Genomic DNA, 141,111 nt, shown 5'->3' with positions numbered 1-141,111 from the left:
CGGACGGACCGCTTGCAGCCTTCAGTTGTCTCAATTCCTCATCCACCATCACCAGGCGGTTGGAGACAGCTATCTCCTCCAACCATCTTTGACGAAAAAGAAAGAAAATAGAAGTTGTTAGTGGCCGATCGGAAGGAAGGCATACAAAACGTGGAAGAAAACGAACTTACTCCCGTGACCTCTTGCATATGGCTGTTAGCCAAATTACGGAGGGGGATCATAGCGACGCGCGCCCGAGCGTCGGTCCACATCTCGGCTAGGGGCCCCTTCAGGGTGATTGTGTGCTCGGCCGCGGTTGGCCGATCGACCTCGGGTAGCAATTCTTCAGTCGGAAGGTGAAGTGTAACCCGGACAGTGCGGCCATGACCGGGGGTCGTCCGAGCGGATGATGGGAGAGGATCGGAAGCTGGCGCCGAAAACTGGGATAAAATGGTCGAACGTCGGACTTGACGAGGAGTAGGCGGAAGGACGCTGACTGGAATGACCTCGAGAGGGTCTGCCGGCGCGTCCAACTGAGAAGGGGTCCGATCGGAGGAAATAGCCTCAACCTCTGGAGCCTTGCCGCGAGCGGTTGCAGTAACCCGCTCGGATGGTTGGACCGCGGACGCGGGCGATCGGAGTGGAGTCTCCACTCGGCGCCTCTTTTGGCCAGGTTGTTCCTCTTCCCGAGCAGAACCTTCCTCTTGGACAGTTGGTCCTCCACTGGGGGTGGCTCCGCTTGCCACGTTCTGCTGAGAGGCCTGAGCGGCCGACTCTTCATGAGTCCTGCTCTCCCCTTCATGCGAGCCGACCGGTTGGATGCCGAGCGTCTCTATTTCTTTGGCTACCGTGGCTTCGAGCGCCGCCGCCTTTCTCTTCAGAATACCAGCCATGACCGACTCCATGACAATATTCGCTGCAAAAGGAAAAGAAGAAAATCAGTTAGCAATCAAGGCAAATGTTCCAAATAAAATTCTTACCGAAGCCGCTCGGGAGGGGGGTTCTGGTCGGACTCAGGCTGAATATGTACATAACCCCTTCCGGAAGGAACTTGTTGATGTCAAACCGCAGGCCGACGAGCATGTTGGCGGCGTGGAGATAATCCGGCCGGGTCTTGAATCTTTTGAGCTCTGGGGAGGTTGGTGGTCCGATCCGCCACTTCGTCAAGAAGGGGGCCCGCTCGGGCATGCGGAGGTAGAAATAAAATTCTTTCCAATGCTTATTGGAAAAAGGAAGTTTATTGAAGAAAACTAGGCCGGGCCGAGCCTTGAACATATATGTGCCCAACTCGGACTGTTTAGGGTAATAAAAATAATAGAAAACCTCCGGTTGGAGGGGGACATTGTGGATTTTGAACAGGACAACGACGCCGCATAAAAGGCGGAAGGTATTGGGGACTAGGCTTTCGAGCGGAATGTCAAAAAAGTTGCAGACGTCAACGATGAAAGGATGAATGAGAAATCGCAGACCGGCTGTGAACTGGTCGTGGAAAACACAAAAGGCTCCGCGCGGCGGTTTATGAGGCCGAGCGGAGGGACCGGGTAAAATGACTTCGAAATCAGAAGGGATGTCAAAGTTTTCTATCAAAAGATCGACGTCGCGCCGATCGAAGCGCGACTCCATGGTAGTGTAACATGGGCCGAGGGTTTGGTCTTCGGGTTGAGAAGATTGGGACATTATCCGAGCGGACGAAACCAAAAAAGATGAAGGCAGAAGATAAAAGCAAGATGGCAACGGAACAGTATCCCGAAGATGGAAACTTGGGAAAGAAATGCAAAGAAAACGCCGGAAACAAAGAGGGAAAGAGAGAGAACCTTGCAACGAAGAGGAGGATCGAAGAAAGAGCACCGGAGATCGCGGAAACCAGAGGAATGAGATCGCCAGAAAGCTGGAACGCGAGAAGTTGGGAGACACGCAAGAGCAAGAGTGCGGCGAAGGGAGAAAATAGAGCTTTTTTAGGGTGGAGCCCGAGCGGCCTCCACCGTTGGATCCAGGTCGCGAGAATCGGAGCACTCATCGCGTCGTTCATTTCGAACCGCCTCGATCCCATCAGAACACCACGCCGCCGCCGTACGATGACGGCAGCATCGCCACGTGGCATTCAACCACTGGAACGCATTTAATGAGCGCGTGCTAGACCTTAATGATGGAGATTGGCGGAAAATTCGAAGAGATGCTGAGTAACGGTGGCGTTGACTGGTGTTTTGGCTGCCCCTGGTTTCCGGTAGGATGGTAGTTGCAGCACGCCGCTCGGCCCAACTGATGGTCCAGTCAGTCGGACTAATCGCCTCCTTCGACTAGACTTGAAGGGGAGGCAAGTGATCTGGCGGTAAGAACAGGGACCCCCCCCTCTGCGGGAAGTCAACGCCACGTGGAAGTCAAAGGGCCGAACGGCCGACCGGAGAAGGGGAGACCGGTCGGCCGAACGGGGTCCCATCGGAGTAAAAGGCACCCGGCGAGGAGTCAGGGTTCCGACGCTCGGTGAACAGGATTGTACGGCTGAGCGGGTGGCCCACTCGGTCGAAGGCATAAGATAGCAACACTGCGAACAGTCTCCACAGAGCACACTACCGGGAATATCCTAAGTGGACCAGCACGTGTGACCGGCCGGACGCAAGGGGACTGCCGACTGACCGGACACTCGGCATGGAGTAAGAAGAGAACAGGACCAGGAAACATCCTCTGACAGTGGATATGGCCAACGGGCAAACCATACACAGGATCTTATGACAGGGTTCCGCTGTCCCATCAAAGACGTGCTCGGACTGTAGCAGTAAGGGATCAGGTAAGCTTTTCTGACAAGCCCATATTGAGGTATGGGCTGAGGACACGTATTCACCTCGATATGTGTGCGTGAGCCCCTTTCCAGCTCTATATAAGAGGACTCACACATCACCGGAGGTACGCATTACGCATTCTACGATTTTTGGAGCCACTTCTTTGTTGTCCACTTGTCTAACTTGAGCGTCGGAGGGTCGTCGCCGGGAACCCCTTCCCGGCCCGACTTCCCTGCAGGTTCGCCGGAGGACCATACGATTGATCGGGGATCTACGTCAGCGACGCGGAGAGCGCCACGTGCCCAGCGTCCGTTGATTTAGCGATTCGGACAGGATCATTTACTAATTATGATTGAATGCTTGTATTGAACTTAATTTTCCATGTTTAAATTGCACGTACTATGCTTAATTAGTTTCATGCACACAACGTGTTCGATGAATTGTTTCAACCATTAGTTAAGCTTAATTTGATGCATTTTAGTTTGTTTAATTCTTGCTTTGTATTGTTCTTCTAATTTCTTTAAGTTCTAGTTTTGATTGAATGTCATTAGGATAGATTAGCTTAGGTTTCGTTACATGCTTAGTTTCGTTAATACTTTACTTCATGTTAGAATTAGCTTTCATTACATGTATAGTCTTTCATTTACTAGAGTAGGTTTCATTTAATACTTTACTATTTCATTCCTTAGTTTAACTATGTTGATGGTGAAACTCGTAGCGTAGAGTGACAATGAGTTGTGGATTAATTGTTGGCATTTAGTTAGATTTCATTCCAGCATTAGATTAGATTCATACTTGCTTTGCTTTTAATTTGTTAATTTAGAATCAAAATTCAAAACCCCCATTTTCATATTATAAATCCCAAAAATATGAATAACATACAATCCTAGATTATCATCCTATCGTTGCATTCATTGGGAGATGACTTGAGTCATTTCTATACTGTATTAGTGTAGTTAGAGGGGCTCAGTACTTAAATTCTTTTGATATCGTTTCACAATAAAAATGAACTTTATCAAAGTTTGGTGCCATTGTCGAGGATAATGTAGCGGTGTTTAGTGATCTTAGGATTATTTTTTATTTTCTCTCTTATTTCTGTTTCCTTAGTTGTTGTAAAAAAAATTCAAAAAAAATGTTATGACTTCATTATTCATCGTTTATATGCATGCTTGCTATTTTGTATATTTTTCTGTATCTTTTGATGGTACTTGCATGAGTGTTTCAGGTAAGACCAGGAAATTTCTTGTTTATCATTAGTAGTTTCAAAGTTTTAATGTGATCAGGACCTTAGATTTCTTAAGCAAAATGGGAAACGGCATTGAAAAGGCTCTCAAAGAGCTTTGGGCACCAGATTTGTTAGTTGATTCATTCTACATTCAATATTTTAATTTAGAGGCAGACTTTGAGTTATGAACTATTGTACATCTATTAACGAAGTTTCATAGACTTTCTAGTGAGGATCCCAATAAACATCTACAATAATTAGATATAGTATGTTTTTCATGGAACCCATATGGTATATCAAAAGAAGACATCAGACTTAGAACATTTCCATTTTCATTGGCAGATTCAGCAAAAGATTGGTTGTACTGCCTCCCACCTAACTCTATCACCAACTGATTCGAGATAAAGAAATTATTTATGGCGAGGTTCTTTCTTGCTTCTAGGATTGCAGCTATTCGGAGAAGTATTTGCGGAGCCCAACAATTCACAGGAGAACCATTTCAAGAATATTGGGAGAGATTTAAAGGACTTGTTGTTAGTTACCCTCAACATCAGATTAGCGATCAACTATTGATTATATACTTCTAAAAGGGATTGCTTCCCATGGACAGAAGTATGGTTGATGTAGCTAGTGGAGGAGATCTAGTTAATAAGACATCTACTCATGCTAGAGAACTTATCGAAATCATGATTGTAAATTATTAGGAATATGGGACTAGACCGATGATTGCTAAAGATGTCCATTTCTTTTCCAGTGTAGTCCCAACCAGGTGTTAGGATCCTTCGTATGGAGGCTAGAGAGGGGGGTGTGAATAGCCGACCCCAAATCGTCGCGTTTCTACACACTAGGGTTAGCGCAGCGGAAAATAACACGTAGAAACGAAGGAAAAGAAGACAAACCTCAAACAAACCGATGTAACGAGGTTCGGAGATGAACTCCTACTCCTCGGCGTGTCCGTAAGGTGGACGAAGCCTACCAATCCGTCAGTGGATGAGTCCCCGGAGAACCGGCTAATACAATATACTCCTTCTGGGTGGAGAAACCTCGCCACAATGTTTCTTGCACAAGCAAGATAGGAGTACAACAGATACAAGAAAGCAAAAAACAATATGAAACACTTGCTTGCCTTTCTTGTTGACTGGAGTGATGAAGCAGCAGCTGACGAAAATCCAGTCGAGAAGCTCACGCGAAGCTTCAGCTGCGAGGAGCTCAGCAAAGCTCTGATGGCAAGTAAGAGCAGAAGCTCTAGAGCAAAAGAACAGAAGTTCTAACCAGGAAGCAGTACCAGCAACGAAGCCCTGTAGCTTCTTTTATACCTGCGAAGAAAAACACGAAGGAATATAGCCGTTGCGTCGCAACGGCTAGTGTCCTGATCGGTCCACAGATCGATCAACGCTTTCTCCCGGAACTGATCGTGCTATGATCCGTCGTGGGGACCGATCAGGGTATGGCCTGATCGGTCTGCTGACCGATCAGGGCTTATTGAGTGCGGTTCCTCGCACTCTTCAAGATCGTCACCTGATCGGTCGGCAGACCGATCAGGATATCGCCTGATCGGTCCATCGATCAGCTCCATGCCGATCGGTCCCGGACCGATCGGAAGCTCATAGAATTGATGCACGCCTGTTTGTCATCCGATCGGTCGCCAGACCGATCTAACAGCGTATCAGGATCGCAGATCGATCCAGAGCTTGGTTTTGCCCAAACCAAGTCCCAAACCTTCCAAACCAATATCCGATCAACCTTGACCTATTGGTACATCATGCTTAGCATCCGGCCACCCTTGACTGCTAAGACTCCCCACCAAGTGTCCGGTCAATCCTTTGACCCACTTGGACTTTCCTCTTCGTGCAAGTATCCGATCACTCCTTGATCTACTTGGACTTCCCAACACCAGATGTTCGATCACCCTTGATCCATCTGGATTTTCCTGCCCCGCTTCACTCACCAAGACTTTCACCGGCTTCACTCACCAGGATTTCCACACCGCCTAACATCCCAGTTTTCCCACCGCCTGCTTCACTCACGGACTTTCCACACCGCCTAACATCCCAGTTAGGACTTCCACCGCTCGGCTTCACTCACCAGGACTTTCCACCTGCCTAACATCCCAGTTAGGACTTTCCCTCGTGCCAAGCTCCCTGCTTGGACTTCTCCGTGCCAAGTCTCCATACTTGGACTTTTCCCGTGCCAAGTCTCCACACTTGGACTTTTCGCGTGCCAAGCTCCCTGCTTGGACTTTTCCCGAATCAGGTCAACCAGGTCAACCTTGACCTAAGGTTGCACCTACAATCTCCCAAACACCTATTCTTGTCAAACATCAAGAATACAACTCTCTTCTCGTCAAACATCATCAAACATCAAAACATAACTCGAGTCAGGTCAACTCGAGTCAGGTCAACCAGGTCAACCTTGACCTAAGGTTGCACCAACAATCTCCCCCTTTTTGATGTTTGACAAAATCCAAAATCAAGTTAGGTTAACCCGATAACCTAACTTAGGTTTTCCAATGTTCTTCCTTGAACATTCTTCCAAAACCTACACTCTCCCCCTTGGGACATCTCTCCCCCTTTTTGACACACATCAAAAAGAGGGAATCAAGGTCAAAAGTTTCTTCCTAATGAAAGTCCCATACCTTTCATTGAAACCCTTAATTTCCCCCTTGATACTTGTTGGTTGCTACTCGGAAAACCTATAGGTTCCACTGTACAAAAATTTTGTACAAAGGTCTGAACCTTTTCCTAGCTACCATGTGTTCTTTTAAATTAAATTTTGGATCGCCTGCGGAACTTAACACGTTTGATCCAAAACTTAATCTATTTGTTCTTTTAGGTTTTGACTTGGATCTCCTACGGAACTTAACACGTTCGACCCAAGTCTCCTTAAGTTATTAATTCCATTAAATATTAATTTCCATAATTGGTTCTCAGTACTGACGTGGCGAGGCACATGGCCTTCTTGGATATGGGAGCAACCACCACCGACTAGACAAAACCTTTTATAGAAAGCTAATATTTAATTTCCTAAAATAACTTTAGGTTAACTAAAGAGAACAATCAAATCACAAGGAAAAGAAAAAACAAAAGAACACAACATCGAAAAACATATTCGAAATTCTAGAACGTATGCCTCTTGTATTTGGTATTATTTCCATAAATAACTAGCATGATGCGGAAATAAAAATTACTAGTTATACCTTGTAGAAAAACCCCTTGATCTTCTACCGTATTCCTCTTCTAACCTCGAACGTTGTGTGGGCAACGATCTTCCGAGATGAGAAACCACCAACCACCTTCTTCTCCTCCAAGCAAGGTTCGGCCACAAAGGAAAAACTTCACCAAGGAGGAAAACCAAAATACTAACCAAGCTCCAAGAGATGCTAGCTTTCTCTCCTTCTTCTTCTTCTTCTCCGAGTAGTATCCGGCCACCACAAGAGCTCCAATGGAAGAGAAGGGTTCGGCCACCACAAGAGGAAGAGAGGGAGAGGATGGCCGGCCACACCAAGGAACAAAAGAGGGAGAGAAAATAATAGAGGTTGTGTCTCATGAAGGCACCCTCACCCCTTCTTTTATATTCCTTGGCCTAGGCAAATTAGGAAATTTAATTACAATAAAATTTTCTTAATTTCCTTGACATGATTTAATTGAGAAAAATAAAATAAAATTTCCCAAATCAAACTCTAATGGCCGGCCACATCAATGAAGGAAAAAATTAGACAAGTTTTAATCAACAATTAAAACTTCCTAATTTGTTTCCGGAAATTTTAAAAATAAAATTTCTCTTTAAAAATCTCTTCATGGTTGATAAAAGGAAATTTCTATAATTTTAATTTTATCAACATGTGGATAATTTTAAAGAAAAAATAAAATATCTCACCAATCTACAAATAAGGAAAGAGATATAATCTCTTTCTTTAATCTTTTATAGATCTTTTACAAGAGAGATATTTTAATTTTAATTCTCTTTAATAAATTATTTCTTCCACATAATAAAAATTAAAATTAAAATCCCTTTTTAAATTTAATTTGGTCGGCCCCCACTAGCTTGGGTTCAAGCTAGGGCCAGCCACCCAATTTTATACCTAGGCCGGCCCTAGCTTGGTTCCCAAGCTAGCTTGGCCGGCCCCTATTGGTGGGTATAGAAGGTGGGTATAGAACTCTATAAATAAGAGGCTATGATAGGGACCGAGAGAAGGAATTGGTTTTGGTCTCCCGATAAAATTAAGCATCCCGTGTTCGCCCCGAACACACAACTTAATTTTATCAATAATAATTCATTCCACTAGAGAACTATTATTGAACTACCGCACCAATCCCAAATTACATTTTTTTGGGCTCCTTCTTATTATGAGTGTGTTAGTCTCCCCGTGTTTAAGATATCGAATGTCCACTAATTAAGTGAGTTACTGACAACTCATTTAATTAATATCTTAGTCCAAGAGTAGTACCACTCAACCTTATCATCATGTCGGACTAAGTCCACCTGCAGGGTTTAACATGACAATCCTTATGAGCTCCTCTTGAGGACATTATCAACCTAGTATCTCTAGGACACAGTTTCCTTCTATAATCAACAACACACACTATAAATGATACAATTTCCCAACTTATCGGGTTTATTGATTCAACGAACTAAATCTCACCCATTGATAAATTAAAGAAATAAATATCAAATATATGTGCTTGTTATTATATTAGGATTAAGAGCACACACTTCCATAATAACTGAGGTCTTTGTTCCTTTATAAAGTCAGTATAAAAGAAACGACCTCAAATGGTCCTACTCAATACACTCTGAGTGTACTAGTGTAATTATATAGTCAAGATAAACTAATATCTAATTACACTACGACCTTCTAATGGTTTGTTCCTTTCCATTTTAGTCGTGAGCTTCTGTTTATAATTTATAAGGTACTGATAACATTATCTTCTGCATGTGACACCACATACTATGTTATCTACAATATAAATTAATTGAACAACTACAACTAAATGTAGACAATTTAACCAAATGTGATTCTTTATTCATAATGAATGTTTACAAAGCTTAGGCTTTCAGTATACACTCCAACAATACTAAACTCAACACTCAACTTAGTGACATTCCCATATCACTAATCCTCAAAAGTCTTAAGGAGTAAAAACTCCCCCTAAAAGTCAACTCCCCTTTGATAATTAGTTAAGACTCCCCCTAGAGGTCAACTCCCCCTTGACTATTGCACCAACAATGTCTTGGAGAGTTTCAAACCTTTAGAAACCTGAAACTCAACTCCACAGCTGAAATTTCAGACCACAGTCGAAATTCAGCAAATTCAGCACGCCTGATCGGTCACCGGACCGATCAGAACCCCTCTGGATCGGTCCCCAGACCGATCCAGCCTTCCCTGGATCGGTCCAGTGACCGATCCAGCCTTGGACAGACTCGAGTTCTGATTTCCTTCTCCCGAAATTCAGAAACTCAAAACAAATTCCAGAAAATTCCAAAAATTATGAAATTTTGAGGATACATTCCTCATAACATATACTATCAAGGAAAAATAGTTTTCTATGAAAATAACTTCCATTTTTCAAACTTGATACAAAGTTCAAAAACTTTGAAATAGTTCAAGTTTAACTCAACTTTGTATCACAATGTTCAATGATGAATGCAATCACTAAGATGGCTTCATCAGGGTTTTCCAAATCAATTTCAAAATGATTTTAAACCTTTTTAATTTAGGACCATAATCTTAGGGCTAAATGTACATGACTTGTACACAAGCTTTCCCTATGATCCTCCATTTCTTGAATTAGGCTCATCTAGGTACAAGAACTATGCACCTTGATCCTAATTCATGATCCTAATATCTCACACACATCTAAAGTGTATCAAACACATCCATGGCAATTTTAATGTGAGATATGGGTTTAGGTATCTTAGACTAAGGTCTCATGCATTTTCTAAACACAAATTTGATCTCAATATCAAAATGTGTTTTTCATCCTTAAATCAATTCAATTGATTATTAATGCAAGGGATGATGACATGACATAAAATGGTATCATAAATGAAAACATGTGCCAATGTCATGACGTCATGGCATAAAGTTTGAAACTTAAATAAACATGACATAAAAACTAGCCTAAGCATTATCATGACATTTCAAATGATAATAAAACTAAACATGCTGTCATGACATGTGAGGGCAAACAATCATGGCAAGATTTAGCATAACTAAATATACCTAGATTACCTATCTAAGTATCCTTAACCAATTGGCTAACTTCAAATTTAATCCTAAATTGCCCCAAAATGCCAAAATCCTAATTTTGACACTTCTTGAACTCTAGATTAATTCATGCCACTTAAAGATCAAATTTATCCTCAAAACTTGGCATGTTTCATTTTTTTTTCTCGAGAGTTCTCTAGATTTTCTCAAATTGTGCCAATTGAGATTAAAAATGAAATTTTCAATCTTTAGGCACATTTAACTCTTCAAAGGAGTAAATGATAATTCTATTTCATTTTCAAAAGTTCTCAAAACCTTGAAAATGCTCCTTGAGTGTCAATTTCCTCAAAGTTGGGTTAACTACCCTTCTAATCGGAGTTGACACTCTCTAACCCATCTATGGGGTAGAGAAGATGCTCCTAGGAACCCAATACCTATTAGAGCTCATTGGGTTCACTAAATATTCACTAGGGATAACTTCCCTAGCAACCCTCCTAATGACCCTTTTAGGCTTTAAAGCCTTGGTCATTTGGGTTTCATCAAGGTCAACTATAGGGGTGACTCCCCTTGTGACCTTGGTAATGGTCTTCCTAGCCCTAGGTTTTGTTCCATAGTCGAATGAAACATTATGATAAGTGGGCTTGACCAATTGGGACTTAGGTTTGTGACCCAAACCTTTCTTGTCCTTGGACTTGGATTGTTGACCCCTAGACCCTAGAGTCAAATCCTTAAGAGCCTTTTCTAGAGAGTCAAGTCTTGACCTCAAGACTTGATTTTCTTTCTCTAATACCTCAAGTTTTGATTTATCATTTTTCTTTGAGGTATTCCTAGGCATGTGTCTAGATGATTTGGGATTTCTATCTAGATTTTCCTTAGCCTTAGATGAGTTAATTCTAGGGTTAGCATTTCTAGAATTGTTCTTATCTAGGCTAACATGCTTGGCTCCTAAGCACATGTATCGATTTCTAGTGTTAACATGCTTATCATTATTGACAATGGCAATAAGACTACTAGCATGCATCCTACTAGAATTGCAAGAATGGGCTTTAAATGTTACCTTAGGGTTTGCCTTAGATCCCCCTTTACACGTGTTTGGCCTCTTGTCCTTGTGAGGTTGCCTCCCCCTTGGACATTGACTCCTATAGTGTCCCCGTTGCTTGCATTGGAAGCACACCACGTGCTTCTTGCTCTTGCATGTCGGGACTCCGGCTTCCTTGATCTTTGGCGCCGGTGAAGTCTTCTTAGTCTTCTTTGGACATTTACTCTTGTAATGTCCAAATTTCCTACACTCAAAACACATTATATGCAATTTACTTGAACTTAAAGTGTTTGAGTTACCTAGGGTTGAGGATGGATGGATGCTCTCTTCTTCATCCCTCCCGGAGGTAGAAGCTTCTTCTTCGTGCTCCGATCTTGAAGAAGACCTCACCTCCTCTTCTTCTTTAGATGTTGAGTAGCCCTCAACTTCTAATTCCTCACCTCCACGATGTGAGCTACTTGGCTCACTAGGCTCCTCTTCATGGCTTGAAGTGGGGCTCTCCTCATGGAGTTTGGCCAAGTTGTTCCACAACTCCTTGGCATTATTGTATCCTCCTATCTTACACAAAATATCATTAGGTAAAAAAAATTCAATGATTTTCGTTACCTCGTCATTGATTTCGGATTGTCGGATTTGCTCTTTCGCCCACTCCTTCTTCTTGATAGGTTTTCCTTCCTCATCCATCGGAGGGGAAAACCCTTCTTGTACACAAAACCAATTTAACATATTAGTCCTAAGAAAATACATCATCCTTACCTTCCAATATGTGAAGTTGTCGTGAGACTCGTAGAAGGGTTGAATCGTGATATCTTCTCCATAGAGATCCATCTCTAGCCCGTGCTCCCCCGGGTGTTGATCCGTCGAAGAGCGGCCTTGCTCTGATACCACTTGTTAGAATCCTTCGTACGGAGGCTAGAGAGGGGGGTGTGAATAGCCGACCCCAAATCGTCGCGTTTCTACACACTAGGGTTAGCGCAGCGGAAAATAACACGTAGAAACGAAGGAAAAGAAGACAAACCTCAAACAAACCGATGTAACGAGGTTCGGAGATGAACTCCTACTCCTCGGCGTGTCCGTAAGGTGAACGAAGCCTACCAATCCGTCGATGGATGAGTCCCCGGAGAACCGGCTAATATAATATACTCCTTCTGGGTGGAGAAACCTCGCCACAATGTTTCTTGCACAAGCAAGATAGGAATACAACAGATACAAGAAAGCAAAAAACAATATGAAACACTTGCTTGCCTTTCTTGTTGACTGGAGTGATGAAGCAGCAGCTGACGAAAATCCAGTCGAGAAGCTCACGCGAAGCTTCAGCTGCGAGGAGCTCAGCAAAGCTCTGATGGCAGGTAAGAGCAGAAGCTCTAGAGCACAAGAACAGAAGTTCTAACCAGGAAGCAGTACCAGCAACGAAGCCCTGTAGCTTCTTTTATACCTGCGAAGAAAAACACGAAGGAATATAGCCGTTGCGTCGTAACGGCTAGTGTCCTGATCGGTCCACAGATCGATCAGCGCTTTCTCCCGGAACTGATCGTGCTCTGATCGGTCGTGGGGACCGATCAGGGTATGGCATGATCGGTCTGCTGACCGATCAGGGCTTATTGAGTGCGGTTCCTCGCACTCTTCAAGATCGTCACCTGATCGGTCGGCAGACCGATCAGGATATCGCCTGATCGGTCTGCAGACCGATCAGGCTCCATGCTGATCGGTCCCCAGACCGATCAGCAAGCTCATAGAATCGATGCCTGCCTTCTGTTTGTCATCTGATCGGTCAGCAGACCGATCTAATACACAAGCGTATCACTGGATCGGTCTGTAGACCGATCCAGAGCTTGGTTTTTGCTCAAACCAAGTCCCAAACCTTCCAAACCAATATCCGATCAACCTTGACCTATTGGTACATCATGCTTAGCATCCGGTCACTCCCTTGACCTGCTAAGACTCCCCACCAAGTGTCCGGTCAATCCCTTTGACCCACTTGGACTTTCCTCTTCGTGCCAAGTATCCAATCACTCCCTTGATCTACTTGGACTTCCCAACACCAGATGTTCGATCACCCTTGATCCATCTGGATTTTCCCTTGCCCGGCTTCACTCACCTGGACTTTCACCTGGCTTCACTCACCAGGATTTCCACACTGCCTAACATCCCAGTTAGGACTTTCCCATTGCCTGGCTTCACTCACCAGGACTTTCCACACTGCCTAACATCCCAGTTAGGACTTCCCACTGCCTGGCTTCACTCACCAGGACTTTCCACCTGCCTAACATCCCAGTTAGGACTTTCCCTCGTGCCAAGCTCCCTGCTTGGACTTCTCCGTGCCAAGTCTCCATACTTGGACTTTTCCCGTGCCAAGTCTCCACACTTGGACTTTTCGCGTGCCAAGCTCCCTGCTTGGACTTTTCCCGAATCAGGTCAACCAGGTCAACCTTGACCTAAGGTTGCACCTACAATCTCCCAAACACCTATTCTTGTCAAATATCAAGAATACAACTCTCTTCTCGTCAAACATCGTCAAACATCAAAACACAACTCGAGTCAGGTCAACTCGAGTCAGGTCAACCAGGTCAACCTTGACCTAAGGTTGCACCAACACCTGGATCCAGTATCCCTGCTTCTCTTTGTGTTTTTGCTAGGGCATGAAACAACACCCTCCTGCACCTTCTTCCTTTCTACTTCCTAACCACCGGCCGGTGGCTCTTTCCTTATCTTCACTGTTGGCGGCCAGCCAACCATAGTTTATTTCCTCTGCTTCTTGATTCTAGTGGCGACAATAGCAAGCATATCTAGGCGGCGGCTGCATGCGACAACAACGATTCCCTCGATCAAGCTCAACTCACCGGTTGGGTTCTCTGGTGTTCCTTCTTCCCTCGAACCCTAGAGGCTGGCCGTAGTGGGTTGTAAAAACTAGGTCGTGGCAGCGAGCTCCGACCAATTTCACCTAGTCGGAGGGGGTTCTTCGGTGTGATTCCACCATCCGGCTTCCTTCTAGCAGCTCCATCGCTTGGGGTTCAGGCGACAGAGCAAGGAGGCAGCGACGACGGTTCATCCCATTTCATAGTGCAGTCTCACAGCCGACTAACTTCATTTGGAGAGGGTTTCTTCAAGTGAAGAGTCATCCCATCTTCGTTGTTGAAGCGTGCAACGATTTAGAATTAAAACTCAAACCCCTATTTCCATATTAAAAATCCCAAAAATAGGAATAACATATAATCTTAGATTACCATTATATCGTTGCATTCGTTGGGAGATAACCTAAGTCATTTCTATACTGCATAAGGATAGTTAGAGGGGTTCAGAACTTAAATTATTTTGATATCGTTTCATGACAAAAAATGAACTTTATCAAAAATTAGTGTCGTTGCCAGGGATTTGAACAGGAGAAGGTGGAAAGGGTTGGCCGGGCAGCGACAGTGAAGGTAAGGGAAGAAGTCGCAGGGCAGTGATGAAGAGAAAGAACAAGGAGAAGGACAAGAAGTTGACCCAGACAAAGCACAAAAACCTAAAGGCGACGTGGGACGAAACGTCATCTGAGTTGAAGATCGAAGCCAACGCCGGACTTGCGTTGATTGCAAGTCACCAAGAAGATGACGAAGCAAGTTCATCGAAGATGAACATTGATGAAGGAGGAGCAACGTCAGAAGAAAGTAGCTCTACACGAAGAGCATTAGATAATGAGATCGACAAGATAAGTCAGGTACGATCTTTACCCCCTGATAAGTTATTTAAATTTATAAAAATATTGTCAAAAAATTCTTATAAATTAGAAATTGAAAATGAAAAATTCAAAAAGGAAAAATGAGGAATTAAAAACAATCTTAGCAATATCTTGTCAATTAGAAGATTTTAACAAGATAAAAATTGAAAATAAAAAATTGAAACTAGAAATAGAAAATTTGAAGAATTATGCATGCTCATATATTTAATAAATTAGAAATTATTCAGGACTTAATTGCATTTTAGATATCACAAGCGTCAAATTAGAAAATTATCATCAAAATATATCCCGATAAAGTTTTTGATTAATTTGGTTGGAAGGAACTTATATTGAGTTTCAAAATCGTGCTTAAATTAAATTTGTATACATGTCATACTTTTAAATTAATTTAATTTTTGTTGTTTGCTTAAAATTATCCAAATAAATTTTTTCGTATAATTTCTAATCGAAATTAATTAGATATTAATTTTTTTTTCAAAAAAGAGGATTTCATTTCTTAACTATAGAAAAAATCTCAACATTTTTTTGACCATTGTATTAATTCTCATGATTTTTTAACAAAAATCATATTCTTTAATTTAAAAATATTTTACAGTGATATTTTTTGCAAAATTTATTTGTTATCAAAATTTATCATATTCTCTATCTAAGGAAATATTTTCAAATTTTTTTTAACCGTTAAATTTTCTATGAATTATTTATTAAAATGATAATTTTTAATATTAAAAATTTGGAAAAAAAAAATTTGTATAAAAATACTTGCTCTATTATATTCTCAAAAAAAATTTCATGATTTTTTAGTTTAGAAACTACTTTTAAGTATTTTTTTTTAGAAAATACAACTTTCTATAGAAAATATTTTATTTCTATTTAAATAAATTTCATAATTTCATGAAAATTTTATCACAACTTTGATTATGTCTGTTTAACAGTTATAATTTTTTTAAAAATGTTTGCACAATTAGAAATAACTTTAAAATTATTTTTCTTATAATTCATAAAATTCCATATTTTAAATGTTAGTAAATTTTCTCCTTAGATGTTAATTCAGATTTATTTCCCAATTATTTTTCTGTTATTTTTTCTATTTTTAATGTGATCAAAGTAAGAGAATTAGAAGTTAAATCTAGGGGACGATACATTTTTTTTTGCATTAAATGTTATGCTATTTTTACTGTTATTTATTTTAGTTTCCCCTAACTTAATTTGGTTTGCTCACATCAAAAAAGGAAAAGATTGTAAGTACCCCGTGGTAGTTTTGATATGATCAATCAAGTCAAGTTAGGTCTTGTTATGCTTTGATCCTTGTGTCTAAGTATGAAGGAACTTGGGAGCACAAAAAGTCAAACGAAACACGCAGCTAGCGAGAAAGATATCATGAGAGAGAGTCAACGAGCTCAGTGCGTTCGAGGGTGAGGTGTTGCGGAAGAGTACACTGGCAGTCGAGAAGGAAGCGCATGACGTTTCTGAGGAACGAGAAGTCGGAGCGGAAGGTTACTCGAGAAGGTCAAAAAATAGGTTCGGAGATGGTTGGAGTGTCGCTCGGAGTATCCAGTCTGCCGGGTCCTTCGTCACATTCGAAGACTGTGTTCGTTTTCTATTGTATATTCTTTTCTTATTCGTGGCATTGTATTTGTGTTTAGCCATGTGGCTATCTTATTCTTTTGGTGTTGTATTTAAGTCGTGCCGGCATGCATTGTATCTATTTGTCTTGTGTGGGCTTTCCGTTTTCGTTTTTTCGCTGTGTTGGTTTTTGGTACAGCCGTGTGGGTTGTTTTATATATAACTGCGTGGTTGTGATTGTTTCATTCCAGCCGAGTGGGCTGTTATTATAACTGCGTGGTTGTGTATATAAATATTCCAGCCGCATGTGGCTGATGTATTGTGCTTGTAGTGATGCTTCATATTGTCACTGGTACAGGGGAGATTCTGCCGGATTTTTGTCTGGCAGGGACTCCTTTGGGGCGTGACAATTTAGTGGTATCAGAGCGGGTACGATACCTGTTTTGTTTTGTGTTCTATTTTCGAGATTTATCTGATACCAATTTCTGGTATCAAAGCAGGTACGATGCCTGTTATTCGTGTTTTGGATTTCGTGATTCAATTTTCTTGATGAGACTTTTCGGGTTTTGGGACCAGGCAGCAGCAGGACATCTCCCGGGCTATAGGAGGTATGTTTGCCTATTGTTAGCATACATTTCTGTTGCTATATGTATTGTTGTCCATGATAGTTTGTTATGACATGTGTTAGTACTCTCTTGTTAGTACCTACCTATTGGTTTGTAGCTTGCATTGCATGTGTTGGGTCAATCACTGATCACGGTTGACCTAATGGAGATCAAGGATGTACAGTCTCAAGGGATTCTTCATATCATACTACCAGTTGTGTTAGTTGTTGATACTATTAGTTGGTTGAGATTTAGAGTCACAAATCAGTGTCTATTATTATTAGCTGGGTAGTGGATGATATCTGTATACATATGTTGACTCAGTTTGTATTACTCTGGTTGGTTAGATCGATTTAGGATTGATTTACCTGATCGACTTGTGCTGTGGTGGTTTGACTTACCTTATTGGTTTTGTACGCCTGTTAGTTCGATCATTAGGGTATACTCTATTTTTAGAGATTCTGATCTTTGGGGTTACTCGTGTTGGGTTAGATAATTGGAAGACTCAATTGAGTACGTGACTTGTATCGTCATGGGGAGGACTGAGTTAGCCGTATACCATTGTCGGCTTGGTCAGCCTGTAGAGGGTTGTCGTACCCTATTCCATGGGGACTTTGACCATGGACTGTATGTACCTGGTAGGATGACTTAGAAGGTACATTCGGATAGGATACTCCACTGATGTGGAAAAGTGTAAGGCTACATGCTTAACACTTATGAGATACAACCGTTACTAGGGTATATGAGTTGGAGAGTACATTTGGATATACTATTTGTACTGATGTAAGAGAGTTGAAGTTAGCTGCTTAACCTTTACGTGACCCGGTACCACGTAAAGGAAGAAGCAGAGAATGTTTTTGGAGATCAGGTCATCACTTAGTGATTTCCTTGAGGTGTTTGGATAGAGAGTAGTTCTCTACTTCTTCGTTAGCATGATGGATTATAAGGCGATGATCAGTCGACTCGCCTAACGTTGTTCCATGGGAGATCCTGACTCATGGAACTATTGGATATGATTAGATATCCATGATGTAATTAGTGATATATACCCCGCAATAGTGCGGAGGAAGTGGTGTTAGTTGAGTAATACCTAAGAGGTTAGATCGTAACTAGGTATGATTTCAGATGATGATCTCGATGGATAGAGCGTCGATTGATGGATATTTTGATCAGCTATTTGGTTATAGCATTTCTTTATCTTTGTGTTCATTGCTTGATACTAGAGGTTACTGAACCTCAGGGTGGAGCAATCACAGTATGATGGGGTACAAGACAATGGTTAGACGACTCAGCTAACATTGTCTCTATCAGATGGCTCAAGACCTTGACCACGTGATCATTTTACCAGATCTTGTAGTTTATATCTCATATTAGAGGGTTTGACCTTTTATCAGTATTTGTCGAGGGACACTTATAGATGAGAGTTGCGGAGATACTTGCTTGATGGGTAGATTCTTAGTCAGGAGATTGTGTGACCCTTTGACTTTGGATTGATATTCTTTTACTGTAGATATTTGATTATTAGAAAAGATGAGATGATGAGATTTGACAGACTTTTTGGATACATTTAGTTTGTTGGCAGTAGGTGTTGAGGGTTGGATGCTTTCGTTTTTTCTTTATCATTGTTTAGGAGACTATGTAGTATGATTGATGGATGTTGAGGATGCTTTTGATTTGGTAGATATTGGGAGATCAGGTGTGGTGATATGTTGTCTTTTGATGATCTATTGATGGATATTTGACTTGATCTATTATTGGTGTTTGATGTTGATAGTGACATGGAGTGTTGTGTGCCTGTGATGTGTATGGTTTTGTTGATTTGTAGTGCGTGATCAGATCACAGATTTGTCGGGGATCTTACGGTTGGATCTGCTTGTTGTACGTATATTATGGGTCATTGGTGTTACCATTTTAGGTATACCGTGCCTTAGACGTTTTATGGACTCGATGTACTTGGTACTCCTAGGGTGTGTAGATCAGTTTTCATTGTCTCTATTGACGATGTTGTGATCTATTTTCGATCCGAGGTGGATCATGTACACTAGCTTCGCATAGTTCTAGACATGTTTCGACGGGTACATCTATATGTGAAGTTAGTAGTACGTATTGTGATTGTTTTTTTTCAAGTTTTTTTGGGACACATTGTCTCTGGTAGAGGGATATCGGTAGATCCACAGGAGATAGTGGTGGTTATCAGTTGGGAGTAGGCGTAGTCTACACTGGAGATTCGCTGTTCCTTTCTTGATCTAGCTAGATGTTATCGGAGATTGATTGAGAGTTTCTCCAGTATTGTTATGCCGTTGACTGGACTATTCAGGATGAGTATTGAATTTTCCTGGATAGATGCTTACGAGATCAGTTTCAGGAGTTGAAACGAGAAGTTGTTAACTGCACTGTCTTAGTTGTACTTTCTAGTGTAGATGGATTTGTACTCTACACAGATGTATCGTATCTGGGAGTTGGTGCAGTTCCGATATAGCATGAGCAGAGTAGTCTCGTGCTAGTAGTGAGAATTCTCGTATAATGAGAATGAGATTCTTTATTTTCATGGGAGATTATGTGTGTTTCCGAGTCACTTCTTATCCGAGAGGAGTTACTGTAGGAAACACCCTGATCTGGATTTATGGTACATCCAGGTGACACCCGATGTATAGAGATTTGAAGCATTCTTATTGGTGGAACGATATAAAGGAAGACATTGCGGATTTTGTAGCTTGATGTCTAGTGTGTCAGCACGTGGAGGCTGAGTATCAGAGACTAGCAGGATTGTCTCCGTTGATTTGGATACTAGAGTGGAGTTGGGAGCATGTTACGACGGATTTTGTTGTGGGATTTTCCAGGACTTGGAGAGGATATTTTGGTTTGGGTAATCATTATTGGATGACCACTTAGCTCCCTAACTGTCGATTAGTAAGGCGGATTCTTTTGGATTAAGTAGCAGGATTATACTCTAGAGAGATTTTCGGTCCTTATGGTATATCTCTGAGGGTTATATTAGATGGAGATCTGCGATGTTTCATCTTGGTTTTAACCGAGATTACAGCAGACTTTGGGTTCGGTGCATCACTTTAGTATAGATTTTTACCCTCAGACTGATGGATAGTTTGACCGCCCTATACAGATGTTGGAGGATCTGAGGATAGTGGATTTTAGATTTCAGAGATAGTTGAGTTATTCATAGTTGTTTAGGTGGCAGAGTGAGTAGCGAAAGCAGGGTGAGCTCATAACCCATAGAGTCATCTTGGAGATATGTTCATGATACTAGGATGGAGTGGTGTATCAGTATGTTGTTATCATGGATGATGATCCCCGAGTTGACTAGTAAATTTGGGGACCAAATTTTTATTAGTGGGGGAGAATGTAAGATATCGCAAAATTAAAATAATAAATGTTATTGGACGAAAAATCTTATTGGATTTTTCGGAGATTTTTAGAAATTTTTTGGGATTTAAACGGAGTCCGTATGACCCGTTTTGAGGGGATGGATTCGGGGTACAGTGGGGGCCTATTTAGGTTACCCATTTAAATGGGAGTTGATTGAGAATTTAACTTAGAGTTTAATTAAATTTAACCTATGGTATAAAAATCAAATCCCTAATTTCCCTTTTATTTCCTCCGATCCTTAATCCCTCTTCTTCCTTATCTCCTTCCCCGATCCCGACTTTTCTTTCTCTTCCCCTTTCTCTCTCGCGAGCAGGCGACCTAACGACGATGGAGAGACTTCTTCCATCGTCGGCTGAGCCTTCCCCCTTCCTCTCCCTATCGTGGTGTGGAGCCTCTCACCCTTCTTGCGATCAAGCTACGGCCTGCCATCGAACCCGAGCCTTTTTGCCTTTTCTTGCGATTTCCCCATCCTCCCGATCCATCGTCGGCAGTCGATTCTCTTTCTCCTCCGATCATGCGAGCGCAAGGGATGCAGATCCATCGTCGGAAACCTGATTATCTTTCTCCTCCGGCCACGCGAGTGTAAGGGATGTTGATTCATCACCACCGAAGCAATTCGATCACGGCGTTGTTTCTTCTTCCACTCCTCCTGATCCCATCGCCTTGTCGATCACCGACATCTGTAGGCTGCTGATACCGTGGGAGGCCGATGCTGAGCCACAGCACCGTCGGCTTCGAGCAACCCATCGCCGGTCAAAAGGAAGAGGATCTTAACCCTAGATTCGATCCCTCATTGCCTCACCTGGGTGCTGTGGTTTCGAGCAATGGAGCTTCTATTCCAGCTGAGATTTTGTTGCCATCTACACTATCATCAGCCACTTGTTACAAGAAATGTTACTAGGCCGGTGAACCATTGGAGAAGGGGTTATTGACATGGAATTAAGGTATGATTTGTTCAGTACCTAGTTAATAGGGGATTGTTCTGTTGCTGTATTGGATTGATTCTTGAAGGAATTGATTCTTTGCTAGGGTTGAAATCAACAGAGCAAAGTTTGGCTAAGGGATAGACTTCTGATCGCTGTTTGCACATCAGGGTAAGTGTGCTTATGATCTATTATTGATCTGTTTTGTTAGGGTTGCTAATGGTTATAGATTTTGTCTAGTTTTGATTACATATAAACATGTGGACAGATTTATGAAAAGGGGACGAGTTTGGAATTGGAGTTTAACCAATGGTGTCTTGTATGTTGATTTTGGGTATCTATTTGTGTTGGACCAGTTGTAAATGGGTGGAGAAGCTCCATTTTTCTCCACAGCAAACCTTGGATTTCTTCCTCACAGGGTGTGGATTTTGTTTTGGATCAAGGTGAGCTAACTATGGAGTTTTGGTTGCATTTAGGTGATATATTGGTTAAGTTGTATTGGGATTGGATGGATATCATGGTTTCATGTTTGTCATTATGAGCATTAGATTGATTATTAGATGTGAGGTGTTTAGTTTATGATTAGAAGGATTTATGATGAGTTTTGGATTGATTAATAGATTGTGGATTTTGTTTGGATCTAGAAGGAATTGGATTAAGGATTATTTGGAGGATTAAATAGTGATCAGGTTTAAGTGGAGTTATCCGAATTGGGTAGAGATTTTATTTAGCTATTTTAATTCTTGTAAATTTAGCTAAATAAAAATATATATATATATTGATTGATGCAGGACTTGGATTCGGGACGAGCGTCTCGACGCGGGAATACTTGGCACGATCTATATTTAAGGCGGGTATTTCTTCCTTGACCTCTATGTAGATTTTCTTGTACTTAGTGCATGGTTATTATTGGATGAATTAGGCTGCTTTATCTTATATCATGATCGGTTGTTATTTTCCTGCTTGATACTTATGCTTGACCCTTGTGATGATCTATTTAATTCATATACAGTCTCCACTCTTGATATCTACTCTGTTGTGATTTCACGTGTAGAGTATGTCTTGTAGGGATTGTTGGGTTGTTAGTATTACCATGCTGATTGGGTATATGATGTGGATTGTACATAGGTGGGTATGTATTATAGGAGTTATCTTGTTGACCGTGCATTTACATGTGATGTGTACATACATATTTGTCACGTACTTTTGGAGGAGTTGTGTTGATGGTATGTTCGGAGTATATACACATGTCCGTTGTGTTTTTATTGGAGGATACATGTCGATTGTACTTATATTTTGTGTACATGTGTTTGGTGGGATTATTGGAGTTTTCGTTGATTATACATGTGTAGTGTGTACATATGTTTGGTGGGATACGTGGAGGTATCATGACGATTATACTCTTGTTGGAGGTATTTATGAGGTTTGGGGTTGTTGCATGGATGATAATTATATATATATATATCATGTTCATCATTCATTGCATCTGATGACCATTGTCTCCCTTGTGGTGAGAGAGTCATCAGTTGGTTTGGTTTTGTAACAACCACCCTTCTTACTACTACTCTCTAAGGGCGACCGTTACCCAACTCCTACTCTACTTACTAGTGTCACTTATGCTATTATTAGCGACACTTAGATTTATCACGGTTCAGAGAAATTCCTACCGAAAAATTCGGCAGAGTCTCCCCTGTACCGGTGACCAAATCCACAATACATAAAAGATATACACAGCCACATGCGGCTGGTTCACAATATTCTTCACAACCACGCATTAATAAATCATATTCTAATCAAAAACTAAACTAGCAATAAGAATTAAACTCAAAACTCTCAGAACAAAGCATAACAAGCTACAATGCACTTCGAACTCAAGCATAAACTCATGATTTCATAATGGAAATAAGGAAAATGAACTAGACATAAACTCTAAATGAATAAGTCTTGCTAGTCCCCTCTGGATCCCTCCATAGTTCAGCCACCACACACATCCATCATCACCACCACCCTATCGCCTCCCTTCATATCTTAGCTTTTCCTTTATCTGCAGTAGGAGGAAAGAAAACAAAATCTATAAGCGAAAATGCTTAGTAAGTACTAATCTATCTCACAAAACTCGAAATGTATAAATGAAATGCATAAGTACTGAAACTGAAATACTAAAACTATCTGCATATGCTCATGGTATACAGAAAATGAACTAGATACAAATCATACTCAGCATCAAACAGGATAACAAGAAACTAACAATGTAAACTTAGAATCAAAGAAACTAACCATTCTTATTTATTCTAAGCTTGGAACTTATTTCATTTCTTGTATCCTTGTGTTAGAAATTAATCTTTTAATTTCTATCTTTTACTTTCTTCTTCTTTCTTTCTTCCTTCTTACTTAACTTTTCTTTTCTTTTCTTGGGTTTTCTTTTCTTGGGTTATCTTTTCTTGGGTTTCCTTTTCTTGGGCCCAGGCCTAGTACCAACTCATGCGCGTTCCCTAATAGGTTGGGGTTGCGAGCCACCAATCCTAAAAGAGCAGACCTTGGTCTACCAGGGCCAAGACCTCGGAAATGGTCACCTGGATTTGTTTAACGACAAGCTCTTGGATGTCGGGTACTAGCCTCTTGCTTGACTTACTTGTTATCTTTCTTACTCTTTTATCTTCCTTATTATCTTTTATTAAGGATTGTGGGAGTCCTTTAAATATACTTAACAAGTATGGGTGTATAATCAACTAACCATGCTATATAACAGAATAAAACAAGTAAATAGCTTACTGATCATGCTAAAAGCTAAACTAAAGAAAGCAATTTAAAGCCTTTGAATCATACGGTGAAAACATGGCAAAGGATGCTATTTTAGTGCTTCTAAACATGCTGTAAAAATAGGCAAAGAATGCTACTTTAATACTTCTAAACGTGCTGTAAAAATAGGGCATAGAATGCTACTTCAGTGCTTCTAAACATGCTGTAAAACTAGGCAAAGAATGCTACTTTAATACTTCTAAACATGCTGTAAAAATAGGCAAAGAATGCTACTTTAATACTTCTAAACGTGCTGTAAAAAATAGGCAAAGAATGCTACTTTAATACTTCTAAACGTGCTGTAAAAATAGGGCATAGAATGCTACTTCAGTGCTTCTAAACATGCTGTAAAACTAGGCAAAGAATGCTACTTTAATACTTCTAAACATGCTGTAAAAATAGGCAAAGAATGCTACTTTAATACTTCTAAACGTGCTGTAAAAATAGGCAAAGAATGCTACTTTAATACTTCTAAACGTGCTGTAAAAACAGGGCATAGAATGCTACTTTGAGCTTTCTAAACATGTTGTTCATGTCCGGTTATTTGCACTAAAATCTGCAAAGTTAACATAAGATGGAATACTTAAACACATGCTAAAACCCTTAAAGTTCCTTCTCCTCTTCTATATCAAACTCACGGCAGAAAAAGGGAATTAACCAAGCTAAGGCAGCAAAAAGGGAGATTTCGCCAGGATTATCTAAACTTGGAATGCTACAAGATCAAGGGTTGTTTATGCCCATCCGATTGGCCCAAAAGGAAGCAACCTTGCTGGAATTTATGGGCAGTAGGTAAATGCACAAGGATACAACACTGAAAGCTAAAGGCATGCTTAAAACATAACTACGTGTTAGAGTTAGGGGCTGTTCGGTAAGTAACATCCTGCACTAATGACTTTACTGCACATATTTTAGCATACAATTTAAACAATTCCAGAAATCACTAGAGGAAGCCAAATTCTGCTGAGGGTATTCCCAGCAAAACAAAAGCAATACCAGCAGTGCTATAAACAAAATCTCTATGTTCCATTAACACTTTAAATAAGAAACCTAACTAAATTCTTAACAAGATTTCATGCCCATAGGTAGGGTTATTCGGCTTAAAAACAGAGCAAGGAAAGAACCCATAACCAATTAAATCCTTAGCAATATAATCCCTGTTCAACAGGTTCTGTAAGCAAGGAAAGAAAAAAAAAAACGAATACTCAAGGACAACCGAAACTTCCTGCATAAATACAAGTTGTCTCTGCCACTTGGGAAATTAGCTACAAAGTCCAACCGAAAACTTAGAATACATGGCAAAATATCTAAGCAGCATCTAGAGAAAAGAATGAACAGCAAACCCTAGCATCCTCTATTCGGCACTGCCAATTCTGTGAGCAAGGAAACGAAAACCAAAAACTCGGAGCTACTCCTACCACAGGTGAGTAGTACTTACTCCTTGTTCTTGCACTTACAACCGAGAAGGAGGTTCTAGGGTTCGGATAGCTTGGATTTCGGCTCTTCCTCGTGCCCACAATCTCTCCTCGACAAGAGGATTACCACAGCGTGAAGAATCCCTCGGAGAACACCCTCACCGGCCACCGGAGATGATGCCCTACCCTCGTCTCTATTTTCCGCCCGAGCTGTGAAATCGCCGCCGCTGTTCGCGAGAGAGGAGGAGAGGGATCGAGAGGTTAGGGTTCGGGAGAAGGAAATAACTCATCTTATAATACTTAGGGCACTTCTGTTATTAACTACAACTTATATACATCTCGCTTCGTACTTGGTTAACAAAACGAGCGCAGCTCAGTTGGTTGGTCGCGTCTAGTTAGGTCGGGTTCGGCCGGAGGTCACGGGTTCGAGCCTTACCTTCAACGATTTTTGTCAAAATTTCTTTCCTTTTGTAAACATACTAAACGACCTCCAAAAATTATGTAAAAATACTCTAAAAATTCCTAAAAATCTCTAGAATATTTTAAAAGTATTTCCAAATATTTTTATGGCCCTTTAGAACTTGAAATGGGAAAAATTGGGTCGTTACAATCCCCCATACCTTATAAGAAGTTCGTCCTCGAACTTAGAATAGCTCTGGATACTTCTGTCTCATACTGTCCTCCCACTCCCAAGTGATTTCCTCGTGCTTCTGGTTCTGCCAGACGACCTTCACTAGTGGTACTTCTTTATTTCTCAATCTCTTGACTGCTCTGTCCACTATCTGTGTAGGTCTGCTCTCATAACTAAGATCCTCTTGGATCTGCACTGACTGAGGCTGAATCACTTGGCTCGGGTCATGGAGACACTTCTTTAGCATAGAGACATGAAACACATTGTGTATTGCTGACATGTCTTGTGGTAAGTCCAGCCTGTAAGCTACTTTCCCAATCCTCTCTATGATCAGGTAAGGTCCTACATAGCGAGGACTTAATTTGCCCTTCTTGCCAAATCTCATCACTCCCTTCATAGGAGCGACCTTGAGGAAAACTGAATCTCCTACTTGGAATTCCAATGGCCTACGGCGTGTGTCAGCATAACTCTTCTGTCTGCTCTGGGCAGTCTCAATTCTCTGTCTGATTTTCTGGATTGCTTGAGTAGTCTCATCTATCACCTCTGTCTGAATGCCCAACTCTGCTTCTATCTCTTTTCTCTCTCCTGCTTCTTGCCAGCATATGGGTGATCTGCATTTCCTGCCATATAGTGCTTCATAAGGTGCCATCCTAATGGTAGCCTGATAGCTATTGTTGTAAGCGAATTCAGCTAAGCACAAATACTTGCACCAACTTCCTTTGAAATCTAGCGCACAAGCTCTGAGCATGTCTTCTAAAATCTGATTCACTCGCTCTGTCTGTCCATCAGTCTGCGGATGGAAAGCTGTGCTGAACTTGAGTTTGGTGTCTAGTGCATTCTGAACGCACTCCCAAAAGTGTGAAGTGAAGCGCCCATCTCTATCAGAAACGATAGATTTAGGAACTCCATGAAGTCTGACTACCTCTTTAACATATAGCTGGGCCAACTGCTCTATAGAGTGGGACACCTTGATGGCTAGGAAGTGAGCAGACTTGGTCAATCGGTCTACTATTACCCATATCGCATCATATCCACTGGTGGTTCTTGGAAGACCTGTTATGAAGTCCATGGAAATGTCTTCCCATTTCCATTCTGGTATTGGAAGAGGCTGGAGAACTCCTCCTGGTCTCTGGTGTTCTGCTTTGACTCTCTGGCATGTCAAGCAGGTACTGACATACTTAGCTACATCTCTTTTGAGTCCTGACCACCAAAACCTCTGTTTCACATCTTGGTACATCTTGGAAGAACCAGGATGCATGGAATATGGTGTACTGTGAGCTTCCTCTAAGATCTTCTTTCTCAGTTCCTCATCATTGGGCACGCAAATGTGACTCCCCTGATAAAGAATTCCGCTATCTGTCACTCTAAACTCTGAGTTGTCTTCTTCCTGTATCCCTTGCTTGATCTTCTGGATGTCCGGATCTTCACTTTGCTTTCTCTGTATCTCCACAAGCAGTGTAGACTCTAAGGTCAATGTAGAGAGCTGTCCTTCGATAATTTCAAGCCCAAAATCTGACAACTCCTTCTGCAGTGGCAGGGCTAGTGATGACAAGGACATCAGGGATGCACTAGATTTTCTGCTGTGTGCATCTGCCACTTTGTTAGCTTTGCCTGGGTGGTAGAGAATTTCACAGTCGTAATCTTTGACCAACTCCAGCCACCTACGCTGTCTCATGTTTAAGTCCTTCCGAGTGAAGAAGTACTTAAGACTCTGATGATCTGTGAAGATTCTACACTGAACTCCATACAAATAATGTGGCCAGAGTTTAAGTGCAAAACTACAATTGCCAGCTCGAGATCATGAGTAGGGTAGTTCTTCTCATAGTCTTTGAGTTGTCTGGAAGCATAAGCTATGACCTTTCCTTCTTACATGAGTACAGCTCCTAAACCCATCTTGGAAGCATCGCTGTAGATGTCGAAACTCTTGTCGCTCTGTGGAACAGTCAGAATGGGAGCACTGATCAGTCTCTTCTTTATCTCTTGGAAGCTCTGCTCACATTTATCTGACCATTCGAATCTCTTGTTCTTTCTGGTGAGGGCTGTTAGCGGAGAAGCTATCCTGGAAAAATCCTCCACGAACTTCCTGTAGTACCCAGCTAGACCAAGGAAGCTTCTGATCTCTCCGACGTTCTTGGGTCTACTCCAGTTGTTGACCGCTTCCACTTTGGCTGGATCCACTTGAATACCTTCTTTGGAAATAATGTGACCTAAAAACGCCACCTGATTTAACCAGAACTTGCATAAAGCTGCTTCTGCTGAAGAGTCTGCAGTACTATCCTCAAGTGCGTGTCATGCTCCTCTGGGGTCCTTGAATAGACCACAATGTCATCGATGAATACAATGACAAATTTGTCAAGATATTCTCTGAACACTCTGTTCATTAAGTCCATGAAGACCGCAGGTGCATTGGTCACTCCAAAATGCATAACTACAAACTCGTAATGTCCATATCTGGTTCTGAATGTCGTTCTGGGTATATCTCTTTCTTTCACCTTCAGCTGATGGTACCCAGAGCGCAAGTCTATCTTTGAGAATACTGTTGCCCCTCTTTACTGATCAAATAAGTCATTGATCCTGGGAATGAGATACTTGTCCTTAACTGCTACATTGCTCAGCGTTCTGGAATCTATGCACATTAGCACGGATCCATCTTTCTTCTTAACGAACAACTCTAGAGCTCCCCGGGGTGAATGACTAGGGCGAATGAAGCCTTTGCCAAGTAACTCCTGTAGTTGTTCTTGTGACTCCTTCAGCTCTGCTGGAGACATGTGATACGGAGCTTTTGAAATTGGACTGGTTCTAGGAACCAATTCAATCTCAAATCCATTCATTTATTGGGAGGTAGTCCAGATAGATCTACTGGGAATACCTCGGGATATTCACAGACCACCCGAACCCCCTCTTTCTTACCTTCTTTCTGTTCTTCTGCACTTACTTGACTGGGGCTCCAAGCTCCCTACTGTCTTGTCTTCTACCTTGGCTGGCTTGAACTCTATAAACTCCTCATAGTGCTTGTTGGTGATAGAACTCTTCATAGAACTCTAACTGAAAATCTGCTCAGCTCATCTGATCGGCTGCTCTCTTGGTCTTTATCCTCTCCCACTACATACGAGCATCTCCAGACAGGCAGAGAGAGGCGCACTTGACCTTCTCGACTTCTGGCCAGTCAAGAAGCTCCATAGTGCTCTCCAGTGTTTTAAACCAAGCCTGGGCATCCCAGGGCTTAGTCGTGCCTGAGAAGCTTTCTAGTTTCAGCTTCAGCCACTGGATGAGGTATGCTTCTTGTCTTCTAGGTGTTGTGGCGACTTCCAGGGCAACTGATAGGACTTCAGTCACTACTGGGGTCTCCACATTAATGGTTGGGGGAGTGGGAGGAGCTGGTTTCTGATTGGCCATTAGATTGGCAATCACTTGCTGCAGTGCTCGCTACTTGTCTCCGAAGTTGAGTAACAATTTCATAGAGAATAGGCCCAGGGGTTCTGGGCTCTTCGTTCTCCTGATCTTGGTTCTCAGTACGAACGGTACGAGGACATCCTTTTTCTTAACATCCAATTATGCAAGGTAAAGGCTTGATATCTTACTTTAACCCTTCTAATCATACATAAATACGAATAGAGACAAGGGAAACTAAATCTTCTATCTTACTTTAGTACTCAAAAAAATTAAGTACTCTATACTGCAGTTAATAATAAGAAAAGCAGAATAAAGAAATGATTTAAATACTTTCTTACTTGGAGACGGCGGGGATGATGCTGATGTGTGTGTGATGCTGGAGAATGGAGTTGTGATACCAACTGTAACAACCACCCTTCTTACTACTACTCTCTAAGGGCGACCGTTACCCAACTCCTACTCTACTTACTAGTGTCACTTATGCTATTATTAGCGACACTTAGATTTATAACGGTTCGGAGAAATTCCTACCGAAAAATTCGGCAGAGTCTCCCCTGTACCGGTGACCAAATCCACAATACATAAAAGATATACACAGCCACATGCGGCTGGTTCACAATATTCTTCACAACCACGCATTAATAAATCATATTCTAATCAAAAACTAAACTAGCAATAAGAATTAAACTCAAAACTCTCAGAACAAAGCATAACAAGCTACAATGCACTTCGAACTCAAGCATAAACTCATGATTTCATAATGGAAATAAGGAAAATGAACTAGACATAAACTCTAAATGAATAAGTCTTGCTAGTCCCCTCTGGATCCCTCCATAGTTCAGCCACCACACACATCCATCATCACCACCACCCTATCGCCTCCCTTCATATCTTAGCTTTTCCTTTATCTGCAGTAGGAGGAAAGAAAACAAAATCTATAAGCGAAAACGCTTAGTAAGTACTAATCTATCTCACAAAACTCGAAATGTATAAATGAAATGCATAAGTACTGAAACTGAAATACTAAAACTATCTGCATATGCTCATGGTATACAGAAAATGAACTAGATACAAATCATACTCAGCATCAAGCAGGATAACAAGAAACAAACAATGTAAACTTAGAATCAAAGAAACTAACCATTCTTATTTATTCTAAGCTTGGAACTTATTTCATTTCTTGTATCCTTGTGTTAGAAATTAATCTTTTAATTTCTATCTTTTACTTTCTTCTTCTTTCTTTCTTCCTTCTTACTTAACTTTTCTTTTCTTTTCTTGGGTTTTCTTTTCTTGGGTTTTCTTTTCTTGGGTTTCCTTTTCTTGGGCCCAGGCCTAGTACCAACTCATGCGCGTTCCCTAATAGGTTGGGGTTGCGAGCCACCAATCCTAAAAGAGCAGACCTCGGTCTACCAGGGCCAAGACCTCGGAAATGGTCACCTGGATTTGTTTAACGACAAGCTCTTGGATGTCGGGTACTAGCCTCTTGCTTGACTTACTTGTTATCTTTCTTACTCTTTTATCTTCCTTATTATCTTTTATTAAGGATTGTGGGAGTCCTTTAAATATACTTAACAAGTATGGGTGTATAATCAACTAACCATGCTATATAACAGAATAAAACAAGTAACTTAAAGCTTACTGATCATGCTAAAAGCTAAACTAAAGAAAGCAATTTAAAGCCTTTGAATCATACGGTGAAAACATGGCAAAGGATGCTATTTTAGTGCTTCTAAACATGCTGTAAAAATAGGCAAAGAATGCTACTTTAATACTTCTAAACGTGCTGTAAAAACAGGGCATAGAATGCTACTTCAGTGCTTCTAAACATGCTGTAAAACTAGGCAAAGAATGCTACTTTAATACTTCTAAACATGCTGTAAAAATAGGCAAAGAATGCTACTTTAATACTTCTAAACGTGCTGTAAAAAATAGGCAAAGAATGCTACTTTAATACTTCTAAACGTGCTGTAAAAACAGGGCATAGAATGCTACTTCAGTGCTTCTAAACATGCTGTAAAACTAGGCAAAGAATGCTACTTTAATACTTCTAAACATGCTGTAAAAATAGGCAAAGAATGCTACTTTAATACTTCTAAACGTGCTGTAAAAATAGGCAAAGAATGCTACTTTAATACTTCTAAACGTGCTGTAAAAACAGGGCATAGAATGCTACTTTGAGCTTTCTAAACATGTTGTTCATGTCCGGTTATTTGCACTAAAATCTGCAAAGTTAACATAAGATGGAATACTTAAACACATGCTAAAACCCTTAAAGTTCCTTCTCCTCTTCTATATCAAACTCACGGCAGAAAAAGGGAATTAACCAAGCTAAGGCAGCAAAAAGGGAGATTTCGCCAGGATTATCTAAACTTGGAATGCTATAAGATCAAGGGTTGTTTATGCCCATCCGATTGGCCCAAAAGGAAGCAACCTTGCTGGAATTTATGGGCAGTAGGTAAATGCACAAGGATACAACACTGAAAGCTAAAGGCATGCTTAAAACATAACTACGTGTTAGAGTTAGGGGCTGTTCGGTAAGTAACATCCTGCACTAATGACTTTACTGCACATATTTTAGCATGCAATTTAAACAATTCCAGAAATCACTAGAGGAAGCCAAATTCTGCTGAGGGTATTCCCAGCAAAACAAAAGCAATACCAGCAGTGCTATAAACAAAATCTCTATGTTCCATTAACACTTTAAATAAGAAACCTAACTAAATTCTTAACAAGATTTCATGCCCATAGGTAGGGTTATTCGGCTTAAAAACAGAGCAAGGAAAGAACCCATAACCAATTAAATCCTTAGCAATATAATCCCTGTTCAACAGGTTCTGTAAGCAAGGAAAGAAAAAAAAAACGAATACTCAAGGACAACCGAAACTTCCTGCATAAATACAAGTTGTCTCTGCCACTTGGGAAATTAGCTACAAAGTCCAACCGAAAACTTAGAATACATGGCAAAATATCTAAGCAGCATCTAGAGAAAAGAATGAACAGCAAACCCTAGCATCCTCTATTCGGCACTGCCAATTCTGTGAGCAAGGAAACGAAAACCAAAAACTCGGAGCTACTCCTACCACAGGTGAGTAGTACTTACTCCTTGTTCTTGCACTTACAACCGAGAAGGAGGTTCTAGGGTTCGGATAGCTTGGATTTCGGCTCTTCCTCGTGCCCACAATCTCTCCTCGACAAGAGGATTACCACAGCGTGAAGAATCCCTCGGAGAACACCCTCACCGGCCACCGGAGATGATGCCCTACCCTCGTCTCTATTTTCCGCCCGAGCTGTGAAATCGCCGCTGCATTCGCGAGAGAGGAGGAGAGGGATCGAGAGGTTAGGGTTCGGGAGAAGGAAATAACTCATCTTATAATACTTAGGGCACTTCTGTTATTAACTACAACTTATATACATCTCGCTTCGTACTTGGTTAACAAAACGAGCGCAGCTCAGTTGGTTGGTCGCGTCTAGTTAGGTCGGGTTCGGCCGGAGGTCACGGGTTCGAGCCTTACCTTCAACGATTTTTGTCAAAATTTCTTTCCTTTTGTAAACATACTAAACGACCTCCAAAAATTATGTAAAAATACTCTAAAAATTCTTAAAAATCTCTAGAATATTTTAAAAGTATTTCCAAATATTTTTATGGCCCTTTAGAACTTGAAATGGGAAAAATTGGGTCGTTACAGGTTTAGCGCCGCACACTCGGCCACTCATGGGTAGTGGTAGCTAGAGTAGTTGCCGCTCGTCCTGTCGTGCCACCCGGTCACGAGGTTTAGTGAGATCCGGCGTTGTGAGCAGTCAGGGACCCTGATGCTATTTAGCTATATAGCTATTAGCGGACTGTCCGCCTCGACCACTATATAGTGGGCTGGAGGGTAGTACAGTCGTCACAGACCCAAGCCTCTCGGCCATACAGGGGTCGTGGTGTTCGGAGAGGTGGCGGGGGTGACCATGGAGCATGCATGCACTTTTGCATATGATGCACGGTGCATCTGGGGGTTATATTTGCATACATGCCTAGTAGATACTAGTTGCATGTGATTGTCGTTGTTGCACTTGATTGAGATATGATTGTTGCATTTGGTTGCCATGCTGCATACATGTCATTTATTTTACATGTATATGCAGTCGTACTTATATTGCGCAGGTGTCACGGGTATATCTGTTGCAGACCCGATGAGTTTACTGATCATTGTACCATGTGTCGATTCCAGATTGGGTATGTATCTGTCATTATGCTAGTGGTAGTTTGTACAGTTTATGTCAGGTATGTTTAGCTGCATTGATTATGATAGTATGATCATGTTCTTATTCCCTACTGAGACTGTATACTTGTGATCTCCATGTTTATGTATAGTCCATGCACTATCCTTTCTATTACCCGCTGAGTTACCTATACTCACCACCGCATGTATATCTTTATGTTTTCAGGTAGATGGTTGGAGTGTCGCTCGGAGTATCCTGTCTGCCGGGTCCTACGTCACATCCGAAGACTGTGTTCGTTTTCTGTTGTATATTCTTTTCTTATTCGTGGCATTGTATTTGTGTTTAGCCATGTGGCTATCTTATTCTTTTGGTGTTGTATTTAAGTCGTGCCGGCATGCATTGTATCTATTTGTCTTGTGTGGGCTTTCCGTTTTCGTTTTTCCGCTGTGTTAGTTTTTGGTACAGCCGTGTGGGTTGTTTTATATATAACTGCGTGGTTGTGATTGTTTCATTCCAGCCGAGTGGGCTGTTATTATAACTGCGTGGTTGTGTATATAAATATTCCAGCCGCATGTGGCTGATGTATTGTGCTTGTAGTGATGCTTCATATTGTCACTGGTACAGGGGAGATTCTGCCGGATTTTTGTCTGGCAGGGACTCCTTTGGGGCGTGACAGGCTACCTTGACAAAATTCTCTATATACTCTTGTAATGTATGGTTGGTACAAATAGATCTTATTGTAATCACAAGAAATCTTGCAGTAACATGTTTGATAACGAAACATTAACAAAAAAAAATTACCATAATAGTTTTTTCCTCTTTACCAAAAATTTACCTTGACAAAATCACATGTTGGGAGATAGTTTGGTGTCAATTATCATTATGTTTTCCTCTTTACCAAAAACTACAGATCTCTTGTGCCCTAAGTTCTTTCTTCAACAAGGCTTGTGTTATTTATATATATACACCTTTTATGCCACTGATGTAGCATAGGCTTTTGAAGAGATTGCATTGCATCTAAATCTGATAACTTAACGATTAAACCAATCCCCACATTGTTAAGTCATGCCCAAGATAATATAGATATGATTTAACCAAAACAAGGAGCATGCTCTTTGTATATATAGGTCAACTCATGTTGTAGATTTTTTTAACGTTTGCTGTTGATTTTCTAATGATTGTCACTGGTTTTATGAAATGCAGTTTTTATTCTATGTATTACTTAGATTCATAAGTATAATTTATATGTTATGAATGCTTGATTTAATCATTTAGTGATAGTGAAAATTATGTTGATATCACTTTCAGTGGACTAAATGCATAAAAATGTATGATTGTTGCTACTTTCAGTGAAATTTATCAAATTTTTCATAAAAATGTGTGATTTTTATTACTTATCTAAATTGTTATTATTTAGTTTAATTTTATCGAATCTAACTTTTTTGAGTATTAGGTTGTTATTGAATGACATTATCAAGTAACAGCAGCATCAACCATACCAAATTTGAAAATGTATGATGTAGGGACTGTGGACTAAATGCATTGGTGATAGTATCTAGATTAATCAAGAACCCAGGAAGATTATATTATGGATGTAAGCAATATGGATGATTAAAGTGGGTGAGATCTGATGTTGGACTAAATGAAGACACCAGTGATATACATTTTTGGATGTTGTCAAGAGTGGAGTCAAGAATAGGAAGGGAACACATTACTTATCTTGGACATAATATAGGAAATTGGAATGTACTGCATATGGTCTGGATATTAATAATAGTAAACTTAATTCTTTTGGTTGCATACTTGTTTTGTTTGTTAGTTGGTCTGGTTAAGTAGTGCTAGTGATGTAATGTATAATTATGAATGATGTTGACATTTTGATTTTTTTTGTTTATGAATGGATATTAATTATGTATCATTACTTCAGTTAGTTTTGTATATCAGCAAATGATGTCAACATTTGTAAGTGATGAGATTTGTTCCGTATATGCATTTGTAACAATCTTGAGATTTGTTTCTTTAATATTCAAGAATGAACTGAAAATATTATTGTATTTTTTGCCCATCTTCTTTTCTGCGTTGTTACAATTAAATCTCTCATCTATGCTGAGATGATGTAAGTGCCAATTTTTATATGCAACAATTGTGTGTTGTTACAAATTTCTTCTCATTTTATTTCTACCTAAATTTCTTCATGTCCTTATTTACTTAAACTACTTGCCATGGAGATTGTACTCATGATAGGAAAACAACTTGCAACTCTGTAGTCCTTCCATTTGATGCTCTATTTTGTGCAATTTTCAGTTTGTCTACTTTTTGTTTGCTCGCTTCCCTTTTTGGAAGTTCTATTTATCTCTTCAACTTTAAACCATGAATTTTCAGGTTTAAAATTTATGTCTTCATATGAGTGAACTGGAGTAAAGGTGATACTTTGGCTTGATTATCATATTGAAATCAACCTCACTGATGGCTTATACACACAGATTATGCGTAGGTGATACTTTGGCTTTTATGGCTTATACACAAAAGCTATTTGTTCACAATTTGAATGCCATTACATGATCAGAAATATGAGCACAGAATCTATTTGTTCACTATCTGAATATCATTACATGATCAAAAACATGAGCACATAAGCTATTTGTTCACAATCCAATTGATTACCAATACATGATCAGAAATACATGACAACGCAGAAGCTTTTTGTTTACAATCCAATTGATTACCATTACATGATCAGAATACAACATAGAAGTTATTTGTTCACAATCAAACTTGTACAAGTTTCATAGAACACTCACTAAATAAATGTTGAAACTAGAATGTTCACATAAAAATAATTAGACAAAACAAATCTGCATAAAAAATATGCAGCACAAAATATGGTAACCACAAAAGTTCCACAAAATATGCATCACATAAGTTCTTGGCTTAGCCGTAAATGAAGTATGCGTATTTGAGTTTTGAGGAGCTTGCTTCATTACATATTTGTTTGCATTCCATTGTAACTTGATGCCGACGATGCCTATATTGACATCAATCACTCTTTGTGGTGTTTTTTAGTTGATGTGCATTTCATTGTAGCAACATCCACACCATTGAAGCACCTGGAGAGAAAAAAAAAACAAGGAAAGCCATGTAAGTCTACTAAAAATGACAGATGCTACTAAAAATCTTATCAAATATCATATATATAACAAGAAAAGATACTATAACTAGTGAAGTTTGATAAGCAGCGCATATTATACTATCACAATATTAGTGATGGCATATTATTATCATTATCGAGTTATATAACTACTAAAAATCATATATGTTACTGTAGAAATCATATATGCTACGGTGGAGTTTTACAAGACTTATTTGGGACCTAAATCATATCTAAATAAGGAGGCACTCAATCCAGCTAGTGGTAATTTACAGATAGTAGCAAGGTTACAGATAGAAATTTAACTCACCCTCTCATGTACATGTTTACAAGAAATAAAGTTACGATAGGCAAATTGCTATCAATTTGGCAGATTTCAAACTGTGCTAACAAGGTGTTAACAATAAATGTTTCTTCATTGATCGCCAAAAAATAAAATTGTGCTAACAAGGTGTTAACAAGCATACTGATACAACAAATTTAATCTTATGACAAATGGTTAAAAAAACAACAAAGGTATAAACATGGTTAATTTCTTACCATCCTTCCCGATTATTTGTCTGAAAATAATCATTATCAGAGCGAACCTGAGACAGTTGTGTTGACAAAAGTGATGAAAATTGAGTTTCGGCCATACTCAAACCTTCAACACAGCTATAATTTGTAGGCTAAAACAATAAAATATAGTTTTAGATAGTGATAACATAATTATTTTAGTTAACATACTAAAGTAATCCTTAACTTGATTGATCATCCGTTGGCATTCTATACTTGGCATGCTTGATATACTTTCATAATGCTTTTCTACATCCTGTTATAAAAAAAAAATAGAATGATTTAATTCTATATACTTTCTCAAATGTAACGACAAAAAATAAACAATACTTTAGTAAGAATGGGATGAAACCTTAACAATTGTTGAAGTTTGGTTGGTTCTTCTTGCTGCTTTCCTTTTCTTTGAAATCTTATCTAAGCCACCTTTCAACCTCTTACCTGAAACTGTTTTCTTCTTTGTTTTAATTCCTTTGACTCCAAGAGAATTTCCTTCACCAATTTCGAATTCTCTTTCACTTGAGTGTTGGGCAGTTGGTTCATTAACTTGTAACATCTCATCCACCATCTTAAACATACTTAACAAACCATCTTTAACAACCTTGTAAGTGTCTTCTGTAAGACCGTTAGATTCGATAGAGGGGGGGGGTGAATATCGATTCAAAAATCTCGAGTTAAGACGCAGCGGAAAAGTAAAGAAGTAAAGAGATGAACACTGTTGATTTTTACTTCGTTCGGAGCCTGTGACGACTCCTACTCGAAGGCCCGTACTCCTTGAGTACTTTCGTTGGGTAATTCACTAGCAATTCGGATAATTACAATTTACGTGCAAATATTGCTAATGAAAAGAAAGAAAACAAAGCTAACCGACAAACAATGAATTAAAAAGAGAGCCGGAGTGAGTCGTCGGAGCTTTGTGAACGTTGTTGGGCCTTGAGCGGCAGAGTGGTGGACTCGAGTTCTCGAAGACCGATATCTTGAAGCTCCTGCACAGGGCTTCTTTTATATCTTGCTCGGCGCTGGATCCTTCCGGCGCACGAGTGTGACGTAACACTCCCAACCGGCATGCTCCAGTGTCAAGCGTCGTCACAGGGATAAAATTTGCCTCAGGCGCCTAGATCCTTCAGCGCCGGACTTCGGCGCCGGAGCCATTCGGCGCCGGACCTCCCTACGCAAAGCGGTGTTGGTCCGAGGCAAATAAACCCTGCAGCACAGTTTGTTAGCACATTTTTACAGATACGCTAAGTAATAAAATTAGCATCAAGAGTATGTCTTTCCGAGACCGGAATCTAGTCACGATCTCGACTTAGATATCCGAAATGGATCTAAGCCGGATCGACGCCTAATGTCCCCTTCCCGGGAACGCGTCCTCACAGTCACTCCCCTCTAGTGACTTACCTCACTTACCTGCCAGACGTCCGGTCAGCCCGTCGACCCGTCTGGACTTCTCGCCAAGCGTCCGGTCAGCCCGTCGACCCGCTTGGACTTCTCGCCAGCTATCCGGTCAGCCCGTCAACCTAGCTGGACTTCTCGCCAAGCGTCCGGTCAGCCCGTCGACCCGCTTGGACTTCTCGCCAGCTATCCGGTCAGCCCGTCGACCTAGCTGGACTTTTCCTGCACACTTGATCAAAGTGTCAGACAACAACACAACTAACTTAACCTATTTGTCATTCATCAAAACCTGGGTTAGACCGTTAGTGCTACCCGCACCAACATCTTCCCTCTCCGCTGCCTTGGTAACCAATTAAACATACAACCCACTTAATTCTTTATATCGTAAATTGGTGCAAGCTTTTGGATCCAAACTACCTTTGTTCGCAATTAAATCAATAACTCTAATGTATCCATCTTTTGCTTTTCGTGTCCACCTTTTCAATATATACTCGCTTGGGATCTTCATGATATTTTTCATTATAAATATTTTCAAAATATGAGAACAAAAAATCTCAACAAAATCATATTTTCTACAGCTACACTCAAATTTTTGACCCGGTGAATCAAGTGTAACTATATGATGGTAACTCTTTTTGTAAGAAGTAACTTTATATTTTGTATGTGATCCAACATCTTTACAAATTTCTACACTAGAATCATGAGATTTGTACCACTCTTGTTCAAACAACTTGTATACCTCAGGAGTATAAATACAACTTGCATGCTTTAAAATTTGAATTGGATACAATAAACATGGAACACTTGTATTTGATTTAAAATCAACTTTTAACTCCTCATATCGACGATCATCAAGTAGTCTTTGGAAGTGATTGAAAAAGTCTAAAAACTTGTGTTGATAAGTGACGTATCTTTTCATAATACTATTCATGCTCTCACTTCTTTGGGTTGTAGTTATATCCACACAAAACATTTGTCGCCCATAAACTAAAGCCCATTTTTCCTTTATGCGAAATAGACGTCTCAACCAATCATTGTCTTCAAGTGCATACTTGGTCAACATTATGTTCCAAGCTGAAATAAAATCTTCCTCTTCATCAAAATCATATATACATGCGGCAAAATCTTTAGTAAACTCTTTGAACTGAAAAAAAACTCTACTCAAATGTATTGCACATTTTGATAAATGTGCTAAATACACAAACGATGATGTGTTTTAGGTCATCTAGAAGCTAAAGCCTTTGCATTGCTGCATCTTGATCTGTAAGAATAGTTATTGATTTTTTCTCACACATAGCCTTAGTAAATGTATCAAACAACCATTTAAACATCAAAGATATTTCATCATATAATAAAGTTGCACCAAAAATTATGGATTGCTTATGATGATTAACACCTACAAACAACGCAATTGGGCGACCTTCATTATTCTTCCTATAGGTTGTGTCAAAGCAAACAACATTTCCAAAATTTCCATAATCAACTCTCATCTTAGCATCACACCAAAAAATATTAGTTATCAAATCATATTCATCAACTTGAATAGCATAAAAAAAATTGGGATCATCGAACTGCATTTTCTATAAAAACTCCAATACACCTCCTGTATCACCAACTCTCGTATTTCTTGTTCTTTTGGATCGCAAGTAGTTTTTGTAATCTTCAGGAATAAAACCTAAATTCTCTCTCCCACTTACTTGTCTCACCATAAGATCATGAGATGCTTTTGGGGGAATTCTCACATCACTTGCCATCTCAATATGTATCGCCACAGAAGAAGATATATTCTTATGATATCTGTAGAGGTGAGTTTTGTTTGGACTTGAAAGATAATGATTATGCTCTTTAACAAATTGTTCCACAATCAAGTTGTCATTTATTTCGACAACTAATCTTCATTTTAGCCTCACAACCAAATCTTATTTCAGGACGACTTGATTTTACATAAACATTTCGTTTGTCTTTTCCCCTTTTTCCTTGTGCACTATAACAAAAAATTCTGTCAACTAATTTATCCGATTTATCATTGTGGCTTTTGCTCCTTCTTACGCTAAATCCAACTTGTTTAGCATATTTAAAATAAAATTCATAGGCTTCCTCTTCTGTCTTAAATTCCATACCCATTTTTGGTATCAATTCTTCTGTGATAGATTGGTCAGAACTCATCAATGACATGGTAGAGTCCATATCCTCATTAATAACATCAAACTGATCATCCTGACAGTCTTTGTTTACATCAAAACTCAACCTACGACAACTTGTAGATTCAACCAACGACAACTCCATGATAATTACAATTAGGCCTGAAAAAAAACCAAGAAATGTATATTCATAATATTAGGTGCAAAAAGAACTTATGTAGTACCAAGAAAATGAATTGGAGCAACGCAACAGTAGGTTATTAGGTGCTGTGTTTGGCTGAAATTATCTAATTTCAGTCCATTAAATCATGTTTAATCAATTTAATGATCCCTAAACCTCTAAAGCGCTTGGGTAGCATTTAAGGATAAAGGAATACAGTAGCAACACAATAGAAACATATTAAAATTTCCCACAACAAACTATCTAAACAGAAGTATGATAAACCATATCACAAATATATAGATCAAAATTTGAGGACTGCAGGTTCCAATTTCTTATGTTTGATTTTCACCCAAATCAAACTACAGAAACATAGATATTGGCTGGAGAAGGGGAGGAAGAATGGTAAAGGGGATGAAGAAAAGTATACCAAGCTAGACGAAGATGAAGCTGCCAGTGACCGTTAAGTTCGGGAGGAGATGGAGATGGCTGCCGTCGAGTTCGGGAGATCAAGCTGTTGGCGACCGTCTGTTTGAAACATCAATTTATGACTTAATTAAAGTTATAATAGCATCTTCATTGGAGGATAACTTGAAACACCAAATGTCAGGCAGAAGGAATGGAGCTGTGGAAATTTTGGAGGACTTGCTGGAGTCGATGAAGGGAGGGGAAGCCAGAGTTGCTGGACCGACAAAGGGAGGGGAAGCCAGAGCTGCTGGAGTCGCTAAAACTAAATGTTGGAGTCGCCGAGATGGTGAAGATGTAAGGGGCGTCGCGGGTTGCTGGAGTCGCCGAGATGGTGGAGATGTAAGGGGCGTCGCGGGATGCTGGAGTCATCGAGATGGCTGCTGGAGTTGTCGAGATGGCTGCTGGAGTTGTCGAGATGGTTTGGGGAGGAAAGGTTTTAGGGCAAAGCATAGTAAAAGCAAGAGGCGTCACGAGTTTTAGGAGAGCAAAGCATAGAGATGGCGTCGACGGCGCCGGCGGAAGCAGCGGGGTTCGGCGGGAGGGATGCCTGGAGTTGGGGAGGGGACAGAGATGACTGTCGTCGAGCTCGACGGTGACGGCGGAAGCAACGGGGTCGACTGGATTTTGGGTTAGGGCATAGAGTTGATTTCGGGAGAAAAGGGTCTTCGGCGAGTGTAGAGAGCGCTCCACAGAGCACGTGTTTTGCACGTTTTTTTTGTCATTTTCTGATTGGGACACGGGGACAGACGCGCCTTCGGGACAAAGGATCCGAACTGATTATTTTCTGAGTCAGAGTAAAGAAGGTATCTAGAGGATAAGAGAGAAAGAAGGTGACAATAGTAGATGGAGCTATAAAGTGTGTGTGTCAAAGTGGTAGTGGAGTGTGGGACCCTTAGGGCTCTAGCATGTTCTCAAGGTTCTGTTCATCTACATAATTCATTGTTGGTGGAAGTAATGGTTCCCTAGGCTTCATTGAACTAGGCTTCTTGGTTGTAAGGGATGTTGGCTTGGGCCTTGATGAGAGCTACTCTATAAGCTCTAGTAAAAAGAGTTGAAGTTGTTCTTGTTTTATGGGCCCATCGTTCGACTTTTCGTAGGTAGTGTTGTAGTAATGTTGTATGTTGTGTTGTGAAGGAGAAGGGAAAGAAAATGGTTCCCATGTCTTTGGGCTAATAAATTTTTTCAGTGTATGATTCTCTGGCTAGAAGGTACTCATTAGGGTCTTTTTGTCGATCCCACGTCCAGTTGGACCCTTGGACAGAGCCTCTTCAATGTTTGACTTGATCTATTAATAAAGGGAAGACATTCCAATCCATATCAAAATTAATCATCAAATTCTGGTTGTCATTCATTAAGTTCATCAATGTCTATTTTGATGAGATGCCCAGCGGGTTTAATCTTCACATCTATCCATTATGTAGGAGAGTTGTCAATAGTACATATAACCTATGTCTCTTCTTCTTTAAGAGCTAAAGAGATGGTCTGTCCAAGTTTCTTTGGGAAGTTTCAGATAGAATCAGGATCATGTACTCATAATTTATGAAGAAGACCTTAGTCCATTAAAAGGAATGGAGTAATCAACTTGCTTTTAACTGTTGGAGGCTCTACGTATCAATATTTATATGCACTTTTCTAAAGGAATATACGAGTTGACATTGACACCCGTATTTTTTTGAAGTTTCACAAGTTTTGTTCCTTTTTTGACATTTGAGTTTGGAGCTGAATTTTGCTTTATAGATAATTATCATTCTTCTTGGTACCTTTTGATGTAATAGTTTAAAGGCTTCACATAACTCAACAAAATTCTAGAAGATAGATATTTTTGCCAACTTGCGTATGTAGATGACAATATCTTCAAGAATAGTGTTGGGTTGAAGTGGCTTCTCATCGAGCTTTTAACTGTCCCAAAGTTAAATGCTTTGGTATGTGGATAGGAGGTTCTGTAACGTTGGAGCTAGGCATTGTTGCGAGGTCCTATGCATAAGTCTTTTTTTGTTCCTCTGTTTCCATTAGTGTTTTTCCATAGATTCTAAGTGCTAACAAAGAAATTAGGGTTGATGACGGTTCTTGCTACAGTAAAGGCCTCTACTCTCACACCCTTGGATAACAATAGTCACTTCTTACTGGTCATAATAGGCTCCTGCTTGTATACTAGAGTATACTATATAATAAGAAAACTTCTTTCTAGATGGTTTTTGTATCGTTGTTTGAAAGTAATTAGTCAGGGCATTGATAATAGCTATCTTGTAATTTGAACTTCCTGGGATTGTAGGAATGCTCCATATGTTGTCAAGTAAACAAGTTTGTATATGGTCAAGTTTTTCTCTTACTGTAATATGGAATTATTCGTCATAGTAGGTGAATTGTTGGAGTTCCTGATTGCCAAACCTCATGGTTTTATGACAAAAGTTTTTTACATTCTTTTGTCTATCCATGCCGGCAAAAGTCATGAAGTTAATGTAAAAGTCTAGAAAGTGTATCCACAAGGGAATTATTACTTCCTTTAATATGTTCCCATTAAATCTTTAATTCTTTGTTGATAATTGTGTCTATAAATTTTAACCATCTTTTAATGCTAAGTTCTTTTCTTAAACATTTTGTTTGTTAAATATATTTTACTATAGCTTCACAGTCTATCCAGACTATGATTTGTTGCTTGCTACAAATGAAAAATCGGAAAACATTTAAACAATAGATTTCTGTTAAAATTTCATAGTGAAGAGGAGTTAAATGACATTTTTCTTTGTACTAATCAGAAGTATATATGCATATGACTTCTATAAATTTTGATTCATATTTGAATAGATTTTGATAAAGAATTCCTCCTCATCCAATTTTATAATTATCTGTTTAGATAATTAAGTAATCAGAATCAAATGATAGTATTGAGACTGAAATTTATTTTATCAAGTCTTTAATTTGTCTAACTAATTCTATGACTTATACATTAAAATATTTTTTTGATATTTTGTTATATAAAATTTATTTTTTTTCTATATCTGTCAGATATTTTCTGACTCAGTGTCCTCTATTTTAACAGAAAATTTAAAATTTTAAAAATAATATGTGATTGAAGGGAAATTTTCCTTGTCTAATTTCTCAAAGTCTAAAATGCTCTATTTTCAGTTGCAAACGCCTCTGCTTAAAGATATATAAACCTCTCCGCCCGGAGCTCTTCGCCAAGAAATCGTCGTTAGGGTTTACTTCCGCCGCAATCTCAAGTCTTCGCAGTCCAGATTGTGGCTCCGATTGCTCACTTCAGTCATTGCGAGGTCTCCACTCTCGCCTCGCGCTTCGTCAATGGCGTTTTGGGGTTAGAATTCCTTTCATTCCAGGCTTTTCTGCTGCCTCTCTACCTCGATCGTTTTTGCTCTTACTCGTCTGTTTGCGTCGCAGGAGTGGAGGTGAAACCCGGAAAACCTTACACTCACGTCCACGACCAAGCTCGCGGAAGGCTTCGCATCGGCCAGGTTTAGCATCCTATCCAAACCTATTCTTCTGCAGGTTTGCTGTTTTCGGCGCTTCTGGGTCATCAAGAAATCCCGTCTTTTGTTCGTTTCTTGTAGGCGACGTTGGGAAATGGTAAGGCTACCACAAAGAGCGTGGTGCAGTGCAATGTTGGCAAAAAGAGTCCTGTTTTGCTTTGCAGTTTGATTCCTGATAAAACTGAGGCCTGCCCTCTAGAGCTCGAGTTTGAGGAGGAGGGTGAGGTTGTCTTCTCGGTCATAGGGCCGAGAAGCGTCCACCTTTCTGGATATTATATTGGCAGTGGCCGGAGCGGCAGGGACGGTGGAGATGATACGTATCCTTGTAATGTGTAGTTGATGTTGAATCTGTTTAAACTTGTATTTTCTCTGGTTTGTTCTTTACTTGGAAATAGCGATTCATATGGCGAAGATATTGGAGTGGACGATTCTGAGAGCTATGAGGAGTTTGACAGTGATGAAGACGAGTATGAATCGGACTTCATTGATGATGGTGACATTGACATGTTCCCACTCTCTCCTCGTCATAAAAACAATGGTAATCCATTTTTTTCTGCCGAGTTATTCTAGAAGCATCTAATATGGTTACGTCTCTTCTTCGTCTGTCCATGTTATGTCACATTATAGTAAGCACAAGTAGATATTTGTCCTCGATGAACTGTGTAAGCTATCAAAGTTATGTAATAGAGACCATGCAAGGGTTAATTAACAGAGATATAGCTTACTCAGAAGAGATTGAACTACAATTTCCCATCAATGGTATGAAGGAAAAAAAAATCACAAAATGTATATGCAATTGTTATGTAAAAGTTGTATTTTAGTTACTTAAAGTTATTGGCAGTACTATTTTGATTCTTAATTCAAATGGTGAAGATGAAAATCAGTGCCGTGGACATGCAAAATGATATACTAGGATAACATACTATGCACAATGATCTTAATAATGATTGAACAATAATAAACTGTTTTGGGAACCTTTACTGGTAAAACTCTGTCATTAAGCTGATTGAGCCCCACTTTTCTAAAGTGTGTGGGAAAAAGATAGCGAGATTATTGCATAGTGCATATGTAGTGGGGGGGGTCTATGTAAGGTCGTTAGGAGAATTAATATTCGGTTGGCTTGCCCAAAACGTATTCTAGTGTTGACTTGCCCAAGAACATATTGTTCTAGTGTCAGCTGACATCAATATCATGTCTACATGGGCAAATGTTGTGTCATTAGTGTCAACATGGATTTGTTAGTGCCTATTGAGATTGATCTTGTATTGTCCTAAATAGAATGATGCATGAAGATTCTCTTCCCATGTTTCTTTCTTCTGTTCTGTTTGTCAGTGATGGGCAAGGAGATCAAACACTAAAAAGAGCAGGGTGGAGAAAAAAGAATCATCAATAATGATATCGAGATAGAAAGATTTTGATCTCATGATCCAACTTTCATTCACTTTCATTTGTAAGTCATTAGGACGAGATGAAACACTAAAAAGGGAGAAATAGAAGAGAAGATTCCCCAATTGGAGCACCAAATATAGCAAAGAAATGACACTAGAGTCTAAGAAATATAGATGTATCAATATCCTATACCTATATATGTTTTAATTTCAATTGTGTCAATCTAAATCCAATTATTAGTAGTCTAGATCTAACTATTAATGCTTAACTAAGCTATGTTTATGAACACAGATATTAATTTCAATATTGGATGTCTTAGGAACTTATTTAATGCATGTTTTGAAATTTTTTGATATTAATCTTAGTAGGATGCTAAAACTAATGCTCTCATCCAATAATGCATGCCCTTTATTGTGGAAAGAATCATGCAATATTCTACATACAATTCTTGTTGGAGATTGAATTTCTGATTCTGCATGATATTTTAAATTTCACATTATCCAACATTAAGTTATTGCATTAGTCTTTTACTTGACTAATTTAATGATCTTCGTGTCACCTTGGTATTTACTTTACCTTTTCTCTTCATTCAACTAGTTGTAATTGAGGAGATTGTAGACGATGAAAAACCAACAAATCGAAATAATACGCGTCGACGTTTGAAGAAAAAGAGTCAAGTGAGTGATACTGATAATGAGGATGACAATTCTCAGCTCCAACTGATTGTCGAGCCTAAGAACACTGCAGTCGTTGAAAGTGAAGATGAAGATGGTTTTCCAATCTCTTCTTTGTTAAGGAAAAATGTGAACAAGAATGAACCTGGAGATGAGAAAACAGATAAGAAGACAGTCGATGAAGACAAGAAAAGAAAGATTGATGCAATTAGTCAAGAGACTGAACCTTCAAGGTTTGACTTGTTCATAATATATATTTGTGTCACTTTTTCGTGTTTCCAATAGCATGTATCCATTAGCAGGGGTGTTGCTGGTGTTGAGCAGAACCATGTCCTTGGTGATAATGTTGAAACTCATGTGGGCGAAGGGAAGCGGAAAAAGAAGAAAGAGAAGACTGTGAAGGAGTACAAAGAACTTGCAGAAGAAGCAATTAAAGGGGATGTAAATGCAATTCCTAACGCCAATGGCGTAGATCAAAATCACCCCTCTGAAGCTGAGAAGCCACTTAATGAAAAGTCAGACATAGCGATTACTTTGACTTCACTAGTCCTTTGAACACGTATATTGTTTTAATCTTTCTTTGAAATTGTTCAATTGTGTAGTGACAGAAGCAGTGGCGGTAAAAAGAAGAAGAATAGAAAGAAAAAAGTTAAAGAGGAAACTGCTCATGAAAAAGTTGGTGAAGAGACTGGTTTGAATGAAACAGAAATGAATCAAGACACTACAGAGGTTAAATTGGGTTCTGATAGCGCAGAAGTGGAACAATCCGTAAGAGAAGCACTGAATGATGAGTAAGATATAAAACAGCCTTATAGAAGCATTCAACATAAAACAGTGTTATAAGATTGTCATGCTATTGGATATCTCGTGGTTAATTGATAAATCTATCACAATTTTTGTATGAAATCCCAAATATATAATGTTAATTGTTTTTTTTTTTTTTAAATCTATCACAACATTTATTTATTAATTTCAAATTGGTCATCCATTTGCTGTCCATATGCAATTAAGCTGTTGTGGCATTGACATGGAAGAATACTTGATCAACTGATTTATCTACATTAGCTGTTGGATACTAATCATGCCATGTCGGAGGGAAAAATATTACTAGTTGATCTCTATATAGTCTGCAATGTTTTTTTTACTCAAGTTGATGATGAGGCATGGTTGATACTATTTGAAGATGTGAACAAAATAATGGCTGATCTGGTGTTCTGCTATGCCAATGCAAAGATTAACAACCACAGACAAGGATTGCTGATGGATGAGTAAATGGTGTGATAAATTTGAAAATTTTAAAATCTCAACTGTTGATAGGTTTGCATTTTTTTTTTTATAAAATGTTATGATAGATTTGAAAATCTATGCAAAAGTCGTGATATACTTGTTAATTAAAAACTATTTACCTTGTGTGCAGGGTTCCTGATGATAAAAGCCTCTTGCAAAAAGCCAAGAAGAAGAAAAAGGCAAAGAAGGGCAGTAACCCGCAGAATGATTCCAATGTGAAGGAGCCTGTCATTCCGCCAGAAGAACATAATCATGAACACAAAACGAGAACATTTTCAAATGGTTTGTCTGTAGAGGAGCTCTCTATGGGCAAGCCCGATGGGAAGAAAGCTTCTCCTGGGAGTAAGGTAGTCTTATCATCTACGATCAACCTAGTGATGCATGTTTATATTTATGTTTCTTGGTTCCATGCATTGAGTTCATCTTATATTTGTTTAATTTTATATGTTTATTTGGAAAGGAGGGAACGGAAGGGAAACAAAATAATTGAAGTGAAAAGAAAAGTAACTTAATTCCTTTTGTTGTCTTATTGATTTACTTTTGGGTTGTAGGGAGAAAAGGACTCACTTTTCTGTGTTTATGAGAGATATGTAAATGTCATCGTTTCATTTCCCTTCGATTCTACTTCTTGTGCTTACTGGGAAAGGAGGAAATACAAGGGAAATGAAATGGTTTATGCAAAAAGAAAAAATGTATTATTTTACTTCCAGTATATTTCATATATTTTGTTTTCTTAGATGCAATTGCAGTGAGAGAGTACTTCACTTTTTTGTATTTATGAGTTGGATGAATTTCAGTTCATTTTTGCTTGATTTGAGTAAAATAAAATAGAGGAATTGAGGAAATAAATGAAATTAAATTCATTTTAAGTAAACATAACATATCTGAGAATGCATGAAATATGATTTCATTCCCAGGTTTTGGTAAACTATGTTGGCAAGCTAAAGAATGGAAAGATTTTCGACTCAAATGTTGGCACAAGACCTTTTAAATTCCGCCTTGGTAAAAGCTTAAGTCCCTCTTTTATCACTAATACACATCGCAACATGTTGACTAAATTAAGAAATTACATCCTAATTGCAGGTGTTGGGCATGTCATCAAGGGATGGGATGTCGGCATTGCTGGTATGCCTCTATATTCTACACATACCTCTTTACCTCAAATCTATTTGTGAGACACTAACGCATTTAAGTTTGAATTATTAGGTATGCGAATTGGGGACAAAAGAAGACTCAACATTCCGCCATCAATGGGGTGAGTATTCTCTTCTGTTTGTGCTATGATCAAAGTTTGAAATTCCCTTCATTTCCATTGGCACAAGCATAGCATCTTGTTCCACAGCCAATACATAAACCCAAGAACTCCACCGCTCGTCACTTGTTGCCGCTGCTTGCTCTGTTTCTATGCTGCGGGTTGCAGCATAGCATAACTCACTGCCAAATAAACTTGTTGAATCCATTAAACTTATTCCTATCTTTGCATTTTGAAATGTGGCTTCTTTATTTTGGTCCCGCACCGACTCATCACTACCATCGGAATCTTGTCAACACATTGGCATGACCTTACTACTGTTTCATTTGTTGTTCACTGGATTTCTCTCATTATAACTTTGGATGCTCTGTGTGCAGTTACGGGAACAAGAATGTGGGAAAAATACCAGCAAACTCATGGCTCTACTTTGACGTGGAGATGGTGGATGTTAAATGAACCAACTCCCATTAAATGAATCAATTTTGTCGATTGATACAAGAGGTGTATTTGTTCTGATGCCATACTCTATAGTCGGTGCCATCATCTTAGAACAAAGTCATATCTGAGATAGAAATTTTGCCGTATTAACTGGGAATGGTGATTTGTGGTTGAACATTTCTATCAAAAGACAAGTATTTTTTTTTAAAATTTGTTTTGCTGTTTTTGATATGTGAATTCAGACTTGCAAGTTCTTAATCAATTTGTCATTTTGATCTTTAAAATTCACCTTTTCAGTTCTAAGATCATCAAAATATCTTGTAACTTTAATCTTGTTATTTCATATTGTAATCTTCAGCTTAATTCGTCATGGTATTGTAAGGACGTCCGGGGACGTGCGTGATTCTTGTCGTTTCAGTGAGAACATCTGTATCAGATTTAAATGTTTTTTGTCTGTTAATTCTAAAATCAAATCGAATTAAATTGTTTTAGTTCTGTTCTCCAATCTAATAGAAATTTCAGCAAAATAGAAATTGATAATTTTATGTAATTCCTAAACTGGTAATTTTATTTTAATCCGTGTAAGCCTGGAGGCCGTATAGTTTAAAAATTTTCGGTTCAATTGAATTTGCCTTTGCTTCGACAAACGAACCTAGAAAAAAAAATTATTTTATTATTTTAATATATTAAGTAAATGGAAATTAAATTTATTTAATTATTTGTCTAAATATATAAGACACTTTTTATTTTTAAAATGATTAAAAAGTGAATATAAACCATTTACTTTTAAGGTAAAGATAATTTTAGTTTTCCTGTAATTCTAGATCTGGTATAAAAGGGATATGAACATTTAAATCGAGAATAAATATATTTATTGAAGCAGCTATAATTGGCAAGAATATGGATTGAAAAAATGAAGCTAATAGAGTTTTTTTTTGTTTAATAAATAAAATACAATTTTTCTTAATATTTTCATACGCGGTTGGAACTTGGAAGGGGAAGGTGCAAGTGCTACGCACGTGATGCTTGAGGAAGAAGCTTCCGATGTTTCGTGAGGAACAAACTTCAGATGTTTCTTAGCGTGATCCAGCGCCTCTGGGTAGCCTCCTCACTCTACCACTGCGGCGTGAAACCCTAACCCTGGTCGAGCGCAAGGGCGGAGTGAATCCCTCAGCCGCACTGCCCGAGATGGAGGACGAACGGACTCTGGCGACCGTAACCCATCCGAGCGGTCTGCCTGACGACTGGAGCAAAGAGGACGAAGAGATGATCGAGGAGGAGCATCCTCCGAAAGCTGCTGGCAACTCCCACGATTCGCCACCCCAAGGTTCTAGACCCGTTGAAACTTCTTATATTCAGATCTGACGTTATTCTTTTTCATCAAGGTGAATCTTTGCTGGAACCCGAACAACACAGTAAGAAAGAAAAAATTGATTAAACTATTCAGTAAAAGAAGTATGGTAGTGTTTACTGCCTATGCTGTCATCTAGAATGGAAATTGATCTTTCACTCGAGTATTTAGTTACTTGTATCAGATCACTTTTTTTATCCTTGTTTTTGCAGAGTTGCTGGATTCATAATTTGTTGTTGACAAAAGAAGCTACAGGCTTATAATTTTAGTGGTGGTTGAGTTTGGATTGACTTGGTTGATAAGTTATCGTTCTCTTCTATGTTGGCTTCTAGTCTACTAGAACTTAAGCTGATGAGATATATCAGGTGGCCTTGTGAGTTATTAATAATCAGTGCAATTAACTGGTGTATAAACTTCAGTTTATCTAGGTTCATCAGGACCATTTGTATCTTTATACTGGAAAATTTTGGTGATCAACTGATCAACATACCACAATACTAATTGGTTTACAAAATTGCAGAAGTTAAGCTTTCATTAGCAACAAACTTCTATTAATTCTATGCAGTCAAGATCTTCTCCTGTTCTCTTTTGTTCAATGTTTTTGTAGTGAGAATCATCATAAGGTGAACAGAAGTGCTTACTATTAGTGTGGTCGACTTATTTATTGATTAGAGAAATTCTTAGTGGTTTAATCACTATTGTTTCAGTATATCTTGATGAAAGAAAGGAGATTGGGCAACTATGCTTCCGGCCATTCATATTCGACATATAATTCCTTTATTTATCAGGGACAAGACTCAATAAATTAGAAAAGAATGTAGATCCGCTACATTAATGCCCCCCTAGTGCCGGTCCCACGGATATGGAGGGAGGTAAATGCAGGTACATGCGTTAGGCTCATGGTGGAGTAAATCCTGGGTCGTCAGATCTTGAGAATTAGAAACTAACCACTTGACCTTTACTGTGTATACTTTTTAGTATAGTGAGTACAATGCATGTAACAATATGGATAGTTCAACATTGGTGATTTGACTATTGTTCCTAGATTTGAGTGCTGATGCCTTTATATTATACTACACCATGATACGGTAAACCTTTGTGCATTTCTCCATCCTTTTATGCATAGAGTAATTGATTTTATTGCCAATTAATTATACCATCAGGCCTGTTTAAATGTTTCGTCTTTTGTATCAAGATAGATGATGGTAACTTTTTAAGCTTTAAAGCAAACAACAATGTGTTCAGTGAATTTCTTTGTTAATTTATTCTGTTGCTAAAAGCTTGCTTTATTGTTCAACTTTAGATCTGAAAGAAGAGGTAACTTCACAACTAAAGTCATTGCAACTGGAAGCAAGAGGTAGAATGTTTTCTTTTTTAAAGTAATTTGATGTTTTGTAGATAATGTAGAGTAGTCCTCGAAAGAATGTGTAAGAGGTGTAATTTTGTATGTTAATTTTCTTCTTTCGAGCCATGTGGCAATTCTTTTTACTCATTTAAAAGCTCCCTGATCCTCCTGAACTGAACTTATAACCAGCTTCATATTTAGACTCCTGTACCTTTGGATGTTAATTTTGATTCCACCATTTTCTTTTCTTCATTTTAATGCTTTCTGGTGAAACTTTAGTGAAGGAAAAGGAGTCAATTGCAAATGATTTAATGGAAGAGATTGAGGAGCTCGATGAGGAGGAAGACAAGAAGCGACACTTGAATGTAGTTTTCATTGGCCATGTTGGTATGAATCTCAACTGATCCAGGATATATATTTTCTCTATTTGTTTCACTCTAATTTGATCTTCTTTCATTAGTTCTGATTTTGAATGTTATGTGTGCATAAGTGCATGCTTCTAAATCTAAATTGATTTCTTCAAATATTATTCTTGGATTTGCTGAACTAGTTCACCAATATTCAGTTTTACAACATAAAATGAAAGTTATCAGTAGCTCGATTACATAAAATATATAGCTTAAAATGACTTCTTTATGTTATTAATTTTAATTTCGTCTCTTTCAGATTTACTGAAATTTAATGCATGCTAGAAATCATGGTTTGGTGAACAATTAAGTTGGAAATCAAGTTTATATGCTGAATTTGGTCTCTAGGTATTTTAAGAATGGGACAAATGCATATTTATCTCTCAAACTCTGAAATAGTATACTCTGTATTATAAAACTATGGAATGCATAATTGCCATTCCATCCAGAAGCATTATGTGTTAGTTCCTTAGCTATATTTCAATCTAGGTTTCATAATGTTGAAAGTGGTGTTTTGGATGTTCAAAGCATCGGGGATGCATATCCAAAACTATGTGTAAACCTACAACTTATTTATGTGAGTACATTAGAAAAGTGAAGAATCATACAGCTCATATCAGTGCTTTCCTTTTATATTTCATCCCATTTCTTCCAATTTGGTGGATCCCAAATGATTTCTAGTCAAGCTGACCACTTATCATAGATATGCAAAACACTTCTGACTATTTCCTATTCTTTTCTGCATCAACTTGGTTTATCAAAGGAAAAATGGGCTGCTATGAACTGATCATAAAATTAATTTTTTTTAGGATCATTTGTACACTCTTGACTTTCTTCTGAAATCATATGAGGATGGTTCTTTGTTAACCAGAATATCCATATTTCTTCAAGTCACATCAACTTGTTACCTCAATAGTCTTTCATGCTTATTTAGCATCCTTGCATTTAGTCAGATTGTTGGTGCCCCTCAATAGCAAGTTGACAAGTGGATGTTGAGTGAGCTTGTACTGTGTTCTTAGAAACATTTCCCTTGATCATTGACCATTGACATTTCCTTTGTTTAGGTTTATTTCTAAATCTTAACATGAATTGTTCAATTAATTTCATTTAAGATGTGTTATGTTCTTGATGTTCCTATAAATACATCTAGTTCAATTTTTTCATAGTATTCTATAACCTGGTATTAAGATCTACATTATGAAATCCTTTTCTATTTTCTTCACAACTTATAAAATTGATGCAGACGCTGGGAAATCTACAATTGGAGGGCAGATACTTTTTCTTAGTGGTCAGGTTGATGACCGAACAATTCAGAAATATGAAAGGGAAGCTAAGGACAAAAGTCGAGAAAGCTGGTAAGCTAATGCTTTAATTAAAATTGTGATTCTTATTACTAAATAATAGATATCTTGTACTAGAATCTGATCTGAATTAGCAAGTTAGATCATTCTTTGTACGGTATTTCTTTCTAGGATCAATTGCTATCTTATTTAAATTTTATCAGGATCAACCAAAGATGTTTTTACATCAATTACTTTTTGGTTTTCAAAAACAGTGAAAAATAATGGGATGAATTAAAGTAAAATATTGAAATCCTCATCAGTTAGAAATGTTTACTACTGTGAACAATGCAACTTTTATTTGTCTCAATGACAAAAATATTCTTCTCATGTTTTTATCAAAAATATTTAACACAGAATATTCACACATATATTTTCATGAAAAAGATGTAAAAAATACCTTAGATTCCACAACTCTCTGCTCAGGCTAGTGTGGCAGTGCGATAAGCTATACTCCATTACAGGTAATTGGAGTGTATTGTGTCAATAGTTAGGTTGTGTGTTCTGGAGTTTGTAGTTTTCTATCAGTATGCAGTAGTGAAGTTACTGGTTGTAGGTGGAAATCCATGACTGTGGGTAATTATATGAGGTTGAGATGGGATCTAGAATATTCTATGATTTTTTATAAACATATATGTACAATTGAACAAAATATGTTCAAATACTAAAATTGCTCCTTTACTTCAACATCTATGAAATGCCTAATTTCTCATATTATATGTGCCTGTAAATTATTTTCTCAGTACCAAAATTTTACCTTTGAATTGGCTGGACAATCAACGGCCTATAGTTGGCAAATAGGAAAATCAGAGGACATTTGATTTGCAAATAGGCTAGTTTATGCATAAGGCAATTGATGATTTCCCCACAAAATAATAGGCTGGATGAAATTTCAAGTCTGCGAATTGGCTAACATGACCTTTATTTTTAGATATAATTTATGATTATGATGAATGCTTGTGTACATTGATGGCACTGAAGTCCTTTCTTAGGAATATAGGGTAGTAGCTGTCTTAATGCCTCTTTTACATGTATATTTTTGCCTCATGTGGGAATGCCTAAGTTAATTCACAGTAAATTTATTTGTATACACCACAGAATATCTTACAAATCAAGAGTTCTTGCACACTATTAAGCCGGCTCCAAATAGTTGGGACTAGAAGTCTAGAACAGCCTGTTGTTATTTTAGTTCTTTCACATTATTGGGTATGGGCATATACTCAGCAACAACATCAAACCTGAACCGAACCACCAAATTGTTGGGGCAGACTGGTATGGAGACATGGTTGCTAGTTGCTGATATCTTCCCAAAGTTAATTTCTTAGTCAATAAGTTCTGTTAATCAATATAGATATAATTCAATTGTTTACTGCAAATATAATTTCCTATGATTAGATATGCATATCTTGTACTAAAGTCTGGTTTCCTATTCTAGTCTACTAAGCACAAGAGCTGTTGAATAATCTTCTTTAGGTACATGGCCTATATCATGGACACAAATGAGGAAGAACGGATCAAGGTTTGATTATCACAAACTTTCTTATATACATCTCATTTCACATGTACATAGGGAATCTTCTCTGCCCTTGCACTTAAAAAACTGTCTCCCATCGCTAATTCTATTTCTTTGGTGCTTTTGTTGTACACTTGCACTTTTTTTTTTCACTAAATGAGAAATGATACTAAGTGTTGGTCCAATATACACGGTTATGTTTATTTAAAAATTGTACCATAATAAATCTTAACAATTTTGTATTGATAGCAAATCATTTTTCTTCTGTTTGGAAAATCAAACTGAAAATTTGCATTTGGTTTCTAGGGAATAACTGTTGAAGTTGGGAGAGCTCATTTTGAAACCGAAAGTACAAGATTCACAATTTTAGATGCACCGGTAACTTCTCTAGTTCATGCTTATGTGATTTTCTGTGATTATTTTGATTAAGTTGCCTCTTTTTTGTTGTTATTTTGACAACTTGATTGAGCATGCTTGGATTAAGAATTTGGAACTCTCGTTTTTTTCCTCATAAGTTTTTATCTCTCTGATGTTCTGTAAATGGTTGTTTGTTTACTATCTAGAATATTGTGGAATATTGTGTTAGAATGTTGTTGTGGGCTGCTTAGGCATACACATAATGCATTCTGAGACTCAATTTTATATTTTACGTGTTCTTGTGTCCTACCAAACTCCATGCATGGCAGAATTACAGTGAAATTTAAATCATGTTTATGTTGGCAAAAGTCTCAAATTCAAGTTGAAGCGGCGTTAATTGGTTGGAGCTGATAGATCTTAGCTAGTATAACTTATCATTAAAAGTTAATTTAGGTTTATTATGGGCTAGTCATTGGGCTCAAATCCTTAAGAGTAACTTATCTTCCTCATGTAAGTAGTGACTACTGTTTTCACTCTGAAGCACAACCCTATAGTAGTGTTTTCACCTGGAGCATCTGGTCTAATCGTCAGGCTGCCTTCTAGTTTTGTCTCTTACCTTTAGAACAAGCAGGGAATATGGATCTTTCGACCATGTATAATGCATTTAACAGTACTATGTTATAACAAAGCTAATATTGAGGATGGCTTGCCTTTGTTTTTCAGTCACACAGCATTCATTTACTGAATATTTACAGATATTGCATGTTCAATTCAATACTAATAAATATTGACAGCTGTTGCATTCAGAAATTAATGTTTGTATTGACTCTTTGGTGTTCCTAAACAAAACTTATCCCTCTATTGAGATCTATGCAAATCCCTCTGTTGAGATATATAAAAGGCTATATCATTAGTAAAATTCAAATGTCAGTATGTTAAATGCTCAAGTTCATATTCCCTCATGGCAAAAAACTCATATGCTGCTTGTGATCATTGCATTTGGGTTGGACTTGTAGACAATGACACTGAGGTCAGCCTGATAAAGGGTGGTTCAGAATATGTACATTTTAGTGATAATTATATAGCTTTCACCATATTTCGAATCAGTGTTTGATTGGGATTATGTTACAGGGTCACAAGAGTTATGTACCTAACATGATCAGTGGTGCATCTCAAGCTGATATAGGTGTCCTTGTAAGTCTGTATTTTGATATATGTTTATCTAGTATTGGTTTTTTTGTTCCAATCTCTGATGTTAGCACTTTGGTACTTTTTGTTTGATAGGTTATATCTGCTCGCAAGGGGGAGTTTGAAACAGGATTTGAGAAAGGTGGACAAACACGTGAACATGTCTTGCTTGCTAAAACATTGGGTGTAGTTAAGTTAATTGTTGTTGTCAACAAAATGGATGATTCTACTGTGAAATGGTCAAAAGAAAGGTAGACTGATATTACACCACAGTTTTTCTTCAGTCTGGATGATCTGTATCCTCTAATGTTAGAAATTTGAAATTTGTTTTTTATTGTTCAGGTTTGATGAAATAGAATCTAAGATAGTTCCCTTTTTGCGGTCTTCTGGCTACAATGTAAAAAAAGGTAACGTGACATATTTTTGTGTGTGTTATAGCTGTTTGCTTTCCCTTTGAAGCATATTTCACAGCGTATGGTTTCTATTAACATAAACTTTTGATTCTTCAATCCAACCATACTCTCAACTTATTAAAAATTTCTTCTCTATAATTTGCTTCAATAAGCTTATATAACTGTAGAATTTGGTTCTATTACTGCAGGCTATTTTTTTTAGTGAACCAAAATATTCAGTAAGCTAGAGTAGAGTTGAAACAGTTGAGATGTGTTTAATGCAGTGTCCATTATCAGCAATACAGATTGTTGCTTTGTTACTTTAACCATAATGCTAATCATATGTAAATTAAATGCTGTCATTACTCATGTAATTAATTTTCCTTGTCCAGATGTCCAATTCCTTCCTATTTCTGGTTTGATGGGTAGTAACATGAAGACAAGATTAGACAAAAGCATTTGTGATTGGTGGGATGGCCCATGCTTATTTGAGGTTTTTAATTCTATTGAAGTTCCACCACGTGATCCTAATGGTCCCTTCAGGTATTAACATAATCTTCGTTTTCTTGGAAGTTATCTCCATGATACCCAAGCTTTTTTCTTTTAATTTTCTTGTGAACTTATTTAGGTATAAGCATGTATATAATACAAAAAATTGTTTGTTTCAATTATTTAAGGTTGGCTACATCAATTTGCCAGTAACTCTATGAAAGAATATATTGATAGTAATAATCAAAGTCTCTCAGAGTTAATTCAACTTTTCTTTTTAGGTAGTCTTTAAATATGTCTATCATTTTAATTTTGTTTCCACTTAACTGCATACAAATACAACGAACAACAAGAAGTCATGTCAGCCTCAATTATTTAAAGTTGGCTGTATAAATCTTACTCTGCCATTGAACTCTATGCCGATTACTAAAAATATTCTTATCTTATAAAGCATGGTATTTAAGGTTTGTTATCCACATCTTGGAATCTTCTGAACCAATCTGACTCTAAAGATCTTGTTTCCAAGTAGGATCAGAATTGGGCTAGAAGGTTATGACGCTATGATTTACTTGCTTATCGTTTCTATGTAGGATCTCAATCCCAACAAGCTTAACTAGATTGAATTATATAAATTCAATAAAACATTATAAATATTGATATCTACTGCAGCGAATATTTCTCTTCATGTCATAGCATTTAAGAAAATTTTGAATTATAAAAGATTTTTTAATTACTATGTAGAAGAGTCTTTTTCAATGATTCTTATCTTGCCCATCTTATACTTTTTTATCACATAGAATTTGCTATCTGATATATGAATATGGTACACTAAGAATTATATAATAAATTTCATATATCTTGTATGTTAAATTTTAATTATGTTTTGTAATATGGGAATGATATAGTGTTTAAAATGTTCATATCAATACTATATATATTGAAAGTTAATAATAAATTGTAAATGCTAATATAGGTTTAAAATATTTAAGTTAAATTATAGGATCTTAAAATTTATGTTTATGATCTTATGAACTATACCTATGTACCCCTTCTCCTAACAACCCTGTTTTTGAAAGTACACATTACAATCATTATTAAATCCAAACCTTACATGTGATATTATTTATTAACAATTGAAATTGAGTAATTAAGCATTGAGACATTATTGGTAATCTTATTTAATGTCTTAAATCTTAATATTTCATGTTCTTATCCTTTTCTTCCATCCTTGAATTTCAAGCCCAACTTCCTTTCTGAAGTGACTATTTATGTTAAAGGATGCCAATTATTGATAAATACAAGGACATGGGAGTAGTGGTCATGGGGAAAGTGGAATCTGGAGGCATCCACGAAGGTGATAGTTTGTTGGTCATGCCTAACAAGGTATTTTGTTTCTTCAATATTTCTGCCTTCAGGTTGCAATCACTCAACTTGCTTTGTGTTCCATTGCTTATCTCCAGGCTAATGTCAAAGTTCTTGCAATATTTTGTGACGAAAATAAAGTCAAGCGCGCTGGCCCTGGTGAGAATATTAGAGTAAGATTGTCTGGGGTTGAAGAAGAAGATATACTTTCTGGTTTTGTACTCACAAGTGTTGGTAAGTATTACTATCTATAGATAAGTTGTCTATTCAGTTTTATTAGTTTTACTAATTGCCAACATAAACTTCTTATTGATACATTGAGGTATATAGTTCCTGTTATTTTTGTTGAGAACCATGCTCAATAAGGTAAGGCTTCTAATGGCCTTAACTAGCTTTTCATATTTTTGTAGCTCCTCTCATTTTTCATTTAGAAGCAAGAACCATGCACTGTAGAATTAGATAGATTTAGTAGCCATTAGCAGGCTTCTCATATCTAAAGTTTGATTCTTCTGTTTTTTTTTTGACCTGCCTAATGTAAATGTATTTTAGAATAGATATGGCTGGGATCTTAAGCGATAGCTATTAGGTTGGTATTAAATGCTCTTGACCATATTAAAATACATTTGTCTTGGGCACTTCTTTATCTGAAAGTTTATGCACTCCAAGTCTCAACAGTTTTTTGTTGGACTTCCAGAAGATCACATCTTATGTCTAAATAACAGACTTACATAATTTGACGTGATTATGAGCTTGTCCTCTATGTTGAAGTTTGTGTTAGCAACTGGACAATCTACATTTGTATCTCCTTTTATGGATAGCCTATTACTAGTAGGGTGACAATTTGTGCCATATCATGTTAATTATGTCATAAATGGACATCATTCAGCTCAATATAAAACTCTATGAAATATTAAAAGTTTTTAAAACAATTTGTAAATAGTTAAATTTGTGTCACATAAGTATTTTTCCTAGCTCATGTTACTATTAGGCTTTCTTTTTAATTGTGTTTTGGGTAGAGTCATCCATCTTATTGTGTTTAATATTGCCACTCTAATTTTTAGCTCGAATAGGTTAGCCAAATTCCTTGTGCTTCTTGCTATGGTTACAATTATCTGTATTGTACCACATGATATATGATATTTGTAACTTGTTGGAACTGAGTGATACATGACTCCATTTTCGTGCAAGTACTGTAGCCGTGTTAGTATTTGTACAAGTACTCTAATCTATGCCACATGTTGGAACTGAGTAAATAATAGTTCCTGATAGTGAAAAATACTTTATCATGCAGCAAATCCAGTAGGTGCAGTTAATGAATTTAAAGCTCAGTTACAGATTCTTGAGTTGCTGGATAATGTAAGTGTGTGTTATTATTGGACAATGATTACTATATTATTTCAGATTAATCAAACCGATTTTGACTTTTCCAGGCCATTTTTACTGCTGGATACAAGGCTGTCTTACACATCCATGCTGTTGTCGAGGAATGTGAAATTGTTGAACTAATTGAAGAAATCGACACAAGAAAGAAGAAAGAAACTGATGCTAGGAAGAAGAGGTCAAAACACAAGCCTCTTTTTGTTAAGAATGGTGCTGTTGTTGTTTGCCGCATTCAGGTCCAAATCGTCTCTATATTTGATAGAATTTGAGGCTTTTGCAATTACCAATGGTAACAGTATTCGATTTTCAGGTGAATAACTTAATTTGCATCGAAAAATTTTCTGATTTTGCCCAGCTAGGAAGGTTCACACTTAGAACTGAAGGTAATTTGCAAGCTATTTGACACTAATTAATGCATCCATTGTGCGCTTTCATTTACTTGAAAACTGTTTTTACAGGTAAAACTGTAGCTGTAGGGAAAGTGGTTGAACTTCCACCAGCAGGAAATGCTACATTTGTGTAAATGTATGTCATTTAATTTTAACTTCCTCATTTCTTTTTCTCTTGCCCCTTTAGTAATTATTAATGAGCTGTGCGCAAAATCCCTAAAGAAGCCCCTAATGCTTTTAAAAAGTTCCTAACAGGTCCCCATAAAAATCAAAGCTCCTATTGTATCCCCATAGCCATACTTGGTGAAAACATTGTTCATCTACAATGAATCTTTTTACTAAAAACGTTATTATGAGGATAAAATAGAAGCTGTGTTCTTCATGGAACCTTAACAAACTTTGGGATCTTTTTAAGGGTCTTTGCTGATAGATTGTCACCTTTGTGCACTTGCGCTCACACACCCTTTGATATATATATATCAAAACCTCTATGGAAACATCATGCACGCTCAATGATTTTGTACTAGAACATGATTATGAGGATAAAATCGAAACGATGTTCTTCCTATTTTACTTGTATAACCCTCCCTATCATTTCATTTTGTTCTTAAATTAAGTTTTTTTTTATAAGGCTTTGGCTGATAGATGTTTGCTCGTCTCACGAGGATAAAATAGAAACAATGTTTTCCTTTGGGCCTTAGCTTGGACTTGGGAGCGTTAATCCGTATCTTGACATTTTTAAAATTTTAGGGGATCTTTTAAAGGCATTGACCGGTAGATAGATAAAATAGAAACTATGTTGTACATGTGGCCTTAACAGGGACTTTGGAGCCTTAATCCTCATCTCAACTTTTTTAAAACTTAGAGCTTCGGTCGATAGAGAGATTCAGACAGATTGATGTAAATAGATACATATATAAAAAACTTATTAATTTGCAATGTGTTGATTGCAGGAGGAACTGGAACTCAGACAGTCCATCACTACTTGAGCCTATTAGTTTAGGCTGAGGGATGTTGCGTTTTGCTCGACTTATGGCATCGAAAGAAAAAAAAAAAAAAAAGAAAAGACAAAGTTGCAAAAGTATTACAAATTTCAGATGTTGCATGGAGTGCTTGCTTAAAAAATTTTCCCTTGTCGTTGAGCCCATGTCAGATTTTGATGTGGCTAAAGATTTTGGACATTTTTTTAGGTGCTTCTGCCTGATACTCATAAAGAGTTTGTATCAATGAATACCATATTTCACTAGTTGCTTGTGCATTAGAAATATGACCATTTTTGTCAGTTCAACAATTTACGCCTTGTTTACTTTGGCATTGGATCGACTAGGATTCATCACCTTTTTGGGGCAGTATTAATATTCTGAATAAGTTTTGGGCTGAAAGGGAATTTTCCCATAATGACTCCGCTCTTCGACACGTGTTCCTTCCCAATGTCCACCTGCTCCCACCTCGCCTCAAGCTTCAGTTATCGGCCCCACCACGCCTCATAAACTTTCCTTTGTTTCTTACTTTGAAGAAGAACGTTTTCTTCTATAAACGGTTTATTTTTTTTAAAAAAAAATAATGATAAATGTAAATTGCATTGGTTTTTCCCCCTGGAAGAGATTTAAACCGCTATAAATCATCTCTTGTTCTTCACAGCCTCCAGCGAAGCGGCCATTAACGACCTCGTTCGCTCTTCTCTCAGGTTCCGTAGGCACTTGCTCTTTCTTTGCATCGTCCAGATGCTGACCTGCATTGCCTGCTCGAAGCAGCTAAGCGTCGCCACTGCGGCCTCCAGGAATGTCGCCAGCGGCCCCGAATCGCCGATCCATGATCCGGATGGCGAGGGCACGGGCAACGGCGCCGCTACTCCCAGCACCCGCCAGGCCATCAAAGCTCTCACCTCTCAGGTGAGACCTATTCTCCCATCTAGGGTTGCTTGGTTGCTTGTTTCCCCCGCTTGCTCAATTTGAGTGTCTTGGATCAGATTAGGGACATGGCGTTGAAGGCGTCGGGGGCGTACCGGCACTGCAAGCCTTGCGCCGGCGCGTCCGGGGGGAGTCAGCGACTCCCCCACCATCATGTCGGCTACACGGACTCCGAAATGGGATCTGCGTCGGATCGGTTCCACTATGCGTATCGGCGTGCCGGAATGGGCTCGGGGTCTTCGCCGCCGGCGGCGCCGTCGGAGCGCGAGTTGGATATGCGGCTCAAGGCGATCTCCAGCGCGGAGAGGACGCCGTCGGTGAGCGGACGGACGGAGGCCTCGTCGGAGGCGGCGTCGGCCTTCTTAGAGGACGGCCAAGATGAGCCGAAGGAGTGGGTTGCACAGGTGGAACCGGGAGTCCTAATCACCTTCCTCTCTCTCCCTCAGGGCGGCAACGATCTCAAGAGGATCCGTTTCCGGTACTCCCTTTCCCTTCCCACTTTGTTTTCTGCGTTGATCTCGGGAACTGCCAGACTTCCCGGCCCCGTCACGGCGTTCCTCTTGCATGAACCAACAAGATCACATCTCCACGCTAAACACTTCCTCTACACATTTGAACCAGATTTATTGCTAAACAAGAAAGTAGATTTGAGACTATACCATATAATTGAATTCAAAACCATTCAACTTTTACAGATAGCAGAAAATTTCCATTTTGATCTTACCAAGCTATCAACATTTTCAACGCGAGTCAAATCCTCTTTACTTCCTGCGTCTGTTTTCATATTTGCATCATTTGGACGAAGCAGCTTTATTTTTAATTTTCTCGGCCTTTGCGCTTGGAGTGATCTGTTTGGTGGTCATGTAAAGTTCGAAAGTCGTTAGGAATTTGAGGAGAAATCACCAAGTGAAGAAAAAGAAATAAGAGGATGAGACTCGAGAGGCCTTTAAGTCCGGTGGAAGGTGACTATGGTCCTTGTTTCGAGAAAAAAGCTTTAATTTCCGGTGCCAAAATTTGTTCTTTAGCTCATTATTGCTAGTATTTTATTGGCGAGGGCTTGGTTGGGTGCGCCGAAGGCAATCGAGAATGACGACAAAAGGTCCACCTTCTCCTCTGCTTATGAGAGAAAAAAGCAGGCCTGAAAACTCGGATCAAAGCAAACAAGCAAGTGGGTGACTAGTTTTTTCCTTTCATTTATGATTCAAAGGCGTTTCTTTGGGGTTGATGGGCCCAAAGCGTTCAAGATGCCTTCAATGGAGCTGTCCATTGCCTTCAATGGAGCTGTCCCTTAGTTCCGCGGTCATTATTTAAAAGCCAGAATGAAGTCTGTAGGTTGTGACAGCCATTAATTTGCATTAATGATCTGGAGATTCCCTATGACTTGAACATGTACATGAGAGGTCACGTGCGCACCCATCTATGCCTCAGTTGCCACTTTATCACTCCACCGTGCCCCTGTCTTCAATAATATTATCATCATACAAGGATGACCGCTTTAGTTTTTAAGGTCAAGTTTTAGTAGGTGTAAAATGTTCTAGGCGTCTGCCGTTGTGCTAGGATAAAATAACTCATGATTTATGTGTCTGTATCTAACCGGGAGACTGGCGATACCGCTTGAGATGGGCATTATTACTTTTTACTCCAATAATATTATCATCATCATCAAGTGTATATGCCCCAACTATTTTGGTTCAACTATATCAATCTTGTCCTTCTACATATCGTATCCTAAAAGATACCTGGTCAAAATGAGGTTCCCAGGGCCTACCGCTATCAAAATTCCTACCTAGCAACGGTGAGAAAGCATTGAACTAGCCCCTAAGTTCAGGTGATTCCAAGCCAATTTAGATCCTGAGTAGGGTATCAATCGATTTAGCCCAACTTGGGATGGGACTAAGATTCTAGGCAAGATAGTGATTTTAACAACCATGCCTTTGATGTCTGATCGTTTAGCAATCTGACATGTATGAATGGAATGCTGCATTTGATAATCAGTATGCAACTTCTCATCATAACAATGTCATCATGGTCATCACTGTTGCCATCATGACATCGTTTCATATACCAACTATTTGGCATGGGTTACATCAATCTTGTTCTTCCATTGAGCTTGTTCAATCTGAAAAGATACCTGGCTGAAATCAGCCTTCCATGACCTTCTGTCCTCGTATCAAAATTGTTGTGAGTTCCTACATAGGAGTGATGAGGAAACATAGGACTAGCCTCATGGTTGACACTTGATAAGACTATAAGTAGGCAAATGACTATCTGTCAAATTATGCAATTATCATGGCGATACACTACATAGACACATTGCAGTTTTACAAGAAAATGCACCATGGTTGTCACAAATATGTAGAAATGCAATGATGGAAAGGATGATTAAGTTTTGAGCAGTTTCTTCCATTTCAGAAAAGTAGGATTGCTCACCCAATCCATACTTTAGCTTGGGTGTGGTACATGAAGTGGAAGACCTGTGAACCGAATTCTCCATGTTTAGATGAGTAGAGATGATGACAATTCAGGAAGCAAATGTGCCCCGAAAGTACGTTGGCCATAAAAAGTAGCAGCTTTAATCATTTTGAAAATCATTCTTCATTTCCTTCTTTTGTTGCATGATTGAGTTGTCTTTGGCTTCATTATGTTTCATAAGTGGTTAACTTCCCTGAGTTTGCAGAAAGTTTGTATTCTGTGCTTCTGCAATGACATTAAATATTTTCTGAAATGGCACGCTTCTGGTTTCCAGTGGCAATTCTGTTTTCTCTAGTATTTATCATTTCTGAATTGCTTGATTGAAATCTGCCTTGTTGCTTAGATTATGTTGTAGTCATAGTTTCTTCTTTTTGTTCAGAGTTTGTCACAAATTGTGTCCTGATTTCCTGTTGATATCAAGTGGTGTCATTGAATTTATAGTTCCTAACTAAATTTGGTTTACTAATTCTTTAAATGTTTGATGCCAATGGTAGCCGAGAGATGTTTAACAAGTGGCAAGCACAGAGGTGGTGGGCTGAAAACTGTGACAAGGTCATGGAGCTTTACAATGTTCAAAGAGTCAATCGACAAACCATGCCACTTCCAAACCCGCAGAGATCCGAGGATGAGGTGAAAGAAGAATGCCCAATAGTAATCCTCCATTTCATATTGAACAGAATCTCCCCTGTTCTCTTAATTGCCACTGAACTTTCTTAAATGTTGCTTGAATCATTTTGCTAGTGCTCAAAGGACAGGCTTGCGACACCACCACTCGGCAAAGAACTGCTTCCTCACAATCTCCACAGGCCATTGATGGGTGGCGGCGGGATTGGGTACTCACCATCTGATTCTCTTGAACAACACCAAGGCTCCACAGACCATAACCATGGCCACCTGCACCATGTGCGTCACTACTATGACTCCGGTGGCCTTACTTCAACCCCAAAGCTTTCTAGCATTAGTGGTGCAAAGACAGAAATATCCTCAATGGATGCTTCAGTTAGAACATGTTCATCACCTGATGAGGTGGAACAGTCTGGTGAAATCTCAGCATCTATCAGCAATGCGAGCGATCTAGAAAGAGAATGGGTGGAAGAGGATGAACCGGGTGTCTACATCACAATTCGCGAATTGCCAGGAGGTATCAGGGAACTCCGACGGGTTCGTTTCAGGTTAGACTTTTACCATAATTTCCTAATTTGTAAACTGGTTCAACGAATATGCTGATTGTGTGTTCATCTATTTTGAAGCATGATTTCTAATTGCAACTCCCCTAGCTGTAAATCTAAAACTGTCTTAGTGAAGCAAATGTTCATCAGGGGAGTTTTGAATATCATCTATTGGAAATCGTCCACAAATGGGAATTCCTGATTACTAAAGGAAATTGAAAAAAAATCAATACAATAGGACCAAGTGACGAGACTGAGCGGTGTCACTATTTTAACAAATAATCTGCTGTTTGATAACATGAAATCCATCTTTCACTTTTAAAATAATTAGTGCTACTTTCAGCCAACTTGAAGGGTTTCCATTATTTCGATTTTGCACAATTCACGAACCCTGTGATAAGAGTTTTTTAAATCTGATCTGTATCCTGTAAACTTCCAAGCATTTCAGATTTATGCTTTTGTTTTCCCCACATGGCCACTACATCTAACCGGTCAAATATTTTTAGATGATAACCAAGCAATGGTAATTAGTAGTGAATTCTTTCAGGTTCCATAAACAATCTGCTGAGATCTGTATTACTATACTTCCAGAACCTTTCTCTATGAGATTTGGCATTATGAATTTGAAAAATGGATTCCTTTTTGCTATTGAGATGTTATTCCATGCTCTAATTTAACCACTTATTTTCTCCTTCGTCTAACTTTGCAGCCGAGAGAGGTTTGGTGAGATGCACGCAAGGTTGTGGTGGGAGGAGAACCGTGCCAGGATACAAGAGCAGTATCTTTGACAAACAGGCAAGAAAACAAACACGACCGACATGTTATTTCTTTGAAATCTTGATGATTCTTTGGGGCATCTTTTCCGAGTTCTTCCTCAACAGAGTACTCTTTCTTCATTCTCCCCAACTGCTATCTAACAATGAGTCACTCGGTAGGCAAACTAGAAACACATTAACATCAGATTTTTTACATGATACAATGTCAATTTTGAGCTATTCTCTACATGACCTCATTTGATATATCCAATCATTTGAAACAGAAAAGGCAAGCCTATCAAAAAAAGTTTGAAAAGATCTGCTCAGCTATTAACTGTTTAGTTTTAGGTTCATCCTTTGATCGAAAATGCTACTTTTTGTGTGAGATGCATAGACACATAGTATAGGTTGAAAACATGTTTAGGCACATGAATTGTGTATTCCTTGTGTTGCTTAGATAGGATGGATGAACCAATAGGAGTAAGATAACTTACAACATCCATCCCTCGATCCACCCGATTTGGGCAGATCGAAATTGGGAAAACAGAAATTCATATTGAAAGATCACAGAAGCTAAACATTAATATTTTTTTTACTTAAATCAATCATGTTGAACAAAATTAAATAATCTACGACATCAAAGAGAAAATGAATGAAAGGTAAGCCACTATCTACTTTTTGGATAATTGTTAAGAGAAAATTGTGTATTCCTTGCTGTGATCATGGACAACACTAAAGCTGCTCTGCAAAATGTTTAATCATTAACTTTTCTACTAGCTTTCATATCCTTGGCAATGCCTGTAGATTCCATTGCAAGCAATGATACACTCACAAGAGGCCATCAATGAAACAAAAGGCATATTCGAGAGTTGTAATCAATGCTTACCATGAACAACCACTTTAATCTAATAAACTAAATTATTTTAGATTATTGATAATTGCACGAAAAGTATATTTTTATTGAACTGATTTTAGCCTTCGATTTTTTTCCCCATTTAGTTGTTTGAAAATTCACTGGTCTGGTTTCTCCAGAGACTCCTTGCCCTCGGATCACGTTATGTTATCCTGATCCGCAACCGTGTGACCTGAACCGTGTCGGGCAGTGGATTCGCCTTTGCGATGGAACCGTTTAGATAAAAGGTCTCCGCGGGTGAGCGGAAACCGAACCGGAAGACGACGACCCGGCAACAGCGCGATGCCGTGACGCGTCCAACAGCCATCGAAGGGTCTCTACGCGTCGCGGCCTCGTTGGCTACAGGGCGTCTCAGTACCACGCGCAGCGGCACGAGCGACACGTGACTACTGACGGGCTTCTTCCGCACGATGTCTTTCTACGCTACACGATAGGTCCGGCGTCCGATTTATGGAGATGGAACGCAAGACGTCGGATCGTCCCCCGCACGGAAGATACTGTGGGTCGGATTCGGTGTTTTCAAAACGCATGTTACCGCACGAGCTCAGCTGCCTTTTTTTTTTCTCACGGGGAAAAGTAGCCTTTCAGGTTTTAAAATTACCAAATACCCCTCGAAAATTTTAAATTTGTATACTTCATATTTCTTATTTCGGTGGTTGAAAAAATAAGGAAAAGTAATTGGTATTATTAAGGATTTATTTGTCTCTCTAACATATTTTCTTAAATATACTTATTATTTTTTAATATTTAATACTTGTAAACGAGAGAAATTAACTTTTCTTGTTTACTAATATCATACTCACAAAATTTAGAAGTACGCTTCCTTTTCAATATATATTATGCGGAAAAGCATTATTTTATGCGAAACAAAATAGCTGGGGGGGTTGTTTTTATCAATTTTAAATTTTAGGGAGTTTTTGAAACAATGGACGATAAGTTGCGAGAGGCGAAATGAAGTTTTCCCTGCTCCCTTTTTTCCATTCAACTGAAAAGCGAGCAGAGAGAGAGAAGAAAGCGAGCCTTTTTTTTTTCCTTTATATTTTTTTCGCAAGACGGGAACGAGAAAACCCTCAAAATCTGCTGCTCTTCCTTCGCCCAAACCTTCTCCGCCTCGTTCCGGCTCCCTCTCGATCGATTGGAGCCAATGCAGCTCCGATTCAAGCTCTTGTGCGTGTCAGGCTGAGCTCGGTGATCTCTTGGGCGTGGTTCTTAAGACTATAGGCTTCGGATCGACCTCGGTATGGCGTCGCGGTACGATTCGAGGCAGAGGAGAACGGTGCAGTCGCCGGCGTCGTATAAGCCTGCTAATTCTCCGACTTCGTCCACGACCTCGTCGTTCAGGCAGGTACCCGAGGCCTCCGCCGATGGGCAGAGCTCGCCAGCGTCGTCGACGGCGAGAGGCAAGCCGCAGTACTTCTTTCCAGACAGCGAGGTGCTGGACGCGGATGGATCGAAGGAGAATGTGACGGTTACTGTTCGGTTCCGGCCGCTCAGGTTGGGATCAGATCTGTTCTCTTCCTTCTCTTCGTCCATTTGTTGGTCTTTGAAGCCGGCGTAATTTGTCTTATTTTGTTTTTTTGGCGTGTAGTCAACGTGAGATTCGTCAGGGAGAGGAGATTGCCTGGTATGCTGATGGGGATACCATCGTTCGAAGTGAACATAATCCGACTCTTGCATATGCTTATGGTACGTGGTATGTATTGCATTTGATTTGTAGTGTCCTTTTGGTGTATAATGAATTATCGGTAGTACAATACTGTGGCATCTTTTGAATCACTCTGAATTTTATGCAACTGGTCAATTGTGCTTATTGGACGATATATATTTCTGGAAATGAATTGGACTATCTTTGAGTATAGTTTATTTAGCTCCTTGTCTTTGTGTAACTATGACATGTATAAGCATACCATTTTTTTCCTGTTCGCATCTGATTATTGAGTGTCGTTGGATGAGTTACTACTTTGAGCTAATATGACAATAAATAGCATATGAAATAGTGGGATCGTGTATGCTAATTCTTCAGTTGTTAGTAAAAAAAAAGGCAGTCCGGTGCACGAAGCTCCCGCCATGTGAAGTTCCGGGGAAGGATCCATTGTACGCAACCTTACCCTGCTTTTTGCAAGAGGTTGTTTCCAGGATTCGAACCCGTGACCTTTTGGTCACATGGCAACAACTTTACCGTTGCTAATTCTTCAGTTGTTAGTACAGAAGTTAATTTATCAGAACTATAGTGCAGGATGCTAAAGAAAAGCACAACACATAAAGTTCAAGATTACTTCAAGCACCTTAATTTTTAGGGGCATTGGGTGCTCAAAAACATCCTTGCTCAATTAAATTAACTAATTCCCTTTTGACAGTAAGCATCATCTCAATTTAATTGACGTAAAAATCACACCAGTTTCATTTAAACTTTAAAGGCCTCCCATTTGGGTGTGAATTGAGATCCATAATTCCTTTAAGAAACTGATATTAAATCTATTGTCACTATGAGCTCTTCCCAATTCCAAAGTAATGATTTTGGATTTTTGATCAAATTAGTCCATCTGTATAGCTACCATTGAGAGTTTAAAAGAGTTAAGAGTACCTCTAGGAATGTATATGTTAACCATAACATTGACATGTTTCATGGTACATATCTGAGTAGGATCATCTTATAAAACAGTCAACTTCATTCATTAAGACAACTTTTTTTTTTATCCCTTTTCTTTGCCAATTTTTAGGGTTTAGCTAAATTTGGAAATTGAAAGCTACCATCTAGCAGGTATATTCGATACCAAGGCTAAATCTGTTAGTCGACTGGTATTTATGCACAAAGGAAAAGTTCTCCATTTCTTATTTGTATAATACTGGCCACAAGATTATTATTTTTTATTCATGATAACCTTTTCACTTTATATTTCAATGCATGTTTGTGTGCTTCCCGTTGCCATTACTAAATATAAATCTGGCCTTGGCCTTGACTAATTTCATAACCCTGAAATTATAGATCGAGTTTTTGGGCCTACAACAACAACACGCCATGTATATGATGTGGCTGCTCAGCATGTTGTCGGTGGTGCTATGGAGGGTATCAATGGTAAATTTCTTCTCCTTTTTAAATTTTGCTATTGTACTTTTAAATTATTCATAAATTTGGTATTGATCTCAATTTTCAAAGAAAAAAAATCTCATGGAAACTAAGTGTTGTGGCCCTCTTGATTGTTTTCATCGAATGTTTATGGTGTCTGTCATGCATGATGGTGTTAATCCTCTTGATTAAGTTCATATTAGAAAGTTTGTATCTCATCTATAACTGAGTCTAGCTTGAATACCTACAGCAAAGATGTTCTTAATTTTCAAATACAATTCTTAACACTTCCTTTATCATTGTATTTCTTCAATCTTGTTAGAATCATTATATGTGATCATTGATTATAAAATTAGAAACAAGTATTCTTATGTCATTGACAAAAAAAAAAAAAGGGCAACCCGATGCACGAAGCTCCTGCTATGCGGGGTCCCGGGGAAGGATCCATTGTACGCAGCCTTACCTTGCTTTTTGCAAGAGCCAAGAGGTTGTTTCCAGATTCTTATGTCATTGACAAACAAATAAAATCATAAAATCAACATGCTTAGTTGATCATATCATATGACATCTGCTCTACTGCATGTCAATAATTGCCCTCATTCTTGGTCAACCAGCACTAACATCACTTGACACCCTGGCAGTGGCACTGTACATGCTTTCACTAAGGAGTTCTTTTCCTCGCTACGTTTCTCAGATATTAACAAGCCCCTATCTGTTAGAAGTATCATTTTGGTTAGAATATTCCTAAATAACACAAATAACAAATATTCCTGGTTAATAAAAAAATCCTTATGAAATACACTATAAGAAGATCGGGATCATCTAAAATCTACAAGCACAATTAAACTCTCAACTGACTTAATCCATCACAACACTTCAATTCTTAGTTTTTTTAGAAAACCCTTGCTTAACCTCAATAATCTGCTAGACCTACCACAATACTCCTATATATATATATATATATAACCATAACTCTCCTTAACAGATCCACATTAGATCTAGTCTGACTGGTGCTAGATCTCACGGGTTGGTGCCTCCTGATCAGCAATTACAGCAACACAAATTCGTGCTACCAATTTCAACCCACAAACGTGAAGTTAATAAAGGAAGGAACCAAAGTAACAAACAATACCAGATATGAAACTCCACTTGCAACCCACCTCTTCCTGCAATGGTCTGCAACTCATCCTGTTGCCATATCTTACCCTCAAAATCTTGACTAGTCAGTGGGGGAGATGGACTCCAGATCACTGAGAGAGGAAAATGATGAGAAACATAGAAAAGTGATCACTAAATGACAGATAAAGGAGATCAAGAGAGATAGCAGAAGAAGACAAATGCTGGAAAGGGGCTCTTGATGACCACAGCAATCCTCATAAATAAACCTTCAACCTCTGGTTCAGTTTGGTTCCATTTGTTTGAGTCTAAGATCTCAGGTTCACTCAAAAAGTCAAGACCAATCCTTATTCAACCAGTTAGCCTGGTCTACTCGAACCTGATTTTAATTTATTTGTAGTTGTGTCAATTAAGGAATTAATTGCATTTGATTGAATAAATTAATTATAAGCTGATTTAATTATTCAGGGTATACCATTTAAAGGAGTAGATGCTGTGGCTATAATATCTCTTTTGTCCTGCATATTCTCGTCCATTATCTTTTAAAAAAATATCCTCCTAATCTATCTTTGTTTGATATTCATCAAGGTTATGTGCCATACTGCATATTCTAGTGGTATTTTCCATTTGACAGGTGTTTAGGAAGGAAATTATGCTTATATCCTATATTCTTTGGTTCTATTTTACTTTACCAATGTATTGTACAATGTTTGCTTTGTAATTTATTTTGAAAAATAATCTTTCACTTCTGTGTCCACTTTATAAAATTGGATTTTTGTTTAAGATTACTTGCAAACCTCACACCCTAATGAAATCTTCAAGCTCGACTAGAGTACATAGAATAGAAGAGAACTCACTTGCATTAAATGAGTATTTTGTTTCCAACTGATGTTTGAATTGTACCACACTTTTTGAGGGTCCTTAACCTCAAGTGCTCCTTGACTTATTCTGACAATTGGAAACAAAGTTTATTGATTGCTGAAAAACACCATGAAATTTAATGGAATCTTGCCTTTTTTTCTCTTTCCACAGGCACAATTTTTGCTTATGGAGTTACAAGCAGTGGCAAAACACATACAATGCATGTGAGGTCACAACTTTAATGTAGAGACACTCACATATTTTTGTCTTTCTGATGCCTGGAAATTTTCCTTTACATTGTTTAATTGATGGAGAATTCAATTCAGCATAACTATTGTTGTTTTTTTCTTTAATCTTATTATTTCTTCAATTTATCTCATAGACCTAATTGTTGCATTCTCCTAATTTGCTTGCAGCAGCCTCAGCCATTGTTTGATTGCTTCCGGTGCTAAAAAGGAGACCTAGTGAAAGTCTTTGTTCTTGTTTACTTTTTTATTCAAATAAAATTACAAGGTTCTAGATGTTGCATTCCTTTAATATTTCTGAATGATGGTGCAATGCACAAGATCAAGTGCACAAAAAGACAAACGAAAAAAGCATGGTTATTTGCCATTCTGTTCTTGCTTAGCATGTATCACTACTATTATCATTTGAATCACTTTCTGAATCAAAAAATACTGAAATTTTGTTCTAATGTACTATCAACATACTGTTTGGTTAGAAGTTCAAAATAATATAGATAGTCATTGCAATCCTTGTGCTCTTAATTAAGTGGATATATATCAGTGATTTAGTGGTTCTGTTTTCCCTTTTATTTAATTTCCCCATTTTGGATGATCATCTGTCATGAAATTTTAGAATCCTGTTGATGACACTTTTGCTACAAATTATACTGGCTTCTTGGTAATTGGAAATACTTTGGGTTAAGATTGCAATTCTTTATGATATTTAGTAAGCTTGGATACAACAATGATCAAATCTTCTGCAAACTTGATCATCTGCTCATTCTCAAAATATTTCTAGCAAGTGGATCTCGAAATTTCATATCAATTTAATTATGTTGGATTTATGTCAGGGAGATCAAAGATCCCCAGGAATCATACCATTGGCTGTAAAAGATGCATTTAGTATCATCCAAGAGGTAGTTTGAACATTTCTCTATCTCTGAAACACTTTTAGTAGGTTCATAAGAATCTGAGCACCTACTTCTGGTTTCAGACTCCAAGTCGTGAGTTTCTTCTTCGTGTATCATACCTGGAAATATACAATGAGGTTTGTTTACTGAAAAGTGCAATCTAATGCTGGTTATTTGTTTTCATTTTATGCATTATTGAGTGTCATTTCATGCTTCTCATTATTATGTAGTAATTTTAATTATATTAGAAAAATGTAAACATAGACATGTGGAAGTGATGCAAATCTAGATTCTTCTATGCCCATGTAGAGAAATTATAAGTTCTTTTGGTTTAACCACTCTAATTTCCTCTTATTTTACCTGTGAAAATAGGAAATATATGAATTTGTTTGTTAATTGAACTAATTTTACATGGAAACAACTTGAAAAAGTATATTATCCCGGAATGTAACACTTGGATATGTAGATACATATCATACAATTGTACTTTGTTGTATAGTATTGTTATATTAAGTCTTTAACCAACAGAGATGTATGTTTAATTGATTAATATTTGGAATTGAATCTCAACTAGGTTTCATTGGGTTTATTATCTGGAACTGGTTTCAATTGTGTTTAAGGTAAGCTCCAGAGTTCAGTTATGAGCCAATTAATTTTGATATAGGTAAAACTTGATTAGAGAGGATATTATTACTTGAGTGATCTTTATGTTTGTGTTCTTAGACCACATATGTTTGTTACGAGTGTCGTAGAGGATCACCCTATATAGACCAACAACTAACGGAGGATGTGGTGATCGGATTGTCAGGACAAGATCACATGATGTTAACTCTATTTTACGAGCGCATAGGGAGATTGAGCTGACCTGAGGATGGTCAGGAGAAAAAAAAGCGAAAGAATAAGACAACAATAAAAGAAGAGAAGAATATAAGGAGGAAGAGTGTCTTGTAGCTTATCCTCATTGGATTTTATGTTGAGTTCATATTGTTTGATATTGGATGAAACAAAGTTTCTAGCATATGCATGAGTAAGACATGATTGTTTTCAGGTGGTATGGGGCAAACTAATTTTTGTCCGTGCCAACTTTGTTTCAGTTTCCATTGATGGGTGTATTTTTGCATTTTGCTTGTGTTGATTGAAACAACTAGTTTTGAAACCATGATGTGTATTGAGTCAGCAATATCAGGCAACACCATCTCAAATTTTGCAATAAAGGATAAAGATATGTGGTTTCAAGATACGTTGGAACATGACTTGAAATTTATTCTGAGATCTAAAGTATATGATCTTGACCAGGCTCTACTTTCACTACCAATAGGTACCCGTGGTCAAATATTGTCTCTAAACACTTCTGGATCTCTTTTTGTGATATTCAGATCATGTGGATCTGACATGAAGTAGATGTTTTCCTTTATCTCTGTTTGTTGTGATCTTGGAGAGACCAGGTAGATCTTATGCAGACTAGGCTCTTTGCAGACTTGTCGGTGCAGCAGGGAAAGCTCAGTCAAGGTGTTAAATCAATTTGATTTCATATGCCATGTGGGTGAAGAATAGAAATTCTTGATCTGAATCACCCCAGTGCCACAGGGAGGTGCGGATGTTAACTTGAAACATACCATTGTATGTGGTGAAAATACGGGATCTGTATTTTACTGAAGCTATGTTGATATGCTGAAGTCTCATTCTTGTGGCTAGATTCTTGAGGGTCCATAACAGTTGTAGATCTCTCCATCACTAAGTATCAAAAGTGAATGTTTCTGGCCAAATGAGATGTGGAGGAAATCCTAGTTAATGCACTGATGATGTCCTCTACTTCACTGCAAAGGTTTAGTCATATGCCTTGTAGTGGCTATATTCAGGATTTACTAGATACATGGATACGATGCATACACATCATTATCAGTGTGTAGCTCACATTGAGGAATTTAATGGGTCATTTGAATTGTCTACCATGAAATTTTGAGATTTATCATGATTGTGCTTTCATTTGTGAGTCATAGTTGCATTACATTTTACTTGATTATCCAGGTTGTCAATGATTTACTAAATCCAGCAGGACAGAATCTGCGAATCAGGGAGGACACTCAGGTGCTGGTTAATCACCTACTATACTTGATACTATGCTCTTATTATGAGGACATTTTTTTTTTGTTTTTGCTATGTGATTTGAGAAACAAAGATTTTGATTATCTAGTCACTTTGTGTCAGAATATTTATATAACAGCTTGATTCTGATTCAGTTTTTCATATCTTAACTTATTTATGTCTACATCAATGTTATCCATATTTCCTTTGAATACTCTTTTCTTTTTGTTAGGTGTATATTATGAGGCGTCTCCACCTCTTGGTTTCTCAATAGAGACATTTTGATATTTTTGGGAATTTGGGCTTGTTTCTAGGTAGTTATCATTACATGGGAATAACCAGTTAACAAATCCCTATGTGATGCTTCCATATTGTCTGCATATCCAATGCTCATGGGTTTCCTTGTGAATCTTCTCAAGGTAACTTTCTGCAGGCCATGGGTTGGCTTGTTATACGCTGCATGCAATGTGGCACCATGAGTCGGCCTGAGCAAGTTACTTCCACTATGTTATATGTTACCTGAGATGCTAAGACTATCTACTTCATGTCTTTAATCTTCTCTGGTATTTGTGTCAGTGTTCCTCTGTGATTCTTAGTCTTCATTTCAGGCATGGATCAATCTGCCAGAGCCCTGATCTGTAACCATTTAAGAGTGTGCATTTAAAACTTCTCATAGTAGTTTGGCTATATCCAGCCTGCAGTTCTTTTCCGTTCTTTACCTTTTCCAATTGATGTGTTTTAGCTACTTTATATGTGGAAGTCTATTGACATGCTGCATTCCTACTTTTTTAACAACACCCTTAATGATGATTTACTCAATGATGTACTTGTTTTCCATGTGTTTGGTTTTAGGGTACATTTATTGAGGGTATTAAGGAGGAAGTAGTATTGTCTCCTGCACATGCACTCTCCCTTATTGCAGCTGGAGAAGGTAAAATTGGAATTTACATACGTGCATGTGCATGCTCATTAGATTTTAAGGTTGATTCTATTGAATGAATTTTTATGATATTTTATACACACGACTCTTTTTTATGCTGATGGTGAAATCTCTCTTAATTGATGATAGAGCATAGACATGTCGGATCCAATAACTTCAATTTGCTAAGCAGCCGAAGTCATACAATTTTCACACTGGTACTTATACTGCATTTTTGTGTTGGTTATAAATTCCAATTGTGCAATTATTATTGTTTACTATAACCGTTTGATGCACTTTTTAATTTCTTTCGTCCCACTAATGATTTAAAAATATAAAAGTATGTGTTTTTTTGGTTCTAATGCTTTATCTTGGTATGGATTGTACAACATTCTATTCGCACGTATTTAACTCAATGACCTTGTTTTTTTTACAGTTAGCTATCTTAGTTCTGATTGGTGGTCGGCTTCATCCACATACTATTTCTTAAATGCAAAACTAAATCTTTCAAGGATTTTCTAAATGTTGTGAAGGAGGATAGAAAATTGGGATAATAAGAAACCGTGGCTTTGTTCCCAAATCTGGGAAGAAAGTAACTTTTTTCCTCTTCCCTTCTGTAGGCTAGGATATCAGCACTTAATTGAGTTTGTCTACATGACAAGTGGAAGAAGCAAGATGGGGCAAGAAGTGTTCTTGTAATTTTGACACAGATGGTTATAGTTTTTTCCCCCCTTCCTATCAAAAAATGAGTTTGCTTACTTGAAAATACATTCTCAAAGCAATTCTGCTTTTCTTCTTAATTATTTACCTATCTTTAAGATTTTGTATTACTTGTCGAACCTCATACTCTCATAGGATTATACAACTGTTTTGATAGGTATATAGTCCTAGATTCCTAAGTGATTCTGATACCAGAAAAGGAAATAATGAAATTAATCGCTTATAGACTAGCAGATTTATGAAAACCCTGAAACTGGTTAATGATTTTTTGCTGTTTGAAGCTGTCATATATTGCTCAGTGACATGGACAACTGGGAAATTAACTAATTCAGGGTTCTCCATATCTGGTACTGTTATGTCTTTAATACTTCACTCTGCAGTATTGACCCTTTTGGTACATTGAACGGATCCTATTATCTATACAAGTTGCATTCCAGATATGTTTTCTAGTAAAACTTATTTTGGTCTTGGATTGGAAATTGCTTTTGCTTTATAGACTATACTTTTTTCAGTTTTGGAATTCTTTTTTGCAATTCGTGAAAGATATTTGCAAAGTTCCAAGCACTTGAAGTATTACACTTTCACTTAATCTTTTGGTCCTTTTTACAGACAATAGAGAGTAGCCCATGTGGTGATTGTGGTGAAGGGGAAGCAGTTAACTTTTCCCAGCTAGTAAGTTTGTTTCGTTGATGCCTTGAACTTCAATCTAGTTACTTTATCACATCTGACTTGCTGTCTGGTACTATTCTAAGAATCATAGCCAACATAGATGCTAGTTGCTACTGGCTGTATGTTTGTGGTGATGCTTGTGGATTTTTTCTCCCCGAACAATTGGTTTTATGTACTTGTCTTCCACTCATGGATGCAGAACCTCATCGATCTGGCAGGTTCAGAAAGCTCAAGGGCTGAGACTACTGGAGTACGACGGAAAGAGGGATCTTATATAAATAAGAGCCTATTAACTCTTGGAACTGTGAGTTGTCTTTCATTTACTTTAAATATAATTGTACAACTGCTTTCCTGTTGCATCTGATATATTTTACTAAACTTCTTGATTGTGTCAATTGCATCAATGATTGCTCTTCCCTACTGTAAATTATTTATCTGGTAAAGTCTATTGTGAACAACTTAACATAAAGTTGAGATAACTTTTGAATAAGGAGGAAAAGGAACTATTGTGAACAACTTTTGAATAGAGATGATTTGTGCAATTTTTTTTTTCAATTTTGGAAATGCTATTTTGGATTGAAGTGGTTTACTATTGGTTGAATTTTGATATTATTTTCTTTTTTTCATGCTTTGACAATGCTTTTAGTTTCCATTACCTATTACAAAGTTAACCCTGTAAGCTATCATGTATTTTTCATATAATCTAATTTTAAAAAGAGGTACCTTTTTTTCCTACAGTGGGAATAACGTTTCATGGGTGGAAGAATTCAAGCATGCATAATTTATATGAATTAAGCTGACCTATGATTTGTTTAACTTTGACTTTAATGCCCATCAAATCCATAACTTTTGTCTTCGTATGGTTGGAACAGATATGATTTGATGACGATGATGAAATTCAAGTCTCATTTATGTAATTCTCCCTGTGAATTTATTTAACTACTACCTTGTCAGGTTATTGCAAAATTAACTGATGGAAAAGCTACACATATCCCATATAGAGACTCAAAATTAACACGACTCCTCCAATCCTCTTTAAGTGGTCAAGGGCGTGTATCTGTAAGTTGGCATTTGGATTTCTACAAGATAAGTTAATTGAATGGACAATTAAATTATTTCAGTTGTTATTTCCTTCCTTTGTATTAGCTCATATGTACAGTTACTCCATCATCAAGCAATGCAGAAGAAACACACAATACACTGAAGTTTGCTCACCGTGCAAAATGCATTGAGATTCAAGCTTCTCAAAATAAAGTATGTTTTTTCTGACCATATGATTCCTGATTTTAGTATAATAGAAGTTCTCCATTAAAATAGTGTTTAACGCCAAGGCACGAAATTCCTTGTATGACTATGATCCAGTTCTCCATGTTGGCTGTTTATTTTCTGTACTATCTTATGATTTCACTTCTATATAGATACTTGATGAAAAGTCTCTAATAAAGAAATACCAAAATGAGATACGTTGTTTGAAGCAAGAGCTAGATCAGTTAAAGAAAGGGATTGTGACTGTTAATCCGCATAAAGATACCGGAGAAGATGATATCTTTATCTTGAAACAGAAGGTAGGCCATTGCCATATATTCAAACAATTTTAATTTTAATTATTTTTTCTGTTCAGTTTCGGTTGATTTGTATAAATGTTTAACATGCAAAAGCTAGAAGATGGTCATGTCAAGCTACAATCAAGACTGGAGCAGGAAGAAGAAGCTAAAGCTGCTTTATTGGGAAGGATACAACGTTTAACCAAATTGATTTTGGTGTCTACGAAAGCAAGTCAATCTCCAAGATTTCTTCAGCACCCTGGTTCTAGACGAAGGCATTCTTTTGGAGAGGAGGAGGTTTGCTTTTCTATAATTCATCTTTATGATTCCTTGATTATATATTGACTACAGGTCTAATTGTGTTTTAAATATTTGTCAAATGTGCTATTGCTTGATTAGGGGATTCCAATATTTTTCTAATTAAGGAAATCATCTGATTCTGCAGCTTGCATATCTCCCATATCGAAGGCGAGATATGATATTAGATAACGAAACTGCCGTCTTTTATGCTCCAATTGAAGGATTTGGTGAAACTAATGATGATATTTTGAAGGAAGAGAAGAAGAATAGAAAACATGGGCTTCTAAACTGGTTCAAATCGCGGGTATAGATCAATATATGGATGCTTCTTGCTAGTATATTTTTTTGCTTGACAGTAAGATTGTTTTTTACTGGTAAATTTTTGTAACTCTGCAATAGTATTTACTATTGAGTAACTTTGAAAATTAAAGAAGATTTTGGCTAATCTTTCGATTTTCTTACCCTTTCACAGTAGTAAGATATACAAATATTGTACATAAAAGGAAATAACACATATGTAAGATAAATAATATATCATGTCAGTACATGCATTGCCTTATCAGTTATGCATGCTTCATGATACTAGTCAATTTTCAGTTGAAATTTATGATTTTACATCCATAAGAGCAAAAATATTTCTGAAGCATTCTTCACAACTGTCTGTGTTATCCTACTTCATGGTCGTTGAAAAATTCAACACTGTTGAATTGCATTCTTTTAAATCTGTGATTATTTAAAGACTGCAAGATGGTGTATGATGGCAACCTTACAGTCTATGGGCATCCTGTTTTGGTTGCAGCCTTGGTGTTTTGCCGTTGATATGGCTGCATTTGATGGGCATATGTGATGCTCATTTTCTATTCTAAGTAATCTAGTTTATAGAATGGTGTACTTGTTGGCTCCTGTTCTGATATTAGTGCTTACTTGAATTTTTTGCCCAGAAACGAGATGGTGGGACAGCATTGACTAGTTCAGATGGTGACAAATCAAGTGGGACAAAATCACACACAACACCAACTCCTCAAGCAGAGAGCACACACTTATCTTTTGAGAATGGTTTATCAAATTCCTTAGTACCAGATAGTATTCCTGCTGATCTTCTTTTGGAGGTTGACCATGATAGAGAACTTCCTGCCGACAATCTTTCTTCCCAAGAGACACCAATGGTATGAAATAGATGAATATTAAGCTTCCGTAAATTGGGTTTCTCAGTGATTTTTTTTTTTGACTGTAAATTCAGTCTACTACTAGCCTTTTAGGTAACGTTAAAAGTATTATTCTCCTAATTAACTAATGTATTTGTTTGCCTTACCAAATTAACTATTCCAGAATGACTTGTGACCATATTCCTTCTTTCAGTTGTTATATCACATTTTAAAGTTAAATATCCACTTTTGTCTTCCTACAATTGTATAAATATCGTTAATGATGTATTTATCTTGAGGGAGAAGAGTAGTTTAAGTGAGTCGAAAGAAAAAAAAATTCCTTATCTACTTCCACTGATCTTGATTATTTGGATGGAAGTAAAATGAAGAAAATAGTGCCATTTTCTTTTGTTGTGTTTATTAGAGATCAAACTTAATTTATTATTTCCATTTCTGCTCAAATTGAATGCAGGATCTTAATGGAATTAAATTCCTTTATCTTCTCATCTTCTTTCCTAGTAAATAGGAGAAACTGACAATGTCATTTATTTTTATTTCCTCCTATTTTTGTTCAAGTAAACACTGACTGTTGATATACCAACCATATAAAATTTAAACTCTAGTAAATTAATTTCACAAAGAAATTATGATTTCTCTTGCGTAATTCCGCATCAACATTGCTATGTTTTCTAAAAAAAAAAGAGCAGTCCGGTGCACAAAGCTTCCGCCATGCGGGGTCTTGCGGAAGGATCCGTTGTGCGTAGCCTTACCTTGCTTTTTGCAAGAGGCTGTTTCCAGATTCGAACTCGTGACCTTTTGGTCACAAAGCAATAACTTTACTGTTGCGCCAATCACTTCAACATTGCTAAGTTTTCTATTGGATGAAAATTAGAATGGGTAGAGAAGTATGATAAAGTAAAATGAACAATGTAGATAAGCCACAGTTACTGGTTTGAATTTCAGAGTTTCTTCTTCATAAAATATATCAAATTGAGGATTTAATAGGGAAACATGAGAAAGATAAGTTCAATTTAAAGGATTTATTCAATCAGCTTTTGTGCACCATGTAGACAAGTGATTTTCCTTGGGTCCTTATAATTTGCTAGTGAACATTTTCTTTATCAAGCACACTAACTGTGAACTATGGCACTATTCATTGCTGCTACACTGGCCAAATACCTGCAGTCAGACATGAAATTTAAAAATAACTTGTCTAATCTTTGCTCTTTGAATCTTAAGTTGCAATCAATTATTATTAACATCATCATCATTATTGTCAATCAACTATATTTATAATTGTTGTCTAATATTTGCTTATGATACTTCTTAGCATATGACTTTCTTCTATTGATTTTATTAACAATCAATTCAATTAATCAAACTGCAAACTGTACGAGGTAGGATGGGCTCCCATGCAATGAGGGTTCAAAATTCATGCAGGGCACCTCATACACCTGCGGTGTTCGAACCACTCGTGATGCTGGGCCATTTGCTAGGACCCATATGTGCTTCCCGGATTTACATTGGTAGCTGGTGGGAAACTTCCGTAGGGCTCCAACATTAAAAGAGTTGGATACCGGGATTAACAAAAAAAAATCATCTTAGTATTAGTTTTATGGTTTAAACTTTTGCTATAACTTTGACTTTCTTAATTCAGTTTTTATAGCAACGACTATTTGTCAATAAGCAACATTTTTTTTTGTTCATGGAAGATTATATTTTTATGTGTCACTTTTATGTGCACAAAGTTTGACTACTTGGAAGTCTCTTTATATTCATATTCATATTCTATTTTTTTTTTACCAGACAAGCATCAAAACTATAGATCATCTTGAATTGCTTAAAGAGCAGCTAAAGATTCTCGCCGGAGAAGTGGCACTTCATTCGAGTATTCTAAAGCGACTTTCTGATGAAGCTGCTAAGAACCCAAAGAATGAACAGATTCAAGTAATTATTTTTCTCCCATTTATTTTGTTAGAGAAGACCATGTGATAAATGAGGATTGTAGAACTCATGTGGTACTATTGATTTGAAGATGGACATGAGGAAGGTCAAAGAAGAGATAAAAGTAAAGAACCAGCAAATCATATCTTTGGAAAAGCAGATGGCTAACTCTCTCTCAGTGTCTCACAATAGTATGCGAAACTCGGGAGTTTCACCTGTAAATCCTAGTTCTGACTTCAACTTATGTGTTTCTCGATTGGTCCTACAGTTTCATTTGGTTAATTGTTTTTTTTCCTTCTCTTTTTCAGTCGTATACAGAATTACAAGAACAACTAAATGAGAAAACTCTTGAACTCGAGGTAGTCATTCTTGTTTGCAGACATTCTTTCACATACGTTAACAGATAAATTCATCTTTCTGAATCTGGTTAAATGTTCTTGTTCGTCTGACATTCTCCTCCATTAGTTATTTCCACTGATTAACTTGGGGGCACATGGATAACTTATCAAATTCTATAATCTACTTTGGTGCATTATTTTAACTTAAGCTCTCATTCTGGAAACCCTTTTTTAGGTAAAGACTGCAGATAACAGTATTATACAGGATCAACTGCTGCAAAAGGTAGCTGTATTAGTTATATTGTTGGGCACTTTCAAGTGATGACTAGCATCAGTAATGCTCATATTTGTTCCTTTATAGATACACAAATGTGAAGAACTGCAAGAAACTATTACTTCCTTGAAACAACAACTTGCACAAGCACTTGAAATGAAGGATTCCTCAATGAATGTCAAATCACAGTATCATTTTGAGGAAACATTCTTTCATGAGATGAGAACAAAGTCTGAAGATGGTTTGTTGAATGATACATCATCAAAATTGCAACACGAAGAGGATCTGGTTGGTATTTGCTTTCGCATTTGATTTCACTATTATTCCTTTCATTCACAAAGACTCCTGTCCTGAATGTTAGATCTACATGGTGAATTACCCCTAAAAGTCATGGAATGTCTTATCGATTTAAGTTGGACATGCAATCTCCAAATTGAGGGAAAAGTTTGACCAAATAATGTGTCTCTTTGGATGAAATGACATATTCTTTCAAATTATGATTAATTAATTTTTCCCTTGAAATTTGACTATTTTCTTTAATCTATCCATCTGTTATATCTCCACACAGGAATTCGATCAATTATCTCAATAACTTTGACATTTATTAATACACCAGGATAACTTATCATCTCAAAGCTTGATTCTTTTTAAAGTTTTCATAATACTTTATACACTGGGGTTCTTATGGCATGATATATTAGCTATAAAAATGAGTCAATCATCTATCATGTCATAGTCGTAGAAGTATACTAACATTTTTGTTCATGGTGTTTGTTCTTTTGCACTGTAATTTGATTCAGAGTATTTATTAATTTTTTTCTCACTTTAGATAGTGATAAACTAGTGAAACTTTTGTTTATTTGAATTTTTACTCATTTTTTTTAAATCTTTGTGCAACATGCTAATAGGTATCTGAAATCAAAGAACTAAAACAGAAAGTATCCGAACTAACAGAAGCAAATAGCCAGTTAGAAGCTCGAAACCAGAAGTTGGCAGAGGAGGGTGCATATGCTAGAGGGTTGGCTTCAGCTGCCGGTGTGGAATTGAAGGCATTATCTGAGGAAGTCACAAAACTTATGAACCACAATGAGAGACTGGCTGCTGAATTGGCCTCTACTAGAAACTCCACTCAGCGCAGAGCAAGCAGTGTACCAAGGAACACCAGAAGGGAATCTCACATAAAGCGGCACGAACCTACCATAAAGAGAGAAGTAAATGCTAGTTACGAAAGAGAGCTAGAAGCTGCCCTTCTTGAAAAGGAGCAAAGAGAAGCAGAGATACAGAAGAAACTCGAGGAATCCAAACAGAAGGAAGCCTTCTTAGAAAATGAACTAGCAAACATGTGGGTCCTCGTGGCTAAGCTGAAGAAACCTCAAGGAAATGAACCTGAAGTTTTGGACTACTAGCGAGTGCAGTCAGTGTTCCTTATGGCCAAATAGCCTGTGTCGTGTATAGAAAACATTGTAAAACATTGAGCTCTCATAGTTTTATTTTTGTGGATTGTTTCGGTCCTCGTTTTCAGTTTCTCATTTTCAAAAATAGGTTGCGGCCATCGGATGGCATTGGTATTGTAACAAAATACCTGTTTCCTTTCATGAAGATTTTTGTAACATTGAAGGATTATGATGTCTTGCAGGAACAAGTCAGCAGCGCTTGCAGTTAGAGGATGAAGACCATATTATGAAGCTAAAGGTATTATCTACTTGTGTGGAAACAAAAGGGCGAAAAATGAGAGGGTAAGTTGGATTTCTTATGTTTACTTGTTTCTGTTTGATATCCATGCCTTCTTATTTGCTTCACTCCATGTGTCTACCTGCCTGTTTGGTTATATTTTCTTGATTCATTCGACTGTTAGGTGTACTTGTCTTATTCGATTAGATCTTGAGTTGGGCTGCTTAGTCGACCTAGCTGATCTTTTTGGCTAGTGGGTTGATAGTGGCTAGCTAGTGGGTTGGTAGTCAACTGATTAGTCATTCAACAACCACCATGGTTGGTTCGGTTCCCTTCGTCATCGGCTCTATCAATTCGGCCGGTTCATTGGTGCATATTGACCAAGTCACTTTGGTTGCCCTGAACACTAGTGTGGCAGATGGTGCGTTGGGTAGAATGTCAATCCTTAAAAGTGACGAATAGTGTTCTATATTTTTTGAATGGAGCACTTAGAACGCTGCTCTGTAAAGGCAAAGCGTGAAAAGGAAGACAGGAATCACATGAATAACATAATTGAACTGTCATTTAGGATGGGAAAAAGGGTGATATATATATATATATAAATTTTTTAAAAAATATTTATATTATTTTATTTGATTTACCCTTTTTTCCCCTTAAATCTTCATCGATCTTGGATCATGTAGCATCAAAATCAGATTGTGAGACTATATAACATCTATTTAGTTATTTTTTAGTTAATCTTTAATTAATAATAGTTATTTTTTAGTTAATCTTTAATTAATAATAGTGCTTAGAAAATTATTTTTAACGTTCGTGTTCGATTTCAATAATCTTTGCTACATAAACATGTTATCATGTGAACCAAGATAATTATTAGTTAATTTAAATTTATTTATATTATATTGTTATGGTAACATCTCATGCGCTAGTTACTAGATCCATCCGAGGGGATAAAAGATTTTTTTTTTTTTTTGACAAATCCGACCTATCGGATTATATTATATTATTATCTGATATGTCGATTCACGATTATATGTACATATAAAATTATTAATTTATTTTTATGTGAATGATGTTTTAAGAGTTTTTTAAATTATTAATCAAATATTAAAAAATTTTAAGGATTTATAGTAAGATTGTACAATTCTTTAATTCAGATCGATGTGATTCCGATCCCAATCGGATCCGGTATAGGATCATGATTCTACAAACTTTGCTCCTTGGCTTATCTTTTATTATAAAGATCCTCTAGAATTTTGAGAATCGCTAAAATGCCCTTTGAAAGTTTACAACGATCTTTCAACTCCAATGTTAACGATACCACACATTTTCTAGCTCACTACTCGGTAGAGTGAAACGGCAAGAGTGGTGAAAATTATCGAGGCATTTTCAGTGATTTTATTTATAAGTTTGAAGGGCATATTACAAAAGAAGTTAAATGACGAGGGAGAGGTGAAAATTTCCGAAATGAAAAATTATGAAGCGGTCGGTTAAAGAAAGGTTCTTTGCTTGTGAGTTGGGAAAGCAATGCCCTTGGCTCACTCATGCTACCAACTTTCCCTTTTACATGACTTCCATGCAAGTGCAATACGACACCCCTTTACACTTTCACTGATCATAGCAAAAGATATAAATAAGACGAAGACGTGATCATCTGGATCGATTAATTCTAAAGTCAGACGATCTTTCTCCCTAATTAATTCACTTACTAGATGAATTAATTTGATAAATAAATCTGCTATTTATTACAATTCAAATGTGTCCTATTATCATTCAAATAATAATGATTAAAAGTAAAATGACATGAATTTTAAAAACATTAGAGGGATTTTAAATTTTTCTAGATATAATTTGAGACACACTCATATTACATAGTAGATTTAATTCTTTCTTCTTGTTTTATTTATTTAATAGAAAAATTACAAGGATAATTAATGCATATACATGTGGTAACCCAAGATCTCATATAGCAACACTTCATGAGAACTAATTAATGCATGTATATATAATCTTTATAATATCATTTTCAAAGGGGGAAATTGATAATTTTCTTCGTGAACACTGAACGCCCATCAATTGGCCTTTTATGTTACTTTGAATTCTTTAGACTAAAGAGAGACTTCACAGTTCACACCGACAATAGTCCATAAATTGACCACTCTGTTGGACCTACTTCATTAAGAAAAAGGTCTAAACCCGACAAGATTAATGGACATTCATATTTAGGTTATATTTCATTGTCCATCAACATTATTTAGTTAGATAAGACAGGCATATCGACGCGTTAGAGTTTAAAAATTGCTAAATTTTATTTAGAGTTTTTTTAAATCATTATAATTTCTTTTTTTTTTCTCTAACTGTAAAAATAAAATAAAATAAAATAATATATATTATTATTCCATTAGATAAATTAATGGTTGAATAGTCAAAGAGTAAAATAGTAATAATTTTGGGAATCATCGAACCTTGTTCAATTTTTATTTTTTTTAATCAGTCAACTGTTACATCCATCAACCCCTTCTATATAATCATACAATTCAGCATAGATTTTTTGAACCATTTTTTTAATGGTCTAATAGATATGCTACTCGTATTTACGATGGATCGTGATCATGATCTGGTCATAAATTATTACGATCCCTTCCTGGATTCATAGTCCGGTGAACCCAGGAAGGAATCACAACCCTTTACGGTAGGATTGTAGTCTCGATCTGACCATAAATACGAATAACACATCCCCTATACCACAAAAATGATCCAGAATATCCTTCCTCCATACAATTATCTTCACCATGTATATTATTTGGTATTATTATCTTTTTATCACACGACCACAAAAATGATCCAGAAGATCCTTCCTCCATACAATTATCTTCACCATGTATATTATTTGGTATTATTATCTTTTTATCACACGACGCATTAATTAACTTAAATTAATCCTATTTAACAATATTAATAATTATAAAATAGTAATTACTATATTTATAGTAATTATAATTTAATAACTATTACAAATTTAGAATTTCATACATGTAATAGGAGATAATAATATTGAATACGGTAGTATGTATAGTGACATTTAATAGGAAGCCGGTGCACTTTTGATTTTTGATTTTTGATTTTTATTTATAATTTTGATGATTCTATATCATATTTTTATTTTTAAAAAATATATTTCAGAGATAAAATAAAAAAAAACTCAAATAAAAATGGAAAAATAGGAGAAATATTCTTCTAAATAAACCCAATTTACTTCCCCAAGAAATCAGGCAAATAATCCATAATTAATTAATTCCTGCTTTATTATTTAATTTAATAAAATTCATTAAATTTGGTTTGAGATTGAGATCTAGAGCCAAGCCAATCTTTTCACTCGCTTTCGCACTCACTTCGTCTTCTCTCCGTTAAAAACCGCTTTTTTTCTTCGATTTCTTCTTCGCTGGCTTCTCTTCTTCTCCGCCATGAACGAGTCCTCGAAGCTTGCTCAGGGCTCGTCCATCATTTTCGATCTGAGAGCGCTCTTCTCTCTTCTGAGGGCTCGGAGGACGAAGGTCTTCCTCTATGGCTTTGCCGTCGCCTTCGCCGCCTTTACTGCCTACTTGGCCTTCTGTCCCGCCGAGAAGGGCTCGCCTTGGTTCAACGACATCTTCAGCTCCGCTTCCGCGTCCACCGCCGCCTACCGATCGCAAATCTCTTCGATTGTGTCCTCCTACATCTTCCCTAACTCCTCTTCTCCGAGAAATCCGGCGCCTCTATCGGAGGTTGACGGCGGCGGTGGGTCGCAGGGAGGCGGCGCCTCGGAGAGTAATTTGACCAGAAACGGCGGCGGAGCAGGGGACCAAAAAAGTGGGGTCTTGGTGAAGAAGAACGAGACGGCGGCGGAGGGCGTCAAAGAAGATAGCGGCGGATCGAGGGACCAAAAGAGTGGGGTCTTGGCGAAGAAGAACGAGACGGCGGCGGAGGGCGTCAAAGAAGATAGCGGCGGATCGAGGGACCAAAAGAGTGGGGTCTTGGCGAAGAAGAACGAGACGACGGCGGGCGGCGGCGCTGTCGAGAAAGGAGGGATCTTGGCGTCGAACAACCACACTTCTACTGGAATTGAGCCGCAGGGAAGCGATGTTACCAAGAACAAGACGACCAATGGAGATCCCAAGAAGAAGGATCTTGCTGCCTCGACGAAACCCACAGCCCCGGCGACCAAGAATCAAACAGCAAGTGGATCGCAATCCAAAAACACGACCGCATCTGGAGTTCTTCCGACAAAAATCAGCGATTCCCGATCGGAAAACGCGACTAGGGCTACGGACACATCGAAGAAAGATTCATCATCTGCAACACCGAAAAATCAGACTGCCAAAGCAACTGCTTCTGCCAAAAATGGAAATTCACCTATCAAGAATCAAGCCCCAAACGAAGTAGCTTCGCAAGAAACTCAAGTTCCCAAGAGTAGCAAGGAATCCGCCATTAATCCTCAGAACAATGCTTCCTCAGTTGCAAAGCTCGATGAGAAAGGAAAACAGGTGGATTGGATCAGTTCCATGAAAAGTTGTGATCTTTTTCAAGGCAAATGGGTGAAGGATGATTCCTACCCTCTCTACGCCGAGGGCTCCTGCCCGCACATCGACGAGCCTTTCGACTGCTACCACAATGGCAGACCTGACCAAGCTTATCAGAAACTCCGATGGCAGCCTACAGGCTGCAATATCCCAAGGTGAGGGGCAAGAGATAATATGCTGCGTGTTTGGTTGCCTTTGATTCCCTTGTGGATTGATTGATGTTCATGTGCTTGCTCATGTTTATGTTCAGATTGAATGCCACTGATATGTTGGAGAGATTGAGAGGGAAGAGGCTCGTGTTCGTCGGCGATTCGCTAAACCGAAACATGTGGGAATCCTTGGTTTGTGTCTTAAGGAACTCCATTAAAGACAGAAGCAAGGTTTTCGAGGCCTCAGGAAGGCATGAATTCAGAACAGAGGGCTCTTATTCATTTGTCTTCAAGGTTCTTTCAGATGGTCCCATCTTGTGTTTTTTCTTGTAGTTTCAGTGATTGTAATGCCATACTTTTTGTTCATTTCAGGATTTCAATTGCTCGGTGGAGTTCTTCCGCTCTCCGTTTCTTGTCCAAGAATGGGAGATGCCGATAAGCAATGGCACGAAGAAGGAGACTCTCCGGCTCGACATTATCGAGAGATCGTCTTCTAGGTACAAAGATGCGGATGTTATCGTCTTCAACACGGGGCATTGGTGGACTCATGAGAAGACCGCAAAAGGGTATAACATTTGTGAATCATCATCTACCTTAGCATTTTCTTATCTACTATATGAATCTTAACGGACAAAGTCAAAAGGGCATCTCAGCCCGCTTCTGCATATTTTTCATAGCTATTACAAAATCATAACAGCTACAATCCTGTAACTACTTTAACATAATATTGATTAATATTGACAAGCAATAATTTTTCTATTTTGTAGCTGTTATAATTCGTAGTTGTTATAACATGATGTGTTAACCAATATTGACTAGAGATGAAACATTCATATTACCAGAGCTATGAACTGTTGTTGCTATAATACAATGTTATTAGTGTTGATCGAAGTGCTACTATAACATAATGTCGACCGGTGTTGACCATGGATGAAGTGTCCATATTATAGCAGTTATAAACTATAACTGCTACAATAAGGTTTATTTATATTGATCAAAGTTGAAGTGTCCATGTTGTAGCAGCTATGACTATTACAACAATGCCATAATCTTAACCTTATGCAGAATTTCAGCATTAGTAACATTTAGATTGGTATGAACAACTTGCATTACACTGATTGTAATGGCTTTCTCTTCACTCCTTCGATGTTGATAGTAGATCAAAATCCTAAATTATGGCATGACTTCAAACAGGAAAGACTACTACCAAGAAGGAGATCATATTTACACTGAATTGAATGTGGTGGAAGCATTCCACAAAGCTCTAAACACATGGGCAAAATGGGTGGATGCAAATGTGAATCCCAAAAAGTCCCTAGTGTTCTTCAGGGGCTATTCTTCCTCCCATTTCAGGTAAACCTTCAAAGATTCGGTATCGAATGCTCGGTTTCTGTATCAGCTATAACTGAGACTCAAGTCTGTTTGATTGCTTTAAGGGGCGGGCAATGGAATTCAGGCGGGCAATGCGACAAGGAGACAGAGCCCATAAAGAATGAGAAGTACCTCTCATCCTATCCATCCAAGATGACTGTGTTGGAATCTGTCATCAAGGGAATGAAAACCCATATTGGGTATCTGAACATTACGAGGATGACCGACTACCGGAAGGATGCTCATCCTTCGATCTACCGGAAGCAGAACCTGACGGATGAGGAAAGGCGAGATCCTGAGAGATTTCAGGATTGCAGCCATTGGTGCCTCCCTGGAGTTCCTGATAACTGGAATGAGCTACTCTATGCACAGCTAATTCTTAAACAACAGCAGCAGCAGCAGCTTCTGTGAAGAACACAACAGTTCAACAACAAAGTGTATATTAATATTTGTCATGTGGCGAATAAGCAGCAATCAATGAAGGGTGGAAATTGCAATCACATAGAGGAAAAATTAAGATCAAGAAAAAAGAAATTAATATCAACTATTATTTATTTTATTGTAAGTGAGAGGAAAATCAAGTTTTTTTTTTCCTGCAAAAAAGGATTTTAGAATACGATAAGGTATATCATCTATGAAGTTCAGTTAAGAATATTGTGCCTGTATCAAAAGTCACAAGGACATCTCTTTTTTGTTGAATTGTCAAGGGGCACCTTATGATATATTTTTTTTTTTATCAAAACGGCGTCTCACCTACTTATAAAATGATACAAAAATCTTTATATAAACTATTTTCTTTTATCGCATGCATGTTTAGGATACACGCATCTCCCATCAAAATCTTGATTAGAGATCGTGTTGTAACAGCTACGATGACGTAGTTCCTACACAGTTATAATAGTTACGGAACTGTAGCCGTTACAATTATACTTTACAATTTTATAGTTGTAGCAATAATAATTTCATAACTGCTATAATTACAACTACGCAATTATGACTACTAGAACATGGAAAATAATTTTAATAAAGAGGATTAAATTTTTTTAGAACCCTCAAAAATACTCTAAACGACATTTTTGAATCTAAGATTGAACTATTTTGGATTGAAAACCTCGATATGTGTATCTTTGAGGTTGTTTGTTGATAAATTAATCTGAATCCAAATCTGAGTAGAAAAATTAATCTGGTGTGTACATCTTTAAGTCGTTTCTGATAAACTATCTGGGTTTACAAATTAATATGAGCTTTTTAATTGTTCTTTTTAAGTTCTCTCAAAAAGTTATTTTGATTTTTACCTAATTCTTTCAAATGAAAATTATGACTTTGTTAATAAGCTCGTTGCATTAAAAACTAAGACAGATTGACGAAAGGGTATTTACATATTAAAAACATCTGGTGTCAATCTAATTTATAAAAGAATAAATACGAGAATCCTCCATCAACACATTAATTCACCATTCTCAAAGTAACTATGAAATCTTATGGGCAATTGTGAGTTGATTTACTTTCAATTTATCTTAGTAGCCTAAGAAATTAATGTGAGGTCAAATCAATTACTCTCAGGATTAATAATTGTAAGTTAGATATCTGGTATCAACTAAAAAAATTATGAAACTATAACTACTATATAATTATAGCAGTTATGGTTTCGTAATTGCTACAATACAACTTCGATTCAGGATTTAAGTCAAATTTGAAGCAGGAGATGCATGTGTCAAAAATAAATACGGTACGGGAAGAAGATAGTTGGATAATTATAGATGCTCTATGAAAATAGAATGTCGTGAAAATAAGGAGCGCAACTTTTGTTCATTTATTTTCTTCCCACCACATTGGAGTAGCGCTTTAAGTCCTTCGGTTTTAGGCTGCGTTTACTTTGGTAGAAGCGAGGAGTTTATTTTGACGGATGTGAGGGAGGAATTGGAGGGAATTCTCAGCTTTGTGGGAACAGAAGATTGGAATGGTGAGAGGGAGGAAATTGTAGACTTACCCTTGATCAACAGTCGTAACGCATCAATCGACCGTTAGCAATTCAATCGGTTTATAAATTTTATAACCGAGATCTAATAAATTAATAACTATTTTTTTTCAAAAAAAAAAAAATCAAATTTCCTAATTAGCAGAATCAAATTTCTGAAATAAATTAATTCGATCCGTTGTTTCAATTGAATCAAGATTTTGCTCGCCTCTGCTGGTGCTCTTCGAATGCTATTTTATATATATATGATAATCTTTGTGAAAAAATATATACAAAGAGTATTTATAATTTATTATCTTCGCGTTCTTCCCTAGTAACAAGATTATAATATATTATGCTTTTTAAAAATATTTTTCAATGCCATAATGTTGATTCAACTAAGTTCAAGATTTTTCTTCCTGTAAACACGGAACTACAAATATAGATATTAACAATAATACTAAATCAGTGAACAGTATAAAACTCACAATTCAGCATTTCAATTCTCTAACCAAAGATTTCATCTCTGAAAGTTGTTCTTCCAATGACAAATTCGCCGAGCATCATGGTTTTTCTTATCGCATGTAGAAACTGTAATAACATGTCTGGCCCTCCACCTTGGCAGCATGTTTTCTTGGAGCCAAAACGTTTGCAATGAGGCCGGGAAGATGGAAACGAGGAGTTACTCGAAGAGGGAGATGCAAAGTGCAACAGACATTCCTACTACGAGGGAAGTTAACTGAACTGCTGTGCTGCCAAATGTTGTCTTTGCATCGTTCATCTGAGGAAGGACGCCTGCGACTGCTATGTAAATGAAACCGCCGGCAGTGAACCCCTGAAGATGGAAAAAGAACGGGTGATTTGCGTCTTTGTGATGTTATCGAATGTATGGAAAAAAGTAAAAGCTGAGTCAGCTAAAGAGTTTTACCTCGATCAAGGATGATTGCCCTGGATCTTTACCTAAGAACAAGGCCTGCCCAAAGGGGAAAAGAGTAAGGGGAGAAACTTGTAACTGATGAACATCTGTCGAACTTTGGAAGATGATGAACTAACCAGTGCAGTTCCAGCCAATGCGACCAGTGCCGAAAGAAAATTGAAAAATAGTGCTTTAGGAACTGAAAATCCTGATCTCACCAAGATTCCGAAATCACCCACCTAAATACAAACAACTGAGATGATAGTAGGGTGTGATATCGATAATGGGACCAATGGTAGAAGTGATTACTAAATAACATCTGCACGGCATAATTAAACAAGGAAAATACAGAAAAGGATCCCAAAAAATGTCAAATGAAATACCAACTAGCAGGTATTAGCTGCTTATTATGGACTCATGTTGTCAATGAAAGGATAGTCCCCGCAAGTAACCAGCCAACTACAAGTTAAATGGGGCCTCCAAGAAAACAGCACTTTTAAGTTAAGCTCAACAAAACAAGGCAAAATTGACTTAGAAAACTGAGGTTCTCTCCACATAGAAGTGTCGGTACATGAAAGGGTGATTTTTTCCTTCCAAGTTTTTTCACCAGAATTTTTTCCTAGTCCAGGTAAATGAACCAAGCAAATGCAGTGAAAACACTCCACGATTATCTACTCAGGCAAAGTGTCAAAAGAGAGCACAGTGAGTTTAATAATAAAATCACCAGAAATTTTCCTGGTCCAGGTAAATGAACCATGCAAATGCAGTGAAAACACTGAACAATAATCTACTCAGGCAAAGTGTCAAAAGAGAGCAGTGAGTTTAATAATAAAAAACACGGACAACAGAAAAAATCAACTTGAGTCTAAATTAAGTACACTGTACATATATACCAAAAACAAAGTAATCCATCATATATCAAAAACAAAGTGATATATTGATACGTGGAGTTAATAGAAAGGATCCCATAATCTAATATTTATGATGCAGTTCTAGTAGAAAATAAATTGAGATGATATGGACATGTTCAAAGACAACCAATAGCTTTAATGGCTCTAAGGGTCCAAACTGGTAGTGCAAAAGGTGTAAGAGATAAAGGCTGACCGAAGAAAATATAAAAATTTACTTTAAAATTAATTTCAATATTATTAGCCTAGTATAGAGCTGATCAGCTGAATGAACGGATAAATTTCATGTTAGCTGACCCCAAATAGTAGGAGCAAAAATAGCTTGATGATGGCAATATTCGAAACAAAGTTGGTACATAATACGATCATCATATACCATTTCTACCACATCCGTGCATTAAGATGACAGTTAACGGAAAAACAATTATGTAAATGTATTATTACTCAGTATATTAGACAAATGAAAGATATTGTTCAGTATATTAACAGACTATACATTCCCAACAACAATGTAAAACTATTCATAAAACAAAAAAAAAACAAAAAACTGCATGAATTAGCATTATCTCTAAAAATAATTTTTCCCATCAGATTATTTGCCTTTGTAGAAAAATGAAATTAAAGGGTAAAAAATTGAGTCTGTATTTGTTTTGGTGTCAGATTAGATATTTGGTACCAGGTCGTTGGAGAATTTACTAAAAGGGTATACAAGAAGATGGAAAAGCACCTCTTGAGGAAGCTCATGAGCAAGCAAGAATAATGTTCTAGACCACCCACCGACTGAACCGTGCAACAAGAACGCACTTCCTAAGGCCATACCATCTGTAAAATTGTGCTGCAATATTTACATATATTCTGTATGAGCACAGCTAGAAATAATTTGAAACTTTCTGTGACTCAACATCCATGAATCACTTTAAATTAAGGAGCAATGAATATAAAATTGAATTATAACAAACTTACTACACCATCAGAGAAAAGGTTCAGGTATCCAAAAACCAAACTTGATTGAGAAGCTGTCTCACTGGTGGAGGATTGCTGACTCGCAGAACTATTTCTAGCTTTCGAGTCTTTGCCATCAACAGCAGTGCCACTGCTAGTATTAACACGCTGTAAAATGAAGATACAAAGAAATCAAAATTTTTTGATGAAAAAATTATCATGCGACATCCATATCATTTTCCAACACGTGGTTTTGAGGCAATTCTAATTAACGAGAAATTAATCCATTAGATTTCCAAAATTGTCAAGATTACAGTAAATTGCAGTAAAACTTGCACATGGACAGATAATGAATGATTAGCAAATAAATTTTAGAATTAACTCATAAGATGTGGTTCGTAAATCATATATAGTCCATCATTCATTAGGATCAAGTTATTAGGAGTTGGTAGCAACGACAGCCAAAATTCCTTAGCTTTCTAAAAACTAAGAGATTTGGTTATTTTTATACCAACTTAAAAAACCCATTGACATTGATATAGAATACCTTACGAAGAAGATTATCATGGTCAGAATGGCCCTTTGCTGGAGTGTCATCTGATTCACTATGTGACGACTCTTTCTCTGTTTTCCCCTCCTGATTGTCCCCATTTAACACTTCATGATCTTCATCCTTTAACTTGTTATGACGCTTATGGTGATGATGGTGGCCATGTATCAAATCATGGTCACCTTGTTCAGAATTATCTTCTACATACCTCACAACCTTCTCAACTAAAAAGAAGAGGACAATGCCAACTGCAGAGTAGATGCGAACAAAAAATTAAAAGTAAAATCTAAATAAAGTACTGCCAACTGTAATTGATACCAACTAGAAATATTAGTGCCTTAAAAAAATGTGAATCTCTATCCCTCCTCAGAGAAAGAGAAGAGTTCTGGATTTTCATTTAGCCTAGCCCCGAACTGACTATGTGAATAAAGATCCAATCAGTTTTGTCGCTGTAACAACAAAACTATTGCCAAGAGTTTTTTACAAACAAAAGGGACTACATTTTATTCATATTCCACCTTCCCCATTGGTATTCAAGTCTACATCAAATATGGTTGAGTTACATAGATGGAATTACGAATGGAAAAAGTAACAGCCGCCCAAGAAAACTAAACTATCAGACAGTAGCAAAGCTCTTGGAACCAGCATTACCATTATTTAGATAATGCTCACATCAAGCTTGAAAACATCAATCCTTTTTGCACCTTATGAAAATATTAAATGAAGTAATTGAGAAAATAATTCAAGTAAAAAATGATCACCTTAGTGGTCAATCCTCAATGCCAGTTAATCCTTGAGTTTAAACCAAAAACTAAATCAAGGACAACTTCAAAAGTAGTAAAGAAAAAAAAAATCATGATTGTCAACAAGTCTCATGGTTTCTGTAGATTGATAATGAATCCATCATTCAAAAAGAAGCAAGGGAAAAACACTCAAGTTGTGCATTGCACTTTGAACATGTTTTTTTGCTAAACCTTATAGAACTGGAAATGGATAAACATTTGACATCAAGTATAAAATACTCACATAATATAGACAATCCAATAGAAAGATCTTCCAAACTATGTGCATGAGAATGGCCATGTTCATGATGATGATTATGGTGCTCATGGGCATGCGAGTGACTTCCCCCTGCAAGAAAAAACAATAAATAAAGTTTAGTAATCATAAGAAAAATGTTCTTTTTTTAGTATCTCCATCAATCTATACAAAATGCTTGAACATGAGAAAGTTTGTCTAAGTAGAAAATGTGCTGAAGGTAAAAACCAATTTTGCATGCTTAATTGTATAAATATTTTTTGTATCATAATCTAGGAGTTAGTTACTCTTAGCTAAATTTAGTTGGGTAAAGACGAATATTGCATACTTAATTGTATAAATAGCTTATGTATCATAATCTAGGAGTTAGTTCCTCTTAGCTAAATTTAGTTGTTTGAACACTAGAAAGTCAGACTAGTCCAAGTATTATAACATGCATCAAGTAAAACATTGCATGTGAACAGATAAATGTGTCCTTGATTGAAGTTAGAAGTAGTGGGATCAATGACCAGTCTTTACCTGACAAGTCTATACAAAAACTAGAGTATTTAAAACTGGGTGGCATTTATCAGTCAGAGATATCTATAGTGATTACCACCAAAGAATATGCTTTATGCAGTATTGAAGAAGGAAAAGAAAGAGCAAAAAGCACATTAGCATTGATGCTTATGCAATTGTACCAAATGCATGCGGTAACTGATGAAGAAAAGCATCCCCCAGCATAGCCCCAGCCTGCAAGGTTTTCATGAGCAACAGAATCAATTAAATCACCACTCACTAGCATCATTAAACTTCCCAATAACAAGAAAAGTTTTGAACTCTCACAAACTATAATTTATGTACATAAACTTGAGAAAATGAAATGTGACAAAAAAAGAAAATGAAAAAAGAATTCCGAAGTAACAATGAGTACAGCATGAATATAAGAATAAACTGGTGCCTTTACAGAAATGTGATGATGAATTAAGACATTAGTGAGACATTTGATCATAATTTTCTTCCAGTGGTGATATCTACACCATCTCATAAATGTATTTGCTAGTCCACAATGATCTCCAGATGCTGTCCAGTGATAGAACACTGACATTATAGAGGAGTCTAAAGGCATAATAGGCTGTATCAGTTTTTTGAAAGTCAATATGCCCTATAGCATCATTACTATCCAAACCTCAATGCAGTTTTGGTTGAATTCTTCCATATGGCTACAAAATTGAACAAACTTAGAAGAACCTGACTAATTTAGCTGTCGTAGCTTAACAACTAGAAGAATATACTTCCCAACTTGTTAAAACACAGTATACCTGAGCATCTCAAAACAGTAAACTTTGGTGGAAATGAACATCTAAAGACATTTCTAGTCTCAACTCTTATGTTGGTTTATGGCTAATAAAACAATGATATCAATGAGATTTGGACAAGAAAGGCTGGCATTCTCCATTAATTGATCTGGAATGAACAAAATTATAATTTATTTAATCACATGAAAATTTTCTTGCACCGTAAGTACTTGTCTTTTGGGTTTCATGAAAATGAATTGACTCTTTCTGCAAAGTTAGAGCACACTTGAGGAAGACAACCCTGACATCAACGGGTGCAACCGTAAGGCGCTTCCACAGTTAACCAGGCATCTACGGGTTGATTCCGAGCTATGGTGCACTGCAAAATTAATTTCCTCTAGTAGGAAGATAACCCTGGAACGCTGGCTTTGGAGCGATGAGCTATTTGTGCTTCCCGATTTACCTTAATGACCGGTGGAAAACTTTCGTGAGACCGGGCCAATCACCTCCAAGATTAGTCGGTTTGAAGGGCTAGATACCTAGATTATCCAAAAAAAAAAATAACACACTCGAGGATTGGCGGTCATGTGCAAAGATGAAAACTTTCCACGGTATGATTAATTTCCAGGTATAAAATTATGTGCAACTGCCAAAGTAAAAGATAAGATTTATCATCAAGAAAATTGTAGCAACCGTGTGAAGTTCATATTATTTTGACAGTGAAAAGTGAAACTAAAAGCACAAAATGCAAAACCAATTTGAGGTGATAGACCAGTAAAATTTTAGAAATTTAATAACTGAATTACCCCAAACATAGCTAAGGAATCCACCACAGCCTTAGAAGGCTTCCCCTTCACTGCAAGATACATGACAATGTGAAATTTTCTAGCACAAAAGCAGTAGCAAAGAATAGCAGAATTTTAGGGGGAAAGAAAATCAATCCACTCACGGAAGATCACGGGCAAAAGAATGAGGCAGATCAGCGACGCCAAGCTCACCAGTAGCGAGCACCCCATCGCCCGCACCCAAACACCTTCTCCCCAGACCCCAATCACGAAATGACGAATCATTTAGATTTTTTAAAAAAAATCTCAATTCACCAAAATCCGAACCGAACGAACAAGGCCAACTCACCTATCGGAGACAGCTCCGGGTGCTGGTCTCCAAGATAATCATAATGGTGGTGGTGGTGGTGATGATGATGATCATGGTCCACTTCTTCTAGCATCATCAGATCCTCCTCCTCAGCCAACTCTTCCGGCAGCTTCCGCCGCCGGATCTCGCCATGGAAACCATGGTCGGTATGCTCGTGATGATGCTCGTGATGATGCCCGTGGTCGTGATCGTGGTCGTGGTCATGGTCATGATCATGATCGTGGTGGTGGTGATGACCATCAACGTCAGAGGAGAAGGGGCAGGACGAGGAACTACCGAGAGGGGAAGCGACGAGGAAGAGGAGGAGCAGGAGGAGAAGGGAGAAACACCAGAATCGCCGAGAAGTGAATAAAGGCATGAGATTTAGGGTTATACTCAGACGGCGGATGAACAGGAGCGGCAAGTGCCCTCGATGGTGATGCAGAAGACGAGAACGAAGAAAAGGACGATGATGGCCACGACCACGCCGAAGGTGACCACATCCATCGCACTTATTAATTTCTATTTAAATCGCACGAAAATCAAAAACCAACGATTTGATTTCTATTTTATTTTTCGTCATTAAGTAAATAAGAATTCGCACGATTAAAAGCATCACGAATTTTCATTTTTCGAAAAAAAAAGAAAGGAAATTAATTTTGGAAGAGTCGAAAGGAAAGGTTCGGTTCGTCGGAGATGGAGGCGGAGGTAGGGAGAAGATCGGTGTCGTTGCGTTCACCGACTCACTATAAGGTGAGGAGATGATGAGAGCATTCATCACCGTAGGGATCTGGTCCAAACCGTAGTTCAATGGATTTGCTAGAAATGTGCGTGCCCGGCTAACACGTGGAACTGATGTATCGGCATAAATTTTCAAAAAAATAAATTTAATTTAATATTTTACGTTTTTTAATTTAAAATACCTCTTTAGCACCTTATATATATATTTTTATGAATGTGTTAAAATCTTCTTTGTAATTTTATTATTAATAATATATACCAGTAAAAGACAGATAAACCGAACGGAGAAAAAAAACAAACAAAAAAAAATTATCTATTGAACCAAACTGCACACTAGAATCTAGTGATGAAGAAGTGAACGGCATTTACTTCATGTTTGATCAGTTACTTCCTCTGTATGAATGCAAAAATAATTTTGCAGAAAATCAACAATAAAATCTTTTGTTGAATGAATACAACGCAAATCATGGGCAATTGTACATGGAACAAAATTTAGCCCAATTGAGGAAACTATGAGGTGAGCAAATGTCCACCATGCTGTGGCTTTCCCTGCATAGATTTGCATGAGTCAGGATATATGTTTCAATCCATTTGAATCGGAAGCTGTGGGACTCAAATAGCATATAAAAGTGTCAAATAAATTCTATATTAGAGTTTAAATCCATTCAAACAGGCAGCCAAAGTGAAGAGATCAAGGCTCAAGGAGCGGGAGACTTGTAACGATCATCAATGGGCAGCTATAAAGTTAGATTTAATAGTTTCAATCCTCAGAACACACAACCAAGGATACTAATGTTGAAAGTATGCATTAAGAATTTCTTCTTTTCTAATGAACTTCACAATGTAGATCGACAAGACGAACGCAAAAGTCAATCGTTGAGAGAATAGATCGTACCTCCATTTTTTCTTTTGCTTCAGAATTAAATGTCTTGCAGAAAATCTCGTAGCTTTTCTCCGATCCAATCTGTTTTGGAAGGAAAGTCATGAGTGGTTAGTTTTGGGGATAAGAAAAATGCGTAAAGTTTGTGAGTGTAACACTAAATTGAATACCAGAGGATCTATCTGTGACGGGGAGATGGCTGAGATTGTGTAACTGAAAGGAAATTTATCATATAAAGAGAAAGAATATTAAATATTTGAACTTGATGTGCACTGACCATTGATGTCGAGATAACAAGTTACCTCAGCTTGCTGGTGTAGAAACTCATTGCCAAGATGTTCGCTTTTTGTACTGTCAGCATCACAGCTCCCATGCGATTCTACAAAATATCCAAATGCTACATTTAAATCCAGTCATCTACTTTAAGATGAATAAGACTCAAGGATGGTCACAATGATTATGAAAATTCTTTCCAGAATAACTAAATAGATGAGGTGCCCCAACCAACATGGCAATCATCACTACCATAATAGGTTGCAATAGGTATATATATCATTCTGTTAAAACAAATATTGATCTTACCTTGTGTGCAATAAGTTCAATCAGTTGCATCAGAAACTTCCCTAATCCCTTTCTCTGAGCACAGGCCTCCAGCTGTAGTTCATATACATAAACCACAGGAACATCTTCCTCGACAATAAAGCGGTAATGTACAAAACCGACCAGTGCATTTTGATCACCTGTCAGACCAGCACAGTTTGTTTCTTCACTTTCAGACACAGGAGTTTGATTTGTTGATTTTCGAACAAATATATAATGTGCATCAGGAGAAACCATTTCTCTACGCTTCACTTTCTCTTCGGCCGGCCACTCTGAACCATATGGAGCTTCCATATTGATCTGTATAACTTGATTTAGATGACATACAAGTACTTAAAGTATTTAAGAAACCAAAGTAAAAAAAAAAACAATTGTTACCTTAAGAAGATTTTGAATATACTTTTTTATAGGCGAGGTGAGTTGGTCTCCGAGACCCGATTCCAAGTAGACTGAAAGTCCTGATCATAAGTTAACATGGCCAAGATTATATACATGCTGAGAAACAGTCCTTCGGAATCATATAACTTTTACATGCTTCCTTGGCCTCATTAACAGAACAAGGTCTTTGTAATAGACAACAAGGCTCTCAAACATAAGACAGTAAGAAAAGAAAGTTATGATCAATTGAGTTTGTATGTTTATTTTTTTTTTCCTTTTTTACTGATTGAGAATTTTGGCTGTTATTTACCAAAGACTCATAAAGATAATGGTAATGAATCTAGATGATCTTTTATAAACAATTGTCTCTGAGATTCTACCATTAAGTTGATACAGATAGTGATTTCAATGCAACGTTTAAAATATTGTTCCATAAAAGTGTTTTGTTCTTTGGCCGGATGGTAGGATAGGAGCACTGGTTCCTGTAGCATGTTAGTTCTTATAACTTCCAATATTAACCAATGCTCCCAAGACATCTAATATTAGAATTGGTTTCTTTATATATCTATAATTATATCATAGTCAATCGCATCACTGTATGTGGGACTTGGAAAGCACAAATGAAACTAGAACAAGTATTTGAAAACAATATGGGCACATCTTGATTTCTCCAATGTTAGCATCATTCTTTGCTATTGTTAATGCTCTGGTTGGTGCATCTCTTCTTCCCTTTCTCATTTTTTTAGTATTTCATCTCCTTCCTATGATCCACAAACAAAATCTAAAGATGAATAATGGGAAGAGGACCTTCGTGTCTTTGTTGCTACCACTTCTAGTGCTTCTTTCCTTCCCCTCCCCTCTATTTTTAGCGTTTCATTTTCTCTCCGTGGATGAGACAGTCAGTTCTGGAAAGCACCAGCCAAGACAAGCCCTATCTTAATCACTACCACTAAAACTAGTGTCAGTAGTGATATTCACTTGTGTCAACACAATATCTACATTGGTGGGTGACTGGAATAAATATGCCTCTACTGTGTCCTGAAAAGCAAAGATATGGCATCAAAAAAGGAAAGAAAAAAAAAACAAACAGCAGAGACATGCGAAAATATATTGACTGATCACTTTCAATGTCACTTCAAACTGAATAAATAAAATACCATGGAGCAATTGTCCTTGATAGTAAAACAAGTTTTTTTTAACAGATAATAAGGCTTGCACAGTATAAAAGAAACTTCTAGGTGATTAAATCTATAAGTCTAGTTTTTCATTTTTGGATTTTGAGAATCTCAGGCCTTATTTACCATTTCTTTCATAGTGACGGAATGGTGGGAAGGAAACTAGATGGTCCTTCACAGATGATGCCTTCTTTATTATTTCATCAATTGTTTTCTTCTTCTCAAGTACCTAAAGAAACACAGTATTGTGATAGACAAGATAATGATGCTTATAGTACAAGACTCATGCATAATTATCTAAATAATTAAATGCACTCCGAAAGCAATAATCAAAATTCAAAGATAATTGGCACAAAAAAGAAAGATGTGAGTATACTACTAGTCTGTTGGATCCCACCTAAAAACCAAAAGACTAGGGATTTAGAAATTTTGAATATTACTAATATTGTAGTTAAACTTACCTACTGACCCTAAATAGTTGGAACTAACACATTGAGGATGATGACCGTTTCTATTCATTTGCAAGGGCATCTCTCCCTTTTTTTTTTCTCATTTTTTTTGTGTATTATAAGAAGCTTTATCATGTGCTATTTATGTCATCTCTCTTTTAAACCCCACCTTTTGCATACATTTTCTAACAATTAGATCCTCAGCATAAATCTACCCTTACCCTAAATCGCTATGATCTTGGTTGATGTATGAATGAATATTTCAGAAGGTAAGTGTGCATCGATCATTTCATTTGAGCACTTCCTAACTCCTGTCATCTTCATCATGTGATATTGTTTTATCTTCATCACATAAAATAATAAGACGAAAGAAAGAGGGCAAAGCGACAAATCACTCATCCGCTTCTCATCTCATTTGCTCAGAAGCCACAGAGACATATACAACCTCAATCCAAAAAAATAAATAAATAAAACCTTTCAAATGAAATAGAACATAGGAACCTCGACGACAACAAGAACAACCACAAAACGAAACGAAAACAAAAAGGGAAGGGGAAAAAAAAACAGAGTGAAACAGAAAGATCAGTAGAAAGAAAGAGAGATACCTCCTTTCTTTTGAGCTTCTTCTCTTTGCCACTTGGGAGCCGCTTCGCGTCCATGGATTCACCACGCCGAAGACGAAACGAAAGTACACTTATTCCTCCTCCATGGAGAGAGTTTCCCCCTTCGACGAGTCTCCGCAGCGTACAAAGGAATGGAAGAGCAGTGGCACCACTGCGGAAGATGCAAGGCAGAGGAGGTGGACCGACCTACCGCCGCAACAAGCAGGCCCGGCCTGCTATATTGGTTTGGGCCATTTGGCACGGATCCAGGCCGTGTTTTTTGTGAACCCTGAACGTTTAAAAGTATAATAAATCCGTGCGACAAAGTTGCGCCCAACCTGCCCATGCGAAGTCAACTAGACTTGACTCATGTCAAGCACAAGTTTGTAGAGTCACAAGTTGTACGGAGATGTCTAGATTCATTGCAATGGCGTCATACATTTTGGATAGCTATTCAAGTTATTTTCGTATATTTAATGATATATATTTACTTTCAAAAACGTTGACCAATGATCGAACCAAAGTCCATGCGACAAGTAACCTTCGAAGTCAACGTCCCAACCTCTTTATTTCATCATAATGCTGAAATTGTTGACCAAAGCACTCGAATAGCTGGCTTGCCATGAACCACAAGCTGCGAGAAGAGTTTGAGAATCTTAAGTTTGGTAGCTATTGGCCTTGGTGATTCACTATTCACTAAAGCGTCCGGACAGTTGGCTTATCTTCAGCCACGAGCTGCGTGCACACTTGGAATCATGAAGGAGACAGTGTCTCTTCCACGTTAACTAATTCTTTCCACGTTTCCTATCGCAGGTTGAATGATTGGTAGCATTATTGAATGAGTGGGAGTGTGATTGATTTGGTACGATTGCTCCTCGGCCTTCTCCACCTGTTCCTGACGTCAAAGGATCACTGATTCCACCTAATTGCGTTGCAACAAGTCAAATCAAAACTGAAGGAGTGCCTTTCGGTTAATCATGCTTTGTGAGTGTATTTGTTGTTTGTTTGTCAATGTTGGTTGTAAATGTGGACTAGAAAGATGGATGGTTAGGGCAATGGCGGAGCCAGAACGATTGATTTATCAAGATTGTGGGTCATGATCACAGATGCCGTCACCTTGAGTTGTCATTCTCTTTCTCTCATATTATTTCCTTTCTCTAATCATAAATGTGAGATACACTTCCTTCACAACGTCGTTAGGCTCCCGAGCTAAAGCCCGGGTAACCTAAGACGTGGCTCCTCTCCTGGGGTTAGGGAGTTGATTGTACGGGAATCGTCGAGATATTTGGATTCACAATTTATTTGCAAATTGAGTTTTCATCATAAATTGATCCACTAAGAGTTAGATAGAAGGAACTTTGCTTCCTCCTAATCCAATTGTGAGCCTAACTATTGATAAAAATAAAATTTGTGAAAAGGAGGTTTTTCTCTGCTAAGATGAATATACATAAATATATAAGGATAAAATAAGATAAGAATTAAAAATATTAGAAAGAAAGTTACGGTTGCAAGGGAAAACTCTAAAAGATATATTTTAGATGATATAGATATATACTTAGATGGACAATAAATGTTTTAGTTAGTTAATGTGAAACTATGATAAATATACAAATTAAACAAAGAAGAGGAAGACTAATAAAATAAGATAAATTATATTTAAATATAAATGATAATATAGTAAAAGATAAAGTTCAATGGCATAAAACCTAGTGAAATAAGATTTAATTATTGATTTTGTTATTATTGAAAAGGGGGAAGGGGGTCTTTTCTATAATGCCAAAGCCAATCAAAACGTAGACAACAACAAAAGTAGAGGTTATGTTAGGTCTAGATTATACCATGTAACTCGTAAGTGATGAGAGAGACCTTTACTATCAGAGTAACTCGATATGCTAAGCGGATCGGTGCATTGGTATAAGAATGTTATAAAAATTGTCAGCGAATAAAGGAGTGATCTTGACACCCGAGGAAATCTTAGAAGCTTCTTTGTTCGCTATCTTTTAACGAAGTCACAACCTTTTAACGAAGTCGATGAATGGATTACAAAGAAACTTAAAACTTTCATTTCTTGCACTATCATCCTACAACAATTCAAATTTACAAGTCAACCACAAAGATCGCCCGCACTAGCCTGTGGTCTGATAACTTTGACTCGCACCGTTGATAGCCAACTTGCTTCAAGCCTTTCCCAATCCACAAGATTCGATCACACCTAAAGAATTAATGCAATTTCCAAAACATAAAATTTGTATATATATATAGAGAGAGAGGAGTTATTGAATGTGCAGGACATCCAAAAGTGAGTTGGGTGTTAGAAAGCACACTCAGTCGTGCATGAGAGGCGTGCACGTGGAATTAACCATAGGATATCAAATCCATGTATATATATTATAAAAAAAAACTAATTAATTTAAATTTACTAACCATGCTGGAGCTCTTCTTTTTGCTCCTCCTGATTTATCATAAACTTGCCAACAATATTCAGCAGAGTTAGGTTTATATTTGTACGTAGGTGGAAAAGTGATGGGACCCTCATTCCATGCTTCAAATATTCCTCTCGGAGATAATTCAAATGTTAGCTACAAATTAAAATATAATATCTAATTAGGGTCAAATATACTAATTAACTATATTAAAGAAGGTATTAAGAAGGTTTGGTGGTTGTTGTCATTAATTAACTTGTAAAATTATACCTGATCTTTGCCTAATAACACTTTCCACTCCTCTCGATCGACAAGTGACCTTGTTTTTGCATCGGTGGGTAAGGAGAGCCGGTAGTTTAAATCTCCAAACAACACTACGCAGCTGCATATAGATGAGTAAGGGCAACACCGATACGAAGAAGAAGAAAAAGATGATGGAAACTCAGAAAGTACTTACTCGTGATCGAGAATTTTCTCGGGCAAATTGTTGGAAGAGTTGTTGGCAAAATCAGTCTTGAATAGAATATCGTTGAGGTTCAAGTTCCTCAGCCTTTTGTCTCCCTCTTTTTCTCCGGAACTTAGATGGCAACACACGAAGCAACAACTTACTTCACGAAGGTAGAATCTAACCGATACCGAACCCTGTTCGATATCGTAGAAGACCAATTCAAAATGTCATGACCCATAAACAAAAAATTGCTTCATGAAATTAGAATCTAACACACTAAACCAACACCCTTCATACCTTGTTCTTCAAGCAGCCCATGATGCCACAGCCTACACAAGAAACACACGGATTCTTGATGAACCCAAACAAGTCTTTCCTCGCCCAGACCGAGACCAGAATCCCTACCATTTGCTTGCTCACTATGCAACTGAATTCGGCATGATCGACGACGCCCCCTTGTTTCATAGGGTACACCTTGTGGTGATGCTGAGCCTCCTCCTGGTCGGCTCGAGAGCACTTGTTCAGAGTGGCTCCAATGAGTGAGTTCCACTTCACGGCCACCTCCTTCCTTTCGGGGCCAAGCACATTCCTCGCGCTCAGTGGCACAATCTCTTGAAACCTTTTTGATGGTTAAGGCAATGATCACAATACTGAAACTGAATTAAAAGGAAGAAAACATTATCGGTGCGTACCCGAGAACATAAATGTCATACGAGTTGCTGGTATCCAGCCAATCGTCCAAAGTGATCGGGTTGCTCGGCGGTGTGATGGCTCCGACATTCCAAGTGCTGACAAAGAGTCTGAAAGATTGAGAACAGACAGTATTGAGTATGATCAGTTTTCAGATATGAGAATTTAAGAGAAGATAGATCGAGCTTGAAGTATTCATGGAAGCTCACTTGTACTTGACTGCATCCAGCATTTCCATGTGGCAAAACCATGCAAGTGACCGCGAGTTATGAGAAGTGTGAGGCTTGAAATGCGATGAAGGAGGTGAGATATAGCAAGGCCAAGGTGGATCATTGGTTGGGGCACCTTCTCAAGACTTTGAGGTATATTGTGGGTGGTGGTGAATAAATGGGAGGTCGTAATCTAGAATCTTCTTGGAATTTTTTGAGTAATTAATTATGTGATTAATTTGTTATTTAACTTTTTTGCTCTAATTTGTGGAGGAGAGGGAGGTTATTGTGAGAGGGCACAAGGTTTCAATGTAGAATATGAGTGGTTTTGCAAGTTGATGATTGTTTTGTTTGCTTGCATGTGGACTTTAGGGCATGTTTGTAAGGGAACAGTTTGAAACTAAAAATCAACGCATGTTTAGTGTGTTGTGTGGAAATATAATTTCTTTTTTAAGTTGGCACGAGAGATGGTCAATTGGTCAGTCCAATCTTATAAATTTTTTTTATTGAATCAGATAAATCGAAAAATACTTGTAACGAGATGACTCATCAATCCAGTATTTTTAGGTTAACCACACATTAAAAAAAAAAAAAATCATATATGTTAATTTACTGATACCGAAACTCATTCATTGAATACTTAGAAAATTGAAAAGGCGCCCTATCATTACATTATTGTTGAGTAAAACTAGGATAAGTTTGTGAATAGAATGAGATTACTTAAAATTAAATTATATACGATAATCTCAATGAACTTAAAGTCAAAAAAAGATTCTCAATTTGATAAATGTTAATCTTGAATTGTCTATATGCATACTAAACAAATTAATGAATATTTAAAATTGACTTCATCAAAGTTGACAATCCAACCAATAGTGTGAGCTAAGGATAGGAATAGAAATTCCATAGTTGAAATTAAGAATTCAAATGTTTTTTTAGATCATTCTTATTCAAGAATTAACAACAAAGAATTGCATAGAAAATACTTGTGAAGAGGCCAAAAAACAGTTGGAGTTACTTTGGACTTAATGAATATTTATTCATACGTACCTCTTTAAAGGTTTAGGAATAGTGATGGCATGATGTTTTCATTAGTATAATGAATAATACTGTTCTATTAATTAAATCATGCAAAATATTTTTTTTTATTTTGTACAATTATATGAATGATAATTATATTAGGAATCTATTTAATCCCACTTGCTAGTATTTGATTCACAAAAAAATAGAGCCACACAAAATTTTAACTCCTAATAATTAGTTAATTATTTACTAATAACAAGGAATATGTCATCTTCTTAAGCTAAATATTGTCAATCCTCAATAAAAGACAATAAAATGTATTTGTAGAACAAATTAATGACAGTTTTCATTCTCATTTAATCCAAAACCTCTCTGATAACAAAAGGCTTTACATAGTTAATCTTGAATAATTATGGCAAATATAATTTGATGATAATGACAACTAAAAATTTATAGGTGCACACCTACTCAGCACAAGAATATCTTGCAACGAAATATTTCAACTGGTTTTATTTAATTAATGGAGTTAAAGTAATGCATAATCTTGTTGCAGATATCTACCTCAAATTTATATTACCACAATCCACAACTTGCAGGAATAGAAAAAAGAAAGCAATTAGGTTACTTCATGTTATCGCTACTTATTGCATGAACTCTAAAGAATAAGATTATATCAAATATGAAAGGGATAGAAACCAGAAGGAATTCACATCACATTGCTCCTTGTGCATCACTCCATTGGGAGGTTAAGCATTAAGATTAAACAGTAATATGTATGGAATATCACTAAACAAGATTAGAGATAGCTTTAGCACCAGTTGCTATGCCTTATCGTCTTGCATTAAGAACATGTAGATAAAAAATTTACATATGGACTCGATGGAACTTAGTTCAACTGCCTCTTCAAAGACTTCGCCTAAGGCTTTCATTGTGCTTACAATAAAACTTCACAATTATCACTTAGTAATAGAAATGCCAGAGATTGATTCAAACCAAAGAGTGGGTTCCTTTTTCGTTTCTACTTATTCCTCTCTAACAATGCAGAGCTTAGGAAGTTGTGCGATGTGTGCATTGAATGCTAAAAACGAGTATCAGTGTCTATGTGCTTACATGCTTGCAAAAGGAATGAGTCATGTGAAATGGATGTTCACGTAGTCAATTGTCATTTTCAACCAGCAGATCTTGGCGTGGCATCCCATCCTGTTTGCCAAGCAGTTGCATATGTAGATACAGTGGAACTTGTCTTGCTAATTGATTGTTAGGTGAGGTGCAAACTTTTCTTGGCGACAAGCCAAACGATCCAGAAAAATCCGATCCATCCTGCAACAACATTTAAATGTTATTGTAATCTACAGTACGTAGAAATTTCATACAATTACTCTTATCAATTAGTGCAGAGATGACTAATAGGCGGTTTAAAATAAACTTTAAATTATATCATTATATGAATAAACTTGAATTGATCGGATGTAAATAAACTCATTTGAGAGATTAGAAGTAATAAACAAATATAAAGGTAGAGAACTTCTCCAAGGGAACAATTGCGGATACTGGAAAATGTGATGAAAAACTATGAAATAATACTTCTTCAGAAACATACAGTTACCATTTATTTGTTATTTTGTGCAGAATATAAGTTGCTTCCTTCATTCGCAAGGGCCCTCTGAAACTGTATGACAGTAGATATATTACATACCAGTAGCTACCACGGCTGTTATGATTGCTGAGATAGTTGTTATGGAGATTACGAAAGCAGCCATGGACAATGCACCAATGTAAATTGCGATTAAGCATAAATTGCGATTAAGCATGTAAAGAAGAAGGCCAGAAAGCCACAAGCAGCTGCCAGAGACACCAGTAAGGAAACAATGATAGCATTTAGAGTAGCTGTGAACAAGAAGCACAGAAAAATCAGCAAGCCTGTCAAAGTGAGAAGGGTGATTGCTCCAACCTGCCAATCAGAAAAGAGCTGATAAGTGGTTTTCATATGTTCACTAGAGTGAAAAAAACCTATTAGTCCTTACAGTGCCATAACATATGTGTAACAGTGCAATGTGCTATCCTGCATATGCTTGCTTAATGTGCCAAAAATCTAAACAATATTTCAAATTGAGCACTACCTACAGAAGTATCCAAAAAAAAAAAAGGTTAAAAACCTGTTCAAAAGAACAGAAACAACTTTAGATTGATAAAGAAACCATGCATAAAGATCTCTTGAAAGAGAAAGTTGAATACAGTATACAAAGAAATGATGCAGTGGAATCAACCACATGCCTCTAATGCAGCAAAATAAGAAATCAAGCACTAAAATTTCTTATTGGAGATTATGATGCAACTGCATACAGATGAATGTTGCAGTTGAATGAACCCGATGCTCCTAGTGCAGAAGAGTACTGTACTCACCATATTAGCCCATCATACGAGGAAATTTTTAAGGAATCAAGCACTAGATTCTTATAAGAGATTCATAATACAGCACCATAGAAAGGAGAGTTGCAGTTGAAGTAACCAGATACTTGTGCTGCAGCAGAGTACTGTATGCACTCTATTGGCTCTTCATGTGATGATTTCTTGTAATTTGTAATTACAAGCATCAGAAGGTAAGACAACTTACAAGCATCAGAAGGTAGGAATATCAGAAGGCATTCAGAGCACGACCCTGAGCAATTTGCATCGATACAGTTGGACTACAAAGTAACTTTCTGTGGAACTAGAATTTAAAATTCACTAATAATGAACCTCAACAAATCATCCAACAAGTTTAACTCCGGATACTAAATGTAGTCTGCAGTTAGCAAAAGTTAACAGAAAGGTTTCATTTAGTTTGTGTTTCTATGCTCATTGCTACATGGATGTTGAACTAAGGTTGTGGTTATTGTCTAATATTCAATTTGTCTTGGCAGATGTTTCATTTGTTGGCACGATTGTGTCGCCCGATTATTATTTGGGGTAAAAAAAAAATGTGAATGCGTGAGATTGGCAATCTGTTCATCTGAGAAATTACATAGATCCAAATCTTCAATAACTAGAGCAGCAGCCATTGTCACATCATGGAATGCCTACCAATACACATCCAACAAAGCATCTTAAACTATTCAGGATTCAGCTTGCATTGTCTTCAAAGATCAAATTAGAGAAAGAAAAAGAAATCAGAAAGAGAGCAAGTGAGCAGCATGGGATCTACTAATCTCTACCAAAATTTGACCACAAAAATGCAGTCTAATCAATCGATGATATAGAGCAAGCAAAGGACAATGCGTACCGAGATGACAAAGAGAGCGCGCAGGGGGCCGCCGAGGCGGGTTCAGAGGCAGAGGTCCCTCGCGGAGTTTCTCGAAGCGTCTTGAAGGCGGGGGAAGGACTTGGCAACTGAGGACTTGATCCGCGGGAGAAGCGCGAGCGGAGGCGGCGAAACGACGCCCGCGAAAAAATCGCGGAGGACAGAGCAGAGCGTATCGCCGCAGCAGCCAGCAACGACGGGATCGAGCTCGAACTCGATCGTCCCGCAAATGCCTTCCTCGCTGCCGCCGCCGGTGGCGATGCCATTGGATCTCATCTTGCTATCGTCGGAGTTCGCCACCTCGTTCATCGGCCTCACCACCTGGTACGGAACGAGATCGATTGAGAGAGAGAGTAGTGGTTTTACCGTGCATTTTCGGAATATACATACATATTTTATCGTGTCAATTCATTTACGGCAATTTGTTCATAGGTATAGGTAACATTTTAAATTATGCTATTTTATTATTTATTGAAGATGTATTTTTTTTTAACAGTGTGTGTTTTTTCATTTTATTCTCTATAAATTTGATTATTTTTTATTTTCTTTATCATTTCTCTCTTTTCTCTTTCTATCTATACATACAATATCTATTCTCTTTACTCCTTTTTTTTCTTTCATCTATTTTACATGTCAATTCTTTTAAAAATATTTTAACACCTCGAGTAGCCAAAATAAATAATGTATAACATATTTGAACTTCTTGCAACCCCATAAATCTATAGAAATTGAAATTGGTGCAATCAGAGTTCTCTAAGTCCATCAATAGATTTTGATCAATCGGAGTTCTCTAGGTCCATCAATAGATTTTGGTCAAAGCCCACTGATGAACTTAGAGAGTTTCGATTGTATCCATTTTAGTTCTTGTAGATTTTTAGGGTTGCAAGGAGTTCAAATATACTATCCATTATTTATTTTGGCTTCTCAGAGGAGTTAAAATGTTATAAGGAAGAATTATCAAAATTTTTCATGTTGTGCCTAATATGATTCTATATCAGGCCCACGGTGAATCTGATATGATACATATCAGGCTCAACCTAGAGATTTTTTATGATTCTTTCTTATTACATTTTAACACCCCCGAAAAGATAAAATAAACAATGGATAGCATATTTGAATTCCTTGCAACTCCAGAGATTCATAGGAACTTAAATGGATGCAATCTGAGATGTCTAGGTCTATCAATGGATTTTGATCGAAACCTACTGATGAACTTAGAGTGTTTCGATTGCATTTATTTTAGTTCCTATAGATTTCTTGGGTTACAAGAAGTTCAAATATACTATCCATTATTTATTTTGACTTTGCAGAGGTGTTAAAATGTAATAAGAAAGAATCGTCAAAATTCTCAGGCCCAACATGGGCATGATATCGAATATCAAGTCCATGTTGGGCCTGATTTGATTCCATATCAAGCCCAACATGGAAATTTTTGACAATTCTTTTTTGTTATATTTTAACATTCTCGAGAAGTCGAAATAAACAATAGAAGCATATTTGAACTCCTTGCAACATCAGAAATCCACAGGAACTAAAATTGGTGTAATCGAAGCTCTCTAGGTCCATCAGTAAGTTTTGACCGTTTTGGTCAAAACCTACTAAAGGACCTAGAGAGCTCCGATTGCATCCATTTTAGTTCTTGTGGATTTCTGATGTTGCACGGAGTTCAAATATGCTATCCATTGTTTATTTTGGCTTCTTAGGGGTGTTAAAATATTTTTAGAAGAATCAGCATGCAAAAGAGAGGAAAGAAAAAAGAGGAGAGGAAAGAGAATAAATGTTGCATGCATAGGTGGAAAGAGAAAGAAAGAGAAAATAAAAAATAAAAAACAGTCAAATTTGTCAGGAGGGTAGATTGGGAAGAGCACTGTAAAAGGCGTGCCCTTTGGTAAATAACAAAATAACATGCGTCTTTTGATAAATTCAAAAATCTACTTACACCTTTTGGTAAATTGCTGATTCATTTACTTTTCAATTCGAACACGCTGTAGCCATGTGTCGTATGGGATCAAAATCAAAATGAACCAAACATGCCCAAAAAAATCAGACTAGATTAGAAGGGACTAAGTCAGATTAAATCTAAATAAAGATTACCCGAGGATAAGTTAGTTATTATGACTCGGTCTTAATCATAGATACCATTCCCGATTCAACCTCAGACGCAGATATCATTCTTGACTCAATCTCAACTGTTGACATCATCCCAAATTCCACCTCAGTTGCTGACATCATTCCTAACTCGGCTTCAGTCGTCGACACCATCCCTGACTCGACCTCCATCGCCGACCTCATCTTAGATTCAGCCTCAGTCATCGACATCATCCCTGGCTCAGTTTTAGCTACCAACATCATTTCAGACTCGACTTCAGTTGCCGACAACATCCCTAACTCAACTAATCAATCTCAGTCGCCAACATCATCCTTGACTCGGTCTTTGTTACTGACCTCGGCTTAGATCCAACCTAAGTCATCAACCCAGTCTTAGATTTAACCTCAGTCTCCAACTTCACCTATCCTTAGGGTCACTCAACATTAACCTTATCTCCTTGTTCGTCCTTGGATCGAGTCTACACCTTATTTGGCCTGTAGAAAAACACAAGGGGTGTGCAGATAAGGAGGCGATGTAACCGCATTCTTAATGAGATTGTTTCTCCAGGAAGAGATTGACAATGATAGTGTGCATCCCAAGAGTCGTGGACAACATGCACAAACATTCCAGGACTCATGGAAAATGGAAGTGCACATCCCGGAGAACGTGTACATTTATGTCTTTAAAAAGTTGCTCATTCCTACAGGCGCAGGTACGTGCAAACACTACTTCTCCTTACATAATTCAACTCTATCAAGAAAACTCTAACTTGAGTGTTAGAGTGGCTTGTCGGGATCCATCCCTAGTTTCATTCTAACCCTGTTCTTGAGTGTTTTTAGGTCCTTCCATCTTCCCCATTCACGATCTCCAAAGAGCATGCTTGCCAACTTATTCATTGATTGATGTCTTAATCGTCCACGATATTTGGCCTGAACAAGGCATCGTCTGTGGAAAATCTGAACTAAGACGCTGCGATGATTAACACGGGAAGAACAACTAACAATCATGACTTTGCTAGAGAGAGAACCCGTGACAAAGCTGTGGTTGTGACACAAGAAAATATCAATCAACTAGTCTCCAAGGTGGTGCAAGAAGTGCTACAACGACACCCGCTCATGTAATCGCCACCAGTGGGAACTCCTTCTCCCTTGGTAGGCACACCCCCTCCTCCTCGGGGCTAGGTGCCACCACCATTCCTAGGGGCTTCACCAGCTATAGTCTCAATCAATGAGGATGCAACCCTCTCGGATGAAGATTCGCATCAGTGATGAGTCGCTAGCGGGGGAGACACCTCCTCATGACCGCAAAGGAAAGACACATGCTTCCAAGGAGGGTGGTGCTCAAGGAATGCCCTACTCTAGAGAAGTCCTCGAACAAGAGTTATCTCACCATTTTCGGCATCCATAACTGGGTGAATACATGAGGTCGTTAGATCCGGAAGATCATTTGTGTCACATCAAAAATGCTTCCCTACTGCATCAGTACATAGATGATATTAAGTGTCGAATCTTCTTGACTACCTTATCCAGCTCAACTCAACGGCGGGTCAATCGGTTTGACGACTTGAAGGTCATTTTTTACACCAATTTACCAACAGTAAGAGGTATCAAAAAACACTTGTTAACATGTTCTCCATGAAGCAGAAGCCTTGAGAGACTCTCCGAGAGTATATCCAATGGTAAACTGAGTCGTTTGGGATGTTCCATTGACCCTTCAAAGATCTTAACCAACATATTTTCCCAAAACCTGGTTGATGGAGATTTATTCAAATCCTTGGTAAAGAAATCTCCGATGAATAATGAAAGATTATTAGAACATGCTAAGAAGTACATACACTTGGAAGAAGCTTAACTTGCATGCAGGGGTGACGTCCTCGCGACCCCTTGGCTGGATAAGAAACCTTTTCAGCTTCCACCTAGGAATAAGATCCTCCAATAGCTCCTCAACTACATGCCGACTTGTAGAGAAGAGCAGGCGGTGTAAGTCATAGATTCTATTAGTCACGTGTAATCAGATAAGAGGGAGGTGAATTGCCTGTAAATAAGAATTGAAAACTAATCTCTTCCTACTTACTTAGCAAGAACAAACACACATTAATTAGGCAAATATAACATGCAAAAGAAAGAGTAAGAGAAGACTCTGAGTTTATTTGGTTTGTAATCGACGAGGTTGCTAATCTAAGATAGTGTAAGTTCCAATAAAAAGTCTCCTTTGTTGAAGGAAGAGAAACTTCTTACAAAAGTTAAAGCACTAACAGTTGAAACAAAATTTGTAAATGAAATACAAGTGTGTTGTACTAAACTTTTAGGACTAGAGCTCTATTTATAGTCTACTGGTCGAATTCTTCCATTGGCTGATGTGGCAACTCCAGGGGCTTGGAGCAAGTTCGGGTGCCCCCAGTGATACACCTTATCTACTTCGCAATGACACTTCAACATCTCAAGGATAAAGCCTGGACCGGTCTGGGCGCTTAGAGTGTTGTTGACGTGGATGTAAACTCTATCCCCACTACAACGTCTCTGAAAGGGGGGCTGTGCTGTCCTGATTTATATAGATTATATACATTTTTATGCATGTTTTGATGCACATCTACTTGTATTTTATGAGCATAACCTATGTTTATTACACTCTATTTTATTGTAATATCATATTTCCACTTCTTTATCAGAGATCTACTTTTGTGTGTTTTCTTATTGACAGGATGCTATTTAGAGTGAAGCCGATATTTATAGATAGTTTGGAGAACAAACGAAGACAAAGGGGCTTGGCGTTTGACAAAATGTGTGAATGATGTATACATGTAGACATAAGAGGTTTGTCTTTATGTTAAGGTTGTTACTAGACTAGATAACCAAAGGATCTTTAGTGATAGAGGATACCTATTCAACCGGATATATTATGCCCTTAGTGACAAAGGACATCGATACTTACCCACTTTCTAGAGTCAAAAGATCTTAACATAGGGACTAATTCTTATTAGGGTATTCTAATTGAAGTGGATACTCTATTGTTATTGTTAGGAAGTGACTGTGTAATCTAGGAATGTATGACCGGGGGTCCTAGTGATAGAGATTCTCTCTTAACCGAACTTCCTAGGTTACCTCTCTACTTAATGACGTTAGAACTTGGGTAGATTCTCCGGTGCAACCTACGTGGGGGTTGTGCTAGGCTTTAGTTAGAATCCCTATATGAGTGTAATCATAAAATTAGGTAGATGAACAATGCATAGGGATATTAACTAGCATTGTAATGAAATAAAACATCCTAGTATCTATCATCCATCATCTTCCAAGATCATCTATTATTCTTTCTTTATCTCCTTCTCTTTAATCTTTCTCTTACTCTCTCTCTTTTCTAACAAACCTTACATTTGTCTAGGGAATTCACTGTGCAAAATCAACTAGTACTTAATCAACAGTCCCTGTGGGATAGATATTTTTATTATTGACGACATAACCGTGCATTTGCGGCTTCGTAACAAGTTTTTGGCGCCGTTGTTGGGAACTATTCATATTAATATTAGTTGATTAATATATGAGTTACTATAGATATTTTTCTTTTTCTTTTTGTATTTTCTTTCTTGTTTTCATTATACACTTTCTTTTTTATTTTTAAGTTCTACGTTTATTTTTTTTATTCAAAATAAAAATTAGTTGAGTGCCTTGATTATTTTAGATCTACTATACATCCATTTGTTATGTCATGATTACTCTCTGTATCTTGTGATTTTATATCTATTATTTCAAGTGAGACCAAAAATTTTCTTTAGCGATGGATAAGTACCTTTCTTAATAACCTAGAGGCTTAAATGCAAAGTATAATTTTGATGATGAACAAATGTCGAACATCTGCAGTGCATGTGGTAGTCAAATCCATCCGAGTGTCATATGTCACCTTTTCCAAAATGAAGCTAGCCCTTCCACAAAACCAATTGATGATATCTGCACGATTTGTGGTAGCTCATCCCATCTAGCTGCTATATGTCACTTCTTCTAAAAGGTTGTTACCTCTTTCTAATAACTTTAGAATCTATTCCAACCTATACATCAAAACATGCATGATTCAGTTCCTAGTATTTCTAGCTATGACTGGGGAGATCATCAAACTTTAGAACTTTCAACCCCAGCTAATTTTAGAGCAGAGTGAGCAGTTAATTTCACAGCAGCATATCCCTGACTCACCTAAATACTACAATCAAGATGGGATGGATTATTAGAATTTTGAGTACAATAGCATTCAAAGTGTTGAGCAGTCTTCTCAAGCAAATTAAAGTTCATCAGAATTTCAAGATGATTCACTATTAAATGGACCACAACAGTTGTAACTTGATGATCCAACTGACTAGGAGAACTCCCAAGACTTAGATATTCCTACTTCCAGTTAGATGAAGACCAAACTACAAGAATTAGAAGAGCTCTTGATGCAAGAGGGGATCTTGTTTCTCCGATCCCTACAACAAGTTGATGTGTCAAGTCCAAATTTAGAGCTTCAGTTGAATGATGATTTGGAGGGGATGGACTGTAAAGCTGAAGGTAACTGTGATCATTATTCTGAAGCTCTACAGGACTCCTCTAATGCTTTGTACGGTGATGATATACTTAATGATACTCTAAACACTGATAGGACCATTGATGCATCTTCAACCAATCTTGCTATTATTCCTTTTGCAACTTTTGATAATACAAGCTTGATGGATGATGGGATCATAGATGAGATAGATTTTGACACTTGTATGCAGCCCTTCGGGTGGGAAGTGGTGGAAAAGTGGAGACCCCAAGGCTGGACACTCCCACCTTTGTCTATACTTCACTTTCATCAGAACAAGGCCTCAACATCAACTGTGATTGTAAAATATCGAAAAATGGCGAATAATAATAAGGAAATTTTCTGGAATTTTTAGAAATTTTTCAGAAATTTTTCGGAGCTCGTATGAGCGAGTTAACCGGGACAAAAATGGGGTCCAGAAAAGCCTGTTTTGGCTACTCATTTAAGCGAGGAAATGTTTTATTTCTTTTAGTTTTCTTTTCTCTTTTCTTTTATTTCTCTCCGCCGTTTCTGGCCCCGCCGCGACCCGAGCCCTAACCACCTTGCGCCGACGCCTTCCTTCTTCTTTTCTTCCTCTGCCGGCACAAACCACACGCAGAGCTTCTCATCGCCGGCCGACGAGAGCCAACCGAGGGTCTCCGTTCCTCTCTTCTGGCCGACTCTTAGCGTTTACCCTAGCGCCGGTCACTGACCTTGAGCCCTAGATCTGTCTCGGCCGTGGAGGTCAAGACGCGCCGCAGCCCTCTCGCGTCACTCCGGTCGCTACAGTTGGCGCCGACTCTTGCCGCCCTTCCGAGCCCCTTCCTTCGATCACTAAGCAGAGCCCCTTCTTCTCCTCTTCCGAGCACGGATTAGCCGACCAAGTTCCTTTGCCCTGGACCTGCCGAAGCCCTCCAAGCCGTGCCCTAGTTTTGTTTGGGGTGTTTCCGGCCAAGAGCAAGAAGGATTTAAATTCGATGTTTCTTCCTCATGCCCTAGCTGTTTCCTGTGGATACCCATTACATTGCCTCCTCACCGGATCTTGGACCAGGGGAGGACTCTTTTCTCTACATGGCTACATTTCTAGGCATCAAATTAAGAGGAAGCAAGGGATCATTGCTTTGTGGACCTCCTCTGTTATCGATCACTATCTGCTACCAATTCTTGAAGCTGTGAAGGTTTTGGGGTGAGGAGGTAAGGTTCTGTTGAGATGAGCTTTGGTATTTTGAATTAAAGTTTCAGTCAATCTTTTACTATATAATTGGATTTATGGATTGAGCTTCTCGACAGGGATTGGTAGGGTTGCTGATCTACTGGAGTTGTGGTCATACCTCAACGTCAGTGCTTTTCTAGTGATGTACCTTGGGTAATCTATTAGTATGTTGCTAAATTTAGTTTCTAAAGGATGGTAGAGTTTGTGATTGATGATATGGTTGATAGGTTGATTGGATTGAAGTGAAGGATTGTGGATTTAGTTAAACCTAATTAGATTATGAAATTAGGATAATTGTTGCGATTAGGGTTTTCCCTAATTTGATTGGGGAGTTTATTTAGTTATTTACTGTATAAGTAATTAACTAAATACAGTATGTGATTTCAGGACTTTGTTTCGAGGCGCGTCTGACGCGGATAAGTTTATCACGATCGATGATTTAAAGCGGGTACCTCTTGACTTATCTTTTATGATATTGTCATTGGATATGCATAGTATTTTATAACTACATGCAATGAACATGTTTGTCTTTGGTATGTCACTGTTTGATATCCATAGCATGTTAGGTTTGTCACCTGTGATGTATCCGTGCTTATATCTCGTGATTTGTTGCCATGATTATCTTGTTACCATGAGTATCTTAGTTTCTAGAGTGACATACCATGCTTACTGAGGTTAGGACTAGGACTTGGATTGTTGTTTCTGGCCTGTGTATCTGGATTATCTGATACTTAGGTTTTTGTGCCATATCAGATTTGTGTACCTCTATTTGTATATCATATATGATTCGGATGTTTAGACCCTGATTCTTTGATCTGTGTATATTGTTGGTACATATGCTATGGAAGAGGGATGTGATTTGGGTCTAGGTTGTGATACCTTAGAGGACTTGTATACCCTAGATCCGTGGATTTGGCTTACTGATACTGTGGTACCCATATTATGTATATATGGATTTTTCTATGCTGATCAGGATATTCCATACTTATTATGTTCAGGACATAGGGTTTTTGATATTCTATCTGACCTGTGTACTATAGATTTTGGTATGTGACCATCGCTTTTACAGTACCCATTTTGTATATATGGATATGGTTATGTTGATCAGTTTTTGTTATGCATAGTGACATGCATCATGGTTGCATGCTGTGCGATAGTCGACTCCATTGTTGTTGAGCACATCGCCAGTTACATGGATCTGCACACACCACCACTCATGGGTTAGTGGTCGATTCAGGCAGTGTGTGTTGCAGCAGGGACTTTGTTTGGCTACGTTGGTCCGCTCATGGGTAGTGTGACACAACGTGTTAGCCGGCAGGGATTCCTCCCCGTCATCGTGTACCGGGAGTTGAGAGCATTGAGCTCCCCCATTTATGATTTGGGGTCACAGGACAGGAGTACTCCGACAGCATCCCGTCCACTCGGTCACTCATCAGGAGCAGTGACGACAGAGTGCACGGTTGTCACAGCCCTACCCACTCGGTCTCGCCATTTGTGTGTGAGATGACTGACTGGCGTCAGGGGTGACCAGGACGCATCATTGGCATCATATGCATTGATGCATTTATTTCTTGTGATTGTGTTTGCTGCATTTATTTGTTGCATTTGGTTGGATGCATATGTTTGACATGCATACAGGATTTAGGGCACTTTCGGTTTGACGACCCTTTTGTCTGGATAGGAGTTCCTGGTGAGTACAGCTTCCTTAGTTACCTTTCAGTTTTGCATCTTTCCTAGATATATGATTAGGAAGCTGTATTCCATGTTTATTGCTGTTAGATATATCTTACTAGGCATGTCTATTGGTATTCGCTGAGTTGTTGAACTCACCCCCGTGGACTCTATATTTTTCAGGTACCAGGTTATTTATGGTGTCGCTTGGAGCATCCTGTCTGCTGGTCCCCACGTCACATCAGAAGACATATCGGTTTCACGTATGTTTTATTTGTTTATGTATCAGTTTGTTTTAGCTCTATACTCCGGTTTTGTTTTTGGAGTGTTGATGTTGTTATGTGGTGTTTTGTATTTGTTATTGGTTGTGTAAGCCTAGCCGGCTAGCAGTTTTGTGTTTTGGTTTTGGTACAGCCGAGTGGGCTGCTTTATTTTTAACTGCGTGGTTGTGTCAGCCAGAGGCTGAATCTGATATTAACTGCGTGGTGTTTGTTTTCTTTTATTGTTATTATTCCAGCCGCATGTGGCTGAGGTATATAGTGCTTGTAGATAAGTTTCAGATTGTCCGCCGTACAGGGGAGATGCTGCCGAAATTTCTTCGGACAGAGACTCCTCTGGGGCGTGACAGTGATTACCATGCTCTTTGCCTGGGTACTTCAAGTGAACCTTCTCCAACCGTTAAGAAGAATCTTTAAGGAGAAGAAGAAGGAGAGAACAATTCCTCATGATATGTTTCCCACAATGAAAGCTCTCTCCATATTTTGGGCCATAAGCTGGAAAGTCCGGAGGTATCTCACTCCGACAAGTTCACAATTTAAGTGGACCAAATAAGGGGTTGAGTTAATGACCTTAAATAAGCGCTTCTTAGGAGAAACCCAAGTTCGTCTTCCTTGTCTTCATTTATGTTTAGTTCTTTCTAGTTTCTTTACTTTATTCATAATAACCCTAATCCCTCTACTTATTTTTTCTTGTCTATTTCTCTTGTAGGATTCAAAGTTGTGGAGGAGTGCAAATCATAGATAGGGAAGTATCTTAAGAACATGAATGTCTTAATCATTTGGAGCTCATCACTTGGTAACTTCTCTTACTACAAATATCCTCTATATTACATTTTTAGTTTTCATTGGGACAATGAAAAGTTTAAGCCTGAGGAGATGTGTTGGGTTTAGTTTTTGCTTGATAAAATTTTTTCTAGTTGCATCATTCATCACATTATGATTGTCTGTTGTTTAATGTAAAATATTAGCACGCTTGTTCTAGATTTCATGTGGTTTATTAGTTACTTATGGTGCTAGTATATTTAGTGATCTATCTTTTTCTATCTATGATAGCATGAAGTAAGCAATGTTTTTTACTGCAAGAGTTTAAGTATTGACCTTGTTTTAAGATCTCTTCACACTTTGTCATGTTTTGATGGTAGATAACTCTGAAAATAGTCATGATTCATAGAATTGGACTAATACTTGTATTTCTAAGATGACATCTTAATTACATTTTAGTTACTGGATGATCTTGAATCATGACAACTCGCTTGAAAAAAATTAAAATCTCTGCATTTACATTTGTATATTTGCATATGTGTTAGTGCTACATTTTTAAAGCATAAAAAAAGAGAAAAAATCATATGAATAAAGGATAAAAAAATAGTTATCGTGAGTGAAAACTAACAATTTACTGCTTTAAGACTAAGTTAGGTTACAAGGAAAATAAATGTTATGTTTCTCTTGATTTTGAGTAATCCTTTGAGACCTTGTATAGTTTTAGAGATATGAACTATGCGTGTGGCAGGTAAGTGCCTATCACCGGAAGCATAAGGAGCATAATTTTATGACGACTTGACTAGGTTTAGGAATTGATACTTGATAAATTTAGACCACTATTGCATTGAGCACGGAAAACTATTACTTAGGCCGTACTCAAACAACTTTTGTATCTTGTTCACCAATGAAATCATTTGATAGGATTAGATTAACTTGCTAGAGATTATGATGCACTATTTAACTACATGAGTTTAGATGTAGTTTTTTGTTTGAGGACAAGCAATGGTTTAAGTTTAAGGGTGAATCATCACCTTATCTGCTTCGCAATGGCACTTTAACATCTTGAGGATAAAGTTTTATCCTAGCCCAGGGTGCCTGGGCCAGTCTAGGCACCTAGAGTGTTGTTGATGTGGACTTAAATTGTATCCCCACTGCAACATCTCTGAAAGGGCACCTGTGCTGGCCTAAGCTGGTACGAGTGCATGGAGTCCGACACCTGGACAAGTCAACTTCATGTTGACTTATTTGGCTGCTGCTCTAGTCGCTAAGGTGATTCTCTGGTCGTATAGAGTTGAGCTCACCAGAACTCAACTTCGGCTTACTCCTTGAGCAGTCTTCTGCTCAAACTTCTTGTCTCTTAGAAGTACAATGTGCATCCTTCTTGTTCGTCGTCCCTCAGATGCACCGAATCCATTGATTGCATCTTCCGGTTGACTTCTTGTGTTCCTAAGTTCCTATACACTTAGATACAATGATCAAACACAACATGACCTAACTTAACTCAGTTGATTGACCATATCAAAATTATCTTGGATACTTATAATCTCCCCTTTTTAATGTGCATCAATCCAAGTTAAAGTTAGGGTAAATAAAGACATGATATTTTAGTTAGTGAAAAATAACAATAAAAGCATGAACTTTTGTAATTAAAAATTACAATAAAAACATTCCCTTAAATTTCATCTCTCTATATTACACTCCTTTTAATCACATAAAAAAATCAAGAAAAATATGAAAAAATATTTTTAAAAATTGAATAATTTTTCTAGGGGTTTGAAACAATATTTTTAGGAATTTATCTTTTTTACATAAATTAATTTCCAAAAAGATACTAATTTTAATAATTAATTCTTTGTTTTAAAAAAATAAATTAAAAATTATTTTTCAATCTTGAAAAATGTTGAAATTTTTTATCAATAACAATAACAAGTATTCGAGATATGATTAACATTTTCATCTACAAAATATTTATAGTTTAATAGCAATAAATATTTTTGTACAACTAATATTATTTTCAAAATTAATTATTAAAAATAGTTTTAGTCATAAAATTGTTACTAATTTTTCTCACCATATAAAATACAACGGTAATTTTTAAAAAAGTCAGAATTTTCAAAATTAGCTCTAAAAAATAATTTAATTTTAAATTATAGTTTTTTTATTAAAAATTTATAAAAAAATCAGATAATTGTTGAAATTTTTGAATTTTTTTTACTATAATAGAAAACATAACTCATCATCACAAAAAATATATTTTTTAAAAAAATTAAATTTTCAAATATTTTTAATCACCAAAAACTCATTTTTGAAAGAAGAATTTTAAAAATCAATATAACGAACAAAAAATTCTGAAAATATTTTTTGAGCAAATAATGTCTTTATTTTGTAAAAAAAAAAAATCAACACAAAACGTTAACAGAATACATGAAATAATTAATTTGATAAACAAAGTTAAAAGTTAAATTTAAAGCATGTATAATAATTAATTTAACTTAGATTAAGCATGATTTATGAACCCAAAATAAGTTCTTATCTACTGGATTTATCAAAAACTTTCGTATGATATATTTTCTATCTACTTTTATAATTTAACCCTTATGATTTATAAAATACCAATTAAATTCACTATAATTTATAAATTTTAGAATTGCAGAATATGAGTATGTAGAATATTTAAGACATTTTATATGTTTTTTTAATTTTTCATTTTGATTTTTAACTTTATCAAATTATTCTATGGACATGCTTTAGATTTGATAGTTTTCAAATTCATATTTTCCTTTTTTAATTTGATATTCTTAGTTTTAAGCTTACATAATGATTTAGATATTAATTTTATACCTTTATAAAGTTGGTTAGGTGGAAGAAGACATACCTCACTTATCATGGTGGTTTTTAAGTTTGACTTTTCCCCTTCATTGTTGCTTTCCTTCAAAGTACCTTCCCCTTCATCGATACTCTCCCCTTGGTTACTCGTTATTAGTGCTAGTCCGACATATTCCTCCAGTTTAGACTCTTTTGATGACTCGTCCTAAATTGCTTTGAGGTTCCTTTGTTTCGGCTTGCTTGATCCTTTATCTTTGCCTTTTAATTTTATATAGCTTTTTTTTATGTGTTCTTCCTCATCGCAGTTGTAGCATCGTATTCTTATCTTGTTTTGTAGAAGCTTCTTAGCCTAAGACTTATTGAATTTGTTAGTTTTAAATAAATTTGAAAATTTTCTTACCACGTAAGCTTTTTATCTTCATCGGGAGACATGTCTGAATCCGATTTGACCTTTCTCATGTTTAGGGCGACATTGTTATTTGTCTCTTTATCCTTTTTTATGCTTGCACATCTAGATTCATGTAATTCAAAGGTAGAGAATAAATTTTTTAAACTACTTACCTCAAGGTCCTTGGAGTTGAAGTAGGCGTCTACTATCGAGGTTCATTCAGGAATTTCTCAGGAACACATTTAAAGTATACTTTATTGAATCTCTATTTGTTACCGTTTTTTTGAGGTTGGTCAGTCCGGTGATCAATTCTTTAAACTTCGAATGTAATTGAGCGACTAACTCTCCTTTTTCTAGTCGTAAATTGCTAAGCTTGTTGCGGAGCACATATCCTTTCTCCAACTTGGTTTCCGATGCTCCTTAGTGCAACTCTAGGAATTTTTTCCAGAGTTCTTTCTCTGAGTTGTAAGCTCCGATTTGGTCGACATCTTGAGGTGGTAATATGCTCAGGAGGTAGAATTCAACATTACCATTTGCTATGAAATCGGTCTGTTGCTTTTTGTTCCAGTGATGTTCACCTTTTCATCTCCATTCTAATCTATAGGCGCTTCAAAACCATATTGAACAATTAGTAAAATATCGAAATAAGTTTTAAAGTATATTTCCATTTTTTGCTTCCATAGTGCAAACTTCCCCTCAATTTTTGGTGGGTAGATGCGGCCATCTCTTTGCTGCTTCAGTTGGCGATTAGTCCTTCTAAGGTGGTTTGACTCTAATACCAATTGTTGGTCTCGTGTAGTCCGACAAAAGAGGTGAATTACTTGCAAATAAGAATTGAAAACTAATCTATTTCTACTTACTTAGGAATGACAAATACACATTAATTAGGCAAATATAACATGCAAAAGAAAGAGTAAGAGAAGACTTTGATTTTTCTTAGTTTGCAACCGGAGAGGTTGTTAATCCAAGGTAATGTAAACTCCAACAAAAAGCCTCTTTTGTTGAAGGTGGAGAATCCTCTTACAGAAGTTGAAAAACTAATAGTTGAAACATAATTCGTAGATGAAATACAAGTGTGTTGTACTAAACTTCTAGAACCGGGGCTCTATGTATAACATACTGATCGATTTCATCCATTAACTGACATGGTAACTCCATGCGCCTAGAGAAGGTCTGGGCACCCTAGCAGTGCACCTTATCTGTTTCGCAATGTCACTTCAATGGCTTGAGGATAAAGTTTTATTCTCGTCCGGGTGATTGGAGTGTTGTTGACGTGGGCCCAAACTCTATCCTCGCAACAATGTCTCCGAAAGGATGCCTATGTTGGACTAAGCTGGTTAGGGTGCTCGGACTGGTCTGGGCGCCTAGAGTCTGGATGCTTGGACTTGGTCCAGGCGCTTGGACAAATTAACTTCATGTTGACTTGTTTGGCTGTTGCTCTGATCACTTGGGTGATTCTCCAGCCATCTAGAGTTGAGCTCACCCAAACCCAACTCCAACCTTTTTCTTGAGCAGTTTTTCGCTCTGGCTTCTCGTCCCTCAGAAGTGCTACACACATCATTCTCGTCTGCCGGTGTACTCTTTCACAGCACTCGTCCCTTGGATGCACCGAACCCATTGACTCGGTTCCCATGTCATCTTTCTCGCTAGCTGCATCTTTCGCTACACTTCTTATGTTCCTAAGTTTCTACACAATTAGATAGAAGGATTAGACATAACATGACCTAATTTAACTAGGTTGACCACATAAAACTATCTCGGAGTACTTACAGATTCGACTCCCACATCTGTGGAAGAGACGAGTCAACCGTCTCATGAGTAGTCAGTCTGGTTCTGTACTTATCACCAGTCATACACTCATGAGACTCAAGAGTGTCGATAGCTTGCCCAGGAAGTCAGTCGAGTCATAAATAAATGACAACAAGATCGGAGAACTTCACCCACTGCTATTAGGCATTCATTGGGAAAGTATACTCGATGTGACGGCTTGGGAGATCGACTGAATCGGTGCAGAGCCAATTTGGTACCTAGACGAGAGTCTTTCCTTGGATTGCTATAATAATTGCTGGGATGATCTCCAAGATTGTCGTTAGAATCATCAAGCCAACGCTGCTAATCCAGGCACCATCAACATGATCTTGGGTTACTCCATTGATGGAGACTCCAACCATGCTAGGAAGGCTCATGGATGAAGGTTGGAGAGCTACAGTGTCAACACCAGGGCAGGTCAAGAGAACGACCCTCTCATAACCATGGGCCTCAAGACTTAGAGGGCGTTTTTGCCCCACATGATGATGCCCTAGTAATTCATGCTACTATGGCTAACTACACTGTGGCTAGAGTATTCATGAACATGAGAAACACAATTAATGTGATGTATAAAGAAGCTTTTGTTCAAATGCAAATCAACCGAGAAGAGCTATAACTCATGTTAACTGCCCTGTTCAGATTTACAGGGCATGAGGTATAGCTGTTGGGGCTAATTAGTCTCCCTCTCACTAGGTGAGGATACCTTGAAATAGACTCAGAGTACCATCTTCACATTGGTCGATGCTCCATCTTCTTATAATGTTATACTTGGAAGGTTTGCTCTCAGTTTATTCCGCATGGTGGTCCCCACCATTCATCAGAAGCTAAAGTTCCCAATTGCAAATTGAGCCGACTCAGTTAGTGGAGATCAAAGCACCGCTCAAAAATACTACATAGAGATGATTCGAATTGATCTCAGGAAGGTGTGGAGAAGTGAACTCATAGAGAAGAAATACACTCCTTATAGAAAATGTTCATCCCTTAGCCAATTCATAAAAAGGAGGAGGCTCAAATAGTATGAGGCTAGGCCAACTATATTACTCAGATAACAACTAATTTAGCACCTGAGTTTAAGATAATATTGACTACTTATCTCATCTAGAACAATGACGTCTTTGCCTAGTCGCCTAATGAAGTAACTAGAGTGGCATCCACCATGATGGAGCATCACCTCAACACCCTTCTGGAGTCTTGGTAGGTTCAGCAAAAGAAGCAACACTTCTTTCCTGAACAAGATAAAGTGATTCACAGTGAAGTCATCAAGCTCTTGGAGGTAGGATATATTCGCGAGGTGCAATTACTGTCCTGGTTAGCAGGGACGGAGCCAAAGGGGGGGGGGGGGATGGCGGCAGTCACCCCCCTCAATTTTTAAGTATAAGAAGTGTATAAGGTATAGGAATAGGAGATGAAAGAGAGGTGAATGGGAGATAACGACATGGTTGTCTCCCCTCAACATAAACACTACATTTCGCCCCCTTGATATGAAATTCCTAGCTTCGCCCCTACTGGTTAGTTAACGTGGTCGTGATATCCAAGCCGAGAGACAAATGATGAGTTAGCATCAACTTTCATGACCTCAAAAAAGGCCTACCCCAAAAACTATTATCCGCTCTCTAAGATTGATTGACCGGTGGATTAGACCTTAGGGTGCAAGCTCATCTGCATACTGGATGCGTATCAAGTGTACCATTAGATCCCTTTAATCTTGAAGGACAAAAAAAGGTTAGTTTAATCACTTTTAACAGGATTTTCTATTATACTGTTATGCTATTCAGATTAAAGAATGCATGAGCTACTTACCAATGACTTATGGATTAATCCTTCAAGTAGAAAATCATCCGCAATGCCAAAGTCTATGTGGATGGCATACTGATCAAGTCAGCTTGGGCCGAGAATTTGATTAGTGACATTGAAAATATGTGCAATCCCTTACAAAGATATAACCTCAAGTTGAATCCAGGCAAATGCTTGTTTAACGTTAAGAGTGGTCGCTTACTTAGCTACGTCATCATCGAGCGTGGGACAGAGGCTACCCTCGAGAAAGTTCGAACCTTACAAAACATGATTTCCCTAAGAAATACCAAGGAGGTCTAGGGGTTGATTGGGTGAATCACAGCCCTGTCGCAGTTCACCTCTTAGTCAGCCGCAAAGAACCTCCCATTTTTCAAGATACTACGCAAGATGACTTTAAGGAAAAGTATAAGTATCCTAGGTTAGTTTTGATGTTGATTAGTCAAGTTAAGTTAGGAATTATATGTTTGATACCTTGTGTTTGAGTGTGTAGGGATTTAGGAAAACAAGAAGTTGAGCAGAAGATGTAGCGAGAGAGAATGATGCATGGGAAGGAAGCCGATGGACTCAGTGCATCTGAGGGATGAAGAGTTGAGGAAGAGTACAATAGTAGAGCGAGAAGGATGAACACAGTGCATCCGAGGGATAAGCAACTGAAAGGAAGCCTACTTGAGGAGAAGGTCGGAGTTGGGTTTGGGTGAGCTCAAATTTGGACGACCGGAACATACCTAAGCGAGCAGATAAAAAATTGGCCAACTTCTGAGGTTGACCATTCAAGGCGCTTGGAATATCTCCAGCCACCCTGAAGACTCAAGGCACCTCAGTTGTCTGAACCTATAGTATGTCCTTGCTAAGTAGAAAGCAAGAGATTTGAATTTGAATTTATAGGCTATTTATCCCCTCTAGCCGGTCCATTGATCCTAACAAAAATAACTTAAGCAGATTTGGAATGCAATGCATCTAAGGCCTTATCATGTCTAATAATCTAGGTACCCTCGTTCAATGTTTTTTTTCTTTCTTGTCATTCGTTCTTGTAAATATTCACACTCTACCAAGTAAAATCGTTGTCTTTCGCTTGCATATCTCTTTTGCCACAATAGCCTTATGATAGACCCAGAACTCTTAATCTCACACTACAACTTTGCCCTAGGATAGACTCGGAACTCCTAACCCCAAGTTAACGATTCAGCCTTTTGATAGACTTGGAACTTCTAGCCCTGTACTAGCGATTTGGCCTTATAACATGCCCAGAATTTCTTATGGGTCCCAGTGCAGATGGCTAGAGAGGGTGAATAGCCTATGATCAACAAGTTAGAATAAAAGCAATCTTTTGCTTTTCCTTAACAAGGATGCATAATTAGATTAAGCAGCAATAGACAATTAACATAAAGAAATAATAATTTAAATAAAAGAGGTGCAATAATAGTTACTTGGTTACAACCTAGTGTAGGTACCCCGAGATAGTTTTGATATGGTCAACCGAGTTAAGTTAAGTCTTGTGTGTATTTGATTCCTTGTGTCTAAGTGTGCTGGAACTTAGGAGCACAAGAAGTCGAGCAAAAGACGCAGCTAGCGAGAAAGATGACACAGGAAAGAGACGACATGCTTAGTGAGTTCGAGGGATGAGGTGCTACGGAAGAGTACGATGGCGGATGAGAAGGAAGCACATGACATTTTCGAGGGGCGAGTAGCTAGAGCTAAAGCTTGCTCAAGGAGAAGGCCAAAAAATGGGTTCGGATGAACTCTATTACGGATGACCAAAATCACCCAAGCTAACGAAGTTGGAATGGAGGAGAAACGAGCAGCCAACAAAGGTTGCCTGCTTCAGGCGCTAGAGTAATTCCAGGGGCCCGGATGCTCCAGGCACCTAGAGGTGCTTTAGGCACTCAGACTCCCTGGGATAGCCCTAGGGTGCCTCCCTTGGCAAGCTTCGAATGGGCCGCGTTAGCACGATCCGGGAGCCCAGAGGTGTTCTAGGCGTCTGGACTAGATAAGTTTTATCATGATTGAACCGTTGCGACCGTTGTGACGTGGATAAAGTTTTATCCACACCCAGGCACTCAGAGCCCTTCCAGGTACCTAGAGCTACCACGTTAGCAAATGATCAGATTCGACCAGCAGGCTATATAAATAGAGCCATGGTCTCAGTAGTTAAGAATATCACTTGTAAATGAATTCATTTTCTGTTCTACTACTTTAATTGTGAGCTGTCAATGTTGTAAGAGGCTACTCCGTCCGAAGGAGATTCCTAAGTGAACTTTTCATAGTCTTGGATTAGTAATTTTCTGATTGTAAACCAAGTAAATTTCTTTACCTCTTTCTTTTATTAATTAGTTTATTATTTTTTTTATACAAGTGTTTTGTCTAAATTATTTCAAAAGATTAAGAAATGTCTGTTTGCCTTTTCAAGTCAATTCACCCCTCTTGTCGGCCAACCGAGGACCAACAATTGGAATCAGAGCAAGGGTCACTTCAGAAGGACTAATTGTCATCCGAAGCAAAAGAAATGGTCGGATCTAGCATCTACTCACCGAAATTTGAGGGAGACTTCACAATGTAGAAAAAGTGCATGGAGGTATTCTTCAAGATCAATTTTGAAATATTATTAATTATAAAATACAATTTTGTAGGACCTAAGGATCAGTACAGAGCCGAGAAAGAAGAGTACACGTGGACGAAGAAGGAACAAGCCGACTTCGTGGCTAATGGGAAAGCAGAGTTCCATTTGCTTAGTGTTCTTCTGCCCCAGGAGGTCAGTCGGATTGGAAGCTATGACTCCGCCAAAGATCTCTAGGAAAAATTTCTAAAGCTTCACAAGGGTACTTCAGAAGCCAAACTAGCAAAATGGGACATCCTCCGAAGCCAACTGACGAACCTTCGGATGAACAAGGGAGGAAAGGTAGCCCAACTCCATGCAAGGATCAAAGATATGATCACCCAGCTCAACAACCTCAAAGAAAAGGTAACAAATCGTGACTCTTTAAGGTACACACTTAACGCCTTTTCGAGAACTCAAAAGTGGTCAGCCTTAGTAGATGCTTACTACATCTCTAAGGATCTCGAGGCAAGTACACTTGAAAGTTTATTTTCTACGTTTGAGCTTCATGAGTCTCATTGTCTAGATACTCAGGAAATAGAAAAATCAAATAATATTACTCTAAAATCCAAGAAGGATGAATCAGATGCTAACACTTCTTTCGACGATGATGAATCAACATATTTGGTAAGGAAATTTAAGAAATTTTTTAGATCTAATAAATTTAATCCAGGTGTAGGCAACGAAAAGAAGAGCAAGGAAGATAAGATGCTATAACTGCAATAAAGAGTGGTACATCAAGGAGGATTACCCAAAGATATAGAAGAAGGAGGACAACAAGAAAGGACTAAGCACAACAAAACACAAAACCCTAAAGGTGACTTGGGACAAGTCGTCATCAAAATTTGATTTGGAGGAGTACGCTGGACTTGCATTGATGGTAAGTCACCAAGAGGAGAGCATAGACGAAGGGGGAAGCTCCTCAGAAGAAAGCTGCAGCGAGGAGAAAGAAATAAACTTCAGAATGAATCTGGTAAGTGAGGTATGTTTACTATCTCATGACCAATTATATTCATGTATTAAATCGATGACTAGATCATTATATAAACTTATGTCTAAAAATAATAATTTGCAAAAAGAAATTTTAGAATTGAAAACAATTTTAGCAAATACATGTCATTTAGAAATGTATGATAAATTAAAGGATGAAAATGAAAAATTGAAGGACCAAATTGAAAAATCAAGAAATTTTGCATAAGATAATTAAAATACTTGGAGAAATTATAGAAGTTTAAATTGATATCTTAAATATCATAAGGGTCAACTTAGAAAAATATCATAAAAATATATTCCAAAGAAATTTCTTATCAATCCTATAGGTAAAAATTTATTTTGAATTTCAAAATCTTGCTTAGTATAAATAAATAATTATGCATATTTTATGTTTAGGAATATTAATTTTACTTGCAAAATTAAGTTCGTATTCTTACTATTAACATTTATTGATGAAATTTTTTCCTCTATTGCTTAAATGAAAAATCTCTCAATATTATTTTTTTTAGAATGTTTTTCAATTAAATTTTTTAATATTTTTTAATTAAAAGATAATAATTTAAAATTTAAAATTCATCAAATAAGTATTTTGAAAAACCTGATTTTTTTTTGAGAATTACCATTATATTTTGAATAAAGAAAAAAACAACCTGATTTTTAGGTTAATAAAACTATTTTTTAAATATTTTTTTTTTGAAAAGAATCATGTCTATTTAAAGCATTTTTCATATAACCTTTCTATTTGAAACTCTATTCCATATTTTTTTATAGTGATAGGATCATTGAATTTCTATTTAAAAATATTTTTTTATAAACTTTTTGATAAATAATAATTTTTTATGGATTATTTATCGAAAATCTTATTTTTAAAACTAAAAAGTCTTAAAAACTTATTTTTGAAAAATTAAATTTTTTATTAGTTTTACATTCTGTTATCCATACTTAAAAAAATTATTTTAATAAAAATAAAATTTTAAAATTTATCTTGCAAAAACTATGTTTTTGTACAAAATTTTTTATTTATGCTAAAATATTTAAAAAATTTTCATGAAATTTTTTTCTTCATATTGACATACTTCTGTCGAATTTTAAGAAAAATTTTTAAATTTTTTTGAAATGTTAAACTTATTTTTAAATTAAATTTGCATGTGTGAATATTTAATCTTGGAAATTTATATTTTTAGAAAAATATTTTATAATTTTTTTTTTTAGTTTGATGTTTCCTTAACCCTTAGAACAAGTTTTAACATTTGTTTTATGTAACTTCATTTTTCCCTGACTTTATTTTGCTGATCAAAGGGGAGAATGAAAAATGAGAGCTTAAGTCTAAGGGAGGCTATGTTTGTTATGTTTGTAATTTTGTAGTTTGTAAAATTCAAGTTTTAATTTACAGTGTATTAATTCTATGTTTTTACCCTAACTCTAACTCGAGTTGACGAACATCAAAAAGGGAAAGATTATAGGACCCCGAGGTAGTTTTAATATGGTCAACCGAGTTAAGTTAGGTCTTGTGTGCATTTGATGCCTTGTGTATAAGTGTGCAGAAATTTAGGAGCATAAGAAGTCGAGTGAAAGATGCAGCTAGTGAGAAGGATGGCATGGGAGAGAGTTGATGGACTCGGTGAGTCCGAAGGATGAGGTACTGCGGAAGATTACGTTGGTGAACGAGAAGGAAGTGTGCGACGTTTCCGAGGGATGAGAAGCCAGAGCGGAAACTTGCTTGGGAGAATGTTGGAAAATGGGCGGGATGCGCCCTATTTCAGATGACCAAAATCACCAAAACGAATAGAGTCGTAACGGGGAAGAAATGAGTAGTCAACAAAGGTTAACTACTCCAGTCACCTGGAACAATTCCAAGTGCTCGGATGCTTTGGGCGCCCAGAGGTGCTCCGGGTGCCCGAACTCCCTGGGACAGCCGGGAGTCTACAAAATATGTTTTCACAATTTTTTTTTCATAAAAATAAGTCTACAGAATAATTTTAAATTTTAAAATATAATTTTCGTTAATAATTTCATAAAAAATAACTTAACGGTCAATTTTTTTTTAAACAATATTTTTGTAGATAATATTTTTATTTTGTACAGATAAAATTTTGAGAAGAAAAAATGACCAGAAAATTGAAAAAATAATTAAATTTTAAAAAATAAATTAAGTAATTTTTTTGCATGCATAAAAATTAATTTATTGAGTTATGCATGATTTTGGTATCCAAAATAAATTATTTCCTATTGGATTAATGAACATTTTTTTAATAAATGATTTCTAGAAATTTTTCTACTTTGACCCTTGTGAAATTGTAATACTAGTTTAGTCTTCCAGAAAATTTAAAATTATTTTGTGGAGTAATTGAGCATGCATGATTTCTTTTTTATTTTTATTTTTGTTTCTTTCTTTTAATTTTTTCATTTTTAATTTATAATTTTTCATACATTTCTAATGGACATGAATGTGCTAAAATTTCTGTTATGTCTAAAGTTTCCTTTTTTAAATTATAATTTTTTATTTTAATTTGCATAACAATTTAGACATGGACTTAATACCTTCGTAAAGTTGATTTTGAGGAAGTTGACATATCTCACTTACCATGTTAGCTTCGAAGTTTGACTCTCCCCCTTCACTACTTCTTTCCTCTGAAGTGGCTCCTCCTTCGTCGATGCTCTCCTATTGATGACTTGCCATCAGTGCTAGTCTGGTATACTCTTCAACTTTGAACTTTGATGATGACTCATCCCATGTTACCTTTAAGTTTTTGTGCCTTGATTTGGTTGGCGTTTTCTTCTTCTCCTTCGTCTTTAGCTTTGGGCAATCATCCTTGATGCGCCCTTCTTCATTGCAGTTGTAACATCAAACTCGTCTTTTGTTCCGTGTAGACTTCTTAGCCTGAGACTTATTGGATTTATTAGTTTTAATTTTTTTTGAGAATTTTCTTACCACATAAGCCTTTTGTCTTCGTCGATAGAGGTGTCAGTGTCTGACTCGACCCTTCTCATGTTTAGGGCAACATTGTTGTTTGACTCCTTGTTCTTTTTGATCCATTCACATCTAGATTCATATAGTTCAAAGGTAAAAAATAGATTTTCTAAACTATTTACCTATAGGTCCTTGGATATATAGTAGGCATCTACGATTGACGTCCATTCAACAGTTCTCATAAATGCATTCAATGTGTACCTTATTGAGTATCAATTTGTTATCATTTCTCTGAGATTTATGAGTCCGGTGATCAGTTCTTTAATCCTCGAGTATAGATGTGCAATTGTTTTGCTTTCTTCCATCTAGAGGTTGCTGATTTGGTTCAGGAGCAGGTCCCATCTCGTGAGCTTTACCTCGAACGTTCCTTTGTGCAGTTCTAGAAACTTCTCCCAAAATTCCTTTGCCGATTCGTAAGCTTTGATTTGACTGAGTTCTTGGGATGGAAGTACGCTCAGCAGGTGGAACTCGGCTCATCCTTTTGCTGCGAAGTTGGCTTATTCTTTTTCGATCCATTGGTATTCTTCTTTTTTAGCTCATTGTCTTTGGGGGTTACAAAATCATATTTAATTATTAGAAGTATTTCAAAATTTATTTTGAAAAATATCTCCATGTGTTTCTCCATAGCACAAACTCCCCCTCGAATTTTGATGAGTAGATGCTCGGTCTGGCCATCGTCTTGTTTGCTTCGATCGACGGTTAGCCCTTCTGAAGCTGTTGGGCTCTGATACAACTTGTTGGTCCCAGTGCGACCAACTAGAGGGGGGATGAATAGCCTACAATCAACAAGTTAGAATAAAAACAATCTCTTGCTTTTACTCAGGATGCATAATTAGATTAAGCAGCAATTAACAATTAATATAAAGAAATAATAGCAACTTAAAAGAAAAGAGGTGAAATAGTTACTTAGTTACAACATAGGTGGTTGTTAATCCAAGGTGGTTGAAAACTCAATAAAAATCTCCTTCGTTGAAGGCAGAAACCTCTTACACTCTTTGAAATCTCAGAAGTAAACTAGGAATTTAATACTGAAGTTGTTGTTGAATTCCTAGGTCTAGGGGTCTTTTTATAACTCCTGAAAAATGTTATATGTAGCTTGAAGGCGCCTTCAAGGTGGTCCAAGACGCCTTCAATAGGATAGGCTTTATCCGCTGAAGATAAAACTTTATTTTCAACTAACAACTATTGAAGGTGTCTTCCATAGGCTTGAAGGTGCCTTCCATGAGGCATTGAAGGTGCCCTCCATAGGCTATGGAAGGCCCCTTCCACAAGGCAGATCAGCCTCCAATTGATCTTCTTCACGTGGGTAATGCTCCAGTTACCCGGAGTTGAGCTCATCCAAACCCAACTCCAACCTTTTCCTCGAGTAGGATTCCTCCCCTACTTCTGATCCCTCAAACATCGTGCACGTCCTTCTCTTCTACCAGTGTACTCTTCCACAGCTTCTCATCTCTCGGATGCACCAAGCCTATCGACTCCTTTCCTGTGCCATCTTTCTCGTCTGCTGTATCTTCCGCTCAACTTTTTGTGCTTCTAAGTTCCTACACACTTAGACACAAGACATCAAATACAAATATGACCTAACTTAACTTGGTTGACTACATCAAAACACTTACACTTCTAGCCCTGTGCTAGCGACTCAGCCTTATGATAGACTTGGAATCCCTAGCCCTGATCTAGAGATTCAGCCTTATGACATGCTTGAAACTTCTAGCCCCACACTAGAGACTCTCCCTTACGACATACCTAGAACTCCTAGCCTTGCGTTGGTGACCTTATCCTTACAACATGCCCTAATCTCCTAGTGTCATGCTCAAACTCAGCCTTATAACAAACCCAGAACTCCTAGTTTGCACTAGTGACTTAGCCTTATGACAAACCTGAAACTCCTAGCTCCACGATAGCGACTCAACCTTTCGATAGGTTTGAAACTTCTAGTCTCGTGCTCGCAACTTAGCTTTATGATAGACCTAGAATCCCTAGCCCTGAGATATCAATTCAGCCTTACGACATGCTCAGAACTTCTAGCCCTGCACTAACAACTCTGCCTTATGACATGCCCAAAACTCCTAGCCCCGCATTAGCAACCTCTTAGCCTTACAACACACACTAATCTCCTGGCTCCATGATCGTGACTCAGCCTTACGACAAGCACAAAACTCCTATCCCATGCTTGCGACTTAGCCTTATGAAAAACCCAAAATTCCTAGCCCCGCGCTAGCGACTCAACCTTACGATAGGTTTCAAACTCCTAGCCCTGCACTCACGACTCAATCTTATGATAGGCTCAGAACTCCTAGCCCCATGTGTAAGTATCCCGTGGTGGTTTTAATGTGATCAACCAAGTCAAGTTATGTCCTATGTTTTGATCCTTGTGTCTAAGTGTACAAGAGCTTAGGATCATAATGTAGATTTTGAGGGATATCGCAAGATAATCGCCTTATAATTTTTACTATTTATTTGATAAATATAAATTCACTATTTGAGTGCATATTATATATTTGATGGTCTTAAACTCATTTACTGAATGCCCACAATATAATTCATAGCATGAGAGAATTTGTGATTGGATCACAACTTGTGATCATCTCTACATATGCAATTATGAACATATTAGAATTTTCCTAGTCGTCGAATTGATGAATTAGGCATCATCATCTGTAAGACTAGCATGAGTTATACTCCTTGGTTTGCCAAGCAGCTATTTTCTCACTGGCTAGAGATATTGGGATG

At 37.6% G+C, this 141,111-nt stretch overlaps 8 protein-coding genes, 1 long non-coding RNA gene and 1 pseudogene across 13 annotated transcripts; 5 read left to right on the top strand and 5 right to left on the bottom strand.

Annotated features, from left to right (window-relative positions):
* Nucleotides 1–44,872: 44,872 nt before the first annotated feature.
* On the top strand, nucleotides 44,873–50,532 carry LOC122041560 (peptidyl-prolyl cis-trans isomerase FKBP53-like). The gene is made up of 12 exons (XM_042601283.1): nucleotides 44,873–45,036; nucleotides 45,120–45,193; nucleotides 45,290–45,525; nucleotides 45,604–45,746; nucleotides 47,195–47,504; nucleotides 47,574–47,786; nucleotides 47,874–48,062; nucleotides 48,689–48,905; nucleotides 49,476–49,560; nucleotides 49,642–49,683; nucleotides 49,765–49,813; nucleotides 50,188–50,532. The coding sequence occupies exons 1-12, from the start codon at nucleotides 45,024–45,026 to the stop codon at nucleotides 50,264–50,266; spliced, it is 1,650 nt and encodes a 549-aa protein (XP_042457217.1). The 5' UTR covers nucleotides 44,873–45,023; the 3' UTR covers nucleotides 50,267–50,532.
* A 728-nt stretch (nucleotides 50,533–51,260) lies between these two features.
* LOC122041557 (eukaryotic peptide chain release factor GTP-binding subunit ERF3A-like) lies at nucleotides 51,261–62,805 on the top strand. The gene is made up of 17 exons (XM_042601279.1): nucleotides 51,261–51,575; nucleotides 52,903–52,956; nucleotides 53,224–53,331; nucleotides 54,595–54,706; nucleotides 56,165–56,210; nucleotides 56,511–56,582; nucleotides 57,693–57,755; nucleotides 57,846–58,000; nucleotides 58,092–58,156; nucleotides 58,534–58,684; nucleotides 59,908–60,013; nucleotides 60,091–60,226; nucleotides 61,284–61,348; nucleotides 61,423–61,608; nucleotides 61,683–61,755; nucleotides 61,831–61,897; nucleotides 62,715–62,805. Exons 1-16 carry the CDS (start codon nucleotides 51,437–51,439, stop codon nucleotides 61,893–61,895), a joined length of 1,596 nt encoding a protein of 531 aa, XP_042457213.1. The 5' UTR covers nucleotides 51,261–51,436; the 3' UTR covers nucleotides 61,896–61,897; nucleotides 62,715–62,805.
* Nucleotides 62,806–63,289: 484 nt separating this feature from the next.
* Nucleotides 63,290–64,699, bottom strand: LOC122041559. The gene is made up of 2 exons (XR_006129010.1): nucleotides 64,396–64,699; nucleotides 63,290–64,275 (listed from the first exon to the last, which is right to left on the bottom strand). It is a non-coding gene; the product is annotated as an uncharacterized LOC122041559 (long non-coding RNA).
* On the top strand, nucleotides 63,409–69,667 carry LOC122041558 (protein Brevis radix-like 1). Of its 4 annotated transcripts, none has more exons than XR_006129009.1 (6): nucleotides 63,409–63,653; nucleotides 63,731–64,149; nucleotides 66,638–66,794; nucleotides 66,885–67,315; nucleotides 68,022–68,243; nucleotides 69,100–69,667. XR_006129009.1 is itself a non-coding variant. In XM_042601281.1 (6 exons), the coding sequence occupies exons 1-5, from the start codon at nucleotides 63,486–63,488 to the stop codon at nucleotides 68,098–68,100; spliced, it is 1,254 nt and encodes a 417-aa protein (XP_042457215.1). In that variant the 5' UTR covers nucleotides 63,409–63,485; the 3' UTR covers nucleotides 68,101–68,107; nucleotides 69,100–69,667. The 4 variants fall into 4 exon arrangements, 3 of the variants coding, with proteins under 3 accessions (XP_042457215.1, XP_042457216.1, XP_042457214.1); XM_042601281.1 differs by having other exon boundaries at nucleotides 68,022–68,107; XM_042601282.1 differs by lacking the exon at nucleotides 69,100–69,667 and having other exon boundaries at nucleotides 66,638–66,773; nucleotides 68,022–68,355.
* A 313-nt stretch (nucleotides 69,668–69,980) lies between these two features.
* On the top strand, nucleotides 69,981–86,720 carry LOC122041556 (kinesin-like protein KIN-7D, chloroplastic). 2 transcript variants are annotated; one of them, XM_042601276.1, is made up of 23 exons: nucleotides 69,981–70,474; nucleotides 70,569–70,666; nucleotides 71,967–72,056; nucleotides 74,196–74,248; nucleotides 75,100–75,165; nucleotides 75,243–75,296; nucleotides 77,188–77,247; nucleotides 78,097–78,175; nucleotides 78,314–78,381; nucleotides 79,493–79,555; nucleotides 79,752–79,856; nucleotides 80,507–80,611; nucleotides 80,699–80,806; nucleotides 80,971–81,117; nucleotides 81,211–81,393; nucleotides 81,542–81,700; nucleotides 82,338–82,562; nucleotides 84,348–84,488; nucleotides 84,577–84,702; nucleotides 84,794–84,844; nucleotides 85,059–85,106; nucleotides 85,185–85,385; nucleotides 86,006–86,720. In XM_042601276.1, exons 1-23 carry the CDS (start codon nucleotides 70,221–70,223, stop codon nucleotides 86,501–86,503), a joined length of 2,982 nt encoding a protein of 993 aa, XP_042457210.1. In that variant the 5' UTR covers nucleotides 69,981–70,220; the 3' UTR covers nucleotides 86,504–86,720. The 2 variants fall into 2 exon arrangements, with proteins under 2 accessions (XP_042457210.1, XP_042457212.1); XM_042601278.1 differs by having other exon boundaries at nucleotides 70,447–70,474; nucleotides 70,569–70,673.
* A 3,414-nt stretch (nucleotides 86,721–90,134) lies between these two features.
* LOC122041552 (protein trichome birefringence-like) lies at nucleotides 90,135–93,569 on the top strand. The gene is made up of 5 exons (XM_042601273.1): nucleotides 90,135–91,482; nucleotides 91,578–91,770; nucleotides 91,849–92,042; nucleotides 92,671–92,829; nucleotides 92,913–93,569. Exons 1-5 carry the CDS (start codon nucleotides 90,233–90,235, stop codon nucleotides 93,256–93,258), a joined length of 2,142 nt encoding a protein of 713 aa, XP_042457207.1. The 5' UTR covers nucleotides 90,135–90,232; the 3' UTR covers nucleotides 93,259–93,569.
* Nucleotides 93,570–95,193: 1,624 nt separating this feature from the next.
* LOC122041554 (IAA-alanine resistance protein 1-like) lies at nucleotides 95,194–102,325 on the bottom strand. The gene is made up of 11 exons (XM_042601274.1): nucleotides 101,570–102,325; nucleotides 101,385–101,468; nucleotides 101,242–101,291; nucleotides 99,839–99,890; nucleotides 99,147–99,251; nucleotides 98,118–98,368; nucleotides 97,592–97,738; nucleotides 97,356–97,463; nucleotides 95,858–95,959; nucleotides 95,733–95,777; nucleotides 95,194–95,639 (listed from the first exon to the last, which is right to left on the bottom strand). Exons 1-11 carry the CDS (start codon nucleotides 101,946–101,948, stop codon nucleotides 95,487–95,489), a joined length of 1,476 nt encoding a protein of 491 aa, XP_042457208.1. The 5' UTR covers nucleotides 101,949–102,325; the 3' UTR covers nucleotides 95,194–95,486.
* A 326-nt stretch (nucleotides 102,326–102,651) lies between these two features.
* On the bottom strand, nucleotides 102,652–106,577 carry LOC122041555 (N-alpha-acetyltransferase 40-like). The gene is made up of 8 exons (XM_042601275.1): nucleotides 106,398–106,577; nucleotides 105,470–105,572; nucleotides 104,169–104,248; nucleotides 103,773–104,090; nucleotides 103,493–103,569; nucleotides 103,361–103,403; nucleotides 103,206–103,274; nucleotides 102,652–102,859 (listed from the first exon to the last, which is right to left on the bottom strand). The coding sequence occupies exons 1-8, from the start codon at nucleotides 106,449–106,451 to the stop codon at nucleotides 102,821–102,823; spliced, it is 783 nt and encodes a 260-aa protein (XP_042457209.1). The 5' UTR covers nucleotides 106,452–106,577; the 3' UTR covers nucleotides 102,652–102,820.
* Nucleotides 106,578–108,362: 1,785 nt separating this feature from the next.
* LOC122039806 (type IV inositol polyphosphate 5-phosphatase 9-like) lies at nucleotides 108,363–110,299 on the bottom strand. Its single transcript, XM_042599245.1, has 7 exons — nucleotides 110,165–110,299; nucleotides 109,958–110,065; nucleotides 109,563–109,884; nucleotides 109,275–109,459; nucleotides 109,088–109,199; nucleotides 108,819–108,973; nucleotides 108,363–108,606 (listed from the first exon to the last, which is right to left on the bottom strand). The coding sequence occupies exons 1-7, from the start codon at nucleotides 110,191–110,193 to the stop codon at nucleotides 108,492–108,494; spliced, it is 1,026 nt and encodes a 341-aa protein (XP_042455179.1). The 5' UTR covers nucleotides 110,194–110,299; the 3' UTR covers nucleotides 108,363–108,491.
* A 2,143-nt stretch (nucleotides 110,300–112,442) lies between these two features.
* On the bottom strand, nucleotides 112,443–114,866 carry LOC122041551 (annotated as a pseudogene).
* Between the last annotated feature and the right edge of the window lie 26,245 nt (nucleotides 114,867–141,111).

This window comes from Zingiber officinale, chromosome 2A, assembly GCF_018446385.1.
Source record: "Zingiber officinale cultivar Zhangliang chromosome 2A, Zo_v1.1, whole genome shotgun sequence".
Classification (NCBI taxonomy): domain Eukaryota; kingdom Viridiplantae; phylum Streptophyta; class Magnoliopsida; order Zingiberales; family Zingiberaceae; genus Zingiber; species Zingiber officinale.
The sequence above is the reverse complement of the archived record's forward strand: the minus strand, read 5'-3'. Positions and strand labels throughout refer to the sequence as shown.

Excerpts from the sequence above, each read along its gene's own strand:
- LOC122041560 (XM_042601283.1), top strand. Across the intron at positions 45,194-45,289 it reads GAAGGCTTCGCATCGGCCAG|GCGACGTTGGGAAATGGTAA; the intron begins GTTTAGCATCCT and ends CGTTTCTTGTAG. Across the intron at positions 48,063-48,688 it reads AGAGAAGCACTGAATGATGA|GGTTCCTGATGATAAAAGCC; the intron begins GTAAGATATAAA and ends CCTTGTGTGCAG.
- LOC122041557 (XM_042601279.1), top strand. The coding sequence starts at position 51,437 with ATGGAGGACGAACGGACTCTGGCGACCGTAACCCATCCGAGCGGTCTG. Across the intron at positions 53,332-54,594 it reads AGTTTTCATTGGCCATGTTG|ACGCTGGGAAATCTACAATT; the intron begins GTATGAATCTCA and ends AAATTGATGCAG. Across the intron at positions 58,157-58,533 it reads TGGCTACAATGTAAAAAAAG|ATGTCCAATTCCTTCCTATT; the intron begins GTAACGTGACAT and ends TTCCTTGTCCAG.
- LOC122041558 (XM_042601281.1), top strand. The coding sequence starts at position 63,486 with ATGCTGACCTGCATTGCCTGCTCGAAGCAGCTAAGCGTCGCCACTGCG. Across the intron at positions 64,150-66,637 it reads CTCAAGAGGATCCGTTTCCG|CCGAGAGATGTTTAACAAGT; the intron begins GTACTCCCTTTC and ends TGCCAATGGTAG. Across the intron at positions 66,795-66,884 it reads TGAAAGAAGAATGCCCAATA|TGCTCAAAGGACAGGCTTGC; the intron begins GTAATCCTCCAT and ends TCATTTTGCTAG.
- LOC122041556 (XM_042601276.1), top strand. The coding sequence starts at position 70,221 with ATGGCGTCGCGGTACGATTCGAGGCAGAGGAGAACGGTGCAGTCGCCG. Across the intron at positions 79,556-79,751 it reads CAGTTAACTTTTCCCAGCTA|AACCTCATCGATCTGGCAGG; the intron begins GTAAGTTTGTTT and ends TCATGGATGCAG. Across the intron at positions 79,857-80,506 it reads GCCTATTAACTCTTGGAACT|GTTATTGCAAAATTAACTGA; the intron begins GTGAGTTGTCTT and ends CTACCTTGTCAG.
- LOC122041552 (XM_042601273.1), top strand. The coding sequence starts at position 90,233 with ATGAACGAGTCCTCGAAGCTTGCTCAGGGCTCGTCCATCATTTTCGAT. Across the intron at positions 91,483-91,577 it reads ACAGGCTGCAATATCCCAAG|ATTGAATGCCACTGATATGT; the intron begins GTGAGGGGCAAG and ends GTTTATGTTCAG. Across the intron at positions 92,830-92,912 it reads TATTCTTCCTCCCATTTCAG|GGGCGGGCAATGGAATTCAG; the intron begins GTAAACCTTCAA and ends GATTGCTTTAAG.
- LOC122041554 (XM_042601274.1), bottom strand. The coding sequence starts at position 101,948 with ATGCCTTTATTCACTTCTCGGCGATTCTGGTGTTTCTCCCTTCTCCTC. Across the intron at positions 99,891-101,241 it reads ATTCCTTAGCTATGTTTGGG|GCTGGGGCTATGCTGGGGGA; the intron begins GTAATTCAGTTA and ends AAAACCTTGCAG. Across the intron at positions 95,778-95,857 it reads CATTGGCTGGAACTGCACTG|GCCTTGTTCTTAGGTAAAGA; the intron begins GTTAGTTCATCA and ends CCCTTTGGGCAG.
- LOC122041555 (XM_042601275.1), bottom strand. The coding sequence starts at position 106,451 with ATGGACGCGAAGCGGCTCCCAAGTGGCAAAGAGAAGAAGCTCAAAAGA. Across the intron at positions 103,570-103,772 it reads TTGAACTTATTGCACACAAG|AATCGCATGGGAGCTGTGAT; the intron begins GTAAGATCAATA and ends GATATTTTGTAG. Across the intron at positions 102,860-103,205 it reads AAGCAAAAGAAAAAATGGAG|GGAAAGCCACAGCATGGTGG; the intron begins GTACGATCTATT and ends AAATCTATGCAG.
- LOC122039806 (XM_042599245.1), bottom strand. The coding sequence starts at position 110,193 with ATGGAAATGCTGGATGCAGTCAAGTACAA. Across the intron at positions 110,066-110,164 it reads CTGGATGCAGTCAAGTACAA|ACTCTTTGTCAGCACTTGGA; the intron begins GTGAGCTTCCAT and ends TCAATCTTTCAG. Across the intron at positions 109,460-109,562 it reads TGGGCTGCTTGAAGAACAAG|GGTTCGGTATCGGTTAGATT; the intron begins GTATGAAGGGTG and ends GATATCGAACAG.